The sequence below is a fragment of the Vitis vinifera genome, chromosome 4, assembly GCF_030704535.1.
Source record: "Vitis vinifera cultivar Pinot Noir 40024 chromosome 4, ASM3070453v1".
Classification (NCBI taxonomy): domain Eukaryota; kingdom Viridiplantae; phylum Streptophyta; class Magnoliopsida; order Vitales; family Vitaceae; genus Vitis; species Vitis vinifera.
The window spans coordinates 21,581,162-21,708,419 of NC_081808.1; the positions used below are offsets into that span (position 1 = coordinate 21,581,162).

The window sequence follows — 127,258 nt, forward strand, 5'->3', positions numbered from 1 at the left end:
CAAAGAATCCAACAATAAAAGTGATTGGGGAATCATATGAACAAGTTCGTAAAAAATGGTCATGTGTAACTTCATGTTGACACTTTAGTGTGTTGGATGTAGAAGATTCATCGATTCTCTTCCATCTTGGTTTATATAACGCTCCTGTTCAGATAACCCGTTCTTTACAATTATATCATTTGTATACACCCCTCTTATAGAAGATAACATTTTTTTAGCATTCAAGTCAAAAATCATAATCTCTGCTTGTGCCCAACAAACACAACATAATATGTTTCCATATTCAATATCTAGTGACAAAAATGTTATTGGTAAAATTTTGATAATATATTCGAAGATAATCATCTTAAATGATGATATTAATTAAAGTATCTTAGAGTTAATACCACAAAGAACAAAACAATAAAATTAAAAAGCCCTATTCCAATATCATAAATAGTGTCTCCTTTGCAACTACCTATTTCAATTTTTTAAATCATTAAGAACAAAATAACAAAACATACAATGGATGGGTCCTTATATCATACCAAACATATTTTATACACAAATCTTTATGTTTAACCTAATAAAATTTCATAAAAATTATTTCAATGTTCATAAAATATAAATTATTCTAACTACGAATTGAATCTATTCTTAGTGCTATGTCTATAGCACTATGATTGAATTTTTTTTTTTTTTTTTTTGAAGGGGAAAAATGGGTAATCTATTAAAATTTTAATTAATCCAAAGGAAATATCTACATAACAAGTAAATAATAAAAATATGGTGATGAAAATTGATCTGAAGGAAATATCTACATAAAAATAAATATAATAAGAACAGTGGTGATGAAAATTGAACAAATAATTCTTTGAAGGAAATAAAATAAGGCATAGAAAATTTTGTTTTGTTGAAATTTTAATATAAGAATCATAAGATTCTATAAACAGTACATAAAAAAAATATAATAAACTCAAAGCTGTTATGAAAACTTCCAATAATGCGGATTTAGAACCCAAATAACCTCTTTTAAAGCTTAGTCCATTTACTTCTTTCGGAGCATCACCATTTCTTAGTATGTGGAAAAAAAATTACTAATTTTACATCTATTTTTTCTTTCTTTCTTTTTTCTTTTTTTTTTCCTTTTTTAAGATTTTCATCAAAATTTTCACCAACCAAATCTTGGATGAACGTTTATAAACAGGAATGTAACAATCAATTATTATATATAGATATAAAATTTTCTATTCGGCTAAGCCCATTGCCGGCTAAGACTAATCCATGAGCCTATGACTCGTGACGGCCCAACAACCACACGGCAGAAAATTGATGGGCGTGAGAAAGATTCGTCATTGGTTGTCGGGGCAAACGCTGTCGTTTTATCCTTCCATTATTTATTTATTTTCCAAAGAACAGTAAGTCCGACACCCCCACCAGTCTCCACCCACAAAATGGATACCTCAATCTCTATCCTTTTATGGTTTATACAGTGGGCACTACGTGCTCTCCATTTTCTTCTTTTTTTTTATTTTCTCAAAACCCACTTTTAGGCCTCGTTTGTCATGCCATTTTGTTTTTGGCTTAGTGGGTATGCCCAAACCAAAACCAACTCCATGATTTTTAAAGTACGATAGGAATATTTTAAATTTTGTATTAACTTGGATTAATTTTTCCCATTACAAAAAAATATTTTAATTTTTATAATTCTCACGTGTAAGGAGACAAATAAAATTTGAAGTCATAAAAAAACAAATATGCAAATTGCAATCTATTATAATGAACTATCAATTTTCTTTCAAGTTTAAACTTATACGATTTGGATTAAATATCCATATTATACTTCTTAATATTTTGAATATGAAGTTGGGTAAATATATATATATTTTTTTATGATTGTATTTTGATCTTATACTCGGTCATGCTAATTCTTCTCCAGGCTTTGTTAATTCTTGGATTAAAAAGAAAGATTGTTAAAACAAATAATATCTATGATGTCTGTATCAATTGTTGGAGCAAAGCGGAAAGCCATCAATTGTGAATTTATAACACATTAATGAAGACAAGACTGTCAACCATGGGAAGGAAAAAAAAAATGGTTATTGGAGAATCATCTGGTGCATGAGATTGAAATTGCGTCAATTTCTATGCTAATGCTCCCATGGAGTACCAAATTTTTTAGAAGGAAGGTTTAAGTGAAATATTTTTTTTGTCCTTTTTAGCTGTTGCTAAACCAATGAAGAAAGTAAAAGACAGAGGCACGTTCAAACTTTGAATACATGCAACAATGGTTGGTGGAGGGGTGGTCGAGAGATCAGTTATTGGGACCCAATGTGGACAACTGGTTCGTGACACCCCATGCATAGGATTTAATTTTTGATGGGCCGATTTCAGGCCTCTAAATGATGTCATTCATGGCTGCCATTAAGCTCTGCATCAGAATACCCCATTGCCAGTTGAAGAAGAAGAAGAAAGAAAGAAAGAAAGAAAGAAGAATCCGTTGCTGAGGCGAGCCGGGTCTTTTTTTCTTTTTGTGTGTTGAATCTTCGAAATATCAAACACCCAGAAGGAGATTTGGTTTGTGGTTTGTGGGTTTGAACAGGTGAAATGGAGGGGACGGAGGGAAGGGAAGATCGATCTTTGGCTGAAACCCCGACATGGGCGTTTGCAACTGTTGTTGCTGTCATGGTTGCTTTTGGGTTCTTCTTCCACTTTTCTTTGAAGCATTTTAAAAAGGTAAAGAGAGCTTCACTATCTATCTCTCAGTTTAAATCTTGATATTTGGTTTTTTGTTTTCTTCTGTTTCTCATGAATCTTGATGATTTATCTGTAACAGTGGTTGGAAAAGACCAAGAGGAAATCTCTACTCGCTGCTCTGGAGAAGATGAAGGACGGTTAGGAATTGACTTTGTTATTAAGAATAGGTTTTCTTATTAGGTTCTGTTTGATTTCTGAGAAAATGTAGGAAGATAAAATAACTCACGCTTTGAATCCTACAAAGAAAGAAAATGCTAATCCTAATTCCTAAATAGTTCATTATTTAGAGAGAAAAGATTTATCAATTTATCTTAGCTTTTTCCTGGCTGCCTTAATTGAGTTGGGTTTTCATTTACTTGGAAACTGAAACACCAGAAAACTTGAACTTGTCTTCTTTCATTTTCTTAGTGGCTAAATGAAACCTTGATGTTTTAATTTTGTTGAGACATTTGGATATGTAATATTTCTTCATGTGGTTGTTTTCCTTATGCAGAGCTAATGCTTTTTGGGCTTTTATCTCTGCTGATGGGTCATTGGACTCTTTTTGTGGCCAAGATTTGTGTTAAAACATCAGTTTTGAGCAGCCGATTCTATCCCTGTGTATTAGAAAGTGATATTAAACCCCTTGAGCACATTATCGTTTCAGATTCAAATTATTTTAATGACTCAGCTTTCCCAGATGAGCTGACTACCAGGCACAACTATTGTCCCAAGGTAATTTCCTCCATACTTATTATATACTGGTGGTGCTTTGAAGTTAGTTAAGCTCTTAATATGTTATAGTTATTAGCTGTTTCTCTAATTCAGATATCTTGTATCTACGGTCACTTGGATTGTCATTAATCAACACAACCTCATGATGCTTTCTTAGATCCAAGAGCAGTTAATAGAATGGAAACACGTTGCCCCTAGAGTTGTCCTTCTCAAAATTTTTACTCCCAATAAGACAGGATTCTCAATTCTATTGGTGAGTTGTGCTTGTTGGATGGTATAACTTTGGAAATGGCCTCTACTAATGAGCTCTAAAAGTCCCTGAATCAAATAATTAGTGATTAGCTGTCAAAAAAATGTACTTGTTTAGTTTTTTCTTGATATATATAATTTGGAAAATTGAAAAGGTGGATACAGGTTAAGCAGAATGTCTCTAGTAGATTAACCTATCTACTGCATTTTGGGGGTTAAAGTAGCATGAAAGATTTGGAGTTGTTGGATAAATTTTGGAGATAAGATTTTCAGAATTATGAGCTTAATGTTGATATTTTGGTTTTTATTTTGTGGAAGAAAAATTATAAGCAATCAGGATTTTTCTTTATTCCTGTATGATTACTCTTTGTGTCATTTTTTGGCATAAGGAATAGGAGTATTAGGAAACTACAGGGTTTCTGTAGAGTAAATGATTCAACAAAAGAATACATGGAAGGTAACAGATTTTAATAACATATGAATACATGTTAAAATTCCGTGAGGTCTAATTGAAGAATATACTACATTGGAATCAAACATGCTCCCAACCAAATCACCTGTGTTTTCTGAACAGAAAATCCTGTCACTAGAAATTTCCTATGCCATATTCCGGGCGTAGGACTGTCATTTGCTTCCTCAGAAAAAACCAAGAATGTCATGAAGAAGAAATTTTCTGCTCACCTTTTTGCACTGTCTGACTGTTGTAAATATGCTAAGAAGTTATGATAATATGTAAAACTTATTGGAGATGCTTTGGAAGGTGAATTGAATTTTTATCAACTATTGACTTTGGTTTGGTAGGATATCTTTCAACACCCGTAATTTGTTATCCAGGGTCAAGAATCTTTTGCTTCATATGAAAGCCTTGAGCAGCTTCATCGTCTATTATTTGTTCTAGGTGTTATCCATGTCTCTTACAGCTTCGTTACCATTGCCCTGGCCATGATTAAGGTAAATATTCCTCCTTCTAGGTTATTTTCCTTTTTGCATCTTCGGAGTTTAACCTTTTTCCAGAGAGCATTGAGAGTTTTCTTCTGCTTCATGCAGATTTATAGCTGGAGAAGATGGGAAGATCAAGCAAAGTCAATGGCCATTCAGGGCCTACAAGGTTCTTCATTTTCCAATTGAATGTAATGTGTTTTTGTACATTACTTTTTTCATTTGAAGTTCTTAATATAGGTTCTTATGGAGCTGCCCCGAACAGTATAAGAATGAGGCGACTATCTACTTTCATTTTTCACCATACATCCCATCCATGGAGCCAACATAGAGTTTTTGTTTGGTTGGTAAAGTCACATGCTTGAAATCCCATAGCTTTGTCTGGTTTGTACTATTTCATTGATATAATTGAGAAATAATGTTTTGGTTGTGCATTTAGATTCTTCAAGGACAAAGAAAATTTGACCTAGCAAATCCTTATCCTAATTAATTGGTAAATGAACTGATGTACCACTTCCTTTTTCCTTAATTTTTCTGAATCAATGTGAACCCCATGGATTGAATTTCAATGAACAGAATTTGAAGAGGTTGAAAAATAAAAAATAAAACAGGTCTGGAAACGAAAAAAAGGGGAGTTCGACAAAAAGATTATGCTGGAAAATACATGCAGTTGCTAAGTACAATTTATTTAATATGCTAGTGGCTCAGTCACTACACATGACAGTTTCAGAATAGTTCAACAAACTTTTGGTGTAAAAAACAAGCACTTGATTGGATAGTTGTGACAACCCTTGGAATGAAGGTCTCGATCCCTTTACTTGCATGCATACATGTCTATAATGTTGTTGATGAACTTCAATTTTAATATTGATCAGATTTATTCTTAGCACAATAATTTCTATTACACATATCTAAATGTCATTTGCATTTGATTATTTCAATAAGTATTTTGTTCCATGATAAATGAATCCTCTCTCTACTTTTGTTTTCTTAATAAACAACTTTATATGCTAAATAGGTTCCCATGCTCATTGTTACAATGAATTTCATTTTTCAGTGTCGTACTTTTGTCTAAAATTTCTAACGTTTACTATAGTTTGTCTCAGTTAGTTTCCTGCATATAGCTTGCAAATTTCTCTGTTTTTTGTTTTTGCATTTGGTATTTTCTGGAGAATTGTGATTTTGGTTTAATTTCATGATTTTGTACTCAAATCATTCCAAATTTCAGCTTTGTTTCAGCCGCCAGTTTTGGAGTTCTATAAATCGAGCAGACTACATGGCTTTGCGCTTGGGCTTCATAACTGTAAGTATATTATTTGTTACAATTCAAATGGAAGATTCCCCACCTCTTATATTTTTGTGTTGATAATGTGAACCAGTGATTAGATCTTCATAATTTTATATAGAGGTATTTATGGCAGTCAGATTTACATTTGAACAGTTCTTCCACACAAACTAATTGCTAAGGGTCTTATTGAATCTTAGGATTAGCTGTAGTGGGATTGGAGCAAGGAATCATATAGGTGAACTTGACAAGCTGGAAATTGTATGCTGCAAATTTTGAGCTTGATTTTATGAATGAGTGATAAATTGTGAAACAAATTATTGCATTCATACTATACCACAAATTCATATCCAAGAACTAGATACACATTTCTTTTTTCTTTCATACCCTCACTTGGTTCATGAGTGAATGAGGAAAAAATAAAAAATAAAATCATGAGCCTTAATGATGGGTTGTTTGTCTTTCTCCCTATAAGTGATGAACTAGATTTGAAAGGTCATGCAATTATTAGGCCAGTGTTAATAATTTATGATTCAGAATTGTAATTTCTTTTCCCTCTTAACTATTTCACAACCAAATAGAGAAAAAGAAAAATGGAGCAGTGAAGTTCATGAAATGAAAACTTGCTTTGCTATACATTCTTAAATTTGCTGATATCTTGTCTCATCCTTTTTTTAAAAAAAATTGTAGACACATGGACTTCATTTGTCATATGACTTCCATAACTATATGCTCCGAAGCATGGAGGAAGAATTTCGGGATATCGTTGGCATTAGGTGCCACCTCTTTACTCTACTTTGGGTATTTGAGTTTCCTTATAATAAATTATTATAATGCATATCATTTTTTTCCTCCATTTTATGAACATATTTTCATGACTTACATTGAGGTCATTGTGCATGGTTTGGGCAGTTCCACCTTTAAGTCTGAAACATAAGTTATTTTATCTTCTAGTATGATTTTTAATTTAAGTATTTGATCAGAGAAAAATGGAAGCTTTATTCTTTAGATCCTAGTTTCATGCACTGATATCAAATTGCTCATAAGAGGACAGAAAGGGTATGTGATCAGAGACCTTACAATGGTACTAAAAAGTAGGTCAGTGGCTGAGCTAGAAAATTAGTTTGGATGAGAGGGGAGAGTAGTTGGGAAAAATCTTGGACTTCATTTCAGGGGGAGGGGAAAAGGGCCAAAACTTCATTTGTAGCCTAGTGGTACTTGTAAAATGCATGTAGAATTCCTTGGGAAGTGGATCAACCCCTCTTCGTGCATAATTTTTTCAAAAATTTCATAGGGGCAAGTGTCCCTGGGCACAATGTGGCTCCGCCACTGTAGGTCATAGACTGGATTGGTTAAATGATACTTGGTATATTGTCTGTTCCATATTGGGAATTGGGTAATATGGCTATGAATTTCAATTCTGAGCTAGCAAAGCCTCAGAAACTCTCAGATAGCATCTTTCTTAACCCCATGTTTCTACTAATTATCAAAGCTTTTTAGTTAACATTAGTCCTCAATATTGATGGTTTGCATTCTATGTTTGTTACAACATAACTATTATTTACTTCTTTGCTTCTTTGAGTCCATGTAAATGCATTATGTGGATGTTAAAATTAGACAAAAATAAGAATGTAAAGTTCATCTAGAATCACAAAATGCCTCAAACACTAATCAAATTTATACATAACTCATTAACTCACGAAGACAATTTATTTGCAATTAGGCCTTTTTTTCGCTGATAAGCAATTATTTAGAACTAATATTTGATTTTTTAATTTCTTGCGTCAATTTAGGTGGTGTTTGGATACACTTCTTAATTTATGTTTATAAAAACAGAAGTTAGTAGGAAATCTTGTATAAACAGTAAAGATTTGTTTAAAAAATTTAATATTGAAAATTTTTATTGACTCAAATTTTAAAAAATTTGGTAGTTTTTAAAAACATAAGGAAAGTTCCTACTTTTTGTATTAGAGCTTCTAATTTTATATAGAATTTACTACTACTTTCCGTTTTTAAAAACAAAAAACAGGAAGTGTATCCAAATTCCAAATGCACCTTAATTTTTTTGAAATGGGTGGTTTTTCCTCAGTATGTTGTTCTGTGGCTCGAATCTTAGATCTTCAAAAATGATGTGTCTTCCTTAGAAATGGAGTTATCTTAGATTCTGAAAATGATAAGAGGAAAAACCTTAAAACATTGGCTAATAGGTTTCCTCTAAAGTTCATGATTTGTGAAACACCTGCCTGGAAGGTATCAGGTGGTATTGTCAAATAGAGACCAACACTGAAGAAAAATATCATGTCAAATTTAGTAAAAGAGTATTTGTTGCAGCAGCTGCTAATTTGAATACACATGGACACTTTGGTCATTCTCCTTTTAGATAAATGCATCTGGAAAAACTGCTTTTGCTTTGATGTTTCCTGATACAAATAGACATACTGTCAGTCTGTCACCAATAGAATACTTGTGTGAAGAACTTCAGATAATGCTTATTTTCTTAGACTGCCACTTTAATGTGGCTATGTAAAAACCAGTGAAATTGTCATGCCGTAGCAAAAAGGAAGAAAGAAAAAGCTACATATTGGGATATCACGTTGCAGTAAATCACTCACAATTCCTTTTGGCCTTTTTTGCAGTGTGCCTCTCTGGATTTATGCCATTTCATGCATTTTCCTAAATTTTCATGGTAATTTCCATTAGTCCTGAACTTTCTTCTTGCCAAGCTAATGATTGAAGAACTTAAATATGGTATCAAGCAACCACACTGAATGCTTCCCCAGTTTCAAGATTATTGCTTGAGCTGCAATTGTGTTTGTTTTCTGCTGATGTACACATACCAGTTTAGTTGCATCAGTGTGTCTGAATTGCCATGATGCAGAATCAAAGATTACTTCAATGAAGTGTAATGCAAATTAATTTGCATTTTTTAGGACCACTTTCAGAGTGTTTGAACGATTCATGGAAATTGAACAGCTCAACGTCTTTTACATGGGATAAAAAGGTAGAGATCTGTCACATTTTGGGGCCATTAAAGAAAAGGGGAGCCATCACAAAATATGAAGTCATTTGATCTCTAAAAAAAGGGTTGTGTGATCCAGTTAGAATTTACTGCCCCTTTCGCCATTGCCCCCATTCATAGTGATACCATTATGGGGTGTGTAAGGAAAATTTACATAGACACAAGTTTAGGTGACAGTGGCTTCCGATATTCCTCCCATTCATGTTGACAGGGTGAGAAAAGAAAATTATACATGAAATATAAATGAAGCAATTCAATTTCCAACATCTGAGCATACTCTTAGCTTTTGTTTATTAAATTTCTAATCCTTGTATTTACTTTTCTCTCTCTAGCTGTTGAACTAACCTCTAGAGTATGGACTGTGTTGATCCATAACCAGGAACCAATGTTTACTATTGGCTTTCCTTCCTTCCAGCAATTGTAAGTCCTCGCCATTAAAATATCCTTTGAATTCTTTATTCTTTATCACCCAGAATTACGTTTTACTAATTTTTCTCTCCCTTCTTTGATGCATATAAAAGTTAATCCTGCTGGTTGGCACAAAGCTGCACCGCATAGTGGTAAAGTTGGCAGTTGAAATCATGGATACATCTCCACAGTTGGGAAATCATCAAGTAAAACTGAGGGATGAGCTCTTCTGGTTTGGGAGGCCCAAGCTCCTTCTGTGGTTAATACAATTGATATCATTCCAGGTGAATGAGGAAAAATCTTTAGTATATCATTTCTAAAATTTTATCTTGAAACTGATTTCTATTCATGGGCTGTTGATTTGCAGAATGCATTTGAGATGTCAACATTCATCTGGTCACTGGTAAGAGCTGTTATAAGCTTAACTAATTCTTATATGGTGATGTTCTTTGTCTAGTAATTAAATATACATGAAGGACATGTCCATCATAAATATAAAGACAGTTATATCATAGCAATAAATTCAGAGCATAGGCTAGGGAAGTGGACTCCATTCATGGAGTAGTACCTGTGAGTTTGTTTAGGAATAGGATCCTATCTATAGTACTACTGTTCAATTTTTAACTGGCTAAATTTGGAATAAGTTCTATACAAATATCCCACATTTCCTGAAAACAGGGTTCTTGCTTTTTGTATCAGATAACCAATTATCTAATGCTTGTTAGTTAATTAGATGGAAATTTTCACTTGGTTGAATATAAGAAGCAATATTGCTTCTATTGTTTCCTATAATAGATGTTTATGCCTTTCAAGATCCAAACTGAAACATATATATCATGTTAAGGTTTTAATATCATTGAACATCCGGTTTCTATTCATAAATGGATACTGGCATGGGTTGTAGTTGACATTTTACAGAGTGCTTATGGATCACACACAACATGATGGGCAAGTAAAAGTGTGTTTATGTAATGGGACAGATTGTACTGATTTATGATGCTAAATCTATTTTGATTTCCAGTGGGAAATTAGAGGACCTTCCTGTTTCATGGAGAATCGTAACTTTGCTGTTATCCGCTTGATATTTGGGTAATGTAATCTGTTCAACTTTACGAGTCAGAACCCTTTTGCTTTCTTTTCTCCTACGATTGTGATGCATATGTGTTGAGCATGGCATTGCAAATCCAGTTGATCAGGAGAAACTTGTATATTTATATGTTATTAATTACTGCAGGGTTGTCTCCCAGTTTTGGTGTAGCTTTATCACATTCCCACTCTATGTTATCATTACACAGGTTTGCCTTGAAGCTTTCTCTTCTTCGGGCCTTAATCAATCTCTTCTTCTTCGTCTTCTTCATTCTAATCAATATTACTTTGCCATGTGGTTGCAGATGGGCTCCAGGTTCAAGAAAACTATAATGTCTGAAAATGTAAGAAAATCACTCCATGGATGGCAGAGGAGGGTAAAGGCCAGACACAGCGGTGCCCCTTTTCCACTCCTCACTGCAACATCAACATCATCCCTGTCATCCTTGTGCCCTTTAGAGGATGAGATGGACAGAACTGATCATGGTGCCTCAAGCAGCAAGGAGGGAAGCTACTCAATACTCGAAGACACCTCAACTCCATACCAACCAGTCTCTCTAGCACAAAGTCCAAGTTTTGAAGTCTCACCAAGCAACAAGTCACCGGTCCCATTGCATTGTGATCCAATCCATGACAGTTATCACAGTGACGAGGAGGAGGATCAAAAATGATAATGGCAACCATATAGCAGATGATTCCCCTCTTCTTCCACCTTCTTGAACCTCTTTACTGTTGCTTGTATTTTGTTTTGTTTGGCTTTCTTCTGTTTGTTTCTTTTTCTGTTTTCTGGCTTTTCTTGGGGGGTGGAGACAAAAGTTTTCTATTGAGCAGCTGTTGTTGAACATCCTATGAATTGCTTAAAGAAAATTAATTACTTAATTATAAAAATTATATATATATTTGTAAAAAAATCTTATTATAGAACTTTTTTTTTTTTTATCATAATTGCATTATGGGTGATCACATACTTATGAGTGATCGCATGCTTAGTAAAATGCACCCTAATGTTAATTCATATAGTTTTTATTTTTTTTCAAGTTGTAATTATTATCTTAATTTATTTTTCATAAATTTAACTTTGAATTATTATTATTCTTATTTTTGAAATTTAATTAAATAACCACTATATAAATAATCATGAATTTATGCATATATATATATATATATATATTTCATATGTTTACACATGCACAAGATAATTATATTAAAAGTACAAAGATATTTTCATATTTTTATAAACATCTATAACAACATGCATGTGTAAACAATATCCTAGTGCTATAAAAAAAACAAAGAAAGAAAATGAAGAAAAACAAGTAACCATGTTTACAATAGGTAGATTTGTATAAGCCTTGTACACTTGGTATAAGTATCTTACACATTTAGTACAAACGACTAATACACGTGCAAAAATGTAAAAAAAATAAAATTATAATTGACATTTATGTACGTGTAAACAATATGTCAAATGATTTGATATCGAAAACAAACTATGAGGATCAAGAAAAACATACAAATAGAGATATGTGAGTGATATATGATATTCTTGTTCAAAAATTTTCATGGACTTGAGAGCAATAATGCAGATTATACACCTTTCAAAGCTATTATTAGCCTCATCTCCCCCTAAAATATAATTGAACTAAGGTAAAAAGTTATTATCCCAAACAATATCTAAGTTAACATTTGATATATCTTTCAAATATTGAAGTATCCATTTTGTAGGTTGCTAATAGACCTTTTCAAGGTGATGAGTATATCTCTCATTACAAAATTTGTATTTAAGTATTTGACTTAAGACAAATAATAACATATATAATATTTCTAACTACATTGGCATAAAGAACACATGAAATATGCACCACTTTTGCAATGTACTTTTTCTACAATAAGTACAATTTGTTACTTTTAAATCATAATTAATTTTCATGTCCAATATTTTCTTTACAACTTCGAAGTCTTTTATCCCAAGCTTTCTCTTACTTCAGACATATTATGAAACAAAGCTACGTATCTTAAACAAAACACTTAAGAAAGGAACGAATTTGGTTTTCAAAACTTTTTCGAAAACAAGTCTAATTAAGCAATAAATATAAAGAGAGAATGATAGAGAGATGCAAACACGATTTTGATTTTATGGTGGTTCAACAATTCCTACCTACATCCACTCTTTTTAACCTCCTTTTCGAGTAAAGGTTTTGCTAGTTCACAACTTTCAACACAAGCCTTCAAGTTTCTACACTTCGATTAAATGACTCCAATGAGCTCTTACAATACTCTTCAAGTTCAATCCCAACTCCGAAGCTTGATACACTAAACCTTGCTCAATTAATGAGGGTTTAATCTCACTTAACCTATTTCAATGATTGATCAAATACAAAAGAAGTTAGGATGAACACAAATGGGGTGCGCTAAAGATGATTTGTAAGTGAATAATTAATGCACTAGAGGATTGAGAACTTTGAAAAGAGAGAAATAAGTAGGTAGAAAATTCAATGTAAGTGTTCTTTTCTCGGTAAATGAACACGAGCTCTCAATTTATAGAAAACCAAACTTGAACACCTCAAATAGCAAAATAAGGCCTCAATCGGTCGAGCTCCGGTTTGACCAATTAACTAGTTGTTAGGTATTTAATGCATTATAGATGACCATTGGTTTTTTTTTTTTTAATCTTCGATTGACCTTTAACTAGGCTTCGATTGGACCTTGACCACGAAAGGTGAAGCTTCAAATAGGAATGCAAACTCTTTGGGAAAAAAAGAAAATCTTTTTGACCTTTAACCAAACCTCCACGGGGAAAAGGTAACTGGTTGAATCGGTTCTTAAATAATTGAGTCAATTTAGGTTCCTCTTGACTGATTGAACCTGTTTTGGTTTAAAACCTTCATTTTTTCATCCTAAAAACTTTCTAACATATGCAACATCTTTAAGGGACTTTATAAGTCAATTTGAAATCTTTTTGTTTAAGGTTTGTGAGATTTTACTCAATTTTAGATAATTGATAAAACATTAAAACTTAATTTTATGAAAACCAAGTGTGAATGTATGCATGAAAATGATTTAAATCCTAATTGGACCCAAAAGGATTCATTTTCCTGGGCTTGATAAGTCTTTATGCATCCGTAACTTTAATTTTCTTAAATTATTTTAATCAAAATTGTCTTTTCTTTGGATTTTCTTGTTTATAACTTGAAATTTGACTTGACTTAAAATCATTAATTCACTTAACCATATTTTGTTATCATCAAAACGAATTTTAAAGAATACTTAGGCTAACACATATCATGAGAGGTAATTAACATGTCATTAGAAAATTATATTAAATAAATAAAAGAAATATTAAACAATTGATTGTAATAAACATAATCATCATATTCACTTTTAAAATAACTATAACAATCATAAAGTATACAACAGTATCAAAATTGATTTAAGCAATAAAGAGATATATTCAACAAGCAAACATGATCCTCTATACATGGAATAATGAATCCCTTAACCAAATGCATATAAATCCATTTTTCCAACTCACTACACAAAAACGCAATCTTGAATTATTGTCCTAACATTGTATCAAAGAGAGTGATCATTGCAAGTAATATTATAATTCAACTATATTTGACAAATGGAGAAAGCACTTTCCACTATAAGTGGACCATATCCTTTTGAACGATCCTAGACCCCAATATAGGAGCCTAGCATTGATGAATGGGTTGTGTCTTACGACCAACTTGTTATGGTGATGTAGATGATGGTAAACTCATAAAAGTCTAACTAGTGATCCCGACCTTAGAAGGCCCAAAAGGTGTTTAATAAAAGAGCTTAAACAAAACGGGATTGCTCGCAGAACTATCCATCTTGATTGGGATAAAGTAGTATGACTAGGAAGTTGCTAGTGGTCGAGGCATGCATATACTAGCATAACCTATCTATAGAGAATACACCCAACTACCCAATGAAAAATGGTAGAGATAACCTTGACAACCAATGTTCTTGTGCATAACAACACCATCGCCTAAAAACGCATAACTATCTAACCATTAGCATCGTACTAAAATACTCATATGCCAACATGATAATTGTTAGCTCAATCAGGGTTAGATGATTAAGGTTAGGGTGATCTATATAAGAAACATTGTAACTCCAAAAGTGAAAAGGTTTGTTCAACTACACACATCGATCAACTCTAATCCCTTCACCATATAACCAAACAATTATTTTTAGCTTGCATTCCTTATTTTTCTACTTAACATTCAAAATGTTACAATTGAAGTTTCTTCACTATCCTTATTTGCAAGAGTTAGTCATGAGGAAAACGAATGATTCATGTAATCATCATAAAACCGTGCGATGAATTGTTATACTCATCCAACTATCAATATGATCAAAGAGTTCACAAATCAACAATGATATTGTTTAATCTACATTTAATATCGATATCTTTAATCTTGCTTTAACATGCCAAACGTCCCTTCATTAGCTGGCGATTAACTAAAGAGTAATATTATTTTTTTTTTCTTTTTTTCACAAATTTTTTTATATGCTCAAAATAATGATTAAATGTGTTAAAAAAGTAATTTATAATTTTTAATATATAGTCTTGTATGTGAGGCGAAATAAATAAATAAATAAATAAAGTGGTAAAAAAAGGTTGAAATCTTGATAATTCACGTCCTTTCTTCACAGACACGTCAACAATCTAAATAATCCCGACCGCACTGTATCAAAACTTCGCACTTTATAAAACTTAAACAAAACCTCTCTTGCAAGCATATAGTAGACCTTCTTCAGCCTTCTTTTCGATCTTTCTTCGCTCTGCTTCTCACCCTCCCAGCTCTCTAACAATGGTGCTCGAGGTATGCCTATCCTATTTACTTCCACTTTTGCCATTCTATTTCCTAATATTTATACTCTTTTTCTTCTTTCACAAATTAGGGTTTTCTCACCGATTATTTTAATTTGCATCATTCTGATTCAGGCGACTATGATCTGTATCGACAATTCCGAATGGATGCGAAATGGCGATTATTCTCCCACTAGATTTCAGGCTCAAGCCGACGCCGTTAATCTTATCTGTGGAGCTAAGACTCAGGTCTCGATGCCTTCCGTTTGATTGTGAAAAAAAAAAAAAGGAAGAAGATAAAAGAGAAGAAATAAAGGAAATTTTGGAATATAGTCGCAGGAGATTTTTTTTTTTTTTTTCATTTTCTCATCAATCAATTACAGCTTTTGATTTATGATTATTATTATTATTATTATTTCTGTTGTGGCAAGATTCTAGGTTTTCTTCGATTCTTCCGAACATTTTGTTTTGAGATTGTTGTTGTTGCATTGAGGATTTTCTTTGAATTTTTTTTTTCCGTGAACGGTGCTTGCTTGCGATTTGAGTGATTTGTTTCTGATTGAAACTTTTTAATTTTTTCTTTCTGTACAGTCCAATCCAGAAAATACTGTGGGAGTTCTTACAATGGCAGGCAAAGGGGTCCGAGTTTTGGTCACTCCCACAAGCGATCTCGGCAAGATCTTGGCGTGCATGCACGGTATGTTCATTTACCTTTTTTTCTTTTTAATATGCATGTCTATTGGTCTCCATTGAATCATGTTTTCTTTTTCATACGCATGTCCATTGGTCTCCATTGAATCATGTTGTCCTTTGGGCGGCAGGGGATATGAACAAGCTGCTTATAAAAAGAAAAATAAGGAAAAAAAAGACCATATGGACAAGTTCCTATAATTAACTAATTTTTTGAAGAGAGTTTTTTATCCTTTATTAGTTTAAGGAAATTGAAGATTTTGGTTTTTATGATTTTACAATTGCACAAGTTTAATTTTTGTCCAAAGAACCCGACCATGGAGTGGGTGCAGTAGGGTCTTAGTATCATAGGGTTCTGTTGATCAGTTGTTATAAAAACGAGTAAACAGATTAGGTTTTGGTTTAGCCATAAAATAACTTTCCTAGAGTTTAGGGGTGGCAAAGTTTGATATGATTCATCAACATGGCTCAAACTCAACATGCTTTTCATGAGTTTGAGTTGAGTATAATTAAATTTGGGTCAAATTCATGTTGACTTGCATAACCCATTTAATAAATAGGTAGTTTTTGGGTCAATCTACATAACACAAATTTGATCCATTTAATAATTGTGTTGATCTAATTATAACTTTAAACTATTTAACTAATATTTGACTCTCATCAATTTTTATCTTTTTTTTATCTTTTTATTTTTATTTTTTATTTTTTAAGTAAACATGTCAATTGAGAAACATGTCTAGTTGATGGACTTATATAAAACCTAACTCAACTGGATTATTAAATGAGTTAAATGGGTTACACGATGTGTTACCTATTTGATAATAAAATAATATTTAGGTTTATGTTTTTAATATGGTTATTATTCGTGTTGGGTTTGAGTTGACCTTTGTAGTAGAATGTCTAGGCTTTGAAACGATACAAATACAACCCACTTACATGAATTGCCACCCTTGCTAGAGTCCTATGATGTGATAAGGTGGAAATGGGATTATAATGAGTGCTATCTTGTTTGTAATTTTCTTATACGAAGTTTGTTTCTATTTTTATGCATGCTGTTTTTACTTTGCATTTGTTTCTCAAATGACTGTGGGTTTGAGAATGATGAAGCTTTTCTTTTAAATGTCTCTGTTGAGCCTTTCTTTTAAATGCCTATGTTGAGATTTTCTTTTAAATGTCCATGTGGATCTTTTCTTTAAATTTTGTATATTTTTATCAGATCTTTATCCTCTTCTTGATTTTTTTATGTGTGTGTATATATATGTGATGTTTTTAAGGTATATATTTTTACATAATTCAGGTTTAGAGGTGGGTGGTGAGATGAACTTAGCCGCAGGTATCCAAGTGGCTCAATTGGCTCTTAAGCATCGACAAAACAAAAAGCAGCAACAAAGGATCATTGTCTTTGCTGGAAGGTAGGAATTCTTTTGCTTTTGCATGCCTTTTCATTCACATGTTCTCTAGTTCTTGAAATTCATTATTTCTTGTTAATGCTTTCAGTCCTGTAAAGTATGACAAGAAGGTATTAGAGATGATTGGAAGAAAGCTAAAAAAGAATAGTGTGGCCATTGATATTGTGGATTTTGGTGAGGATGATGATGGGAAGCCAGAGAAACTTGAGGCCCTTCTTGGTTCTGTAAACAACAATGATAGTAGCCACATAGTTCATGTTCCTGCTGGTCCAAATGCTCTTTCTGACGTGCTTATAAGGTAACTGGTCAACTTTCATTTTTTTTTTTTTTCATTCTCGCATGACATTGTAGAAAATTATGACAGTGTAATTTCATCTTATATATTCTTTTGTTTTGTTTCCTCATGGCAGTACACCCATCTTCACAGGGGATGGGGAAGGTGGAAGTGGTTTTGCAGCAGCTGCCGCCGCAGCAGCAGCTGGTGGTGTGGCTGGTTTTGATTTTGGTGTGGATCCAAACTTAGATCCTGAACTGGCTCTTGCTCTTAGAGTTTCAATGGAAGAAGAGAGAGCGAGACAAGAAGCTGCTGCTAAAAAGGCTGCGGAGGAGGCTTCCAGACAGGAAAAGGAAGGGGAACAGCAATCTAGTTCTCAAGATGCAACTATGACTGAGCACGCCAATGTTGCAGCTTCTGATGCTGATAAGAAAAGTGATCTAATGGTTTGTCTTATCTTTGCTCAAACATTTCCCATACCTCTTCTAATTTTTTGTGCTTGACTGCCATTTAACCCATCTAACATGCATATTTGTGTGTGAGGCTGGATTTCTCATTTTCATTTTGTTTGCCCTATTTTTTAATGTTCTTTTACTTTTAATAAACTAAAACATCATAGGATTCAGATAGATCTTAAGTCAATGTGGTTAACTGATATAAGAAGATAAGAACTTTGCATTGGCTTGGAGTAGATCTTATCGTATTTTTTGGTGAATACTGATCTATGTATTTTGAAAACTAGGAACTCTTGTTAACCCCGAGGGGTAGCTCAGTTGGTCCGGCCTTGGGTTTGCTCTCCAATGGTCACCAGTTCGAGTCCCCTCAGGACCACTGGAGATTTACCCGATCGTTAACTTCAGGGTCCCATGGGATTAGTCGAGGTGCGCGTAAGCTGGCCCGGACATCCATGGTTATCAAAAAAAAAAAAAAACTAGGAACTTTTGTTGTTATTATTATTATTATAATCATCAAATATGACCAATTCCTTTCATTGGGTCAGAGAACATTGCATAGGGTTCGGATAGCATATGACTTTTGTATTTCGCAATGGAGAAGAAGCTACTATTGTTGTTGTAAAACTGAATTTTATGTGTGGGAATTGTATATTGAAATTTAAAAAAAAAAACTTTAAAAATCTACTTTCCTACATCTCATTTGAGGAAAAGCATGAGTCTTTGTTCTTCTTTAAATCATAGAGAAATCATGTTTGGAAGATTCAGATTATTCTTCTACTGAAAGTTCTTTTTCTCCTATTAACTGCCAAAGAAAAAAATGGATAAGTTTTTTGAAGTGTAGAGAAAGGCTTTCCAGGTAAAGTTTGAAGGCTCCAATGGGGGAACTTGGATCTCAATAATAGAGAGAAGTCGAGGTTTTGTTGTTTCGATAGGTTTTGGAGAGGAGGAGTTCGATTGGTTGTCGGAGCATTTGAAGAAAGTTGTGGAGTTGGAGGCTTCCAAGGGTTTTATTCGAAAGATTAGGGGCAATAGTAGGACTCATTTGATGGAGATTTGTTTCAATAGTAGAGGGAGATTTAGGAAAATTACAGAAATTGTTACAAAGAGTAAACCTCTAGTTCTAGTTGTTCCTGAGGGTGTTAAAGGCAATGGGTGGGAAGCCCCTAGGAAGGCGATTTCTTCAATGCAAGACTTGTCTGATCAAGTTGTAAGAGCCTCGAAGGAGATGATTAAAGATTCTTAGGTGAGTAAGGGCATTTACAGAAGAGGTTGGTCCGATGGAGATGTGGTTGCAGAGGAAGGACTTAGGAACGAAGCTCTGCTGCCAGTTGAAAAATGGGCCAGAGCTGTAATTTGTGAAAGTAAAGGAAAAGTACTAGATTGGTTTTATGTAGGAAAAGCTATTGCGAGGATGATGGGTACGAAAGGAATGGTGTCTGTAACCCCTATTTCCGCTTACAAGGGGTGTTTTTTCGTGGATTCTGCAAGGAGAGCTGATTGGTTTCAAGATCAGGGGAGTTAAATAGTGAGAGAAGGGTCTGTTGTTTTGAGGAGATGGTCGCCAAGAGAAAATACTGTTGTATTCAGAAAATTTAGAAGGGGTTGGTTAGAACTAAGAGGCCTTTCTTTTCATTTGTGGGACGAGGTTCAACTGAGATACATTCTGCAGAAGAGAGGGAAGGTAACGAAGGTGGCACGGGAATCTCTGAAGCTTGTAGACTTGTTGAAGGTAAAGTTATGGGTGGAGATGCTTCCAAATGTCGTGCTACCTGCGTTGCTAGAGGTGGAAGATGGGGCCTGGTCATTTATGGTTGTAGTTTCAGTCATCGGAGAAGTGGAAGGAGACGACTTTCTCAGGCCTGAGTTAACTTGCAGCAAGGACGAGTTGATGTCAACGGGAGGTTGCGTCTCTTAGAGGCCAAAGAACGTTGCGAGGCTACGTGCTACTACTAGGGACAATGAGTGCTACAGCTGGAGGTCTCGTCATCGTTCCCGTTCTCGTTCTTCAGTTTCAAATTTGGCTTACAAAGCGGAGAAAGAATGGGGAGAGAGTCTCTTGGGCCCAACAGTGGGAAGCGTTATCGGGCCAACAAAGCCAAATGCCTTTTTTAAAGCCCGATCGTTAGGGCCCAGTTTGGGGCGAAGAGTTTTAGGCCTCCTGCTGGCCCAGTCCACGAAACAGAAGCAGGATTCTCTAATGGCGGCCCTATAGCGCCTTTGTCCTCAAAGCTCCAATGCTCAGGTTTCTCCGCAAAGAAGGTAACATCGATTGTTCACTCTCAAGAGTCGTCAAAGTTAAAAGGCCCCTCAGTCTCTCCAAGGCGCAAAGTGAGAAGTTGGCCTCCGAGCCTAAAGGTGTCACCTTTTGCACCGAAACATAACCTAGATGGGGGTGGCTCAGCGGAAGCAAATCTAGCCATTTTTCGAGGCAATTTAGTCTCCAATAAGGGCGTTCTTTCTCCTGTTCCAAAAACTTCCCAAGATTTCACCGGGGAGACAGGGAGACGAAGGGATTTCGTGTTGCAGTTTAGTAAACAAGGTGTGTCCTCCTTTCTCAGCTTTCTCTGAGTAGGGCCATCCTTTGGCTGGGGCTTTTGCTCCAAAATCTCTTCCCGTCTCTTCTGTTTCTGCTATTCATCCTTTTCGATGTCAACCTTTTTTTTTTCGATTCCGTTGGAGTCAACTTTGCTTCTCAGTGTGTTCCCTTTTCAAATTCTCATGGTGTTGAGCTTAGTCGTCGTGTTGGCGTGCCCTTTTCTGAAGGTGTGGTGTTTCCCGTAGAAGCCTCTAACTGAAATTTTAAAGCCTGTCATTTCCTTAGGGAATCACTTAGTAGCCCAGAGGAGCTTTGTGTCTTAGGCAATGATTCGTCCCCAAAGCCAGAACCTCCCACCCTCCTGTTGAAAGCTTTTCAGATTGAGGGCCTCATGCCTAGGAAGATGGTCAAGGTTTAGTCGGTTTTGGAGAGTTTGAGGATTAGAATTGTCAGAGATAATGGAAAAGGTGCGGAATTAGAGAGCAAGAGTACTCTTTCTACGGACAAGGTCTATTTCAGAAGGAAGAGGAAAAATGATTGTGGAACCAAGGGAGAGGCTTAGGTTTGGTTGCAGTTTGTGCTGGGTTTTTTGTTTACATGAAGATCTTAAGTTGGAATACAAGATGATTAGGTTCCAAGAAGAAAAGGATTGTCAGAAGGTTTTTAAGGTCTCAAGATCCAAATGTTGTGATGCTCCAGGAAACAAAGAGAGAAATTTGGGATAAGAGGTTTGTGAGTAGTGTTTGGAAAGGTAGAAGCATGGAGTGGGCTGCTCTTCCTGCTTGTGGGGCTTCAGGGGGGATTGTGATTATGTGGGATTCAAATAAGTTCAAATGCACAGAGAAGGTGTTGGGATATTTCTCTGTAGCTGTGAAGTTGAACTCTAGTGAGGAAGGGTCTTTTTGGTTAACTTCAGTGTATGGCCCGAATAAGCCTTTGTGGAGGAAGGACTTTTGGTTGGAGCTTCAAGACCTGTACAGTTTGACTTTCCCATTGTGGTGTGTAGGAGGGGATTTTAATGTAATCAGGAGGATCTCTGAGTAATTGGGTGATTCTAGGCTAACATTCAACATGAGGTGTTTTGACAAGTTTATAAGGGAGAGTGGTTTCTTGGATCCCCCTCTAAGAAATGCGGATTTTACTTGGTCAAACATGCAGGTTGTTCCTATTTGCAAGAGGTTGGATAAGTTTTTGTTTTCTTCTGAGTGAGATTCCTTTTTCTCTCAAAGTCTTCAAGAGGCGCTTCCTAGATGGACCTCAGATCATAGCCCAATTTGTTTGGAAACTAATCCTTTAAAATGGAGTCCGACTCCTTTCAAGTTTGAGAATATGTGGTTGCTCCATCCTGAGTTTAAGAAGAAGTTTAGTGATTGATGGCAAGAGTGTACGGTTGAAGGTTGGGAAGGTCACAAGTTCATGAGAAAATTAAAGTTTGTTAAATCAAAGTTGAAAGATTGGAATAAAGTGGCATTTGGAGATTTAAGAGAGAGGAAAAAGCTTATTCTTTCGGACTTTAGGTAGGATTGATCTAATTGAACAAGAAAGGAATTTGAATCTTGTTTTGGTATCAGAAAAGACCTTAAGAAGAAGGGAGCTAGAGGATTTGTTATTAAAGGAAGAGGTTTATTGGAGACAAAAATCTAAGGTCAAGTGAATTAAAGAAGGGGATTGCAATTCTAAGTTCTTTCACAGAATGGCCAATGGAAGGTGAAGCAGGAAGTTCATTAAGTCTTTGATCTCTGAGATGGGGGTGACTTTAAGCAACATTGAAGTTATCTTTGAGGAGATTGTAAATTTCTTTGGGAAACTCTATTCCAAACCCGAAGGTGCTTCTTGGAGGGTTGAAGGAGTAGATTGGGTCCCTATTCCTGGAGAGAGTGCGGTTTAGCTGGATAGGCCTTTTTCTGAAGAGGAGGTATGAATGGCAGTCTTCCAATTGAATAAGGAACAGACCCTTGGTCCTGATGGTTTTACTATTGCAGTATATCAAGAGTGTTGGGATGTGATCAAAGAGGATCTTATGAGGGTGTTTCTTGAGTTCCACACCAATGGGATAATAAATCAAAGTACAAATGCGACCTTCATTGCTATGATGCCTAAGAAAAGCCAAACTTTTAAAATTTCAGATTATAGACCTATTAGCTTGGTTACAAGTTTATATAAGATTATTGCTAAGGTCTTATCAGGGCATTTACGCAAAGTCCTCCATGAAACAATCTATGGCTCTCAAGGAGCCTTTGTTGAAGGGAGACACATTTTGGATGCTGTGTTGATAGCCAATGAAGTGGTGGATGAGAAAAGAAGGTCAGGGGAGGAAGGGGTTGTCTTCAAAATCGATTTTGAGAAGACCTATGATCATGTGGATTGGGGCTTTTTAGATCATGTGGTAGAAAGGAAGGGGTTCAACCCGAAATGGAGATCTTGGATAAGGGGATACTTGTCTTCATCAAGTTTTGCAATCCTAGTTAATGGGAATGCAAAGGGTTGGGTTAAGGCCTTTAGAGGTTTGAGACAAGGAGACCCCCTTTTTCCTTTCCTTTTTACTTTAGTAGTAGATGTTCTAAGTAGGTTGATGATCAGAGCAGAGGAAACTGGGCTAACTGAGGGTTTCTTTGTGGGGAGGGATTGGATTAGAGTGTCTTTGCTACAGTTTGCAGATGACACCATCTTTTTCTCTAAAGCCTCTTTGGAACATCTTCAAAACCTCAAGATTATCCTTTTGGTGTTTTGGGCAAGTATCAGGTTTAAAAATCAACTTAGAAAAAAGCACCATTTTAGGTATTAATACTAGGTAGGAGTTGTTGTCCAGTTTGGCCTTGGTTTTTGATTGCAGAGTGTCTAAGTGACCTTTGTCTTATTTAGGCCTTCCATTGGGAGGGAACCCAAAGACAATAGGCTTTTGGGATCCGGTGGTTGAGAGATTTTTGAGGAGGTTGGATGGTTGGAAAAAAGCCTTTTTGTCTCTGGGAGAGAGGATTGCTTTAATTTAGTCAAGTCTGTCTCACATCCCTAGCTACTTCCTCTCCCTCTTCAAAACCCAATATCAATAGCATCAAAGATTGAGAAACTGCAAAGGGATTTTCTTTGGTCTGGAGTGGGGGAAGGGAAGAAAGATCATCTTATTGATGGGATGTTGTTAGTAGACCAAAGGAGTTGAGAGGTTTGGGTTTTGGGAAGACTTCTTTGAGAAATAGTGCTCTCTTAGGGAAATGGCTTTGGAGGTTCCCTAGAGAAAGAAATGGTCTTTGGCATAAGGTTATTGCGAGTATTTATGGGACACATCCTAATGGATAGGACGCCAACATGGTGGTTAAATGGTCACACAGATGTCCTTGGAAGGCTATTGCTCAAGTTTTCTAGGATTTTTCCCTTTTTGTCCGCCTAGTGGTGGGGAATGGGAAGAGAATTCGTTTTTGGGAAGATCTTTGGAGGTGTAACCAAACTTTGTGCTCTCAATTTGCTGGTCTTTATAGAGTTATTTCTGTAAAAAACCTCACTGTCTCAAATGTCCTTGGCAATTCCTTTCCATTGTCTTGGAATTTTAATTTTCGCTGCAATCTTACTGATTTAGAAATTGATCTCCTTCAGAAATTAATGTCTTCCCTTAGTTTAGTACTTTATTCTCATTATTTGGCAGATTCAAGAGCGTGGTCTTTGTCATCATCAGACTTGTTTTTAGTGAAATCTTTTTTCTTGGCCTTGTCAAAAGTCTCAAATCCTATCTTGTTCCTTCCGGCCAAGTTCTTGTGGAGTTCAAAAGCCCCCTCAAAGGTTAAGGCCCTCGCTTGGTTAGTAGCACATGGGAAGGTAAACATCAATGACAAGTTGCAATTGAGAAGACCCTACAAATCCCTCTGTCCTCAATGGTGCATTCTTTGCTAAGGAAATGGAGAATCGATCAACCACCTTTTTCTTCATTGTCCTGTTACCATTGGACTCTGGCACAAGTTGTTCAATCTAGCAGGGTTGGCTTGGGTCCCTCCAAGGAGTATTGAGGACATGCTGGTTATTGCTTTTAAAGGCTTAGGGAACTCATTAAGAGGCAAGACACTTTGACAAATCGCTTGCCTTACTTTGTTATGGATGGTGTGGCAAGAGAGAAACAATAGGATCTTTGAGGATAAGGGGAGAACGGAAGAGATGTTTTAGAGGAGTTCCTCTTAAGTATTTTACAAATCAACTAGACTGCGGTTTGCGATTCAAAAGTTTGAGAGTGTTGGGGTTTTTCTTTGTTTTTAGTTTTCTATAGTTGGGTGTTTTCACTGTTGTTCAGTTTTTTGTTTTTGTGGGAAGGACCTCTCATCCTTCTCTTGTTTTCTTCTCTTTTTCTTGTATCTCTTCTTTCTCTTGTATCTTTTCTTCTATTAATATATTTTTCTTCGTTTCTGATAAAAAAAAAGAAATTATGTTTGGAAGTGTGTTCTCATGGCTGAGATTTCTATCCAAATGTACCGAAAAGTTGTGTTTAAACATTAGTTTTAGGGTTTAGGAAGCTCTCCCAAATGAGGCTGCAGTGAAGGACAAGCCATACTCTACAAAGAATAACATTCAAACAGAAAAGAAAAGGTTCTATTGAAAAGAAAACAAACAAGGAGGGGCTTGAAGTAATGATTGCCAAAAAAAGGGGAAAAAGAAAGAGAAAGAAAAACCTTCAAATTTAGATAAATAAGATGAATGCTCATAGAGGTAAAAAAAAATTATTTTTGATCAGGCTCAGAGAGGTAAAAGATCCCTTAAAGAAAGTCTGTAACATGAGGGCCTCATGCTTAGCTATATAATTTGCTATCTAATTAGCTGAGTAGAAAATCCAAGTGATGAGTTCTAAAACTGTATTATTACCAATGATTGATGCTACCATTATCCATACCTCTAAGGACCTCATTTTTGTTTGATGCTCAAAAGGTGACAGTTGCAGAATGCTCCTCCACAATGAATTTAGACATAACCATAGATCTAATCAAGAGTAATCCCTCTAAAGGGGCTTGTTTCTCCACCTTGATAGCCTATCTAGATAACTAGTTCTAGTTACAACTTCTAAGATAATACCATAATGCTCCCATTCACTAAGTGACTAGACTCCCTAAGGAATAACCATTAAATTTTATCTTGAGTGCACTTGCTAGAGGGGCTCTCAACTTAGCTTCCATCTCTAGCATACTCAAAGAACAAACAGTGCTCCAATCTTGCAAAACCAAGCTGAATGGTATTCCCAACAAAAACATCTATAATTGAAACCAAAAGGGAGGATAAAAGATCTTATCTCCTCCTATAAAGCCTCCTTGGACCTCCATCTATCCTAATAATTTTTGGTATTTTTCTCAAGTCTAATCATTTAGATCAAAGTAAGATTAAATATTGACCAAAGAACTTTGCCTTTGGACCTTTGAATCCCTGAGGCAATAGTCATCATGTAAACCAAGATATAATCCATCTTTGCAAGCCTTAGTAGTTTATTCCAAATCCCTAATGTAAATAGGCAATGAAAAGCCTTGATTTTTTCTAGGGGCTTCAACTTTCTATGTAAATTTGGTTGGAAAAAAGTGATGTGATGGTATGTTGAAGAGAAGACAAGATAGTGGTAAATTGAAATAAACTATAAAGGAGGTCAAAGCACATCATGGAAGGAAGAAGATAATCACACAAGCATTAGATAAAGCAAATAATTCATTAATCTTCTTTTGTGTTTTTTTTTTATAGGTAAATTTTTGTCCCCATTGGGACTTGAACCTGGAATCTCCCACAAACCCTCCCCATCAAAAGGAGGATAGCCCAAACAAGACTGTACAAGGGTGATTCTGCCTCTTAAAGATAAATGACATTTCTTTGAACTATAGTCTACTATATATCTTATTTTCAAATGGGAAATCAATGAGGATAGCCCAAAACTCCATAGCTGGTCATAGGTGGTGGTAACATATGAGATTAGTATCTAATGTTTGTATGAAGAGGCAATGCACTAATTGATGTGTTTGAATTGAGAAACCTAAAATACAAGGAAGAGTTGGGAAGATTATGGGTTTTTTGGATTGCTATTTAAAAAAACAACCATGAGCTTGCTAAAATTAATCCATGTTGCAGAATATCAAGTGTTAGGTTTTTGTAGGAACTGTAGTATTCAAATTAGAGAATGGTACATATTGGTTTACTTATTTTATCACTTGGTTAATTGGACTACTATTTGCTTGGACAAAAAGGATGTTGGGGCTTGGCATAAAAAATCTCCATACTCTTAAGAAGGCTCTTCTTGGTAAATGGAGTTGAAGATTCATGTCAGCAAGGGAGTCCCTTTGGCAACAAGTTGTAGATCAGAAGACGGGATGGTGCTCAAGGGCTACGAGGAATGGCTATACAATGGAGCTGTGGAAGGCCATAAAAAATGGTGGGAAGTCTTTAGAAGAGAAGCCACCTCATTGTGGGTAATGATAGATGAATAAAATACTTGGTGTGGTGAAATCTCATTGGAAGAGGCTTTCTCAATGTGATTTGACATAGCCATTGACAAAGACTCTTAGTAAATGGAGCAGGAGATTCACGTCAGTGAGAGAGTCCCTTTGGAAACAAGTTATAGATGGAAAGTATGGGTCAAAAGAAGGGAGATGGTGCTCAAGGGCAATGATAGATAAATAAAATTTTTGAAAGATCTTTGGTGTGGTGAAATCTCATTAGGAGAGGCTTTCTCATTTTGATTTGACATAGCCATTGACAAAGACTCTTGGACGGCAGATTTGTTGGAGCAAGATGGGAAAGAGAGCTGATGTAGCCCCCATTTCCACTAACAACTCTAGGATTAGGAAGCAGAAGGAGTGGAGGCTTTTTTTTCCTTCTTTTTTTTTTTTCCTTTTTTTGTTTCTTTTTCTATTTATTTATTTTTCCTGAAACTGCATCCTTTCTCAATTAGAAGGGATGAGGAAGGCAGTTTGGGTGGTAAGGAAACTAAGGCTCATAAGTTTTTCATCAAATCTTTCTATACATCCCTAGCCCAAGGAAAAATTGAGTTTTTCCCATCAAGCATCATTTGGAATAAGGTAGGTTTCTTCTCTTGACAAGCCTTTTGAGGAAAGATTTTAACTTTTGATCAGCTTAGGAGGAGGGGTTGGAGCTTTCCAAACAGATGCTACATGTGTGAAAGGGATGAAGAGTCAGTTAATCACTTGCTTTCTTCATTGTCCCATAGTGAAAATCCTGCGGTAATTGGTTTTCTCTTTGTTTGGAGAGGCTTGGGCTCCATTACGAGGCAATCTTCTGAGTTGGCATGAATCTTTTGTTGGAAAGAAGAGAAAGAAAGCTTAGAGGGTCACTCCTTTGTGCCTTTTTTAGACATTATGGAAGGAAAGAAACAGGAAGTCTTTCTAAGGTGTAGAGCAGTAAGAACAAGTGATTAAATCTTCTTTTTTGTATAACTTCATGAATTGGGCTAGATTGCATATAGATGATCATGATTAAATCTTCTTTTTTGTATAACTTCATGAATTGGGCTAGATTGCATATAGATGATCATGCTACATCAAAGGTAGGTTTTGTCAGCTAGCTAAGCTCAAAGTAAGGAGAGGAAGGTGGTTTTTTGTTTTTCCTTTTCTTTTTCCTTGCCTGTGATGGTGCTCTTTGTATACATTGTGTGTACCTTACGATGCCTTTTTCTTGGTGCTTTCTTTATTATAATATTTGCTCTGTTTGCTTATCAAAAAAAATATTTTTCACTTTTACTTAAAATGAAGAGAGGAGATTTTTTGGCTCAATATGAACCTCTCTCCTCAGGATAGGAGTACGAGTCCTTTGCTCATATTTATATCCAACATTTATATCCAAAGATATGGAGACAGAGCAATGGGACCTGTTATTCTCACTGTACTCAACTCACTTTCATTTTTGTCAACAAGCTGGTGTTAATAAGAGCTCAAACCATGGTAAATGTGAAGATGTGTGAATTTTTCTGTTTCTAAATCTAACAGAAATCTATGTCATGATCCACTCCCTTATAAGGGGCTACATCTTATTACTGATTTCAGTCAAAACTCCTTGGCATATCATGATTTTGCCTTGCTGGCTTTTTTCTGTGTTCATGATTTAGGACATTTATTACTACTTGACCTGACTCTGAAATGCTGACAGGATGATGAGAATGCTTTGCTACAGCAGGCCCTTGCAATGTCTATGGATGACCCTGCCACTAGCCTTGCCATGAGAGACACAGATATGTCTGAGGCAGCTGCAGATGATCAGGACTTGGCTCTTGGTGAGTTTGCTCAATCCCTTTTTGTTGTATGTAGAGGTTTTATGGTCTGTCCCGCCTCTATAACTCATCCTTCCATTACTGGTGGCCTATCATGAATGCCAGTGTGTGCACCACTATGATATTCTCTGTGCTAATGATTTTAGGCTGTATATTTCATGAGCTGTGTAAGTATGTGCATGCTCGTGAGCATGTGTATGTGAGTGAAGGCTCCTTCCTTTTTTAATAGGTAACATATTTTCCCCCTTACCTGTAGCCACCCACATCCCACCCCAAGTCCTTGCAACTTGATAGTTGAAGCTCCTAAATTGCAGTTAGAAAATCCATTTCACCTTGAAGTTATATGCTTGTTAGTGATTCCAATGCGTATTTTATGAGCTGTGTGTGCATGGGTGTGAGCTCTGTCCTTGAAGCTAGAACTTCATATCCAGTTTGCATGAAATTAGATGTGTTTTAGTGATTCCAGCCTGTGTATTAATATAAGCTAGTGATGTCCAGGCTGCCTGTAATTCTAGGGTTTGTATCTTGTAAATTTATATTTTATCACATGGTTTTTTTAATGTGTTGCTCATAGCTACATAACTTACAGGTTGTGAGCTGTCAGCTACAAGAGCGAGTTTTTTTATATGAATATTTTTTATTCTATGTTGCCTTGTATTTTGCCTTTTTCTGAAGCCTTTATTTTTGGGGGGGTTATTCCATAAGAGAGGTGATGCATCAGTTGATGACATAGGTTGATGATTTGTCTAGTTTGGATATCAATCGATCAAATAAATAAATAAAAGAAGTGCAGCTAATTCAGAAATCCTAGATAATTTTGTTTTTTTTTTTTTTGGGAGAATGCACTAGTTGAACATGAAGACTCTCTATGCCATCCCAAAGAAGCACCAAGAATCCAAATACTAGCTAAATAAATTGTGCTAAGAAACACCAAGAATCCAAATACTAGCTAAATAATTTGTGCTGGCTAGAATATCTGGGCAGAAATGTCCCTGAATCTCTTATGAAATTTCCAAATGGCTCCTACCAATAATTAATCAAGGACACATTACTAAATTGTTGTATGAGCCTCAGGTTTTTAAAAACCATCTTATGGGGTTAAAACAATCTAGCATTCATCCTAAATACTCACTATTATTTTCCTCTGTGTGTATTTGTTCATCCATTCCCCCTTTTCTTGTCCTTGCAGCTCTTCAATTATCTGTGCAGGACACTGGAAAAGATTCAACCAGTCAGACCGACATGAGTAAATTGTTGACAGATCAGACTTTTGTGTCCTCTATCCTTGCATCTGTATGTGACTGAACCCTCACTTTTCCAAAAAGTAAAAAGGAAAAACAAGCACAGGCACACACACACACACACACACAAGAGAGAGGAGATGGAAAAATGACAGATGAGGATCTGCTGCAGTTAGCATTTCATGAAAAGCATTTTCGATTTTGTGCAGCTTCCAGGAGTTGACCCCAATGATCCTTCAGTCAAAGATTTGCTAGCATCCATGCAAAATGAGTCAGAGGTGGGTTTGTTAACTTACAATTTATGTTGATTACAAGAGGCATTTTCTTGCCTCCACTAATTGCCCAATATGTCAGGCAGAGATGTTGATTGTATAATTGTTTCTTCTCAGTCCCAGCAGAAGAAGAATGAGGACAAGGCACCAGATGAGGAAGACAAGTGAATAATCTGATGCTGTGGAATTTGTTTTCATTTTTCAGGTTTAAACTTTGAACCATCAAGCTTTATCTGGACTACCAGTAATATGGAATTTTTACCTTAATAGCTAACTCTGTGGGGCAACTTTTTCTCTTGCAGACAAGTAGCTTTATGTTGTGGTGAATTGGCCATAAGGGTGCATATGGATGAACTTTATGTGTCTTGGGAGAATCGTCGAAGAACAGAGACAAACTTTATAAGCTAGGGAATTAAATGAGACCTCTGCACTTCCTTAGATATTTATACATTGTTGTTACCCAGAAAATTGAGCTGGCCTTGTTTTACTATGGATATATATGATTGTGAGGTACGTGAACAATTGGCCAGTTAAAATCTCTTGGAAATTTCATATTGGAGTTGCTCGCATCAAATATGGACCAATTAAATGGAGAATGGAAAACCCTTTGTTACAAGGTTTTATCCACCGAATGTGCTGCATGCACTCCCAAGGATGTTGGGACTAGAGCTCCCTATCCATATCCAGGAATTGAAATTCTCCCAATTTTTATTTTGACATTGCATGATGTGCATGATTGAAGGTTAATTGCTGGGGACCCTATTATTTGGCATGTGTTCAAAATGTGTGATGTTACATGCTTAATCAAGGCACGACCAAATAACACACCCTCTTCATTGTGGCATGATCTGCCATGCATCCAATGTGCGAAATGCTAGGCTTAGTATTACATAATCAATTAAAGATGAGATTCATTATGGCATGATCAAATTATAGAGTTAGAGATTTAGAACTTGTTTGATTGTGATTTTAGAAAGGTTAAAAATCCTTTCTGGAATTTTTAGTGGTACATCTTCATAACCACTTTTACTAATATGATAGCGGGTGCACCTGATTTGATATTCGGGGCATGTTCTTAGAATGGGTTTCTCTGTTCTATTTCTTGATAGTGAAGCCGATGTTACGTGTGAGGAGACTTTGATTAATTTAATTTATTTTTAAGATTAAGGTGGTGTTTGTTTTTTTACTTAATTCTAAATAGAATCTTAATACTTAATAGTATTAAATATTAGGTTGTTTGTTTTTGTAGTATTTTATTTCTATTAAGTATTAAAAAGTAAAAAAACCATTATGTTTTTTTTTCTATTTAGAAAAAGTCACATATTTTGGCTTTTTCTATTTAGTAAAAAGTTTATAATAAATCATGAAAAAGTAAAAAAACAAACAACCTAAATTCTAAAACTAAATGGTTTTCAGCAAAAAGCCAAAAAAACAAACACCACCTAAGTCTAGTTATGATACTGGAAAAACATCAGCATTCAAATGATATCATTTACATATTTTTAAGTCGTCTTATTTGTTTGTACCACATTTAATGGTTTAAACCTCACTGCACATTGAACAGTTTGAATTCCTTCTTGTGTGGATAGCATTATGGTATCATAGCATTTTCCTCGAGATTAGTTTGGGGTTATTTTCAATGGCTTTATGGGAGTGGGCACATGTCATCTTAAAAAACTTTGACATTATTATTGAATAATTAACATGAGATTTACTACTTTGAAGTTTGAACCAACTTTGCCACTCTCCTAGAATTCCTTCCTCTCATATTGCCACTCTCTCCAACTTTGTCTTGTTTGTCTGCTTCTACCCTCCCTCAAACTCATTACTCATGTGGGTAAATATGTACGTTTTTTTTTTTTTTTAAAATTATGAGTAGGATATAAAAAATATATATATATAAATAAGGGCATAAAAAATGACTGTCTTATAGAAAATATATTAAGGTATTAATATATAATAAAATTATTTTTTTTCTTCTCAATGGTTGATGTTTTTCTGATTTATTTAAATTAGAAAATTATTTTAGTAATAATAAAATATAAATACTAACAAAATGCATCATCTAAGTCCTTTCATTTGAATAATTATATTTCCCTGTATTTGAATTAAAATAATACTAACAAAATCCACGTCAACTTTTATAAATTATTTTCAAAAAAATATGTTTATAAAAATAAATTTATACATGAATAGATTGTTTCAATTATCTTCATCACCTAAATCTCTAAAAACTTCTCAAAATAATCTTAATAATTGACAACCATCTACATGAAATGAATAAAAGAACATGATATTTTCCCTTCATGGTTTTATATTCGCGTAAAGTAAATAAAAGAAGATCAACAAAACTAACAAAACTGTTTATCTGGGGAAGATGAAGCTGCAAGACTGAGCCAATAAGAGCCTTTCAATGCAATAAAATCATGGTAAGAATGGCCTCAATTGTTTGATTCCACCATCAATAAACCTCATTAAACCATACATACACCACTCATTCCAAGCTTAATGACTTAACATGAATCACATTGGAGGACGGTACCTAATACCAATCACAGATTATTCAGTAACTAGACAGGCATTCAACGCCACTGTGTATAAGTATATGGCCTCCAATCTCCCTGTACTTTGAATCCGTAGACTTTTTTTTATCATATACCAAAATGATCCAAAGGGGGAAAAAGGAAGAATTCCCACTTATCCTTCAGGCTATAACTATGGAAAAGAGAATGATATAAATGCAACGGTAGAATTATCTGGGGAGAAGTTTACAACCCAATCAGGGACTGCCTCAGTGCCTCCAGAAGTAACCCAGATCCATTTACTCAACCCAGGACCCGTGAAGAAAATAAGTTACAGGACTAAATTCAGCTCAACAGGGAGCAGCTTGTCATTACAATCCAATGCAGCTGGATGTCAAGTTGGTGCATGGAAAGCCATACATTTCAAGGAGAAGAGGCTGCGACGAATGAGCACACAGAGCAAAGGCTTCACCGCCGGAATGCATTGCCTTCTCCCACTTCTGACCTGCCCTGCAAATAATGTGTGCGGCGACGAACGCTTTCCTCTATTGTCGAGCTTCCTCCCTTCTCAGCACCATACACACTCTTGTGAGTAGCATCTAAGAAATCCCTTCCCTGGGATATGCCTGCTTGAGTAGCCTCTTGTGCATCATTTTCCTCAGCCTTCCTCAGGCGTTTCCGTCTCTGCTCTTCATGCAGCTCAACATCCATTTGCATCTCTCGCAACCTCGCAGCTCTCTCTTCTTCAGAAAGTTTTGGAGCAGTGTTTCGGCGCCTATAGTGTGATTCATGGCGATTAGCAGGAGAATCAGAATGACTTGCTTGAGAAAATTTTTTGCTCCCTGTCTCCTCCCTAGAAGCAACATTATTTTTCCTTTCTCCTGAAGAATATTTATCATGCTTCGACTTCTCCCTATTCTTGATTCTTTCCAGATTGTCATTTTCTCCAGATTTCAGGTCAGACAGGCCACTGGATGTTTGCTCTTTGTATTTCAGGTCCTTGTGGTGTCTCTTGTCTCTTGGTTTCTCCCTGTCACCTGATTCATCATCCAAATCCTGCTGTGTTTTATCATAATTTGACCTCTCCTTGTGCTTGAGGTCCTGGTGCTGTCTCTTGTCTCTTGGTCTCTCCCTGTCACCTGATTCATTGTCCAAGTCTTGCTGTGTTTTATCATAATTTGACCTCTCCTTGTGCTTCAGGTCCTGGTGCTGTCTCTTGTCTCTTGGTCTCTCCCTGTCACCTGATTCATCGTCCCAATCTTGCTGTGTTTTATCATAATTTGACCTCTCCTTGTGCTTCAGGTCCTGGTGCTGTCTCTTGTCTCTTGGTCTCTCCCTGTCACCTGATTCATCGTCCAAATCTTGCTGTGTTTTATCATAATTTGACCTCTCCTTGTGCTTTAGGTCCTTGTGGTGTCTCTTGTCTCTTGGCCTCTCCCTGTCACCTGATTCATCGTCCCAATCTTGCTGTGTTTTATCATAATTTGACCTCTCCTTGTGCTTCAGGTCCTGGTGCTGTCTCTTGTCTCCTGGTCTCTCCCTGTCACCTGATTCATCATCCGAATCTTGCTGTGTTTTATCATAATTTGACCTCTCCTTGTGCTTCAGGTCCTTGTGGTGTCTCTTGTCTCTTGGTCTCTCCCTGTCACCTGATTCATCATCCAAATCTTGCTGCGTTTTATCATAATTTGACCTCTCCTTGTGCTTCAGGTCCTTGTGGTGTCTCTTGTCTCTTGGTCTCTCCCTGTCACCTGATTCATTGTCCAAATCTTGCTGTGTTTTATCATAATTTGACCTCTCCTTGTGATTCAGTTCCTTGTGGTGTTTCTTCCTTTTTAATCTTCCCCTTTCACCTGATTCATCTTCTGAATCTGTTGGTGCTTTTTCCTCATAATTTGACCTCTTATGGCTACCATCCTTTCTTCTTTCTTCTTCAGGAGTGACATTTTCAGATTGGTGTCTCGATGAAGAATGCGTGTGATGCTTTGAACTCTTGTGATGAAGTTTCTTTTCCTCTTTTCTATCGTGTTTCTTCTCCTTGGGCTTTTTCTCTTCCACCTACCAAAAAATCAACAAGGACAGCAGCATGATCAGCAAAAGCTTTGGTGCAGAATCATTGTAAAGAATTTTGGTGTACAATGTAGTTAAACAAAATGCCATAGATAACATAATTTTGTTGATTTCTTTCAATAGAACTCATATCTTCATCATATATCAATGTTCCATAGAATTTTTTTGGGGGAGATGTCATGTGGCTTCCAACCTAATCACGCAATCTCAGTTTTTAACTTGATTCATAATCTCCTATTTTTCATCCTTGGTGTCATTAGGCACGTTGGCCCCACAAATCTGTCTAAACAGACAAGTTCAAGGTTGTTTAGTCATTTTTAATAGCTTGCTATTTTCACTCTAGGGAAATAAAAATATTCTAAGAATTCTATGGACATTCAGAGGGTGTTTGGTGATTTACTTAATGACTTAAAGTGACTTAATAACTTAATTTCAATTATTAAGTAGATTAAACATGTTTGGTAAAACAGCTTAATATCACAACTTGAAATTAAAAATGACTTTACGTATCAAGTCAAAATAATTAACTAATTATTAATCTTAAATCTTTTTTGTTTCATTTACCCATATGTAAGGAGAGTATATTTAACAACCATGACTCCACATTTCTGAGTCATTTTTTATAATAAATATTTTAAGGTTATTTTATATATCTACAATACTTTAAATATAGATATTTAATAAACAAATTTATTGCTTAAGATCAATAAAAATATATATTAGTTAAAATTAATGATGATAAATATCAATTACAACTAATGAGGGTAAATGTGAATTTGATAACTTAAAATAAATTTTAAGTTAATTTGATCAAACAACTTAAACACTTAAAGTAAAATATAATTAATAGGTTCTAATTTAACAACTTAAGAGCAATTTCACTTAAAGTCAACTTAAGTCATTAAGTAACAAACATTAAGTTTTACCAAACGCCCACTCAAACTTGTACTTATTTACACTAGTATGCACTCTTCAATAAAGTTTTTGTTCATAAAAGATAATTACTTGTGAAAAAACAATTACCATACCATCACAACTCCTGCCACTAATATTTAGCTTATAAATGGGATAAACTTACAGATTTGCGGATCATGGCCATCTGAACTGGATTGTTCTTAATGTGTGCCAGGGCTTCTTGTTCTCGCTGTCGAATCATAAGCAAAGGATCAGAATGAAGTTTCCTCCATGTATCATTGGCAGATTGAGGTTTCTCCTCAAATAAAGCTCCTGGCACGGATGGTTGCTGCTGCTAAGACATACCACAAATTCAAAATTCAAAAAACAGCTCTTGAATAAATCATGTGCCTTTTATTCATCAATCAAAAGGCTAAAGCACTGGCAAATAACCGAACTTCAAATTACCTTGGCAGAAGAAGAGGAGGCTACATCGTTGCTGGGCAGGGCTTCCAGTGCTTTGAATCCATCAGAGCTGCCCTTTCCTACTGCTAATCCAGAATCATAAAGAAATTCCAATCTCTCTTGCTTGCTGAAAAATAAAGTAGTTAAAAAAGAATTAATTTCATAAATTATTCAAAACACTTAAACATCATAAATCCTAATATGCAAAACGAAACAAGAAACTAGATTGATTTCATAAATTTAACCCTAAGTTTAAAATCAACAAATTATATTAAAAAAAAAAAAAAGAATAATGTAATGACAAAATGGAACATTTTCATAGATCCTACTGGAATGCTGCAAACCCTAACCTTAACCATAGCCATAAAATCGACAAATCGTAATCCATTTCATAAAGAATTAATTAGTCAAACCCAAACTTTCATAAATTCGTTAAACCAGAGATATTATAAACCCTAACTATAGGCCTAACCCGAAGCTTAAAACCAACCATTTATAATGAAAAAAATGGGTTAATTCCATAGATCCTTCCAAACCAAAATATTGTGAACCCTAACCCTAACCATAAAATCAGCAAATTATTATCCATTTAATAAATCATTCAAACCAGAATTATTGTAAACCTACCCCCTAACCCTAACTCTAACATCAGAAAATTATAATCCAATAAAAAAATTCTGCAAAGCCGAGATATTGTATCAGAAACCCTAATCCTAATATGAAGAAAGTATGACAAAAAACAGCGAGAGTAACATACGGAACGAGGCCAGCTTGTTCCTGGAGGAGCCGATATTCTGAGCGCTCCCTCTCCTCCAGAATCTGTTTGCGGAGCTCTTCCAATTTCTTCTGCTCAGCGTCATGCTTCTGCTCAGCCTTCCACACGTTCTCTATGTTCCGAAGACTCCCCGTGTGCCATCCCTTCTTGTTCAAAAACTTCAACGCCATAGATCTTCAATTTCAATTCCAATTCCAGATTTTTCAGAGGTTTAGATCTGCAAATTCTGCTGCTTTTATTTTCACTTCTTTCCTTTTTTCTTCCGGAGGTTCGCCCATTTCGTTGTAATCTTATATTTGCAATCATTTATTTATTATTATTATTATTATTATTTAAAAAAAAAAAAAAAAAAAACACTCTAGAGGTAGGGTCAAATAGCACGTGCCTCTTATACTGAATTTATCTGATATTTGATTGTTGCAAAGTGTATCGAGAAAGAGCTTGATCATGGAAGGTTTCTCGATCATCAATAAAAATAAAAATGTTGTATTTAGATATATTTTTTATTTTTAAAAATATAAATTTTTATTTTTTGTTTTAAAAAATATAAATTTATATATAAAAATTAAAAACTTTTATATAAAATGTATTTTTAAACATATCATAATAAAAAATTTTAATACCTTAATTATTATTATTTTTTTTGTCAATTTTCAAAAATCATTAATTTTTAATATAAGTCTATAAAGTTCCTTATAAAAATTACTATTATTTCTATTTTTAAAATTAAAAGGACACTTTTTCTTAATACCCTAGTTTAAAAAATAAAAAATGCTACTACATGTACAACAAAAAATGATAAATAATATTTAGTAGGAATATTGTATTAAAAATATTTCATATTTTTAAATACAATTATTATATTGTCATTAATTGCAAAAATGTCAACAAATGTTATAAATTTGTAAATTTTGATATTCTCGATGGAATCATTCCATGCTATGGATTTTTTTTTTAAAAAAAGCATTATTAAAACACAATTGTTTAAAAAATAAATACAAAAATACCACACTTTTTATCATTTTTTTTTATTTTTACACTAAACTATGTCTTTTTAAAAGACAATTTCCTTTTTTATCTTAATACTTTTTATATTAAACTTCTCTTTCCAAAATACAAATTCATTTTTTTTACAGGTAACTCACATTTTCAATATACGAAATCTACTCGAAATTAAAATGTATCGTAAATACATATATATATATATATATATATATATATATATATATCGCCCATGAAATCGTGACAAATCCACAACGGTTTGGTAACACCATTTACTTGTGTACCAATTCCGTCTTCCACTCTTGCATGAAAATATTAGGTATTGAATGTCATTTTGTTCATTTTCAATTCAAGTTTCTCATATATTCACTAAGAATCAATTGATGATATTTTATATTAGCCTCTTGGGAAGGAGTTTTCTTGCTTTTACATAGGGGGTGCAATTTGGATGGGTTAATCGAGTTGATGGCTAATCCAAGTCCAACATGAATTAAAAAGCAATTAATCTATGTTCAATCCAACCCGATCTCTATCTCAAGGTACTCAATTTAAATTCAACTAACTTCATTTTTCTAAACCTAAGTTGAGTTCAGGTTATTCAAGTTTGATTCGAGTTAAATTTGGGTTAATCAGATTGTATAATTCAAAATTTATTTATGATATTGTAGACCCCTTTTATGGGGGGCCCGGGGGGAGAGTTTTTCTCTCTTTGGGCATTTCTTTTTTAAACAAGGGGGGACCCTTTTCTCTAGGGAATGTTGAGGCCTCGCGTCCCTGGTGATCCACGTAATTGCCAAATGGATGGACGCATGATCTTAACCAATATAGATTCCTGGTTTAGTCGTTCCTGCAAAAGGCGTCCGGACAAGGTGTTCGGACACACCCTCCGATGGTTTTGTCAGCCATGGTTAGAGAGATAAATCAGTTGACCTTTTACTAGGTATAGCAAGCTTACCTTCCTCCTTGTATGAAGGTCTATATATATAGTGTTAGGAACTTTGTTTCCCTCTTTAATGGTAGGGAGATATTTTGGCTTCGTCATGATGCCTCTAGGTGGTGGCAAGGTCATCATCACCCTACGGGCGGCTGACAGAGATCGTGGGAGGCGCCGCAACTGTCAGAGGTCGTGGGAAGTGACTTGCCGTCACTTCATTCCTGTCTTTTCACTCTGCAGGTGGCGGAACGTGGGCCGTGGCAGGTTGTTGGAATGATGTGCAAGACTTGCTTACTTCAGTCAACAATCCGGACAAAACATATCCGGATAGGATATGTCGGTCGTCCGGATGTGATATGACGGTCGTCCGGATGTGATGTTTGCGAGTGTAGTGTGCCTCTCCCTGAGGGAGTCCGGATAGGAGAAGCGCGCCACGTGCACTCTTGGGGGAATCCGGATGGGGGTAATCCGGATAGAAACGTGTGCCACGTGTCATTAGGAAATGTGTGCCATGTGTCATCAGGGGGAGGGGTCCCTACAGGGAAGACCGGGCTGCAAAGAGGAAAAGGAGTAGGGATGACCATAATTTCAGGAGCCATGCCTGCTGATGAGGACACAGGAGAGTGGGTGAGAGGGACAGAAGGCTTTTGAGGTCAGGAGGAGAGGGAGGGAGGAGGAGAAAAAGGCGCTCTGGAGGTGGCAGACGAGCAGGAGGAGGGAAAGCCGAACCACATTCAGCTAGAAAGCTCAGGTATGGCCATCTCCTCAATTCTGATCTTTATTTTTCGCTATTTTTGCTCAGTGCTGTGAATCTATTTTTCTCTGTTATTGGGCTTGTTGATTATTGCTTTGGCACCATTCTTTCCGAACCCCATGCGCGACCACCCTCTGTAACTCTCCACTCTTTCATCCTCACTACCCATCAGAAACACCACCCTCCCATTTCCATCATCTCTTTCACGTGCATGGAGTCTCATGCATGGCTACCCAAGCGCCCCCCCCCCCCCCCCCCCCCCCCCCCCCCCCCCCCTCCCCTCTTTTTCAAATCCATTATTAAAGCCTCAAAGTCCAGCCCTACTTGAACTCCTCCGCCTCCATTACCAACAGCAGGCTGAGCCTCACCTGGGCCTTGAATCCCTCCGTCATCCACCACCGTCGACGAGGAAGAAGAAACCCGGCTAGGCTTCGCCGGGCCTTGTTTGCGGCGTCGCCGGCCCTGCGTCAGGCGTGACGCAGCCCCGGTCATCTGCACCGGCCAGCACCATGTCCGACCAAGCTGAGAGTTCAGCCATTGACACCGCCCGCTCGTCGCGATGAGTGAGAGTCACCATCCTCGCCGTCGTCTTCACCGGCAGCATGCACTTCAAGGCCTTGGAGGGCCTCGCGACCGCCTCCATTCAGTAGCCGCCTTCGTCCCGCCGACAGCGAGGGGTTCCGTCCGAGGGTATTGCCCAGGCGGTGGAGTGGAGGGTGAAAATTTTGGTCCCTTGGGCTTGCCCATATTGGCCTTGAACTTGGGCTTAAGTTGGTGCCTTGGGCTTGCCCATATTGGTGACAGGTTTGGGCTTGAGTTGGAGCCCAGGCCCATAGTTGCTGATGAAAGGCCCCTTTGCTCCCTATTCTAGCCATCTCCATGGCCCAAGTCCATGTTGGGTTAGCCCATTTGGCTACATTATGTCTAAACAAGTTTTTTTAATCTCTAACCTTAGTAAATTATTAACTTATTCATGTTTTTATTTATTTATTATTTATTCTTATTTTTACCTTATTTTATCTTCACCAATTTAGTTAGCTCAACTTAAAGACAATTAAAAGATAAATTATTATTCTTAATTATATTTTTATCTTGAAATTTACACTATTCAATTTCACTAGTTTAAACATTATGATTGTCAACTATTATTATTATTTCGTACGTATCTATTTATCATCTTTCAAAATCTCACTCATCAAAGTTAAATTCTAATCCTTCAAAAACCCCATATCTTAATCTAATATTTCAATAATCCGTTTAAATCTCGTTTTCATCAATTAAGAATTATTATCATATATTTATCTAGTTATTTGAAGTCTTACCCTTTCAAAAATCTCATGTCTTAATTCAATTTTTCAACAGTCCGTTCAAACCTTATTCGTCTAAATGTTATTTTCGTTAATTAGTATTATTATCCTATATAAGTTTATTTATTTAAAATCCAATCCTTCAAAGATCCAATGCCCTAATTTCATTTTCCAAGCCCTGAAAATTCCACTATTCGTCTAAATGTCATTTTCGTTAATTAGGAATTATTGTCTCATATTTATTTATTCAAAGTCTAATCCTTCAGAAATCCAATGTCATAATTTAATTTTTCAATCCTAAAAATTCCACTATTTGTCTAAATGTTGTTTTCGTCAATTAGAAACTCGATACTTGTTTACCTCTTTTAAAAATCTCAATCATTGAACTTAATTCTCGACCCTAAAAATCCCACTATCCTTTTTTATTCGTTTAAACGTTGTTTTCGTTAATTATTATTATTACCCTATATTAGTTTATTTATTTAAAATCTAATTCTTCAAAAACCTCATGTCTTAATTTAATTTTTCAATCCTAAAAATTCTACAATTCGTTTAAATGTTATCCTCATAAATTAGAATCATTATCCCATATCTATTTAAAACCCAATCTTTCAAAAACCCCATATCCTAATTTAACTTTCAATCCCAGAAATTCCATTATCCGCCTAAATGTTATTTTCAGTAGTTAGAATTCTTATCCCCTATCTATTTATTTACTTAAGGTCCAACTCTTCAAAAATTCAACGTCCTAATTTAATTTTTAATCCTAAAAATTCCACTACTCATTTTCTATCCGTTTAAAATATTGTTTCCGTTAAGTAGTATCATTATTCCATATTATCTATTTAATCTAATCGTTAAAGTTCAATTCATCAGAACCCGACTTCCAAATCTAATTTCCAACCTCAAAAGCTCCACCGCCCACATATCGCCGTTTAATGATTATTCTCGTTATCAATGTTATCCCATCTACTCACTTATTCAGTTATTCATATATCAAAGATCTCATCTCTAAATAAATTCTCAAGTTCTCAATCTCTAAATTCACATCTTCAAATCTCTAAAATTCCATCTTTCGCAATTATTTACCTAAACTTTATTACTTCACCTTCGTTATTATTCCATCCCTTTACTTATTCACTCATCCACTTATCCCCCCATTTAAAATCCCGAACTCTCAAACCATTTTCAAAGTTTCCAACCTCGTTCAAATTTAATTTCTAAAAATTCTCATTCCCGCATTTAATTCCTGAAAGTCCGATCTTCAAATAAACTCTAAAATCCCAATTTTCTTTAAATAACCTTCGAGACTCCAATTTTTCAAATGAATTTCAAAAATCCGATTTTCTCTCAAATAGCTTTAATTCCATTTTGGTCTTCAAACAATCTTCTGCTCCTCTTGATTTTAATAAGCAGGAAAGAGTTTTCCGTAATTCCGAATAATGGAATTTATGGGATTAATTCATGCAATATAAATCGGGCTCTGGTGAGGGCCCAACATATGTGATTTCCTTATGATTGATTGATTGTTTGTCTGATTTAATTGCTATGCATGATTGATTTTATTCTGCTCTATGACATGCTCGAAATTATTCCTTAATTGTGCACTAACCTCACTTTTTGATAGCGCTTTATGGATCACTGCCCAGGTACGCATCCACATCTACTCGGGTCATTTTCTGTATGCATGTTTAGATTCTCACATGTGCATGATCACTCTGAGTATTCATTGATTCCCTCATCAATTGCCATGATTGCTTCATGTTATTAGTAGAGACCCAACTTTAGGGACTTAGAAGGGTGATATGGTCTTTACCGTACCTTTCTGATAAGTAACCTGACCCCTGAACCCGATCCGGTTTTTCGTAGACCACCTTTTCCAAATAAGGAGTCACACTTAGGGTTTTTATTTCTTATTTTGTTTACCCTTTTAAAAATAAAACAAAAATAAGTGGCGACTTGATCGCTCGGATTTTGTCGTTTATTGGATCAAAACAAAATTTATAACCTAATTCACTATTTTATAGCAATTTGTACCCGATCAAAAAGTGGTTTTAGTACAAACTACTGTAGTATAGTGGTTTTTAGGTATCGTCCACAAGGATGGATTATTCTTGGTAATTAAGGCTTGAATGAGATGATAAGAAATGATTGTGATCAAATGAAATTGATTTGAAAATGCATGATAAAATTCCAAAATAACAATGTATTCAAATTGAGAGGAAAATGAAGTGTAAAAGAGAAGAAAATTAATAAGAGGTGAGATTCTCGGAGTTAGGATTTTCTAGAAAGCAATTTCCATGGTGAATAAATGTTGAGATCTAATTTTCATCAAGTTAGATTGAAAACCTAAATTTTCTTCAAAACCGATTTTTGATTTAGCTTTAGATCTAGATCTAATTTCTCTTCAAATTAGGTAATATAATCCAAGAGATCAATTTGAATCATATATTCAATTCATCTTAAATTATCTTCCAATGATTCACACAATGCAACTATTCAATCTCATCAAATCTAGCATTAAGAATTTGATGAATCTATCTAGCTTGCATTGTAGTAATCATCCAAGACAATTTGAAGAGAAAAATCCCCAAATTTCAATTAATCAATCAATTGGATCAAATTACCTTAGCAATTCAAGCTCAATTCTCTAATTCACCATAGATCTTGCCTCTAGATCCTCCCTCCTCCAAGAAAACGAGATTTAGCCACTCATGCTTGGAGATTTGATCTCACAAGACATGTTTGGCTACCGAGAAAATAAAAGAAACTGAAGGAAAGTGGAGAATTATATAGAGAGAAGAAGTATGAAAAGTTCTACAATTAGAAAATGTAAAAAGGTCTAAAAAGTCCCTCAATAAGTAAAATCCCGTTTCTATTTATAGGCCAAGGTAAAAAGGACACTTGACAACATTTTAGAGGTCTTCCGGATGCTTCTTCATCAAGGAATCTGGAGAGAATGCATTTTCGCACGAGCCCTTAGCAATCTCGCATGATGGTGCGAAGTGGAAAACCTTTCAGCTGCATTTTCGTCTTGCTGGAGCATTTCGCATGACTGCGAAATCACTTTTCACATTGCCCTTATGTGCTGCAGCCAACATCCTTCCTGTTTCATTTCGCATGACTGTGCGAAAATTTCGCATGGTCATGCGAAATCGAAAATCATGCTATTCCGGCTCCTCTTTGCAATCTCTCTCATTTCTTCATGTTTAATCCATCTCCACCACCTTCAATTAAGCTCCAAAGCTTGGTCCAAGTGCATTTCATTGCTTCTTTCATTATGCATTTGGATTCTCATCAACTTCATATATTTTCTTCAACTTGATTAATCTCTTTTGCCACCAATATATCAAAATTATACCTTGAAATGACTCCTAAACTTCATAAAACTTGTTAGTAACTCTTGCAAAGGCAACAACATGCTAATTGAGTGTTTTAGACATAATTACTACTCAAAAGATGTGAAAATCATGAGAATTATTATCTAAAATATGTTCTTTTTGAGTAGTAATCACGACTCCAAGTCATTTTCTTAATCAATAAAAACCATTTTTCAAACCAAAATCGAGCTCGCCTTCGAGTGGGAAACACACGAGCCGAAATGTGGGGTCCACAGATATGTTTAAAAAAAATTATATATATTTATATGAAATTTAAATGATAAATAGGAAAAAAAATTCAAGATAACAAAAAAAAACAAAGTTTCATTTATATATTTTTCTAAAAAATGAAAAATATATGTTGTAATATAATTTGATATTTTAAAAAATATATATAAAAAGAAAATGAATATTATTATGTAAGATAATATGCATTATAAATATTATAAAAACATTAAATCAAGTTCAGATTGTCTAAACCTTAATCAAAACTCAATTCAAATTGAGTTCAAATTGAAAAAATCTAACACAAACTCAATCTAAGTATTAAAAATGATTGTCTAAAGCCGTTTAAATTTTGAGATGGGTTTGGATTAATTTGAGCCAACCCACGCAAGATACACCCCTACTTTTACATTCCAAGCACAGTATATTGAATATAACCAATATTTTGTAAGAGCATGTATGTCATTTTATTTATTTTTTCTTCCAAAATCATCCAAAGAATTTGTTATGCTAAGGTACTAAATTGGTATCAATCAAATTTCTAATTTTCATGATTAAAAGTGTACCAAAAAATCTAAATTGTTTTATGAAGGTACAAACAATAGGGTTACGTACAAAGAATATGACTATATATATTATAGCCTCTCTCATATACACATGCATGCAAGTATAGAGAGGTATAAAATGGACTTTAGAAGATTAAAAAACTAAAGGTTTTTTTAACCTAATTAAAAGTTGAATTTGGGATCTAGTGCTTAAATGCTCTAATTAAGTGCTTAAATGCTTAGAATACTCAAATATTGATTGAGAACGCTCAAGTATTAAACAAGAGGTGCTCAAGCGCACTTATCCCACACTCAAGCTTTCGAAGGCCAATATGCCATAATTCGCAATATTTTGATAAACTCATTTTAGAAAATTGAAGATTTAGTAATAGTCCAAATCTATTAGGTTGTAACCTTATAAATTTGCCATAAAATTTCAATTTCTTCTTGATGCATATATAGTCTAAAAAGTCAATACATTTTATGATACTTGAAACTCTTAAAGATGTTGGATTTCGTTTTTCTTTTTAGGTTTACAAAAGAAAATCACATCCCCTCAAGCTGTTGAGAAATTAACTAAATAAGCATAGTAATATTGCATCATGGATGTGAGGTTAGAGATAGGTATTGGGATGTAATCTAATAGAGTAGTAATTATCGAGTAAATTTATATACATAATTCTTAATAATTAATGGGTTATAAATTTACGATCTCTAATCTCATAATCTTACTGTAGACCCTCATTTTGGTCTAGTTTTTTTTTGTTATTTTTGGAGCACTATTTTCATATTGGTGGCATCTTGGAGGAGTGGGGAGGCCGACTTCTTCAAGTGCTGAGAGCCGTATGCATGGACGCATGGCCAATGACACCCCCACCTTGCCTTGGTGGTGGTTAGGGATGGAGACATATATGAGCAAGGAGCAAAGGAATAGTGGGTGAGCAGAAAAGTGGGTGAAAACTGGACTAAAAAGGAAACGAATGACGTTTTTTTTAGAAGGGGAGTTGTAGAAAACTGAGAGGAGAGGGAATGGAAAAAAGAGGTGATATTCGGAGAGAAAAACAGAGGAATTGGGATAGAGATTTTTAGTTCCAGAAGGAGGGGGGTTTCAGCAAGGAAGAGACTAGATAAAAAAAAAAAAAAAAAAAAAAAAAAAAAAAAAAAACAGAAGCTTGGAGAGCAAGATTTCTAGAGAGAAAAAAAATAGGGGATTTAGAGGAGCAAGAGGAAAAATGAGGAATTCGTGAGTTGGCTAGCTCATTTTTGCTAGCAATGAGCTCTCCTAGATCTGCAGGAGTGTGAAAGTTGATTTTCATGGAGGGAACTAGAGGTGGTGGTCCCTCGGTAGTGTCACCTGTAATCCAATGGAAAACTGATGTGTCCAGGCTTTTTCAGTATTATCTGGGTAAAACTGCTCCTCACCCGGTAGCTGGAAACTTCGAATGAGACTTTACTACGCACAAAGGTTTAGATGAATTCAAGCATTTCATTCGCAGTCTCCCTAAGTTTAAGTTCTGGTATGTGTTTCTTATTTTGTTAGTTTGGTGTCTTGCATTATTTTGCTTTAAGGTTTCATTTATTAGTTGTTTTCATTTCAGCATGCAATATCCTATCCTATGTACTTCATTTCATTATGGGTGGTGTTAATTCAATTGGTGGTTTGTATCAAGAGAGCACTTTGATTCCATTCATGTTTGGATTGTTGATGTTGTAAGTAATCTGTAATTTGTGCTCAGTGATGGCAAGATATGGCCCATATCCACCAGCCGATTGCATGTCCATGACTTAGTGGATCACTCATGCATCACCTTGGATATGGATATGTATCTTGTGGCCCATATCCACCAGCCGACCCTTGCCACCTTCAACCATTATACATGATGGTTAGCTACATGGGCTTCAGCACTACCAGTGTCCAACCTCTTGCTTTCTACCACCTCCACCTAGCACCTCGAACCCTACTCATGCATGACCACCTTTGCTATGCAATCCCAAACATGCCCATATTCCTTTTTGATCCTTTATGCTCACACATTTTTACAAATTATTTTTTTGAATGATTTTCATAATTCCAGACTTTCGAATAATCTTATTTTCACTTCAATTCTCGAAATAATTTTCTAAGGTTCCAATTTTTAAAGTTTCCGAAATTTCATTCTTGTAATAATTTTCCAAAGTTCCAATTTTTAAATTTAATTTTTCGAAATTCCTTTTTTCAAATAGTTTTCGAAAACTACCATTCTCAAAATTTTCCAAAATTCCAAAAGTTCAAATTTAATTTTAAAAATACCATTTTTCAAAATTTCCAAAATTCCAAATTTAATTTTAAAATGTCATCTTCAAATAAATTTTCCAAAAATTCTAATTTCCAAATTTAACTTTTAAAATGCAGTCTTCAAATAAATTTTCCAAAAATTCAAAATTTCAAATTTAATTTTTAAAATGCCATCTTCAAATAAATTTTCCAAAATTTCAAATTCCAAATTCCAAATTTAATTTTTAAAATGCCATATTCAAAATTTAATTTCTAAAACTCGAATTCCTAAATATAATTTTCAAAATTCCAATTTCTTTCAAATTTAATTTCCAAAATTCCAATTCTTAAAACTAATTTTTAAAACTCCAATTTTCAAATAATTTTCGAAATTCCAATTTCTTTCAAATTTAATTTCCAAAATTCCAAGTCTTAGATTTAATTGTCGAAACTCCAATTTTTAAATAATTTTCGAGATTTCAATTTTCAAATAAATTTCAAAACTCTAATTTTCTTTCAAATATATTAATTCCACTCAAGTTTTTCAAATATTTTTTAATTCTACAACTTTTTCATCCTTAATTAGAGTTTTAGGTCGCCAAAAATCCTAATTTTAATAAGTGTTATTATCATTTTGGTATGCACTTATACAAATTTTCTTCAATTTTTAAATATTTTTTTGTTTCTTTTGTTTTTTTTTTAAATAAGCAAAAATGAATTTTTCATAATTCCAAAATAATGGAATTTGTTAGACTAATTCATGCAAGCTAAATTGGGCTTTGGTGGAGGCCCTACATATGAGTTTTCTCTTCTGATTGTCAACTGTTATGCTTAATGAATATTGTTTGATATTTTTCTTGCTCTATGCATGTGATATATTTTGTATTCATTATTATCCACTATTTATGTTTCATGATAGTGCTTTATTACCTATTGCCAAGGTACGCTATCTCTCTCACTCTCACTCTCACTCTTACTTTGTTTATTTATTCATTATCATAACTTGCTTTTGATTTATGATCATTTTGGTATCCATCAATCTCCTAGTTAATTGTCATGTTTGCTTTACCTTATTTAGTAGAGACTCGTTTCTAAGGGGCTTAAAGGGGTGCTATGGCCTTTACTGTACCTTCCCAATAAGTAACCTGACCCCCGAACCCAGGTTTGGTTTTTCACAGACCGTCTTTTCTAAATAAGGAGTCACACTTAGGGTTTTATTTTTTATTTTTTATTTTTTTTTCATTTAAAAATAAAACAAAAATAAGTGGTGACTCCAAGTCATTTTCTAAAAAAATAAATCATTTTTCAAATAAAAAACGAGTTTTGCCATCGAATGGGAACGCATCGTGCGAAATGCGGGGTCCACAAAATGGCGACTCCACTAGGGATTGCTAGAGGGTTTAACTTGAACGTAAGTTGAGGAAAATGTGGCATTTGATTGGTCAGTCAATGGGTACCCACCTCTTTTTATGTTTTTGTTTGCTTGACTGTTGATTGCATATTGAGAGCTCTTGGTATCATTATCCTTGATGCATGCCTGGTTATTGAATTTGTTTGAGGCATTGACATGTTGATTATATTGATTGATCATTTCGCCTATCCTCACATATTAACTCTCATTGTTGTATGATTACTCTGCTCACCTTGACTTGTATATTCTTAGTGTTACTTATATTTTTCATTTTTATATCTTGACTTTTTTTGTTATATACTATCTTGATCACCTCTGAGCATGCCATTTATTCTTGTTAGATATTCATCATGATTATCATATTTCTTACTTAGCTTATGTGTAGATTTGGATGATATACATGTGTTTTGCATGATTGTCTGTTGCATGACTTCTCTCATCTACAACATCAGTATCAACCGATTTATGTTCAACAACCTTACATTGCTCAGACTAGCATACAACCACAACCACCACATCCGAGAGCCACTACTCCTCTGCTGTTTAGACCATATGCATAGAGGCCTGTGAGACAGTTCATTCCATTGGGCATGACTTTGACTAGAGCTTTTGAGAAGGTCAGAGACGTTGGTGTGATTGTTCCTTTGGCACCACGACCCTTGCCGTATCCTATTCCTCCTCATTTCCGCTTACATGAGCATTGCTTATATCATTAGATTCAAGGGCATGATACTAAGCATTGTGCGGCGCTCCATCATGCGATACAAGACTTGATTGATTTAGGGTTGGTCAACTTGTCTGGGCCATGTATGACCACCAATCCCCTACTTGCGCATTCTACACATGCAGTTCCCTATCTTCCTAGTCTTCAATAGATTGTTTTGAATGTTGATGATATTGATGGTCATATGGTATTTTGGGATGTTCTGGGTAAGGACTTGGTTCAATTGACATAGGTACATCACTTTGCAGCAGTTTAGCTCAGAACACTTTTCATTTTGATTATGGTCGTCATCAGAGTCATTTTTGTTTTGTCGAGTCCAGTTTTTATTTCATTAGAGTTATTTTTGTTTTGTTGAGTCCAATTTGGTTCAGAGTCATTGTTTATAGTTCATGTTGAGAGTCCAGTTCGTTTGTAGTCCTTTATCGCTTCACACATAATGTACTCATTGGTTCATTTAGTGATGTGATCTTTTTATTCTAAGTATGTGTTATTCTTTTTCAGGAGTATGCTTTACATATCTCGCCTTGATGTGTGTTATGTTTTTTATATGAGACATCTTTTCACTTATACATCATGATCACTTTGGCCTGACCTATCATGGAGGATATTGAGCCTATTGACCTAGGATCAGAAGATCAACCTAAAGAATTCGAGACTGTGACCCATTTCACCTTCTGATCAGAGCAATACCATATCCATATCCATATCCATATCCTGACTTTGTAGACTTGATGACCTACCCATTTTGAACCTGACATGACACCACCCCTTGGTACCATTATACGACTTCACTACTTTTGTTCATCTTAGCAAACTATAGTGTCATTGCCTATTCTTTCTATCATTTTCTTTGATCTGACTAGATAGAGTCCGAGATGGTTAGACCTGAGGTGAACTTTGAATGATGATAGATGGATCATGATGAGAGAGTGGTTTGATTGCTTGATGATATTACTGAGATAGAGGGGTTATCATGGAGTATCTAGATCTGAGTCATTGCACATGACTTCAAATAGTCGAGATGACTAGAAATGGTGATTTTATGAGACAATGGTGAGTGGCTTATAATGATAGAGTGAGGTGATTGTCAGAGGGCTTTGATGATTATCACAAAGCATCAGTGGGAGCTTTCACACGATTTCAGAGGAGTTGACATGGTTGTGTTTGATAAATGTCAGTCTTTAGTATTAACCATGTGAGATCTTGAAAGCACGATGTTCGAGGTTGTGGTCAAAGGATGGGTGGTCATCATTTCATGAGCCCATTTACCCTATCACCCTTACATATATAGTTACCCGTTGCTAGCCTATTGAGCCTCACATGAGCACCATAGCCTTTTCTTTCATTACCTTATTTACCTATTACATCAGTTTGAGGACCCTACAGTGCTTGCATGCTTTGATTAAATACGTCATGAGTTCTAGACCTGATATACATATTCAGGCCTCATCTCTCACTCTTCATTGTGATATTTTCCACTTTGACATCATCTCATCATTTTTTTCAGCATCCCATATCAGCATTTGTGATATTTGTTCTCTGTCTTTTATCTCATCATTGCTTACTCAACATTATCTTTATTTCACTTTGAGTGGTGGTTTTTCACACGTCACTGCATGGAGGATTGTCACATTCTTTTCCCTCGTTCACCCTATGGGCAGTGGTTCAAAGATCTCAGTTTGAGAGGTTGTCTTGTTAGTAAGGATTCATGTTACATCCGTATGTGGAGAGGGTTTGATCATTTGAGTATGTATTTTCATGGGAGGTAATTCATTATTGATTAGAGTATGCACAAAAAAAAAAAGATAAAATATAATGCATTCTTCATTGTATCATTCTCCATTGAGCACATGTATAAATGTGCTGGTTTGCTTCATTAGGTTTATGTGTTAGAGAGAGTTCGTATAATAGGTCACAGTGACCCTCATTTCTTTATGAGATTCATCTTGATGTATATTTTAGGTGAGAGTATGAGTCACCTATTCGATTTTTGTGAGAGAGGCAAACGACTTTTCTTTAGGATTTTTTTATCATTGCCCTATTCATCATTACATCCAATTTTTTGTGACTTATCTCCATGCTTTGATGCAGGTTGACCATCACTCACTTTCCTATCTTCTTCTATCTTTACTTTATTCCTCCATTTCACTCTACCCATTTTGATTTCTTTATTTTCTCATCCTGCTTGATGTTTGACTTAGGTTGAGCATCCACACATTATACTTGCTTATTTGATATGGTCATTCCTTTATCATCATTTTTCATGTGGGAATCCTTAGGTCCACGACTCATGATGTTTTCTATGCATTGCATCTCATGCATGAAGGGTACGAGGATTATATCATTAGGATCTTTGAGCCTAGTTTCCTTTCGTTTTTTTCACCTTATTACCTTAGCTTACGTTACGTCCCATGTCTTAAGACCACCCTAAGGCTATGACTTCACACATTGTGTTTGATGGCTCACACATGGGCAATACTTGAGATTGGTTGGAGATTATTTCTTGGAGCATGATGGATGGGGAGTTGAGGTGATAGATTACATTGGGGCCTACCTCGCTCATTGATTACATTTTCTTTTGGGATGATGTCTTACCTTGAGGCATAGTCAATTCACTTCTTCACTTGTATTATGATGGATTAAGAGCTGTGTGATGACCCTACACTAGGGCATAGCCATTTCAAAGAGCACTTTTATTGGAAATACAAGCACTCTACTCGATATTTTACATTGGGACACACCCCACTCATCGATGGTTGATTTTTGAGATGACGGTTTATTTTGAGACAAAATTGCTTTGGAGATTGTGCATGGTAGACATAGCCACTCTATTGCTTCTTGTGGAGCATAAGATGATTAGGGTCTGTTGAGGTTATACTGGTATATTCATTTTTAGCATTGAGGGATGAGATTGACCTTATTATGATAACACATGTTGAGACATAGCCCTCTCATTGGCGATGGACTTTGATTTATCTTGGAGCGTAGACACTTCAAATGGTTTATACTGGGGCATACCCACTTCATTCACATTCATAGAGCACGAGGATTTTGATTCATATGGATTATGTTGAGATGTTTCCATTTTTGGCATCAGGAGTAGAGATTGATTGATTTGGTGATGTACACTAGGCATGATCTTCCTCAGCAGTTGTTGACTCAGATACATTACTTTATACTGAGACGTAGCCGGGATGAAAATTATTTTTCATTGGAGCATAGTCACCCTATTGGACCCTTTACACTAGGGCATATCCGTCTTTTGGAGGGAAATCAGATTGATTCTTTACGTTAGAGCATCTAACGAGTGATATGGAGATCATTAGATTATTTCATGTTGTCCTCATTACATACTTGAGCATAGCCACCTTGTTGGATGTTTTGACATCGAGACTTGACTTTCTGTTATGATAACTGTTTTTGATGGATTATGGAGCTATTGACACCTTGGGTTTAGTTTCTCGGCATACTTAGATGATCTTGGATACCTACCTACCTTTCATTTTGTACTCAAATATTTCACCCTTGATACTTTCATGCTTTATATCTTACCAGAACTTGACCATTACCTTCTTTTATCCCACACATCTCACCATGACACATGACCTCACACCGCTCTCTCGATTATGAGAAAATGTAGATCAATCCTCAATTTTTTTTGTTGTGCTTTCATATATCTTGTGGAATTTAGGTTCAACATCTTCCATGATGGTAGAGTTTGACAGTTTGTTAATTTATTGGTGACGATGTTTCCATTTTAACAGTTGACATGTTGAGTTTTAACTTGCTTACATTTTGCATTCTGTGTATTAGTCATCTTTATTTTTGTCTACCAGTCTGTTTTTGTTTGTCAGTATGGTATCCCGATACATGGTCATGTTTGGCATTCCCATTTGAGGTTGGACATATTCATTACATGATGGATGAGCATATTTCAGAGTATAGTAGTTTTAAGGCATTTTGTATATCTTTTTTCTCACTGTTGCATACTGGGGCATACCCTCTTTCCATGGGATCATCAGACATTTCATAGACTTCATTATTTTTTGACCTAGTTGTCGATTCTTATGAGTTGTCATACTGAGGAATATCCTCTCCTGTCGAGTTTGCTTGCATCGTTATTCTAGTTATCCTTTGGCTTTGGGCCACTTGATCAGATCACCATCATGTCAGTTCAGTTTGAGTTTTCAAGGCCACACCTATATCGGTTGGTCATCTTCATGTCATTTTCCATGTGAGTTTGAGTTTTTGGGACCACACCTATATCGATCGTTCATCATTTTGTTAGTTTGAGTTTGGGTTTTTGGGGTTGAATCTATATCGATTGACCATTTTCCTGTCAGTTTGTGTTCAGTTTGAGTTGGGACCACACCTATATCGATTGGTCATTGTCATGTTAGTTTAGTTTGAGTTTTTAGGGTCGTACCTATATTGATCGGTCATTCTTCATGTTAGCTCCATGTCAGTTTGAGTTTCAGGATCGCACCTATATCAATTGGTCATCTTCCTATCAGTTTGAGTTTGAGTTTTTGAGTTGGGACCGTACCTATATCAATCGGTCATCTTCATGTCAGTTCCGTGACGGTTTGAGTTTCAGGACCGCACCTATATCGATTGGTCATTTTTCTTATCAATTCAATTAGTGTTTCAGGGTCGCACTTATATCAATCGGTTATCTTCCTATCAGTTTGTGTTTAGTTTGAGTTAGGACCGCACCTATATTGATCGGTCATTCATCTTGTCAGTTTGAGTTTGAGTTTTCGAGTTGGGATTGTACCTATATCGATTGGTCATCTTCATGTCAGTTTCGTGTCAGTTTAAGTTTCAAGACCGCACCTATATCAATCGGTCATTTTTTTTGTCAGTTCAGTTAGAGTTTCAGGGTCACACCTATATCAATCGGTTATCTTCCTATCAGTTTGTGTTCAGTTTGAGTTGGGACCATACCTATATCGATCGGTCATCATCTTGTCAATTTGAGTTTGCATTTTTAGGACCGCACCTATATTAATCGGTCATTTTTGTTGTCAGTTCAGTTAGAGTTTTAGGGCCGCACTTATATCAATCGGTCATCTTTCAATCAGTTTGTGTTTAGTTTGAGTTGAGACTACACCTATATTGATCAGTCATTCATCTTGTCAGTTTGAGTTTGAGTTTTCGAGTTGGGATCGCACCTATATCGATCAGTCATTGTCTTGTTAGTTTGAGTTTGTGTTTTTTGGGTCGTACTTATATCAATTAGTCATCTTCCTATCAATTTGTGTTCAGTTTGAGTTGGGACCGCACCTATATCGATCGATCATCGTCTTGTCAGTTTAAGTTTGCATTTTTTAGGCCGCACCAATATCAATCGACCATCTTCCTATCATTTTGTGTTCAATTTGAGTTGGGACCACACCTATATTGATCAGTCATTCATCTCCTTAGTTCAGTTAGAGTTCGGGGTCGCACCTATATCGATCGGTCATCTTCTTGTCAGTTTGTGTTCAGTTCGAGTTGAGACCGCACCTATATCGATCTGTTATCTTCATGTTAGTTCAGTTTGGGTTTTGAGGCTGCACCTATATCAATCGGTCATCTTCCTATCAGTTCAGTTCAGTTTGAGTTTTCGGGAGCGCACCTATATTTATCGATCATTCATCCTATCTTGACAATTCTGCTTGAGTTTTGAGGCCGCACCTATATCAATCGGTCATCTTCTTATCAGTTCAGTTCAGTTTGAGTTTTCAGAACCGCACCTATATCGATCGGTTATTCATCATGTCTTGTCAATTGTGCTTGAGTTTTTGGGACTGCACCTATATCGATTGGTCATTTGTCTTATCAGTTTGAGTTCAGTTTGAGTTTCTAGGACCGCACCTATATCGATCGGTCATTCATCTTGTCAGTTGAGTTGAGTCTTGTTCGGCTTCGAGTCACGCCTACCTAGTTGAGTCTATTCAGCCTTGAGCCACACCTTATCATTTCTTTGAGTTCTTTTTCCATGTGTCGATCACTTCTTGTCTCAGTCATCTTTATATTGTTCATTGTATCATGGTCCAGTGTTATTCATTGCATATACACTCATCGCATCATCCACATTTTTGGCTAGAGTCTCACCTTTCTAGTATGTGCCCTTAATTTTGAGCTTATCGCGTTATGTGTTTAGACCAAAATTTGAAATCTTTTCTATTCTTCGGTACAGTTCACTTCATTCCATTCATCTCTCACATATCTGTGATCCATTCATTACACTTGTCATCTCTATCGACGAATGACATATTTGTAGATCCTCATTTTGGTATAGTTTTTTTGTTATTTTTAGAGCACTATTTTCATATCACCCCGGGAAAGCTGGTGACATCTTGGAGGAGTGGTGGAAGGGGAGGCGGCTTCTTTAAGTGCTGAGAGCTGCATGCATGGATGCATGGCCAAGGACACTCCCACCTTGCCATGGTGATGGTTAGGGATGGAGACATCTTTGAGCAAGGAGTGGGGTGAGCAAAAAAAGTGGGTGAAAACAGGACTGAAAAGGGAACGAATGACGTTTTTTTTAGAAGGAGAGTTGCAGAAAACGGAGAAGAGAAGGAACGAAAAAAAGAGGTGATTTCCAAAGAGAAAAACAGAAGAAGTGGGATGGAGATTTTTAGTTCCGGATGGGGGAAGGTTTTTCAATAGGAGAGAGACCAGATAAAATAAAATAAAATAAAAAACAAAAGCTTGGAGAGCAAGATTTCTAGAGAGAAAAAAAAAAAAGGATTCAGATGAGCAAGATGAATGAGGAGGAATTCGTGAGTTAGCTGGCTCATTTTTGCTAGTGAGGAGCTCTCCTAAATATGCAGGAGTGTGAAGGTTGATTTTCATGGAGGGAACCAGAGGTGGTGGTCCATCGGCAGTGTTACTTGTAATCCAATGGAAAATTGATGCATCCAGGCTTTTTCAATATTATCTAGGCAAAACTACTCCTCACCCAGTAGCTGGAAACTTCGAATGAGGCTTTATTGCCCACAAAAGGTTTAGATGAATTCAAGCCTTTCATTCGTCGTCTCCTTGAGTTTAAGTTTTGGTATGTGTTTCTTATTTTGTTAGTTTGGTGTCTTGCATTATTTTGCTTTAAGGTTTCATTTATCAGTTGTTTTCATTTCAACATGCAATATCCTATCCTATGTACTTCATTTCATTATGGGTAGTGTTAATTCGATTGGTGGTTTGTATCAAGAGAACACTTTGATTCCATTCATGTGTTGGATTGTTGATGCTGTAAGTGATCTGTAATTTGTGCTCGATGATAGCAAGATATGACTCATATCCACTAGCCGATTGCATGTCCAAGACTTAGTGGATCACTCATGCATCATCTTGGATATGGATATGTATCTTGTGACCCATATCCACCAGCCGACCCTTCCCAGCTTCAATCATTATACATGATGGTCAACTACATGGGCCTTAGCACTACCAGTGTCCAGCCTCTTGCTTTCTACCACCTCCACCTAGCACCCGGGCCCACTCACGCATGGCCACCTTTGCCATGCAATCCCAAACATGCCCATATTCCTTTTTGATCCATAATGCTCACATGTTTTCACAAATTATTTTTTTGAATAATTTTCAAAATTCCGGACTTTCAAATTATCTCATTTTCACATCAATTCTCGAAAAAATTTTCCAAGGTTCCAATTTTTAAATTTTCCTAAATTCATTTTTTCGAATAATTTTCCAAAACTACCATTTTCAAAATTTTCCAAAATTCCAAAAGTTTGAATTTAATCTTTAAAATACAAATTTTCAAAATTCCAAATTTAATTTTAAAATGTCATCTTCAAATAAATTTTCCAAAAATTCTAATTTCCAAATTTAACTTTTAAAATGCCATCTTCAAATAAATTTTCCAAAAATTCTAATTTCCAAATTTAATTTTTAAAATTCCATCTTTAAATAAATTTTCCAAAATTCCAAAATTCCAAATTTAATTTTTAAAATTCCATCTTCAAATAAATTTTCCTAAAATTCTAATTTCCAATTTTAATTTTTAAAATTCCATTTTTAAATAAATTTTCCAAAAATTCCAAAATTTCAAATTTAATTTTTAAAATTCCATCTTCAAATAAATTTTCAAAAATTCCAAATTTAATTTTTAAAATGTCATATTCAAATAAAATTTCCAAAAATTCCAATTTCCAAATTTAATTTTTAAAATGCCATCTTCAAACAAATTTTCCAAAATTCCAAATTCCAAATTTAATTTTAAAAGTGTCATCTTCAAAATTTAATTTCTAAAACTCTAATTCCTAAATTTAATTTTCAAAACTCCAATTCTCAAATAATTTTCAAAATTTTAATTTCTTTCAAATTTATTTCCAAAATTCCAATTCTTAAATAAAATTCCAATTCTTAAAACCGTTTTTTAAAACTCCAATTTTCAAATAATTTACAAAATTTCAATTTCTTTCAAATTTAATTTCCAAAATTCCAATTCTTAGATTTAATTGTCGAAACTCCAATTTTTAAATAATTTTCGAGATTTCAATTTTCAAATAAATTTCAAAACTCTAATCTTCTTTCAAATATATTAATTCCACTCAAGTTTTTCAAATATTTTTAATTTTACAACTTTTTCATCATTTGTTAGAGTTTTAGGTAGCCAAAAATCCTGATTTTAATAAGTGTTATTTTCATTTTGGTATGCACTTATACAAATTTTCTTCAATTTTTAAATAATTTTCTGTTTCTCTTGTTTTTTTAAATATGCAAGAATGAATTTTTCATAATTCTAAAATAATGGAATTTGTGAAACTAATTCATGCAAGATAAATTGGGCTTTGGTAGAGGCCCTACATATGAGTTTTCTCTTCTGATTGTCAACTATTATGCTTAATGAATATTGCTATATATTTTTCTTGCTTTATGCATGTGATATATTTTATATTCATTATTATCCACTAACTCTGTTTCATGATACCGTTTTATTACCTATTGTCAAGGTATGCTCTCGCTCTCACTTTCACTCTCACTTTGTTTATTTATTCGTTATCATAACTTGCTTTTGATATATTATCATTTTGGTATTTATTGATCTCCTAGTTAATTGTTATATTTGTCTCACCTTATTTAGTAGAGACTCGTTTCTAAGGGGTTTAGAGGTGTGTTATAGTCTTTATCGTACCTTTCCAATAAGTAACCTAACCTTTGAACCCATATTTGGTTTTTCACATTTCGTCTTTTCTAAATAAGGAGTTACACTTGGAGTTTGCTTTCTTATTTTATCTTTCCTTTAAAAATAAAATAAAAATAAGTGGCAACTGCAAGTCATTTTCTAAAAAAATAAATCATTTTCACATAAAAAGTGAGTTTCACCGTTGAGTGGGAATGCATCGTGCGAAATACAGGTCCACACTCATTTCCAATTTCCAAAGTCTCCACGAGGCTTTGTAGATGATGATTCTGGTTCATTGCTCACTTTCAAGTTACCAGACTTCATGGATGAACGTCACCACCAATACCACTTCATCCATGGAAAAGGGCTCCTAGATCCCTTCCCCTTTTTGACCATTCCATTTTGTTTGGGTCTGTAATTAACTTAGCTGTTTGTCCTTTTATTCAACACATGCTACCGTTCCATGCTCAAACAAATTGGATAAGGATAATGATAGACATTAAACTAAGAATACGGGGAGGATAGTTTTGATACTCCTGTCGGTGGATATCGATGGCATGGGCTCCACATATTTGTATCATACGGCATAAATGTTCACCCTGCCATACCACCAACCTCAGGATATTCATGGCATGCCCTCGTGCTGCAACCATTACAGTGATGGACTACATTTAATAATGCTTTCTGCTCAACCAACTTATTTGACGGACGGTAGTTTTAGCCATCTTCCAAAAAAAATTCTAATTTTATATATACTTATTTTAAAAAAATAAACGTGTTTTAAAATCGCAATATTTAAAAGAGAATGATATTTACTCAAGAGGGAATGAATTATAATAAATGGTATGAGAATCAATTTCCGATCCTAATCCTGATCCTTCCTTGTGTCACAATGCCAATATGTGACCCTTGTCGTCCACAAGGTATGTGTCCCTTTACTCGTTACCAAATGTTGAAATTAATTATCATATATGGAATAGACAGCTCATCTCACAGTTCATGTTGGTTATACAAAATTAGCTTCATGGGATTGTTCTCCAAAGGTGTTTATCCACTAGAAATAATAATTACTCACTTTATGGACTATGGTGCATAAAATATTATGACTTAAGAGTAAATTAATGACTTTGAAGACTTGCAGTTGCTTGTGGTCCCTTTTGTTTCATAGATTCCAATGTTAAAATCAAGTTTGTTTTTTCCCTCTTTCTTTTCGTTCTCGTTGTACTTTAATGGGGAGTGTTGACAAGTCTGCAGAAGGCAACAATATTTATGGTAAGCAAGCTAGGTGGCCCGGCTGGCAAAGGGCAAAGGAGAAACCAATGCCCATTTGTCACTATTGAAGAAATGTCAACAGTCTCACCCGATCACATCGACAGCTTTCATCAGTCACTGGGTGTATAAATGGGATGCAAACTCCATGGGTATTGGTTGAAGGGATAAGGGTTTTGAGATATGGGTTCAGCTCCAGCTTCTGCTTTTCTCTGCATATTTGTTGTTCTCTGCTCATATGTGACAGTTAATGGCGGTTATATCAAGTACAATACTGGAGCTGGGATTGTTGAAGGCAAATTGAATGTCCATTTGGTTCCACATTCACATGACGATGTGGGGTGGCTGAAGACAATTGATCAGTACTATGTGGGATCAAATAACAGTATTCAGGTTATTGATTGTTCTTTTGGGTGTGATTTTTGTAGGGTTTTTAGATTGTAGCTATGGTGAATTGTGTATTTTCTTGGTGATCTTGTGCAGGGCGCTTGTGTTGAGAATGTGTTGGACTCGGTTGTGGAGTCATTGCTTCGGAACCAAAATAGAAAATTTGTGTTTGCAGAGATGGTAAACCCGCAAATTGCCTCTTTTTTTTTCTGGTATTCATGTTTGGATTGACTGTACATGCCATTGACTTTAATTTGGGTTTGATGAAGTCACAAATTTGCTTTAATGGGTGATTAGCTTGGTTGATTTATAAGCAAAGCAATTTACTAAAATCAAGTTCTGAGAAAACACCAATGGGAAGTCAATGGAGAAATCAAGGCAAATTGTATACTGTTCCAATCATATCTGCATTGGCAATCTGTTTCTCTAACTCAATATCGTTTCCTAACATTGTTTAATGTGAATATGGATAGGCTTTTTTCAGTAGATGGTGGTATGAACAAAGTGAGGAAATACAAGAAACAGTAGGAAAACTTGTAGATGGTGGCCGGTTGGAATTCATGTATGCAGTTAGTAAAGCTGCTTGTTATGTGTTTTCATGATTGGTAGCCTTTATGTTCTCATGGGCACATGATAATAGATAGATGCATCTTTGTCCTCAGAAATGGTGGTTGGTGTATGCATGATGAGGCTACAGTCCATTACATTGACATGATTGACCAGACAACCCTAGGTCATCGCTTGATAAAGAAGGCGTTCAACAAGGCTCCTCGAGCTGGATGGCAGATTGATCCATTTGGACACTCTGCAGTTCAAGCTTACCTTCTCGGGGCTGAGGTACAAAATTTATAATACTCAATACAGTGAACACTTTTTGTTTTTTAGAAACATGATTCTGCTCTTTAGTATGTTATACCAATTTAATCAATTTTTCTGGTTCCATTGTACTCTGTTGCAAGCTATACACTTGATCATTACTTATGATGAATGTTTTCATTTCTTTCTGTTTTCCAAGGATTGACACTTGATTTATTTTATTGAATTGATTGTGTAGCTCGGCTTTGATTCTGTGCATTTTGCTAGAATTGATTACCAAGACAGAGCAAAGCGCAAGGAGGATAAATCTCTTGAAGTAATATGGCGTGGGTCAAAAACCTTTGGTTCCACATCTCAGGTTTGAACTGCAACTTCTGCTATGCTCCTGGATTTTTTCTTCTTAAATGGTTGGTGAATTCAGTGTTTACATGTGGGGCCTCTGCAGATCTTCACAAATGCGTTTCCTGTTCATTATAGTCCTCCAAATGGTTTCGGTTTTGAAATCGATGATTTCTCCATACCTGTCCAGGTTTGTTCAATGAGAATGAGATATTGCAATGTTATGATGTTTCTTATTGACTAAATCCCTTCATCTGGTACATGTTGAAACTGCAGGATAATCCACATCTATTTGACTACAATGTTGAACAGCGAATTAATGATTTTGTTGCTGCAGCTTTAGTCCAAGTAAACTCTTAGCTTCCATAATTTTTTATGTATTTTTTACAGCTCCTAATGAGAGTAATGTTAGCCATACATATAGCTGACACGAAGTTCATAAGCAAAAATTTGTAACTTCCATCACCCTCATGTACAGGCAAATGTGACACGGACAGACCATATTATGTGGACAATGGGGGATGATTTCCAGTACCAATATGCTGAGACCTGGTTCAAGCAGATGGACAAACTAATTCATTATGTTAACAAGGTAAGAAGTTTTAGGATGAAAATTAAATTCATCTACCTTCTGGCCTTTACTAACTTGCAGCATTCAAGCTACTTAAGATTAATGGCCTTGAAACTTCTGGCAGGGGCACTTTGTTCTGGTTGAGAACAGGGGTAGAACAAGTTTTTTTTTTCTTCTTTGGGGGGTGGGTGGGGGAGCGTATGGGAGAACGAGGAGGCTCATGGTTGTCTTGGCAGGGTGACTTAACATGAGCTTCACAATATATTATACCACCTGTATTTTGTGATTCAATCAGTATGTATAGCCCAGAAATGGTGTTTGCCTTGTTTAAGAAAGAAATTATGCATCTCATGGAGCTCATGTTGAGGCAACTCTAGGAAGCCAACTTTACAAGATAGTTTTGAACAATAACCCTAGGAAAAGTGGCAATATAGCTTTCAGAACCTGTGGAGTTCACCCAAAAACAATTGAAGGGACAGTTTTCCTAGGTTTTAAAAGCTGTATGGCTACTTTCCCTATGATGATTGTACATAACCATTATCTTGAATGATTGAATTCCTAGAGTTTCAGTATCAAATATTATCATGATGATGCAGAACTTGAAGTGAGTGCTTAATCCCTGGGAAAAGTGGCCATACATTTCCAGTTTAAAAGCCATGTGGCCACTTGATTTTTGGTATCACGCATTATCTTGTCGATGCAGAAACCATTAAACTCACTTTGCTCCTTCAGTCTATTCCTGAAGTATGCCCAGACAGTTACTATCAAGATTTTTTAAGTTAGCCTTTAGATCATGACTTCTTTTTTGGTCATTTGATGCATTTTGTTTATATATAATATGTACATTTTGAATGAGTTTCATTTTCACAGGATGGTCGGGTGAATGCATTGTATTCTACTCCATCCATGTATGTTGATGCAAAACATGCAACAAATGAAGAATGGCCACTCAAAACTCATGACTATTTCCCGTGAGCATTACTTAATTCTTTATTTATTTTCTTGTGGATATGGAAACATAGTGGGAATAGTTTTATTGACTTAATATGTTGTAAACTTTGGTTGTCTAACTGTTGCCTACAGATATGCAGACAGGATAAATGCTTATTGGACTGGATATTTTACTAGCCGCCCAGCTTTGAAGCGATATGTTCGAATGCTAAGTGGATATTATTTGGTATGATATGAGTCACATTGTCTTCAGAGTTATATTAAGCTAGAATGTTGAAGGGAGAAGCTCTTTCTGATCTATTCTGTATACTTGCTATACTCGCCACAAAGAATGTTTAAAATGTTCCATAAGAAAGTCCATTAATGAAGACATATGGTCACAAAATTGAGTTTGACATCCATATTGAGCACAAAGTACCAGATTTAGTCACTGGTTATGTTCCATGTGGACAGGGGATGGATCTTCCTACTACTTGGTCATGGATGACACTCGTTAATCTGTTTGTGATCTTTGTGTATGCCTTGAGTTTTAGTAATATATAGAATTGAAACAGTTTTCTTTTTGTGTAAAATAGGCAGCACGCCAGCTTGAATTCCTGGCTGGAAGGAGCTCGACTGGTCTCAACACTTTTAGTTTGGGGGATGCTTTAGGAATTGCACAGCACCATGATGCTGTAACTGGTACTGCTAAACAACACACAACAAATGACTATGCAAAGCGCCTGGCAATTGGGGCTTCTGAGGTTGGCTGCTCTGCCTGCAAACTTAACCTTGTGGTTTCTGTTTCTTTTCCTCTTGCATTATGTTACTTATTCTAGACCAAACTTTTAATTAATATTCTTTGAATCACAATAACTTTTCATAGACAGAAGCCACTGTGAATTCAGCTCTTTCATGCATAGCTAGTAAAAACTCAGGTCAATGTGCAGCATCCACATCGTCATTTAGCCAGGTAATTATTTCACATATTTTCCTTTGTTCACATGGCTACATGGGTGTTGAATTTGTGACTGCTAAAGTACTTGTGCCATGAAACAAGAAGATGCATTTTTTGAATTGCATAAACTGCAATCATAAGCTTATGTCATGCTACAGTTTTGTATATAACCATGTGCACGTGACTTACAAAAGGAAAATGTAAGTAAGATATATTTGGAACACCACAATCTGAAAATAATGCACCTCCAAGCATTATTGGTGGATTCAGGTAGGGCTCAGAGGGGGCAGATGGCCCCCCAAAAAAATAAAAAAATTAGCCTGCAAAATGAGGTATTGATCCTATGACCTCAGTTTTGAAAAAGAAACAAACAAACTGGTGAGCCAAACATTGCTTTTTGGCTCATATTTGCGCCTTCCCCCGAAACTAAACTCTGTCCTTTGCCCCGGATCCCATTTCTAGTTCCGCCCCTGACAAGCATTCATGGTGCAATAGGTGTTTTTATTTCAAGTATGTGTCAGTTATTTGCATTGTTGGGCAATTATGCCCACTTAACCACTCAAGCTGATCCCCATTAATTTAATGATGTTATCCCCCCTTTTTTTTTGCTGGTTAAAATCTTCAACAGTGCCAATTACTCAACATAAGTTTCTGTCCACCAACTGAGGAAGATATTCCTGAAGGGAAGAGTTTGGTAATTTTCCTATTTTTCTGGATCCATGGTTAATAGTTAAAATTTCTCTTAAATATTTCTCCATTATTTTTAAATGTTTAATTTCAGGTTGTAGTGGCATATAATCCACTTGGATGGAAGCGTACTGAATTTGTGAGGATACCGGTGCGTGAATGCTTGTCTTCGCTTTGCCCATCTTAGAGCAAGAGAGTTACATTTTTTCTTTTTCTTTTTCTTTTTAATCTTCTTTTCCTCTGTATGTGTGAATTAAATATGATATTTTCTCTTCAATACCTGAAAGTGATATTTCCCATAGGTCAATGATTCTGACTTTGTTGTCCAAGATTCTACTGGCAACACCATTGAGGCACAATATCTTAAGGTGGACAATGTTACAATCAACTTAAGGAACTTTTATACCAAGGCCTACTTAGGCAGGTCACCAAAAAATGTCCCTAAGTTTTGGCTTTTGTTTCAAGTATCTGTGCCACCTCTGGGATGGAACACATACTTCATTTCTAAAGCATCTGGAAAAGGTAGATATCCAATATATTCTCCTTCTAGATCATTAGTATTCTTAAATATCATACTATTCTGAAATGTCATTTGATGTATATTTTTATTTCATAAGCAGCTGTTCTCATATTGCCAAGTACACTACTTATCATTGTTTTAAATCTCATCAAACTCACATGTGAAAAGAAAAATAGTACAAATTATGGGAGATCATGGCAGAACAAGCCGTAACTGATTTTGTTAACTAATTATATTCTGTATGCATCTACTTTTGCTCCACAGAAAGTAGCAGAAGTGGATATATCTCTGTGATGGACAGTCCTCAGAATGAGTCCATTGAAGTTGGACCTGGAAGTTTGAAGATGTCTTTTTCTTCTACCACTGGACAGCTTGAACGGATGTTTGATTCTAAGACAGGGGTAAGCTGCCTCACATTTCCTTTAAGTGTTGAACCAGTGTTTTTTGACAAAATGAACTGGGGGTAAGCAGCACCAGTCCAGTTTGAATGTCCTATGGTTAAGAGCATGTGCAATGTCTGTGCCTTAGCTTGAATAGTCTCATGGTTGAACCCCACAGGGAGGTCTGGTTCTCAGTTGTTCAATTTAACTGTGAACAGGAATACTACGATCATCCTGTTAAGACCAAATCTTTCTGTTTTTCCACACTTAGTCAATCACAAGCAAACTATTAGTTTGATAAAAAAAATCCCTTTTAAAGGATTTCAATTTTTACTAGGTTTGTTTCTTGAACTCTTCTTCTTTTTGTTGGATGCTATCTTTCAGTCACCCAGAGATATTGTTGGAAAATTAAAATTGTTCAAGTTACAAAATTGAAGTCCCATGGTGAGATGGTGATGTTGATATATAATAATCTAAATAATTAAAAATCATTGGTGATGAAATATAACAAACAAATGTCTTTGTATAAAATAGTGTGGAATTGTAACAATTTAATTATACTGGTATTTACTGCTTTTGGAACATAAGAGCCGAAACATCAAGCCCCTCTGATACTTCTTGTGAGTTCTCTGTTCTTTGGTTTGGTTTACTTATATGTGTGATCTGTTGAATATAATGTATGTATAGTATACTATCTTTCCTTGTTAATATAGGTCACATGTATGGTAGTTAGGACTCTTAGCCTTATATATATATATATCTCAATTGTAAGTAGAGATTACAATGAATGTGAATAAGGTTTTTCTCCTTTCTCTCTCTCTCTCTCAACATGGTATCAGAGCCAAGGAAGAAAACCTAATTCTTTCCTGTTTTCCGTGTCATCAACTCCGGGAAACCTTCCGGTGACCGTGTTTCTTTCCAGTCACCTTCCCCATCTCCCAATACTTTCCGGTCAGTCGGATCGTCGTTAGAAACCACTCACCGCTGGCAAATTTTCCGGCGAAATTTTCCGGCGAACTTTCCGGCGAAATTTCCCGACGACCTATTTTTCCGACACCGACCATACCAGAAGGAGCGCCTGGAGGAGATCTCCAACTTTTGTGAAGGCACCAGCACCAAAAGAGCAGCCACGCGCCGGCCACGCGCAATTTTCCGGCCGGCGGTTGAATCTCACGCGCCGGCGCGTGGGGGCGTGTGAGAGATTTTCCGGCTACGCGCCTCCTCCTCCAGCTTCGCCTGACGCCGATCAGCCTTCCCACCTCCCTGGTTATCCCATCCGAGCCCTGCACGTACCTCTTTTGGGGATTTTTGTCTCCGTCGGCCCTCCAAACAGTCTTTCAGGCGAAGCTCCGACCACTTTTTCTCCACTCCAATCCCTGCACGTGCCTTGGGAAGTGTTCTTCTCCCTTTCTGGTGGTACCACACCGCGATCTAAGGCCGTCTCCCTTTTTCGGTGGTGCCACGTTGCAATCTGAAGCCGTATTAGGGCTCTCTTCGATCCAAACATACTTCATTCTCCAGATAAGTGGATATGGCTACTAAAGCTTCCATTTTTTCCTCTGTCATATCTGGATCTCCTATGATTACTTCGGAGAAATTAGTTGGGAGTGAAAATTATCTTTCCTGGTCTGCTTCTGTTGAACTTTGGTTTATGGGTCAAGGATATGAGGATCACTTGATTACACAGGAGGCAGATATCCCTGAGGTCGACCGCGTACAGTGGAGGAAGATAGATGCACAGTTGTGTAGTGTATTATGGCAATCGGTTGATCCCCGAATTCTTCTTCATCTTCAGGCCTATAAAACTTGTTGTAAATTTTGGACTCAGGCCAAAGGATTATACACGAATGATATCCAGCGTCTTTATAAGGTGGCTTCTGCTATTGTCCATCTCAACCAACAGGACTTGGATCTATCTACTTATATTGGCCAGATTGCCTCTCTTAAGGAGCAGTTCTTGACTGTGATGCCTCTTACTCCTGATGTTGGGGCTCAACAAACACAGCTTGACAAGTTCTTCATGGTCCTTACTCTTATCGGCCTCCGTCCGGATCTTGAGCCTATTCGTGATCAGATTCTTGGTAGTTCATCAGTTCCGTCCTTGGATGATGTGTTTGCTCGCCTCCTCCGTATCTCGTCCACTCAGACTTTGCCATCTGATAGCGCTTCAGATTCTTCTGTGTTAGTTTCTCAAACTACCTCTCGAGGAGGACGCAGTGGTACCCGAGGTAGAGGCCAACGTCCTCATTGCACCTATTGCAATAAACTTGGCCACACTCGCGATCGTTGCTATCAGTTACATGGAAGACCTCCTCGCACTGCCCATATGGCCCAGTCCTCTGATTCTCCGCTGCCTCAGCCTCCGAGCTCCTCCGCATATCAGACATCTCAAGCTTCTATTGCCTCTGTTGCCCAGCCTGGTAATGTCTCTGCCTGCCTTACCCACACATCTTCTCTTGGACCCTGGATTCTAGATTCTGGAGCATCTGATCACCTATCTGGTAATAAGGATCTTTTCTCCTCTATTACTACTACCTCTGATTTACCTACTGTTACCTTAGCTAATGGTTCTCAAACTGTGGCTAAAGGTATTGGTTTGGCCCTTCCTTTGCCTTCTCTACCTCTCACTTCTGTCCTTTATACTCCTGAATGTCCTTTTAATCTTATTTCCATCAGCAAAATCACTCGTACTCTTAATTGCTCTATTACCTTTTCTGATAAATTTGTGACCTTGCAGGACCAGAGTACGGGGAAGACGATTGGCATAGGACGTGAGTCTCAAGGCCTCTATCACCTCACCTCAGATTCATCTCCTGCAGTTTGCATTTCCACTGATGCTCCTCTCCTCATTCACAATCGTCTGGGCCACCCTAGTCTCTCCAAGTTCCAGAAGATGGTTCCTCGTTTTTCCACTTTGTCATCGCTTCCGTGTGAGTCATGTCAGCTTGGGAAACATACTCGTGTCTCGTTCCCAAAGCGTTTGAATAATCGGGCAAAGTCTTCTTTTGAGCTTGTCCACACTGATGTTTGGGGTCCTTGTCGGACTGCGTCTACTTTAGGATTTCAGTATTTTGTCACTTTCATTGATGACTATTCTCGATGTACTTGGTTATTCTTAATGAAAAATTGAGCTGAGTTATTCTCTATTTTCCAGAAATTTTATACTGAAATCCAAACCCAGTTCAATATTTCTATTCGTGTGTTACGCAGTGACAATGCCAGGGAATATTTTTCAGCCCAATTTACTTCGTTTATGTCTCATCATGGGATTCTTCATCAGTCTTCTTGTGCTCATACTCCTCAACAAAATGGGGTAGCTGAACGCAAGAATCGACATCTTGTTGAGACAGCTCGTACTCTCCTCCTCCATAATCATGTTCCTTTTCGTTTTTGGGGGGACGCTGTTCTTACCGCTTGTTATTTGATTAATCGTATGCCCTCCTCTGTCTTACACGATCAGCTTCCTCACTCCCTTCTTTTCCCTGACCAACCACTTTATTTCCTTCCTCCTCGTGTCTTTGGTTGTACTTGCTTTGTTCATATTCTCACTCCTGGACAGGACAAGCTTTCCGCCAATGCCATGAAGTGCCTCTTCTTGGGATATTCCAGACTTCAGAAGGGTTATCGTTGTTATTCCCTTGAGACTCATCGGTACTTTATCTCCGCTGATGTCACCTTCTTTGAGGACTCACCATTCTTTTCCACCACTTCTGAGTCTCTTCCTGTTTCTGAAGTCTTGCCCATTCCCATTGTCTCCCCACCTGATGCTATGCCCCCTCGACCACTTCAGGTTTATCATCGTCGCCCTCGTGTCGTTGCTCCTCTCCCTTTTCCTGAGGCACCTGCTGACTCACTTCCTATCCCTTCGGCTTCACCTGCCCCGGCTCTGCCTTCTCCTAATGACTTATCCATTGCTGTTCGGAAAGGTACTCGCTCTACTCGTAATCCTCATCCTATTTACAATTTTTTGAGTTATCATCGATTATCTTCACCCTATTCTGCTTTTGTTTGTGCTATATCCTCTGTTTCTCTTCCAAAGAGCACCCATGAAGCTCTTTCCCATCCAGGCTGGCGACAGGCAATGGTGGATGAAATGGCTGCTCTGCACTCTAATGGCACTTGGGATCTTGTTGTTTTACCCTCTAGTAAATCTACAGTTGGTTGTCGTTGGGTCTATGCAGTTAAGGTTGGTCTTGATGGTCAGGTTGATCGCCTTAAGGCCCGCTTAGTTGCTAAAGGCTATACTCAAGTTTATGGTTCTGATTATGGTGACACATTCTCCCCTGTTGCCAAGATTGCTTCTGTCCGCTTGCTTCTGTCCATGGCTGCTATGTGTTCTTGGCCTCTTTATCAGTTGGATATTAAAAATGCCTTCCTTCATGGTGATCTTGCTGAGGAAGTTTATATGGAGCAACCTCCTGGTTTTGTTGCTCAGGGGGAGTCTGGTTTAGTGTGCAGGTTACGCCGCTCTCTATATGGCTTGAAACAATCTCCTCGAGCATGGTTTAGCCGTTTTAGTTCTGTTGTTCAAGAGTTTGGCATGCTTCGCAGTACAGCAGACCATTCAGTTTTTTATCATCATAACTCCTTGGGGCAGTGTATTTATCTGGTTGTTTATGTGGACGACATCGTCATTACAGGCAGTGATCAGGATGGTATTCAGAAACTAAAGCAACATCTTTTTACCCACTTTCAGACCAAAGACTTGGGGAAACTCAAGTATTTCTTGGGAATTGAGATAGCTCAATCCAGTTCTGGTGTGGTCCTTTCCCAAAGGAAGTATGCTTTAGACATCCTGGAAGAAACCGGTATGTTAGACTGTAAACCGGTAGACACACCTATGGATCCGAATGTCAAACTTGTACCAGGACAGGGGGAGCCTTTAGGAGACCCCGGGAGATATCGACGGCTCGTAGGTAAATTGAACTATCTCACCATTACTCGTCCAGACATTTCTTTTCCTGTGAGTGTTGTTAGTCAATTCCTACAGTCACCATGTGATAGCCATTGGGATGCCGTAATCCGTATTCTTCGATATATCAAAAGTACACCAGGCCAAGGTGTATTGTACGAGAACAGAGGTCATACTCAAGTTGTTGGTTACACAGATGCAGATTGGGCTGGCTCACCCACAGATAGACGTTCCACTTCAGGGTACTGTGTTTTTATTGGAGGTAATCTAATATCTTGGAAGATTAAGAAACAAGATGTAGTGGCCAGATCTAGCGCTGAAGTCGAGTATCGAGCTATGGCTTTGGCAACATGTGAACTCATATGGTTGAGACATCTTCTTCAGGAGTTGAGATTTGGAAAGGATGAACAGATGAAACTCATCTGTGATAACCAGGCCGCATTACATATTGCATCCAATCCAGTCTTTCATGAAAGGACCAAGCATATTGAAGTTGACTGTCATTTCATTAGAGAGAAGATCGCATCAGGATGTGTTGCTACAAGTTTTGTCAATTCAAATGATCAACTAGCAGACATCTTCACTAAATCTCTCAGAGGTCCTAGGATTAAATATATTTGTAACAAGCTTGGTGCATATGACGTATATGCTCCAGCTTGAGGGGGAGTGTTGAATATAATGTATGTATAGTATACTATCTTTCCTTGTTAATATAGGTCACATGTATGGTAGTTAGGACTCCTAGCCTTGTATATATATATCTCTCAATTGTAAGTAGAGATTACAATGAATGTGAATAAGGTTTTTCTCCTTTCTCTCTCTCTCTCTCAACATGATCTATACAGTCTTGTATTTCATGGTTATTGGGCACTTGTATTATAGTCTTACAACCAATGTTTATAGAGAGTGGCAGTTTTTTTTTTTCCTCAATGTCCTTGACATGCTGACAAATCATTAATCCTCTAAGCATAAACTAAAACATAGGAAAAAAAATTAAAAAGCTACTGACATAATTTGGCATTCAGTTTATAGAAATATTATGAAGGCTGTTTCAGTTAAACTGGAGAGCATCTCTAATGATTTTGCATTTTATCAGGTTGATTTACCAATACAGCAAAGCTATCTCTGGTATGGTTCAAGTGATGGTGGATTGGATTCCCAGGTACTCAAATGCTGTTCTTGGATTAGGACTGACTGTATAATTGAATCCAAGTTGGTGCAATGGCTTTTGGCTTGTGCTTTATATTCTCTCTTTTGCAGCCTTCTGGTGCATACATTTTCAGGCCTAATGGTGCTCCTCCAACAGTTGTTTCAAGATCAGTAAGCCATCTATTTTGTCTTTTCTTTCATTTTTATTTATTTTTTTATTTTTGCTATAGTTGTTTACTTTTCAATTAACAACCTTCCATTGAAACTTTGCCCAAAGTTGCAGACAATTTGGCAATGGTATGGTGAACCCTTTTCATAGTTGAAGTACTGGAGCCATAATAAGGTATTTTCATCTTCTTTGTCAGTAACTAAAATGATTTGTTAAACTTGCAGGTGCCCTTGAAGGTCATGCGTGGGCCACTAGTTGATGAAGTCCATCAAGAGTTCAGTCCATGGATCTACCAGGTTGTCATCTTAGCTATGGATTTAGGTCATTGACGCAAAACTGTTTGCATTATAAGATCCTGAAATTGCTAATTATTTCTTTTAACTAGGTTTTTCTTTGTCTTAGTTTCACAATTATATTCATCTACCTTGAAAATATGTTATTTGAATTAGTGGTGATCTTGTCAAGACCTTGCTACAAACACAAACATGTTGTACACATGGTGGGTGTGAACGTGTAGACAGTAAATAACCAAATCACTGAACCTTGAAATGTATATCACATATGAACAGTGGACACAACAAGAATATCATGTTTCAATCTGGGAACTTGGGCATTGAACATGCCAATACCTGAATCTTGACGAGGTAGCATGGACATTATGTTACATATGCATTCAGTTGTGTGCATATGGAAGGACCAGAGAGGATGACAAAAAAGGGCCTTAGTTTGATAGTAGGGATTGCGACAAAAATAAAAACCTTTAGAGTGATTAGACACTGCAGTCAGGGATCTTCTTCACTTATTCATAATTCCATGTGTTATGTAAGGGCTGCATAAGACAATCTTTGACCATGATCGAGTATTGGTAATTTTTCTTTTTAATTCTTCTTGATTACATTGTCTTCCTTTCTTTTTGACTAGCCTATTTCTGTTGCTTTTCAGGTGACCAGACTTTACAAAGACAAAGATCATGCTGAAGTTGAATTCACTGTGAGCCACCTTACTTGATTACCTTGTACACTTTATGTAAGCTGAATAAAAAATTTAATATCTATGTACTTGAACTGAGTAGTTCTGACAAATTTCTGATTTGAAGATTGGTCCGATCCCTGTGGATGATAGTGTTGGAAAAGAGGTCATTACACGAATGACAGCAAATATGGTCACAAACAAGGTGTTTTATACAGATTCTAGCGGAAGGGATTTTCTAAAGCGGGTAACATTCACAAACAGTTCTTCTCTTTGAATGTCGAAAGTTTTCCAATTTCTCTTGGTAGCCTGGTATTATAGTGGATCCATCATCTAACAACATAAGCTTTTAGGACAAATTAGTAGTTTAATATAATACTAGAATGTTGATTAACTAGAGGTCTCAAGTTTGCATCTTTTCTTTTGTTTATTCCTCTATATGTTTATCTGTAATCCATAAGTGAAATTTGTCTCTCCACTTAGGGGTATTGAGTCTTTGGTTGATTGCTCTGCATTTCACTGTGGGCTGAAACCAAACCAACTACTTGGGATTGGCTAGAACTACTTTTCATTATATGCTCTTTTTGTCTTGTCTTTTTCCCCAGTAATAAGCATAGTTGCAACTGGTAGAAATAGCATTCTAACTTTTTATAGTTTTGTTTTTGTTTTTGTTTTTTTTTTTCCAATTGGTGGGTTTTGATCTAAATCATGGTTAGATGATTTATTTGTTTCCAAAGTCATTTAAATGATTGGGGCCAGAAAAGGCTCTATAGATGGCAGTTTGCTGTCCCATTTTACTTCTTGACTTCAATAGAACAAGATTGTAAATTGCATAGAAGTTAGGTTTGAGTTTGTTTTTGTCCACTTTTTAAAGATTCAATTGAATTAGGTCCGACTAACATAGTCTTTACATGCAAGAAATCTATGATCTAGCAGAGAAACATATCCAGTGGAGTGTGCTTAGGATTGTGATTATCGTATTGGTAGAGTGGGAATAGTAGCCATTCAGAACTTGCATATTTGGTGATACCATGTCAACATCATTTTATAGAACTTTATCTGTGATTCCTTTTATCGTCTTGCCATCACTTTGTTCTATCCTATTCTTTTGCGAGTTTCCTACATCCTCAAAATAACAAACATTACTTCTTTGGTGGAGTCTCACATCCTCAATTGAGCACTTCAGTATAAAATTGAATTCTATAATCATGGTTCTTTGCAGGTTCGGGATTATAGAGAAGACTGGTCTCTTTCAGTGAATCAGCCAGAAGCAGGGAACTACTATCCAGTAATTTTCTGAACACCGATTTAACTGAAATGGGCAGTGTGATATATCTACACCATGCTGCTATCCATTGCAGTTTTGTTAAGTTCATATGTAAATTAAACCATAACTCTTTTCAATGTGAGGCATACTAGAGGGCTGCTGATTTTGATCTTTTCTTCCCCAGATTAATCTTGGAATCTTTACCACGGATAAGAAATCAGAATTTTCTGTCTTGGTTGATCGTGCCACTGGAGGATCTAGCATCAAAGATGGACAAGTAGAGCTAATGCTTCATAGGTTCAATTCTCACATTATTTTATTGTCTAACATTTAGATGTTTTTCGTACTTCTGTTATTACAGACATGGACACATGTTAAACTGAAATTTCTTCTTTTTGTATGAAGGCGTATGATCTTTGATGACAGTAGAGGAGTGGGTGAAGCTCTTGATGAGACCACATGTGTTGAAAATACATGTGAAGGACTTACAGTATGTTATTGTCTTGCTCTAAGCATCTTATTATGTTGCAACCTGATAACAGAAGTTTGTTACCCCTCTCCATGCACTGTCTGCTTTTTTCTTTCATTTTCATGGTTCTTCTAGACAAAATAAATGGCAGTTGATAATCTGATATGAGAAATTAGTCATTGTATGTTCCATAAGCTGATCTCTAGAATGACTGGGATAAATTCATGGTAGATATCTTAGATTATGGAGGAATCATTTGCATTTACTTTTGGTTGTATGATTATGAGGGGTTGGGTTAGACAGGATTAGTGTTAATTAGTTTTTGCTGCCATTTATTGATAATGGCATTCCATTCCAGGTCCTGTCTAAGTTTCTTTTGCCTTGCTATACAATGCTAGACTTGTGAATCTAATAATCATCTCAGTGGGGCTATGCATTACATGGAAGTAATAACCCATTGTGTTAAAGCAATTTTAATTTAATATGTTTTATCATATTCTTTAAAACATAAAAAAATAAAAGATATCTACATTCTATGAATAAGAAAATACATATAACACATGTTAATCTTATGGAGCTTTAATATTCTGATAGTTCAATCAATTCAAACACACTGCCCTTCTAGTAATACTAAAGTTCATTTTGGTCTTTGAAGGAAAAGATGACTTTTTGGTGTGAAACTTTTCATTGATTTATGTGTAAAAAATTGAATGTTTAAGCTCCATTTTGGCACAACCTTGTAATGTTTTATTCCTATCCTCGTGTTTAAAGATTAATGGAGCAGACAGGATGCCATGTATGATTAGGATGATATTCTCCCTGTGGAACTGCTTACGGAACTGCTTGAGACATAGGATTCCTGAATAGGCATTGCAATTTTATTTTATTTTTCTATCTGTACAAGATTTTTGAAAAGTCTGCATGTTCATTCTCAAAGAATTCAGTTGGGCCTTGAACATATATGCTCATCTTTTTATCATTTTGAAATCAGATGTTCTCATCAAAAGTGGTTTTACTTACTTGAATAACTACTTTCTTTCAGGTTTATCATTAATTGTTGATCAATAAGTTTTTTCTAGGTAAAAATAATTGTATTTTTTTTCTAATGCTGTGTTTAACCTCATTCAGGTTCGGGGAAATTATTATATGAGCATCGACCTGCTAGGGGATGGTGCACAGTGGCGTAGAACAACTGGCCAGGAAATTTACTCACCGCTTCTCTTAGCTTTTACACATGAGGTATGGTGTAATTCTGCTCACAGATTTTATCAGTCCTCATGGTCCTTGATTTAATTAAAAATTGATTTTACAGAAGTTGGAGACCTGGACAGCTTCTCACTTGACAAAGGGAACAGTAATGGAACCCAATTACAGTTTACCTCTTAATGTTGCTGTGATTACTCTTCAGGTGATTGTCTTAAATCATGGTTGAATGGACTCTCCCTCTCTTTCTCTCTCTCTGACTTTCTGTTTTGTAGGAGTTGGATGATGGCAGCGTTCTCCTCCGTCTGGCACATTTATATGAGGTGTGCTTCATGCTCTTACTTACCTGCTAATGAAACAAATAAGTCATTCCATCCTAACTACCTTTAGCTGCTGCATGAAGCCTTCTTCTCTCTCTCTCTCTCTCTGTCCCTCTTCTCTATTGCTTATTCTGTTGGAGGCATCCTCAACCCACATTACATTTGGTTCTCTTTTCAACATGTTGATGACATAAGTCAAAGATGAGGATTATACTGGAGATGATAACAATAGTTCCTGCTGGATTCTTCTCCAATTAGCTCTGGAATAAAAAACAAAGACACAAAGTGGATAAAAGTCCACTTTGAAAAACTGATAAATCATTGACCTGTTGTTACAACTCAAAAACCAGAACTAAAAATTGATGATGGAATTTTGTCCCACATAGTTAAATATATAGGATAACTCTACTTCACTTATCCACTTATTTCATACTATGACATGTTGTTAGGCTGGAGAAGATGCTAAATATTCAACATTGGCAAAGGTTGAACTCCAGAAGATGTTTAGAGGAAAAAAGGTACGTGCAGCTTCTTACATTCGTTTCATTTTTTCCCTCCTCATCTTGGTTGTCCAATATACACATTTGTGCAATGAATTGACCATAATAAATCCATTTAAAATTTGTGCTTATGTTGAGGATGTGTCCTTTTAAGACTTTATGCCTCCAAAACTCCAAAGCAGAGATCTTTTAAGGATCCCAATAGGAAGATATATATCATATCTTTTATGGAGTTTTAAGAGGAAAAGAAGTAGAATTCTTTTTTCAAGAATCCAGAGGAATTGCAACAATTCATTGGTGTGAGACAGTAGTAATGGCTCTAAAGCATGTGTACTTCTCCATGTTATCCAAAGAATTGTTCTTGTGTTCCTCTGTGGAATGAAAATATACGGATATCCAGGCAGCATACAAGAGTCGTAAAACAACGATAATGATGGTGATATTGCTTTCTATGTTCTTGCAGATAAAGGAGATAAGGGAAACGAACTTGTCAACTAACCAAGAGAAGTCTGAGATGAAGACTCTGAAGTGGAAAGTTGAAGGTGACAATGGAGATGAAATTGCCCCTCTTAGAGGTGGCCCTGTTGATAATTCAACTCTTGTTGTAGAGCTTGGTCCAATGGAGATCCGCACCTTCTTGTTAGAATTTTAAGGAGTTTTCCTTTTTGATGTAATCTTCATTTGAGTTGGGACTGAACTGTTAAATAACCCATGGAGGTCCTTCATACCTTAATTGTATGTAAGTGACTGTAGTCCATAGAACCACTGCCTTCCATGCTAGGATTATTTCACCTATTTTTCTCTATCTTCCCACCATGCATCCTGCACTGTAACTGTGATCTTCCTTCATCAGTTAGTGGAAGAAGTTTAGATGCCATACTTATGGCCAGTTTCTCTTAACTATGTAACATATTTTAAAATTGTGAGTTATTGAGTTATTAAGTTTAAAGTAGACAATATCTACATTAGAGTGAGTAGTTAAACCCAATGATGAAAATATCGGTAATCACGGATATATCGATATTTCGATTTTATGGATACCTCGGATACATCAGAGATATATTGATGGATATTTTGACATAAAATATTGATGAATCTAAAATTGATCAAAACTTAATAGAAGTGTAAGGAAAAATTTTTTGAAATAAAATTAGAAGTATAATAAACATTTTTAAGTTGTCTTGTTCAAGAAATTTATATATGTATGATATAATTTATCATATTTAATAATAATATTATACGCGTCAATGAAAATGTGAAATTTATGAGTCTATATTTATTATTAAATTACATCAAATATTATTCGATAATAATATTGTGATATTTGATTATAATATGTCTAATTTAAAAACATATTTAATACTAAAATTATGATCTATTTAATTCAATTATATTAAATGATATAAAATAAAATGATGATATATGTATAATTTTTTAATATTTAATTAATATATTAATGATATTAAAAACACTATAAAGAAAATTATTATGATAATTTTTATATTTTTTGTAATCAATTAAATAAATTTATTTCATTTAATTATAAAATAATTAGAATTAATTTGCTCTTTAAAATATTTATTTTATATGATGAGTTTTAGTCTATATATTTGGTGCAATATATTCAACAAGGTGTAAGCTTGCCCGACTCAACTTCATGGTGAACCTTTTGTTTGGGGTTAAATCCGTAATCAGTGTTTCGATATTTCTATCTAGGTGTCTTGTGAAAAAATAAATAAAGAATAGATTATATATATATATATATATATTATTTTAAACTCATTTAACTTATTTATATAAAGATTAAATAATTTAAAATTGTATAAACTTATAATTAATTTTAATCATATTCTATTTTCTTTGATATTTTCCATTACACAATTAAACATAAGAAAAGTCATTTTTTTTAGTCTTTTTTGTCCTTAATACTTTTCAAGAACTAAATATTACTAACCAAACTAGGCATAAAATTGAAAGAACAAAAAATAAGAAATTTTTAATGTGGTTCATAAATCAATGGGTAAGTTCTCGCTCTCCTTAATTTTGGCCGCACATGGAAAAAAGAAAAAAAAAACTTTAAATCATAAAATGGTTAATTATACGATGAGGATAAACTCATCGTTCATCAAAAATAAAAAATAAAAACTAGGGAACACTACCCCTCCAACCTTGCAAATTGATTGCCCAACTCGATTCCCATGAATTTAACGAAGAGTTCAACCCTCGACATCCTCTACAAATTGCAATAAAATTGATTCGGACTTCATAATCTAATATACATAACCTATATATGTATAAGATGCCCTAATCATATAGATAAAAAAGGGTATGAGACCATTAAACTCATAGTAGACAATATTAACAATGAAGCTTTGGAGGAATCAAAACCACATCTCTCTATATTGCAATTTTGTGATTGACTTTTGTCTTTCTTAGTGACTTACCCAAATAGGGTGATTCTCTTGTTGCATGCACAACAAAATGAAATTTAAAGTCTAAAAAGGGGGACCAACTTCTCCAAATTTTTAGTCACATATGGCACTAGGACATGTGAATATATCCCAATTGCTTTAAGAGTGCATTTGGGAGTGATTCTAGAAAAAGTTTTTACCATTTCTAATACCCGAATGATGAAAATTTTCAAGTATTAAAAATATTAAAAATGGTTCTTAGAATCAATACTAAACATGCTTTTCTTTTACTTGAATTGATTACCAATGTTTATTTGATATAAAATATTTTAAGATACTTATATTGAAAAGAAAATGTATTCAAATGTGATTAAATCTTCTTTGCCTAAAATCTTAGGATTTGTTTAGGAATTATTTTTTAGAATAAAAAAAATAGAAAACACATTTGATAACCAACAACAGTTTTCTATTTTTAATTTTTAAGAACATAAAATTGAGTATTTTTAGATAACATATTTCAATTATTTTATATTATTTTTATTTGTTTTTTAAAGGCTATTTTAAGAAATAATTATACAAATATATAAAATGATTAAAAATAAAATACTAGTTATAAAAATTATTTTTAAAACATATTTAAAAATATTAAAAATATTTTAGATTTCTAAAAAGATTTTTGTTTTACAAAAATTAGAGAACAATTTTTAAAAATGATTTTTAGAATTGTTTTCAAAAACAGTAATCTTTACTAATATCTCTGTCTCTTTTCTAAAATTTCAAAACAAATAGTTGGATATGGCGGGAATTCTCCAACGCTTCTACAACCGTGAATTTTCCAACGAGCGAGGGCATTTACGTCATGAAAATTAAATCATTTTGTACCGAACGCTGCGCGGGAGGTTCACCAGACGTTAACGGTAGGATCAACACTTTGCTTCTTTTTTATTTTTATTTTTATTTTTCCGTTTTCTTTTCAAAAGCCCTAAGAAATCAGTTTCTTCTCATACCCTGATTCTGCATCCTCCTCTTCTTTCGCTTCCATGAGAGGTCATTCCCCTTCCAAAAACCCACTTCTCATCTCCCTTCTGCCCTTCCGTTGGCGAAACGAGACAGGTTCGGGATCGGTTCTTTTCTCTTCCAGATGAGCTTGAGATTTTGCCGAAGAATTATGGTTGGACGAACGGTGCAGGCGAATAATTTGGATGGAATTTTGCAACATTTTAGTGCAGAAGATGGATGGCAAAGCGCTTGTGGCGTGGACAGGTGGAAGTGAGGAATGAGTTTTTGAACAAGAAGATAGAGGTAAATGACCCCACTGCAAGTGTATAGCCTATCACTCACTATGAAATTCCTTTTCCTCTGTTTCAACACGAATGGAATTTTATTAAAGAAGTTTCCATATGGAATACTTAGAAACCTAAACCTGGTAGCTAAAATCAACCAAAACTTACAATCAGTTGATTTTGCTTTGATACTAAGTTAATGTAAGATAACAAAATCTATTCTTTTGAGAGAGAGGGAATATAAGAAACAAGGAAATTTAGGTAGAAGAGAAAACGAAAATATGTGAGAAAAGAATAGAAATTAGGTTAAGAATATAGAAAAGTAGGATGAGAAAGAAAAATAATTAATTTTTAGAATAATTCTGATTCCTGAGAATAATCTTTATTCCTTTGATGTATTTAACCCTGTTTATAAGCAATTCTATAAGTCTAAATAAAGTAAAATACTAAAGCTAATAGTAAGAAAACCAAGGTTCAAAGTATCAGACCGAGCCTAGTACAGCTTAGCCGTGGCTGCAATGAGTCAATACCTGAGTTGCCTTTTTGCATGATTTAGTAGTGATTCTTGTAACTTAGCTTGCTTGATTAGACTGATTTTCCTTAGTAATTCCAAGTTAAACACCACAACTTAAATTCAATGCAACTAAAAAAAGAGAAGGGGGGGGGGGGGGGGGGGGGGGGTTGGTTTGGGAAGGCATCCTTGAATTTCTCAGAGACTTCATGCAACAATGAAAAAAAAAATTTGTTGTACCTATTATTAGGAACAAGAAACTTCAAGCTTTTAACTCATCATTTTTTCCTCAAGAAGACCAGCATAAGGCTTGACCATGAAAGTGTTGTTTGACTCTGCCATTTCTAGGTTCAATCTTAAGACTAAGCCCCATTCTTGCTTTTAAAGTAGTTGTCAATAAAAATTCTTTATCTATTAAAGAGAAGTGTCTAGTTCCATTTAAGTTAGGATGTTATTCAAAAGAAATTTATTGTGATGTCTTACCCATGAATGTGGCCCATATCTTGTTAGATGGTATTTTAATTCAAGATGGTAATCTTGTAGACTACTTTGGTAAAAAAATTCAATGACTCAAAACAATGGTATTTTACATATGATAAGGAGTTTTATGCCATGGTGCAATCTCTTCATCATTGGCAATACCATTTGTTACCAAAACAGTTTATCCTTTGCTGTGACCATTAAACCCTTAAGTACCTTAATTTCCTATGTAAATTGAATGAAAGATATGTTCTGTGGGTTAAATTCCTTTAAGACTACACTTTCATTCTCAAACATCATTTTAGGACAAAAAATGAGGTTGTCGATGCCCTTAGCTATTAGAAGTCAATTCACCAATTCTCTTTCACAAATGTCCCATAGCAAAACGACATTGTCAAACAAAAAAAAAATTGACACCTATTAGAAGTCACTCAGGCCTTATTGTTGCAGAAAAATATTCCTAAGTCGCATTAGAGAGAAAGAGTTTTGATTGCTTCCCACTTAATAAATTGACTTCCCTCTAGGGTCTTGGGTCACAGAAGTCTAATGGTTATTTTCTCTTAGTTTTTTCCTAAATTTCATGGATTTTTCAAACAACCTCCTAAAGTGTTTAGTTGTGTGCCCTTTGTTCATATCCATGCTCGATACCACAACAAACTTGATCCACATGCTTTTAAATGTGTTTTTGTTGGGTATTTAGCAACAAAAAAAGGATAAAAATGCTATCACCAGGCTATATGAAAATTTTTCACCTCTATGGATGTTACATTTATGGAACAAGAGTCCTTTTTCCCTAGTCCTTATCATCAAGGGGGACTTTGATGGAAGATAAGGAAGATCTATCATTCCTTAACCCATCTATTATTTCTCCTTCCAGCACTATTGACATCATCAACTCCCAACCAACCAACTTTTACCCATCGATTCCTTCCACGTCAAAGTCCAATGGTGATACTCAAGAGAAAGTCAGTCCTTTAATCACCTTATTACTACAAGTTTACTAAAGGCGGAAGCTACCCATACCTGAACCTATGCAAGTCTAAGAATCCGATCCTATAACAGGTATTGAAACTTCAACCTTACCTTTATTGTCATCATCTATTCCATCTGTGGTTGTTTATGATTTACACTTACCTATTTCCCTTAGGAAAGGAACTAGAAAGTGTACCTAACATCCCATCTCTAATTTTATTTCATTCAATAATGGTCGTCGTCACACTAAGTCTTCCTCACACAACTAAATCCCATTGAAATCCCACAAACAGTCTAAAAGGCTCATAGGGATGAGAATTGGAGAAACGCCACGAGTGAGTAGATGAAAGTTTTGGAGAAAAAAAAAACATTGGGAGATTGTGGAACTTCCTTAAGGAAAGAAACTAATGGGGTGTAAATGGGTGTTTACTATAAAATATAGAGCTTATAGGACTTTAGAAAGGTATAAGGCTAGATTGGTTGTCAAGGGCTGTACCCAAACCTATGGAGTGGATTACCGGTAGACTTTTGCACTAGTGGCAAAGATAAATACTGTTAGAATTTTATTGTTATTAGAAACTAACCATGATTGGACGTTACAACAATTTGATATTAGAAATGATTTTTACATGGTGATTTATAGGAGGAGGTGTATATGGATACTCTACCAGGGTTTAATAAAAGGTTTACAACTAACCGTGTGTGCGAGCTCAAGAAGGGATTGTATGGACTTAAACAATCTCCTAGAGCTTGGTTTAGAAGGTTCACCAAGGCCATGATAGAGATGGAGTTTCAGCAGAATTAGGGAGATTGCACTCTCTTTATCAAATTCTACCCTTTTTATGATTGTCAAGGGTGATGATTTGGAGGAAGTAAAACAACTTAAACAATGGTTTAACAGGGATTTTGAGATAAAAGAGTTAGGAAAATTACAGTATTTTCTAGGAATTGAAGTTGCTTACTCAAGAAATGGTAATTTTGTGTCACAACAAAAGTAAACTCTTGATCTTCTTAAAGAAACAAGGATGCTAGAATGCAAGCTAAGTGAAACTCCAATTGAACAAAATCATAGGCTAGGTGATTCACTTGAATCTGTAGTAGCGGATCAAGGCTAGTATCAACATTTAGTTAGGAAGTTAATCTACTTGTTACATACCTTATCAAGCACTTGTGAGTGTAGTGAGCCAATTCATGCACTCTCTTAGGGAAACACGTTTAAAAACATTATAGAGAGTTCTCTGCTATCTGAAGGCTACCCCAAGAAATGGAATTTTGTTTAAGAAGAACGAAGAACCAAACTTGGAAGCCTTATATAGATGTGGATTGGGCAAGATCAATGACAAATCGAAGTTCAACATTAGGCTATTATAACTTTTTGGGTGGAAATCTAGTTACTTAAAAAAATAAGTAGTTGTTGGCATGTTGCTAGATAGAGTGCAGAGGTAGAATTTAGAGCAATAACACAGGGAATTTGTGAAGTGCTTTGGTTAACAGTTATTCTTGATGATCTTGGAATAAGATCAGAATGATCAATGAAGTTATATTGTGATAATAAGATAGCCATCGACATTGCTCATAATTTGATTCAATATGACCATACTAAACATATGGAGATTGATAGACATTTCATAAAAGAGAAACTGGATCGTGGGTTGATTTGCATTCCATATGCTTCAATGAATGGGCAACTTGATGATATCCTAACCAAGAAACTAACTAATCACTCATTTCAAGCAATCACTAACAAGGTAGGAATAGATAATATCTATACCCCAGATTGAGAGGGAATGTTGGGAAGTCAAAACAATCCAAAATTAGGAATGATTTGTACATTTTGTATTTAATTTAGGCTAATTGTGATTGTTTTTTTCTTTACTGTAAATCTAACCAATCTGATCCTGAATTTTGTGATTGCACAGCTAGGTAATTATTTTCTTTTTAGTGTAAAGGAGACCTATATATATATCTATTCTGTTGGAAAGTCAAAACAATCCAAAATTACAAATGATTTGTATATTTTTTATTTAATTTAGGCTAATTGTGATTTTTTTTTCTTCACTGTAAATCTAACCAATCTGATCCTGAATTTTGTGATTGTACAGCTAGGTAATTATTTTCTTTTTAGTGTAAAGGAGTCCTATATATATGTATTTATATATATATGTACTGATTCATTCATAAATAAGATGAATTATTCTTCATTGTCATTAGTGAGATTCAAAGGATTCTTCTGAATTTTCAAGGACTCAAGCTTAGATGACCAATAAGTTCTTTGTTTTGATAAGTAAAAGTGTTATATTAAGAAGAGGCACTAAATTAGTGGTGACCAATAAGTTTTTTGTAGATAAAATAGTTTCTTTGTCCTGATCATTTGACCTCATTCAGGTTCAAGGAAACTATTATATGAGCATCAACCCACTAGGGGCTGGTGCATGCTGGTGCCAAAAAACCGCCCAGGAAAATTTACTCACCACTTCTCTTAGCTTTCACACATGAGGTATGGCTTGATTCTGCTCATGTTTTATTAATCATCATAGCCCCTTAATTTGTTAAACAATTGCTCTTACAGAATTCAGAGTCCTGGACAACATCTCATTTGATGAAATCAAGTTCCATGGAACCAAATTACAGTTTACCCCTTAATGTTGCTGTGATTACTCGTCAGGTGATTGTCTGAAATGACAGTAGAATCTACTCTCTCTCTCTATAGCTTTTGTTTTGCAGGAGTTGGATGATGGAAGTGTGCTCCTCTGTTTGGCACATCTATCTTGTTCTGACACATTTCAAGTCAAACTCAATAAATCCTTACATCCTAACTACTGTTTGCCTGATACACAAGGTTTTTTTGCTTATTCTGTAATACCTGTCTTCAACCAACTTTGTTGTCATATTCCAACACATCCATATGTGGTTCTCTTTCAAAATGTTGAGTACAAAATTGCAGTTGAGGATCATAAAAAGATGGAAATTTGAAGTTAACAGTTCCTTTTAAGTTCTTCACCACTGGCTTTTGAAATTATAAATGTCCAGTTTAAAAAGCTAATGGATTTTGTACCTGACTATAATGACAGATCTTTTTTGTTCTTACAACTTAAAAGAATACAAGTACTTGTTTGGAGCATTGATCTGTTGAATCTTATAAGCTGCAATCAATGAAGTAATTTTGTTCCAAATAGTTAAGTAAATGGAATAGATTTACTTCTCTAATCAATATTTCATGTTGTGAAACATGGATAGGCTGGTGAAGATGTTGAATATTCTACAATGTCAAAAGTTGAACCAAGGAAGATGTTTTCTACTAGGAAAAAGGTATATGAGCTTCTTATTATGCTTTTTTTTTTTACCAGTTCTTTTTTCCTTCCTAGATATTCTATAAACTATCGGTATGTTTAGTTCTATAAAAGTGCTAAGGAAAAAAAATGTTGGGCTATGTTTGGTTCTTGGAAAATATTTAGGAAAGAAAAAAATATAATATGGAAAATGATTTTCTCTTATTTGGTTTTACTATGGAAATATGAAAAAAAATTAAAATTAATTAGAAACTTATGTATTTTAAAATTATTAATCTTTATATATAAAAGTTAAAATAATTGAAATGAGTTTGAAAAGTCTTAAAAAAAAGGATATGAATTTGAAATGTCATATAAAAATAATTTGTTGACTTCAAATCTAATTTTTATTTTCCTTCACTTCTTTTTTAGTTTTTTTTTTTCTCTATTTTCATTCCCACAAATTTTCCAGGAACCAAACAGAGTCTATATATGCGTCGGTTGTGCTTAGTGAATCCCCTTCTCAGACATGATTTTGGTCTGGAATTTATGTATATATGGTGGATGTAATCTTTCATAACTTGATGCCTTGATCCCTAAGATAGAATTTTTATAGGAAAAAAAGTAGACAGTTTTTCAAGAATATGAAGGAATTGCAATTATTCGTTGGTATTAGAATCATATTTGACTCCACTTATTATTGGCTCTGGATATGTTCTTCTTCATGCTATCCAAGAACTGTCCATGTTCCTTTTTGTAATGGATGAATTGGGATTTCCTGAAAGCATAACCTGGCTGCAAGAGTCATACCATAATTATGAATTTAGTTTTGCTTGATTGGGATTCAAACTTGCAGATAAAGGAGATGAGTTTGTCAACAAACCAAGAGAAGTCTGAGATGACAAAGAAGACCTGGAAAGTTGAAGATGACAGTGGAGAGGAACCAACTCCACTCAAAGGAGGTCCTGTGGATAATTCAACTCTTGTTGTTGAGGTCCAATGGAGATCTGTACTTTCTTGTTGAAATTTGAAGGAGTTTTCGTTTGAGATATCATCTTCAATTTTTGGTTTAACTGAACTCTACAACAATACTTGACGGCAATATACTTTTGCTTATATAATCCATGAAGTTCTGATTTTTCTGTTCAATTCTATTTACTGGTGGGAACTTACATTGGTGAAGAAAAAAGGCCTCGGTTGAATTGAACAAGAATATATATTTGCCTCAAAAATTTCGAAAACAGGGTTGGGATATGATACCATGCCTGAAGGATGTTAGTGTTGGAATCCAGTAAATCCTGAAGTTGGAAGCTACTTATGGTTTAGAACAAGGGCAGTGTTGTTTTGAAGCTGTAAGGTGTACCAAGAAGCCAATGTAAAAACACAGGCAAAAAAAGGCACAAATTGTAGCGCCATGTCTTGCCTTAGACTCTGGCCTGGAGGTCTTGTGTGGACTTCATGAAATATGGAACTCTTTCTCAGGTTTTCAGAATGTGGAATAAAAATAGCAGCCAAATTGCAATGAGATACAACCATTAAAAACCCCCTATATTTGGTGGTAGCCACTTCCAACACCGTAAATTCTCCCGACAAGCGAGGGCATTCTTGTCATGCAAATTAAAACCATATTGTACCGAACGCTGCGCGGGAAGGTCCCAAGACAGTTACGTTAAAAGTCTCTCTCCCTCTGCCATGTTCGCTCTACATAACTTCCATTCATTTCCCAATCATTGTCTCTCGGTTCAACAATGGCTTCCCAAAACCCTAACCCTAACAAACCAAACTCTCTGTATCCTGAGATCATCCAAGCGGACCCTCCTCCCTTCATCTCAAACCCGAATTCTTCATCTTCCTCTCTCTATCCTTCCATCGACATGAGAGACTTGGTCGAAAATCTCTTCCCAGAAAACCCTCACCCTACTGCTCCTCCTGAATCCCTTGAAGAGGTTCTCGTCATGTTACCCGGCGTCATCCTCCACCTCATCGACAAGCAGTACAGCGTCGAGCTCGCATCCGGCGATCTATCTATCATTCGTCTCTGGCAGGGGAATAACATTGTCGCCGTTCTCGCCCGCGTCGGCCAGGAGATCCAGTGGCCGTTGGCCAAAGATGAGGCGTCGGTGAAGGTTGACGGCTCGCATTACTTCTTCTCTCTTCGCGCAATGAAGGAGAATGGATCGGGGTCGGATTCGAGCGATGATGAGGGGAACGAAGGGGAGAATCGGTTGAATTATGGTTTGACGATTGTGCCCAAGGGACAGGAGCCATTGGTGGAGATGTTGGATGGAATTTTGGAGCATTACAGCAGTTTTACCAAGGTGGTGGACGTATCAAAGGAGGGGATGGAGGTGTTGGAAGTTAAGTTGTCGCCGTTGGAGAAGGACAAGGAGTTGTCGGAAGAAAGGAGCTCTGCGTACTGGACGACATTGGCACCTAATGTGGAGGATTATAGTGGGACTGCAGCCAGGTTGATTGCTGCCGGATCTGGGCAGCTGGTCAAGGGGATTTTGTGGTGTGGGGATGTGACCGTGGATAGGTTGAAATGGGGGAATGAGTTTTTGAAGAAAAGGATGTCGCCTGCTTCCAACACGGAGATTAGTCCCCAAACTATGAAGAATATGAAAAGGTTTGGATTGCTATTTTTCTATATACACTTGTTTTTACATTGCTCATCTGTTTTAATATTGTTTTTGTTTTGTTTTGCTTTGTTTTTTTTTTAGTTGTACCTGCAGTTTGGACTCCCTGTCTCTCACTTAGTTGTTTGTTTGCACTTCTATATTTATTTTGTCATTCATGACAAAACTTAAGGTTGTTTTATGTTTGTCTATCCAATACAAATTGAATATGAAGGTAAAATCCAGTCATGGAAGATGACCAAAAATAGCATCCACCTCACATATGGTGGTAATTTTTTGGAAGAGTATCATTTAGGGAAATATTTAAAAGGGTGGCATTATTATCTGAGCTGTCTAATAAACTGCTGGGTTCACTATGGACATTGTTGAGAATGGCCCGAGGTGCACATGAGCGAGTGAGACCCAAACTATTTTATAAAAACTATAAATTTGGACATGCAATGTTTATTATATGCCTATGTATCATCAAATATGTTATATTAAAATAAGGATTCAGGATTTAGGAAAAAGGAAAAGAAAAAGAGGAAAAAAAAGAAAAGAAAAGAGACAAAATACACCTCTTCAACAAACTGAGCCCTAGTAGACGAGGTATAACAGCAGGGGGAGTTGTTGCACCTTGGTTCTAGGTGCACCTTTAACAACTATTATGTGGGAGTAATAAAACATTGCCTGTGAAAACACTGCCATTTCCAGAATTGATCTTTTGGACCCTCACTATCCAGTAGTGGTCTGTTTTCTTCAATTTTGACCTGTCTTGAGTGATGGACCTTCACCTTGGGTGCTATGTTATTGTTAAAAAATAGGTCCATTTAAGTTCCAACCAGTATGCTTTGATTATTTTACAAGTTCATCTAGCACGAACATTAGGCGGGGACTTAGATGCTGATTAGCTCTCAGGGTCTTTTTGGTCTTCCTAGGAGTAGTTGCTTAATACTAAACAGCCACATATGATTTTATGCTTTTACTGTTCCTGTAGGGTAGAGAGAGTCACATTGGTGACTGAGAAAGTAGCTACTGGGGTCCTCTCTGGAGTTGTGAAGGTTTCTGGATTCTTCACAGGTTCTGTGGCAAACTCAAGAGTTGGCAAGAAATTTTTTGGCTTCATGCCTGGAGAAATGGTCCTTGCTTCTCTGGATGGATTTAGTATGTTGATCATCTCAAACTCTTTATGCTATTATGCTCATTAATAAGAGATATTGCTGGAGAAAATGGTTAATAACCTTTGTTTACACCTTTATTTATTTTATGCGCTAGAACAATGTGTGTTCTATATATGTAAGTATAAATTTGGGATTGTCATGCAATGAAATTACATTAAACACAGCTCTTTTCTGGAAGTTGAAAATTATTAGCTTTAGTTTTTGAGGACAAATCACTACGACACTGCTTGTGAATAGATAAGATAAACAAATTTGAAATTTCACCATGTTGTTCCAGCCTTCAAGGATTAAGCTGGTTATTTGAGTTAAGATACATTGAATGGGGTGAAAGTTGATATTTCACACTGTGTAGATCGTATGATATTGGATATGGGAAAGGGACAATTTATATGTTTTTTCATCTTACAAGGGATCAAACTTGTTGATAATTTGAATTCCATGCACCCGGCTCCTGTCAAATTATAGACATTTAGCATTCTTTCTATCTGGAATAGTTCCTTTTGCATGAACATTATCTTCATATATGTTTTAATTTCCAAGCTTGATATTCCCAGAGAGCAAGCTTAGCTCTCTTCACAGTCTTACAATAGATTTATATGAAGTAAACATGCTGCCCAAGAGGTAGCTGGTCCAACAGGAAGGGAGTTTATTCAAGTTCTCTGCTTACTTTAGCAACCTATGTGATATAGGCAGATCGGTTTGCAAAGCCCTGATCTATGCTTTTCCATGATGGAATATGTCTATAGTGCTTATATAGGAAATCAAGCACTTGAATTATCTGCATCTTAAGCAATATCTAGATCAAGTTAATGGAAAATCATAAGCCCATCTATCCTATAGAATATGGTTTCACTTCTTTCCAATGATAATTTAATGGATATTTATGTCAGTCCCAAACCCCTCCACCACTGGACTCCCCCAACCTTCCAACACCAGCACACACTCACACGAAGCCCCAAAATAGGAGTGAATTGTGTGGAAATAAGTTCATTTACTGCATCTAAACTTTTAAGACAAGTACAATTGTTCCTAGGTCAACATTACCCTAGATTAAATTTTTATTGGTGCTTTCCACATGTGTATGGCTCTGCTTCCTAATGCAGTTTATTTTGTTTTATTTTATTTTTGTGTATTTTTTTCTTTTTTTTTTACCTCTCGTGAAATAGGTAAGGTCTGTGATGCGGTTGAAGTAGCCGGAAGGAATGTTATGTCAACATCATCCACTGTGACCACTGGACTTGTGTCACATAGGTAGACTTCACATGATATTTTTTATTTTAAAGCATTCAGGAAAAAGAAGTAAAATACAATAGAAATCAGCCAAGTCTTTAGGACCCTCTCTATTCAATGGGACTATTTCTTCCCCCATTATATACTTCTAATTTTTTGCCAGCAGTAATAACTGGAGTTTTGTCTATCCTTGATATATATTATTGATTTCAAAACTAAGGCCCTGTTTGGAAATTTCCAGATAGAGTAAAACAACAGTATTTTTTTTTTTTGGTTACTTTTTCTTTGACGTAACAGAGTAAAAGAACAGTAAGACATTATCCTTCTGTAAGGATGAACTCATAAATTTGGAGGGCTGCATTTACGATGATGCAGGTATGGGGAGCAAGCAGGTCAGGCAACAAATACAGGGCTTGATGCTGCAGGTCATGCTGTAGGGGCTGCATGGGCTGTTTTTAAGATCCGGAAAGCTTTCAACCCAAAAAGTGTTATTAAACCTACCAGCCTGGCTGCTGCTAAAGCTGCTGCAGCTGAGAAGGTGGCTAAGAGATCCAAGTAACCGTTGATAGGATGTGATTATTGAAATTTTGATTGCTGCTGTGCATATTGTTAATCTGTAGGTGAAAGTTTCAGTGTGTGTACCTTCTTTGTAGTTATATTATTTGTTTGTTTTATGTTGTAAGGATTACATGAATGTGAGTTTGTCACAAGAATCAACTGGAAAACGATTTTATTGGATTGGGCCTCTCCAAAGTTAGGTTTAAAGGATGAGTTACTAGTTATCTAGGGTCGATTTGGACATACTCAAAACTTCCTGCTGAAATTGAATGGTCCCAGTAAAAGGTCATTAATCCAGACAGTGCCGAGGAAGAGGAAGGGAGCCATCACCAAACCAAATGTTGCATGTAGGTTTGATACAAACTCAAAGAGCCAGACCGATCTGAAGTAATCTGTGGCATTTTCCTTGGAGTTCTGGGATGGAGAAATTAAGAAGTGCCCCCAGGTTGGTTTGATTTTGGATTTCCTTATCTGATGAAAAATTATAGTTGGAACCAACATGAAAATGGGTGTTCCCACTGCCCAGCACTCCCATGGTGTAAGTGGGATTACTAGTTCTCAACTATGAGGGTGTGTTAGGTGAATATATGAGGAGAGACGGTTCCTAGTATTTCACTAGTCAAAAGTAAATATCGTTTTCGTTGGCTTGGGCAGGGCATGTAGAGAGACAAGGCAGAATATATGTGTTTGGTAGCGTGATTCAGAAGATCGTGCTGCTTTATTCTGGTGCTTGTATCAGCATCAACAAGGATCCTTGCCAATGGGGCCATGATATCTTGGGGGACTTTTTTCAAGATCAGGTATGGGATCAACACTTGTTGAGGAGATAGGGTTGATGGCAATACCCTTTGCTTCAAGCATTACACTGAGGGGCCCCGCCTGTCATAATCAAACAATTTGGTGGAACCCAACAACTCTTTGATGATTGACAAGAGTAGACCACATTAGAATACGTGGTTGACTCACAAGATTGGTTACGAGTATGAGTGAAGATGAGTATATACCACACTTATGACCGTACATAAAAGGGGTTGGCTGGCATCAACGTGGGGATGAAGAGATGAGTATGTGTGAGTTTGTGTTCCTTTTAATTTGCTCCACTAGCTCCCTCAATGGCCATGGACTTTTTCAACCTCAGTCCACATAAACGAATCAGATCTTCCTTTAGTGGACAAACACACCCTCAATTATCAAATGGTTCATCCACCCACACACCTTGCCATCCCATGCCGGTCTTTTCTTTTTCTATTATTTCTTTTTCCTACAGAAATGGGCTTTGCGAAAGAGAAAGCTAAACCTGAAAATGAAACCTAGATTTTTCTTTTACCTCCCAAGATAATCTCAAAGGAAGAGGACAGCAGACCTATGAAGGAAATCTGCTCTGGCTTTACAAGTTTAAGGATAAAGGATTCCCAGCGCTACATCAATAAGACAAGAAAACCAGGACCAATAAATTAACTCAAGATATTTATTCCCACTAATCCCCTTTGTTACTTTAAACTTTAAAAGGTGAAACACGCGCCGGTGCCTTAGCTTCAGTGGGTGTTAATAAGCAAAGCAATCCATATAACCCTCCCCTACGGACGGGGATGATGGATTACTGAGTTGGAATCACTAATTTTATGTTCTAGAGGCTATGATGCATGCCTAGTCAAGCCACATAATGCACACCCATGCTTTGTGTGATTAAATTTAGCCGCCCCTTGCTATCGGACCCGCACTACCCCCCTCTGGAGATAAGATCAACACCTAGTCTTATTCTTATTATTACTTTTAACCCATTTTTTAATTTGCGATTTGCCTTTTGTGGGACTAATTTGACTCTACATGAAGCTCATAGGCTATGCCTTGTAAGTTGTAAGTCACTAAATTGTAACCCCATCCCTTATGCCGCAACCCGGATCTCCAGGATTCCCATATGGCCAAATTGCCCATCTCATCATTTGATAAGCCGTAATAACTAATTATTATTATTTTTTCTCTTTCTTTCTTTTTTATGGTTTTTTTTTTCGGAAAATTAATTGCTTGGGCGATTACCCAGTATTGACGACTTGTAATTTGATGGGGATTATTGTAGTTGGATCACATCATTAAAACTCTTATTTCTTGAACATTCCCCAACTCACTCCACTCAGAGAGAACACCTACCGCTTAGGCAATAGACAGAAGGTGACCACCCCAGAAAAGGAAAGAATTTGACACCTTGAACCTTTATGTTTCCAACCATGGGCCAATAGCATAGTTCCCATAGTCGACATGGGGCACACCCAGGATTGTAGTGATCTGAATCTATTTCCTGCTTAAATTCCCATAATTAACGGTCAAATTTAGCAAAGACATTTGCAAAAAGGAGGGAGGTGTGGATGAGGAATAAGACCACACCCTCACTTTGGAACATTGCAAACAAATGTGCCTTCATAAAGTGGGAAATGACACCAGCAGTAAAATAAACCACAAACCCAAGAATTCTCTATTTCTCTCTCTCTCTCTCTCTTTCTCTCTCTCTCTCAAACATTGTTGCTAATCATATACTGGAAGCTCGTTTCATTTTCATAGTCCCGAAAGAAGAAGGTGTGGCAGAGAAAGCAAATAGAACCCACCCTGTAAGTTTTGAATCTCCACCGTCTCCAACCGAGCCAATGGGGTCACACCTGAGAAGGGTCTTCAACAGAATCTCTGGTTTTGTCAGTCCTTGGAGAAGAAACCAAGCTCCTCATGGTCGAAGAATTTTCCATAGGGAAGTCCAACAAGAAGAATTCCAGTATCCAAGTAACAGTTGTCTCTCATCCTACTACAGTGTCTTCGTTGCTCGCCTTGCTATCATGGTTGGTGGAAATTTTCTTTGCACTTTAGTATAATGAATTTGTGGTATTGTTATGACAATTAACTCGGATATGAACTATACAATTAGACATGCCTGTGAATATTGATGTGCATAACTTAGTATGATTAATCTTGATGATGCACATTAAATTATCTTGAATGCAATCATCTTATGCCTGCTAAGGCTCAAGAGGAATATTTCAGACATGAGGGGTAGAGCATCTTGGTAAGGAATAGCCACTGTGTCAACTTAATGGCAGAACTATATGGTCACCCACAATCCATGAAACGTTCCCATCTCTGCTTAAGCAATACTAGTTCATTGCCTTCTCCCAGTTGCTTGAGATTCTACTGATGCTGTTCTTATCTTTGGCCTCATATCCCCTTTCCCAGCCGTAATTGTGCACTTGATTTTTTGCCTCTTCCAGCAATAAAGGAATAATTTGTGTATTTTCCTTTTTCATGAACTGTAAGATATTCCGTCTTTTGTAAACTACAAGAACTTATTCTGTATTGGAAAATATAATTTCTGTGTATACGTAGAAACACCAATTTGGAGGATCAACAAATTACCTTGTGTTCATGGTTTTCTGCAGGTCATGCTAGCTATTTTAATTGGACTGCTAACAATCTTGACATGGCACTTCACAAGGATCTATACAACGAAATCCATAAACAGCTTAGCATACGGCCTTCGCTATGAACTTCTACAGCGTCCCATATTAAGAATGTGGAACATCTTGAATTCTACTGTTGAAATAACAACAGCCCAGGTTAAGCTGTCAGAGTATGTAATCAAACGGTATAGCAAACCCACTACTCAAGCACAACAAGTTGAGGTTGATTACTTAGCCATTCTTCTGTTAAAATTGTTATTCCTCAATATTTTCTGGTCTGTTGGGCAATAGTGTTCATTAACATTTTGATTCTGACTCTGAGCAGCTGTATGAAGTGATGAGGGATGTAACATGGGCACTATTTGCAAGCCGTAAAGCTCTCAATGCGATAACCATAAACTACAGGAACGGTTTTGTCCAGGCTTTTCATAGAGATCACAGGAGTAACAATACATTCTACATCTTCTCTGATCTTGTCAATTATTCAATCAGTGGGTCTTACAATTCCAATACACTGTCATCTCATCAAGGGTGGAATGATCAATCCATACACAGTAACATTTCAGCAATTTGGTATCATGTGCCACTAGATCCTGTATCTGGTGAGAGAATAGGAAAGCCAAAAGCAATCCCTCCAGATGATCAAATCAACATTGCAGGCCTATCACAAGTTCCCGATGGTGTAGCTTCCTGGCATGTAGCAGTTAGCAAGTATACAGATTCACCGTTACTTTCAGCAGCATTGCCAGTTTGGGATCCATCCAATCAAAGTATAGTGGCTGTTGTAGGTGTCACAACAGCACTCTATAGTGTCGGCCAGCTGATGAAAGAACTTGTGGAAGTTCACAGTGGGCACATTTATTTGACCTCTCAAGAGGGATATTTACTAGCTACTTCAACAAATGCTCCTTTGTTAACAAATTCATCAACTGGGCCGAAGCTTATGCTGGCTATCGATTCTGAGGATCGAGTCATACGCTTGGGAGCTGAGTGGCTCCAAAGAACCTATGGCTACAAATTTCCTCCAAGTCATGTGGTTCACGTGGAGAATGCCAAGCTTGGTCATGAGCATTATTATATTGACTCGTTTTTTCTAAATTTAAAGAGACTTCCCATGGTAAGTTTTTTAACTATGTTTACTCCTACCTTGCATCAAAACTTAGGTTCTACGGTTTCAAGAACTTGTAGGAAGGTGTTGGAGACCAGGTAGAAGAGTTTACAAATGGAGTGCTTTGTGTTTCGTTATGCTAAAGAATGCCAATGCTTTCATTTGTTGGTTGATTGGCTCATGTTATATATTATTATAAGCTATCAAGAAATTAAAAAAGGTAACACTTTGTGCAGGTGGGGGTTATCATCATTCCAAGAAAATACATAATGGGGAAGGTCGAGGAGAGAGCCCTCAAAACATTGATCATACTAATATCTGCATCTCTGTGTATTTTAGTCATTGGATGTGTTTGCATTTTGATATTGACAAATGGAGTGTCAAAAGAAATGAAACTAAGAGCAGAGCTGATAAGCCATCTTGATGCAAGAAGGCGGGCTGAGGCATCAAGCAACTATAAAAGCCAGTTTTTAGCAAACATGAGGTTAGTATTAATCTGACTTTTAGATTATACTGACAAATAGTTTATGACATGGAGTGAATTTATTTATTGGAGGAACGAGAATGATAGACCAGAGGATATCTTCCAATGGGGTTAGCAGCATCAAATATGACTCAATTTAAGCATAACACATGGGAACATGAACTTATATTTAATTAGTTAAATGACCTTTAAATAATAGACCACACTTTTTATCAGTTGAAAAACAATTCCCTTATAGTGATGAAAGCTTCATTCTCATTTGAGTACTTTTCCAATGATATAAATTTTCTTTCCTTTTCTTCTTTTTTTTTTTTTTTTTTTTTCTTTCTTTTCCATAGAAGATTTCCATTCAAATTATGACATGACACCCAGTTTCAGGTCTAATTCCTTGTTTCCATTAATTTCCACCTTGCCTTTGGTCTGCAGATTCTTATTGAAACTGATATTATACATGCTTGATTGGTCTGCTGATGTGCATCTTGATATCTAACCTTCACTGTTTCTTTAGATGTTTATTTCTTTCTTAGGAAACTGTAGGCTATATGCTTGAGGACTCATCTGAGTTTTATGTCAGTTACTATGGGAGATTAATTATTGTTTGTGTTGTGTTACAGTCATGAACTGAGAACACCTATGGCTGCAGTGATTGGGTTGCTGGACATTCTTATATGCGATGATTGTCTCACAAATGAACAATATGCAACAGTTACCCAGATTCGTAAATGCTCAACTGCTCTACTCCGACTTCTAAACAACATTTTGGACATCAGCAAGGTGCGCTATGAAGACATGCTTAATGTTTTGTTTATGGGCAGGATAAGTATATTATAACAATTGATGTGTAGGAAGATAATAAAAGTTTGTATATGATCTATTGAGTGAGAGAATCAGTCAATCACTAGCAAACACTGATCAGATGTTTAATAGCCAACTGACTTATCAAAAGTTTGAGGGTTAGCTGGCCTTGCTGACATCCATGTGCTTGGTACAAGCTTATGTTAGTTAACAATGTTGTTTCAAAAATTATATAATTAGGAGCAGAAATATGTTCTGAAGTACTATTGTTTTAATCCAAAAACTGAAATTCTCCCTTGAAACTCATTTTTGCACCATCTTTAAAAACTTCATATAGGTGGAATCTGGGAAACTGGTTCTGGAAGATGCTGAATTTGACTTGGGACGAGAACTTGAAGGACTCGTCGATATGTTCTCTGTGCAGTGCATTAACCACAATGTGGAGACTGTTCTAGATCTCTCAGGTATGACAATAATATTCATTGTTTGAAGCCCTCCACCACAACTCTAATAATAAATCTGAAAGAACTGAGGTAACCAGTTGAATAAAATGATCATTTGTCTTCTAATATCTGTTTTTTATTTGTGTTATTGGTTTCTATACTTATTTTGTAGATGATATGCCAAAGTTAGTTCGAGGAGACTCTGCTAGAGTTGTTCAAATATTTGCAAATCTAATCAGCAATTCTATCAAGTTTACAACATGTAAGTTCAGCTTTCCTATTGCTAAAGGCAAGTTCTAGTTGTGCAATATTGCAGCTTGAGTAATTGAATGGGGGAAGGAAAAACTCATTATTCATGGTTTTTTATGGAAAATTTCTTAAAATCCCAGTTAAAAAGAGTTAGGTGGTGTTTGTTTTTTTGACTTTTTGCTGAAAGCAATTTAGTTTTAGAATTTAGGTTGTTGTTTTTCTACTTTTTCATGACTTATTATAAACTTTTTACTAAATAGAAAAAGCCAAAATATGTAGCTTTTTCTAAATAGAAAAAATAACATATTGGTTTTTTTTACTTTTTAATACTTAATAGAAATAAAATACTACAAAAACAAACAACCTAACGTTTAACACTATTAAGCATTAAGGTTCTATTTAGAATTAAGTAAAAAAACAAACACCACCTTAATGTCTCTCATATTTCACAAGCCTACAAGCATATCCCAACATGTCAACCATTTTCTGGCTCTCCTGGCTATGGATAAGCACAAGGTTGAAGATAATATAGTTTTCTTCTTCTCTGGGGGTTTCTTCTATTCGTCAGTTTATAGAAGGTTTATAAGAGGAGAGTTATCTTGATTTCTCATTTCAGTTGCCATTTGCTCTTATGGTCATGGTTGTGAACTTGTAAAATGCATCGTGTATTGTTTTTCAATTTTTCCATATTATGTATCATATTGTATAGTGTATCGTAAGTTTTTTTTTATACAGTGAAGCATAAATAGAAAAAATATGCATATATGTGCATATATATATATTGGAAGCATAAAATAGAGAGTAATATATAACCAATTTCATGAAAGGCTATAAGATTTAAAGAATTAAACAATACTATATGGTATGAAAACATTGAATATTAGAGTTCTAAAAAGATCAATCTAAAAAAAAAAAAAAAAAGAGTTTAATGTATAGGCTTATCACAATATCCACAAGAATAGACTTTTTAAATTTTTAGTTCCAAATTATTATTAGACATATGTGCTTATATATGTTGACATATATGTTTTTATGTGTTGTCTCCAAAGTTTCAACTGTTCATCTTCGCCATCATTTCTTCCCCATTAAAAAAAAAAATTAAAAATTTGTAGTATATTAAGTAAAAGATTTTATTCACCAATCCCCATTCAAAACATTCAAATGAAAATTATCCAATATTCATTGTAAGAACAAATTTACTTAACTTCCATTATGGCCTTTGATAACAACCATGTAGCTTTTCATGTAGGATTATTTGACCTCTTTTTCCCTTTGTGATCAATTTCTAACCCATTTTGTACACTTTAAACAATTAATATAATAATTCTTTTAACAAAAAAGTTTCAATTCTATTGTTCTTTAAAATTATGAAAAATACTTGAAGGAACTAGAATTAGATCTCTTTTCCATTTCCGTTCAAGAGTTCTTATGTGTTTTCACACTCCTTTGGGAGAAAAGATAAAAGTAAAACTAATTATAAATAAAATAAAAATTCAATTTTAAAACTCATGCAATTAACCTCATATATGTATCATAAGATACACTTAAGATAAAATATGGATTGCGATATACATCCATTTCCTTAAAAAATATACTAAATTTATTGTTTCATATATCTTAAGTTGTTAGCATTTATGTTTATGGATGTATCAACCCTCTCTGTTTCCACTAGTCAATATAAATACTTATCAAAGAAATCTGCACACACTTTTCTGCTAATGCTTCTTCTTTTTTTTTTTTCTTTTTTCTTTTTTTAATAATTATTTCAAGTCCTGGTCATATTTTCTCATTTATGGATGAATAAGTTAGCTTACGAGCTTGATATGATTTTGCACTTATGACCCCTCTTAAAAGATTGTGCCACCATTTCACAACATCTAATATGGCAAACCTTAATCTGTTTTGTGAGTGCATATATGGCAATATAAATAAAAGGGAAAACAAAAAAATAGAGTTCTTGTGGATAAGTAATTTCATCCAAAATCGTAGGATCCCTGTAAATCTGTATCAATCCACATCATCAATTTTGTAGGAAAGCAAACTCACATGAACTAAAGTTTCAAATTGCTTACAGCGGGTCACATTATTCTGCGAGGATGGTGTGAGAATTCAAATGCCTATGGTAACTCTGGGAAGTTTCCCCTCAATCAGAAGGCATCACGATCTGCACTTAAAGCAAAGTTCAAGCAACATCGGAACCATGCCAAGAGGGCTTGCAAGAAAAACAACAAGATGACTCTTTGGTTTGAAGTGGATGACACTGGCTGTGGTATGGGCTTTACAGTTATCTGCTACTACTGCAAGATTAAACCTTCTGCTTCTTAGTGACTCACTCTTTCTAACATTTCTTTGCAGGAATTGATCCAAGCAAATGGGAGTCAGTATTTGAAAGCTTTGAGCAGGCTGACCCCTCAACAACTCGAACGTAAGTAGTATTCAAGTTTCACTGTCCTCACTGGTTGATGCACTTGTAAATTGGAAGGATTTAATTAATGAAAGCACATTCTAGTATTCATGTTGGTTTATTGTTTTAATGCCATAAGAAACATACTATACGCAAATGCTTTTGCAAATGATCCACGGAACAACTGAAAATTGAATATTCCACTTTATGATTTTCTTTTTTCTTTTTTTCTATTTTTCAGTCATGGTGGCACCGGTCTTGGCCTATGCATTGTACGAACTTTGGTGAGTTAAGTTTACAACTTATATGTATCTGTCATGCATGACAAGGAAAATCATTCTGCATCAATAATATAAATTCTCAATTTAGGTCTCAGAAGAAACCACACTCCTTTCCATGGCATATGGATAACTTCAATTATTGAAGGGGTCCAACACCACTATTTCATAGTCCTAGTAGTTCTCCTATCCATTCACTCATCCTGATTATATCACCCTCATTTGCAAATTACTCAACCTTTAGACAGCCATTTGTATTTTTGCATCTTCTGTAGAGCCTAATTGCCCATAGCACACTGATCTTAGATGTCTGTCATGCATGTGTCAATTCATCTTTCAACATCTGAACTGCAACTAATGCATCACTACAATTCAGTGAAAGACAAATTAGTTCTTTTTTTTCAATGTTTTATGCTCCCCTCTACTTCTATGTGAATATCCTTATTCTATTTTCTGATGTGAGAGGTACTCACAGGTTAACAAGATGGGTGGAGAAATCAAGGTTGTGAAGAAGAATAGTCCAGGGACTATAATGCAACTCTACTTGCTTCTCAATACACCTATAGAGGGAGCAGGACAGCATTGTCAACTAGAATTTGGGGAGCATAGCCTAGTAGTGAGTAAAGTTGCTTTCATTTCCCATTTATGGCTTTGTTACCTCTTAACACACTATTTGGTTTCTAATGATAGGAAAAAAATTATGACTTATATTTTCATCATCTAGTCCATTTGAGTTTATATTTTTGGAACTAAAGCATCAACACCCAGAAGACTCGCACACCTTTCTTTTTTTCTCCTTCCCTTCAGCAACACAACTAAGACTAGGTGTTTCAACTGAATTTTTCTAGTATCTATTGTATAATGCATTCTGCATTTGTCTTTAGGTTGTATGTTATATTAAAAAAGGTTAGTCACTTACAATGTGCAACAATACTGTAGTAGTATAAGCTTGCTCCCAACAAATTGTTGATTTGTTTCACAATGCCAAAAAAAAGAAGAGAAAAGCATGTGCACAGACACACAAGTCATCTGCAGTAAGCAGAAAATTCTGTCTCTCTGTCAGCTTGGGAACTTCACTCAACAACCCACCCCCACAAAAAATGGACAACAAGAATTAGTTAAACAAGGAAAAGCCACATGGTCAACACTGTAGATTCATGTTCAGTTCAGGTGAAAACATATTGATTCAATCCAACTGATGTGCACAAAATTGTTCAAAATCTGAATGCAGGTACTGCTTGCACTAAGTGGTAGTATGGGTAGGTTGATTATGTCCCAGTGGTTACGGAAGAATGGTGTGTTCACTTGGGAAGCATCAGAATGGAATGAACTGACTCAAATTCTGGGGCAACTTTTTCGAGCCAGAAGTTCAGTTCCTAATGGTGGCCTTGTTATGCAATGTTTACCAAGTGAACCTTTGAAAACTGAAGCACCAAACATACAAGACACAAGGGCCTCAGTTTTTGTCATAATTGTTGACATAGGGCTACTGGACTGGAGCACAGATATATGGAGGGAACAGCTTAACTTCCTTGACAAATACCATGGAAAAGCAAGGTTTGCATGGATACTAAACCATGATACTTCCAATTTCATAAAGATGGAGCTCCGCAGGAAAGGGCATTTATTAATGGTTAATAAACCATTATACAAGTCAAAAGTGGTGCATATTTTGGAAGCTGTCATAAAGGGGAGGGATCTTGAAATGCAAGGGAGAATTTTGAATGGTTTGAAAAGTACAAGAATAGAAGGTAATTTGCATGAATCTCTTGAAATTGATTCTACCCATTTTGAGGAGGTTCCCAGCTCTGATGATTCTGATAGGTCTGAAATGGGTAGTCATAAGTCTATCAATGCATATCATATTGCAGAAAAACAAAAAGACAGGATCAGAAAACCTTGTCCATCGCAATACCAGACAGCTAACAGTTGTTTAGTTGAATTTACTCAAGTATATTCAACAGAAAATAATTTGAGGACAGAGGATCCACATCAAATAAGGCCAAATTCACATGATGCTGGAAATGAAGGACACAAGTTGATGTGCAACAAGAGCACATCCCCTTTAACAGAAGCTGAATGTGAAAATTGTAGAGGCCAAGAACAACATTTGATCAGCACTTGTCCGAAAGAGCATGGTAATTCTTATTCAGGAAAGACTGTGAATGGACAGAAATCTCTAGAAGGCTTACGAATACTGCTTGCTGAAGATACACCAGTTCTCCAGAGAGTTGCAACCATAATGCTTGAAAAAATGGGAGCAACAGTCATAGCTGTAGGAGATGGACTGCAGGCAGTAGATGCTTTGAAATGTATGCCTGGTGCAGAGGAGAGTAGAGGGAAATGTCTTTTGCAAGATGGCAGAACAAGGTGTCAAACACAAATCCATGATTCCCTGCCATATGACTTGATCCTAATGGATTGTCAAGTAAGGAACTGTTAAATTCATATTTTGCCAATGCTTCATAAGATCATAGTTTTGCTATTTTAAATGTTTTTGCTTTCTTTTGGGAGAGATTCCAGAAGAAATGCTAACAAAATGTTGCTTTGGTATGTATATACTAACATGGAACATACTATAATCCTAGGAACTGGATAATTTTATTCTGTGAACATCTGCATTTTGAACTATGATGTGCATCTTCTGAACTTTATTGTCTTTGTGACAAACAGATGCCCAAGATGGATGGTTATGAAGCAACAAAAACAATAAGAAAGTCAGAAGAGGGAACAAGTTTGCACATTCCCATTGTTGCACTGACAGCCCATGCAATGTCATCAGATGAAGCCAAATGTTTGGAGGTTGGTATGGATGCTTATCTTACAAAGCCAATTGACTACAGGCTGATGGTGTCTACCATTCTTTCACTTACAAAAAGAATGGCCTAACTTTGTTTTGTCACAGTCAGCACAACTGCATAATCACACTAGCAATAGCTAACAAGCTGCAGGCTTAGGCAGCACGCCAATGTATTAAAAAACAAAAGGGCATAATAGTAAACAGAAAATAATCCAATTTTCCTTTTTTGTCTTGATGGGATAAGGATGGTGTAACTGGCATATGGCAATGCAAGATTTGAAATCTTTGTACGGTTGTACTTCCTTAGTTGGTTCTTCATGTCCTACAGATGAGTGCAGCTTCCAGTTTGTATATGACTGTACACTAGCGTATCAACCAGAGCATTCTGGGTAGACTGCAGGAACAAGACTGCTTTAATTTTTTGAGGGTAGGATGCTTTCTGAAATGTGGGAATTGGTGGGAGTTAATGCAGACAGAGCTTGACCAAGTGCAGCTCAGAGATGGGTGATTAGTTTCCAAGGCCATAAACTGATCTAAATCTGGCCAGGAACTGACCAGCTAAATGAAGTTTATTTAACCCTGTAGGTTTATGTAGCTTTATTGTTGATCCAAATGGAGGAGATTGTGACACCATAACACCATGAATCGAATTTGTTTTTAAGGCTGTAACTAATAGGTAATGTTGATGAGTAAATTCCCTTTCTTTTTCCATCTTGTTACTCTGATCCTCTAGACTCCCTCCCTCTCTTTTTATTCCCTAAGTTTTATTGTCGTTTACTGGCTTTGGGGATACTTTTAACCCCAATCTCATTCCAGTTCATGCAGGAATTGAGGCCTAATGGTGAATAGAAGGAATTCTGGGAACAACTTGCTGTTGAAAAGGAAAATTCACTGTTAATACTAGTTGAGGATTTTGATTAGAATATGGATGTTGTATGAACCTGGTTCCAGTTCCAGGAGCTCTATTTCATTTCTTCTCATCTTCTGTTTTTGGTGCAAACTCAAACTCTCTTGAATTCTGTAGCAAAAATGAAAGACTTCTTCTCCTGTTCTTCATTCCACTCATTTCACACTCAAAACAAAACCTTATTTGCTGGATTGTTTTAGCTGTAATTTGATATCATGGGGCTCTCTATGGTTTATTTGTTTACACCCAATTTTGTAAAAAGAAGTCATATTTTTTAATTAATTAATTTAGCGTCTATTTGTATTTTTTTTTCTTAGGAGTTCGTATTTTTATATAAAAGTTATAGTTACTTTTTGTTTACAAAACTAAAAGAAAAATAAGAAATACATCCAAACTATAGCTTAAGGTCATATTTGTTTTGCTTAAGTGCAACTTTATTTCCTTATCTCGTAGTAGCGCAAAGCCTCATATTTATATATGCTGCAAGCGGGCATGAGGGGCTTCGCAATGCACACGTGGCACACTAACAGGTTGGGCTATCAAGCATCGATGCCATGTGTGGGGTCTACCCATGACAATGAGTCCATAGGGTGATTGCTGCATCTCATAATGCTAACAAGTTCTTAACACTGTATATAGTGAATTCCTCGTGATCATGTAGACATGTTTTAAAATTGTAAAAATCTATTAGATTTAAAAAGAACCATAGCTAAGAGTATGTTATTACAAAAGATAGTAGTCAATTCGTAATCTCAATGTGGGATATTGGACAAGTGTTTTGAGTAACCCTTTCTAAACATGATTGTGATATTTCATATAAAATAGGAAACACTATATATGTGTATTCATTTTGTACCACATACTTAATAATGACTTGTTAAGTTCAAAACAAATAATATCTACGTAGGAATTAGTAGATCCTTGCATGTTTGGGTGATTATTTACTAAAAAAGTAAAAAAAAAAAAAAAAAAATAGAAAAAGCCAAAAAATGGTCATTCATTAGGATCCACTTTTTATTTTTTGTTTTTAAAGACAAAAAATAGTCTTAAATTGTATATAAAATGTATTCTTATATCAAAAGGTATAAATTTATTTTGCTTTATTAAAATCACTTTTAAAAAATTTAAAACTTGAAGTAGTATTTTTTTTTTTTTGATATTTCACTGTTTTTAAAGAGATTTTTTTTACATTTATGTAAAAACATAAAACAAAAATGTATCCAAATGTCACATCAATTTGTTATTTTCAAAACTTTCTTAAGAAATGTGAAAACTATTTTCTTAATTGAAATAAAAAAATTGAATAAATTCATATTAAAGAGGTTATGAGACCCATCATATAAAAACAATACACATATTACAAATAAAAGAAATATCTATATATATATATATAGTTTTAAATATGGGCATTATCTTATAAATATTTTCTTAAAAATGATGAGATAATACCCATAATTAGAAAGAAAGAAAAAAAAACTTTCAGGTAAACACCTTTATTTTGATATTTTTACCTTTAAAATTTTTATTCAAAAATTATTTGATATGAGATATTAGAAGGGATGCAACTCGAGTGGACTGACTGTTATCTAACTCGAATGCAATTAAATATTTTGAAAGATTTTGACAATGATTTTCAATACTTAGGTTAAGGTTTCCTCGATCCAAACTCAAATTGAGTTAAGCTTAGGTAAATATCCAAGCAATCTAAACCTAACTCGATTTAATTTTTTTATAAGATTTATAATATATGCTATTCCATGTAATAACATTCATTTTATTTAAATTTTTAAGCAAAAATATCATTTTATATTATATTATATATTTTTTTCAATTTTTTTTCATTTATTATTTATATATATATAAAAGGTTTTTAAAAACATTATAAATAAATTTTGAATATAAGTCGATTAACCCGAATACAACTTAATTAATTCAAACTCAACCTAAACTTTGATAAATGAGGTTAGGTTGAACTCAGGGTGAGTTGATCTTCGATTAATTATCTTTTAAGTTGGATTTGGTTAGTTATCACCCACGATCCGCCCAAATTGAAAAAATGATTGGAAGGGAAGTATTTTCTCAAAGGAGTTAATATTTGATGTCTTTAAAAGATGAATGTTATTTTTCCGGTTTTTTATTTTCAAATACCCTTTTACCCTTTTAATCAAATATAACAACAATTGGTTGGTTATTAAATGACCAAACTATCCAAGTATCACTGCCGTGGCGGTCCCCAATTGGTCGTTAAGCCACCAAATGGGTCCGTATTTCGAATCGACTTTGCAGCGAGACGGTGAATCTGTGAGTGACTTGTTGCCTACGTCTTGACATTGAAAAGGAGGAGGAGGGAATTGCAGAGATTCCAGAAAAAATCGAGTAAGGAAGAAAAAAACAAGAAGCTGAAGAAGAAAGATGGCCAGATACGATAGGGCGATTACAGTCTTCTCACCAGATGGTCATCTCTTTCAGGTCGAGTACGCTCTCGAAGCCGTCCGTAAAGGCAACGCCGCCGTCGGCGTCCGCGGCACCGACACCATCGTTCTCGGCGTCGAGAAAAAGTCCACCGCCAAACTCCAAGATTCCAGGTCTCCTTTTTTCATTTTTCATTTTTATTTTCTTTTTTTCTTGTGTAAATACCAAAATGAAGGTAGGGTTAGGGTTTGATGGTTTTGGAGACATCCATGTCTCTTCACTAGAAAAATTAGAAAAATGAGGTCTTCTTTTGAATTCTCAAGTGCCCACATCTGGAACAAGTATTGCTGGCCGATTCATATGCTACAAAAGCGAAATGTAAACATACTTGTCTAATCAAACTTACATTTCATTGAGGTTTTAAAATTCCATAAATTTCTGATACAGTTCTACTAGTGAAATTGTGACATGCTTGTATCTTTTATACGGAAAATTAAAAAAAAAAATAAATACAAGTTGAGGAAACCGGTGGTGGAGTTACTGTGGATTGGTGATGCTGTACGTTTCTACTGCAGATGTCTAGAAGAGGTCCAGCCTTGTTGCTTTCCTGTCACCAGTAGTCATATAAGATTCACTTATTTAGGGTGCAATTTTTTGCCATAGTTATGTCTAGGGTGGCGTTTTAAATTTTATTTTTCTTAGGAGTTAGGATTGATTTTGTGCTGACTATTTTTCTGTTCTGTTCTGCAGAACAGTTAGGAAGATTGTTAACCTGGATGATCACATTGCACTGGCCTGTGCTGGGCTCAAGGCAGATGCTCGAGTCCTAATTAACAGAGCACGGATTGAATGCCAAAGCCACAGACTTACTGTTGAGGACCCTGTAACTGTTGAGTATATTACACGCTATATCGCGGGTCTTCAGCAAAAGTACACACAGAGCGGTGGTGTGAGACCATTTGGCCTTTCAACTTTGATTGTGGGCTTTGATCCATACACTGGTGTGCCATCTCTATATCAGACGGATCCATCAGGGACATTTTCTGCTTGGAAAGCTAATGCAACTGGGAGAAACTCTAATTCGATGAGGGAGTTCCTGGAGAAGAACTATAAAGAAACTTCCGGGCAAGAAACTGTGAAGCTTGCAATTCGTGCATTGCTTGAAGTGAGTGGCTTTTTGCCTGCTTTGTTTGTTATTTCATATGTACATAGTTTGTTGCACATAATCTCCCTTGTTTTTATTCTCTGAGGCTAGTGGTATAGGTTTTTCATAGTTTTACCATAGTTGCTTGCATCCAGCACAAATTACGTATATATCAAATAAATAAATAAATAAAGGTCCAAAATGATAAAGGTCCAGTGACCCTGCCTCTCCTTGTACTCAATGAATCAACGGTCACTACTTAATTGCTACTAACCAAATGTTCTGCTCTCTCTTATCAAATACTGCTAACAGTATAGAAATACTCAAATGTAAATTGTCACCTGCTTTCTATAACATTGAGTGAGTCAGTGTCAATTCTATACTGTACCTGTCAGTAATCAATCTATTGGTTCAAATTTCTTGGTTTATCAGCTTGCTCTTCAATGGTCCTGCTGTATGACAAAATCTAGCTATGACAGAGTTTGTTTATTTAGATATTTGAATATCTATACAAGAATACTCCAGTGTACTGGGATTATGCCCCCTTTTTTTCTAGGTGCTTTTTTTTATCTATTATCTGTTTTCCTATCAAAAAAAGAAAACAGACAACTGGAGATTCAAATTCCAAACCTTCCTCTACTCCACCCACTTCACCACTTGAGCCAAGGCCTAGGAGCAATGTTGTTGGTCCTGTGAAATATGCTAAGTCATGAGTTAGGAAAAGTCATAGATGTTCTAAGTTTTTGGTCTATCAGAATGATGGATTACTATGTGTATAGGCTCTTGGTTCAACAGTCTAAATTCTTGAGTGGTGATCCATACTAAGCAGTTGGAAGATTTCTTCTTTATTTTTTTTAGCATTCTATGATTAGCATTCTATGAATAAAGTATACAAGTCTTATATTGTGAAGTTGATGCATAGATATCTCAGGCCTCCTTAGGTGTGATCAGGTGTTGGTAATGCAGAAACACATTTGTTTCTGCCTTCCCAAAATATTTATGTCATATGAGTTATCAATCATTCTTATGTTAAAAATATATTGTCAACCATGTAATAAGATTGTTGAGTATGAGGCACTTAGATTGGTGTTTTTTTTTTATCTTTGTCTGTCCAATTTCAGTACCAATTAAAGGAAAAATGTGGAAAAAAAAAAATCGATCCTCCACTTCCCCGTCTCCCTTTCCTTCACACATGCACTCCACCCAAACACTCCCATATAAACACAGGTCCATAAAGGTGGAGGATCTAGTTACTTTTTTATTTTCATTATTATTGTGTTCACAATGCTAGAAGTAGTTACTAGAAAGTACTACAAATTATATGAACATGTTAATATTTGGCATGATTATCATCAGGTTATGGGTCCACACCACTAAAACATGCTGCATGTTAGTCATTAGAGGTGCCTGGACACTGCTTCAGCACTAATGTCCTTGTTGATATTGTAATTATCTGGTTGGGACTTTTCACTTAGGGCCTAATGAGGGCAATAGCTTGTCTGGTAGGTGGGGTAGCGAGTTGAGTGATTTGGTATGATGGTTTGTACATTTGTATATCTTGATTTCAGAAGCATAACTTTTGGCATGTGTTATCTTATTACATGTAGGTGGTTGAGAGTGGAGGAAAGAACATAGAAATTGCTGTGATGACGAGGGAGCATGGTCTGCGGCAACTTGATGAGGCTGAAATTGATGCCATTGTTGCTGAGATTGAAGCAGAGAAGGCTGCTGCCGAGGCTGCAAAGAAGGGCCCTCCAAAGGATACATGAGCTTTGCCTTTCCCCTCTCTTCTCCATTGATGCTTATCCTACCTTGCAACTTCCTTAAAAGAGTGAAAAACAAGGTAGAACTTTTCAAAATTTAAAACTATGTCCTGGATTTTGGTGTGGGCAAGAGCGACTGTCATTGTCAGCATTTTCAATGTTGTTAAGAAGTATTGCAACCATGAACTTTAAAAATCAATTTAACAGCTTCTCTCCAAATGGGTTGTGAAACTGATTTGGGACAAAGAATTTAGTGAATTGCGGTGCCTGCTTCTAGTTGATTTTTAATCTTTCAGGTCAGCGGTTTTGTTTAGTTTCTAGAAAAGTTGAGGTAAAAATATAAGGGGAAGAAAATAAATAGAAAAAAGTAAAAAATAAATTTGAAGTTAATAAATTATTTTTATATTTTATTTATCTTAACTTTTTTGTATTAAAATTAAATAATTATGAATTTATAAATTTTTTTTATTAGTTTTATTTGTATTTGATTTTTTTTCACAATAAAAATAAAAATAATTTATTTTTATTTTTATTTTTCTTTTCTTAGCACTTCTAAGAAAGACTCGTTTCAAAACAAAACCCTACAAGGAGCTAGAATTTCATCTCCATTTCATTGTAAGCTGGTCGGATTGCAGAATTCATTACTCTGATGTTGCAGGACGTTATGTTCTCCATGGTTTTCAGAGTTGAGGATAAATTTATTTCTTTTTATACTTCCTAAGTAAAAAGAATTGAAATATGAATAAGTTTTCACTAAATTTTCAAATTTAAAAGAAAAAAGAAAAATGAAAAAAGAAAGAAAGATGTTTGAGGAAAAAGATTAAAATGGGCATATATTGAGGAGAAAAAGAGAAAGGAAAAAACAACTTAACTACTTTTAATGTTTTCACTGGTTTTGAAAAATAAATATTTGTAAAACATGATAGAATGGCCCATACAGGTCTCGAACCTGTGACCTTCGCGTTATTAGCACGACGCTCTAACCAACTGAGCTAATAGGCCAGTTGGGATGTTTTTATCTAAATACTATTTTATCTAATTTATGATACGATAATACCTGAAATCAGCCCTACCTAGGCAAGCAAGTTCGCCACAATCAAAACTAATCTGGGAGGAAGATCGGGGGACGGCGGTTTTGTTTCGGCCATGAAAGACGATTACGAGGTCGGTTCCTGCTTTGTTTCTTTATCTATACATTCTTCGTATTATTACTTCCGCATAACATGTTATTCTCCAGTTTACTCTTACCGCTAACCCTTGGAAATCCCTCCTTATCATTCATCGTCAAGCAATCATTATGTATTTGGGAAGATTTCCTGATGTCAAATTCAGTATGCATTGTTTTAGATTCATTTTATTGGTTGATGAATAGCTAAAAATTTTGATTTTTTCTGAAATAAATATTTTGGAATTTTTTATTTTAATTATTTATAGTCATGGAATTGTTGTCAACTAGGTTGGGGATAGCTTCCTGTAATGAGTGTTTTTGAGTTTCATCTGGGCCTTATGCCCTTGTGTTCTCTTCCTTTGATTGATAAATTGGGGGGTTCTGGGTAGTTGTACGGACATAAACGGTTGTTTATTATAGTTCAGCGGAAAGGAACAGTGGGATTTTATTAACTTCTTTTGATTTTGGGTAAGAGCCATAGAGGGATCTGCTGATAATGGAGTAGTCTTTAGACATGGGAAAATCGTGATTGGATATAAAGATGCAGGGTTGAAATCTTGTGAATGAGTTGCTCTTCTTACGGGAGTTTGGTTGATTAGTACAGATGAATCGATGGAGGAGGAGAAGAGTGGTTTAGAATCTTTAGATGGTATTTTTAGGGTTTTCAAAGATGATCCATTATGGGGTTTTGCTTTGACTAGATGGTGTCAAGGTTGAAAGTATCGACCGAGTTGTATCCGCTTCGGACCTTTTTGCACCGAGTCTGATGCCCGATACCATATTCAGCATAGACTTAACCAAGAACTGGTTAAACTTGGTTGATTCAGTCAAGATTCCAAATTGACTCGGACGAGATTCTGAGTTGAATTGTCTAGGATCGAAATATTCTCAAATTAAACCCCAAAATATTTTTTTTCCCCTTTCAATTCACAACTAAGAGCAACCAAAACTGAGAAATCTAGGGTTTGCTTGGTAATTGTTTTCAAACATAGTTTTGAAAAATAATTTTTAAGAACAATTTTTGAAACTATTCTTAATGTTTTGTAAAACAAAAGTCTGTTTGGAAATAAAATATTTTTAATATGTTTTTAATATTTTTAAATATGTTTTGAAAATAATTTTTATGTCTAGTGTTTTATTTTTAATTATTCTACATATTTATATAATTATTTTTAAAACAATCAAAATAAATAAATAAATAAATAAAAACAACTAAAAAAAACTAAAAGATATTATCTAAAAACACCTTGTTTTCTATTCTTTAAAACAAAAAACAGAAAACAGTTTTTGGTTGTTAAATAGAAAATTGTTTTTAAAAACAGTTACCAAACAAGCCCCTAATCTCTAAAAAATAAGAAAATAAGAGATTCTCTTCGAAAGACCCATGGCGGTGAAGAAGAAGAAAAAAGAAAGAACATCTTCGTGTTGGTACTGTCATTGTGGTGACTGAACAATGAGAAACATCATGTTCTTCCATCGACGACGATCTTCGCATGTCAATGTTGCCTCTCCTTGCTTGATCTCCAGAGTGTTTGCCTCTACAAACTGGGTAACCTCTCTCGTGGTGTGGGTAAGTGGCATGGATAAGTGGTGTTTGGGGTTGGGAATTTGAAGAAAAGTGCGAAATGTATTGTTTTACATAAAAAATAATTTATTATTTCAAATATTCATGTATTTGCATCAATTTGCCTTATATGCCAACAGTATTTGGAATTGGGAGTTTGAAAATTATTATTTTATATGTTAAGTATGGTATGAATGACTTTAATTTAGATAATGCATTATTTTATATGACAATGGTATTATATAAGGTGTATTATTTTATATGCTAATTTATGAAATCATTCCATTTATTATTATGTTAATATATTTTTAAGTTTATTAGTTTCTTAATTTATTTAATTACATTATTCTTAAAAAATAATTTTTATAATACTTTTATAATTTTTTGAACTTCTTAACTATCTTATTTTGCGTATTGCCCGATACTAAACCAAGACGTCGAGATCTATGTGCCTCGAACCCTCCAAGTCAATGACCGATACTGCTATTTTGAACCATGGATTGTGTTCTTAGGGTTTATGAAGGCGATCCATTATGTTGCTTTGCTTTGGCTAGAGAGCTTCTTTGTTCCACTAATCGAAAGGATGTATTGGACAATTCTGTAGGTCTTCCTTGGAGAGTTTGAAAAAGCTTGATACAGAATTGTCTAGCTGTTTAGTGATTTTGAATTTTGTAGATTCAAAAATGCATGTTGAAAACCAAACAGTCTTGATTTTTTTCAAGCTATTTATAGGTAGCCTATGGTGTTGTTTGATACTGATGACTCATGATATTTCCAATGAATCTTTGAGTTGATGAATGTGGATATAATGTATGCATATTGCATATATGTATTTGGTTAATTTTATTTTTTCCTGAAATAAAATTCAGCATTTAGAAAATTTATTTTTAAAGGAAAATTATATTGCTGGCTTCTAAGTCTTTTTTTTTTTTTTTTTGGCTAATTGAGTACTTGTGATTCTATAGTTTAGGAAAAATGCTTAGGTCCACCCTTTTAGTTGTTAATGATGTTGGACATATCTGCATCAGTTAGTTTGTCATTTTCACATTAATCACTTAATTCTTTTGGTGTTGAATTTCTTTCTTGTGATGCTAACTATAAAACATTAAATGCAATTGTAGGTTGAAGAAAAAAAACAAGCTGCTGCTGATGTTCTGTTTCAATATTCAAAATTTGTGATGGCATGTATTGGAAATCAAGTTCGGCCTTGTGACTTAAGGTTGCATTTAATGAAGGTAATTTGGAGTGTCTTTTGCAATTTTCTGGATAGCAGTAGTAGCAATTAATTTTCGTTTTTGGCTTAGTTTGATTGTTGCAAGAATAGTTTCCTTTATGACATCGAATAAAAGGATAGTTCCATCTATGAATGTGCTAGGTGATAACCATTAGGACCTTTGATGGGTTATTTATTTTGTGTTTTTATCTGAAAATAAATATGTTTGATGATTTAGATGTAGAAAACTTGATGTTTCTCATGTAGATAATCTACATGATTCATCTAATAGGTGACTTAGGCAAGTGGATGATGCATCTAATTAATGAGGCCATTACAAACCAACATAATTTTTAAAAACTTACAATAATGATATGATACTATGATATATATATATATATATATATATATATATATATATATATATATCTTAAAGAGTATCTAAATTCATATCTTATCTTAAAGTGTATTTTACAATACATATCATATATTTTTTTACTTTATACTTGACTATTTCATTTTCCTTTTTCTATCAATACATATATGATACACAATACACGATACAATATGTGATATAATGGTGCAATATACATACATCTTCAACTATTTTTCATAATTTAAAAAAAAAATCTAATTCATTTTTTTATTAAAAGAATTTATCATAAAATATACAAAACTGTCAGAAATTGATCATAAAAGAGAGAAAGATGTAAAATAATCCTACATGAAGAGCTACATTCTTGTTATTAAGGACCACATTAGAAGTTAAGTAAATTTATTTTTACAATAAATTTTGGAAAATTTTCATTTAAACGGTTTGAATGTTAACATCATCAATGATAGTGATTAGTGAATAAAAACTTTTTAATATATATCTTATTTATTTATTTTTCATTGGGGGAAGAATGATAATGAACATGAAAAGTTAGAACTTTGAAGATGACACATAAAGACATCTATGTATATATATCAACAACATATATATGTACATATGCCTAGTTAGAATTTGGAACTAAAAATCATATAAAAATTTAAGAAGTTTATTTTTGTGCATTTTGTAATGAACCTATACATTAAAGTCATATTTGTTAAATTGGACTTTTCAAAATTCTAGTATTTCATGTTTTCATATGATACAATATGGTTTAACTCTTTAAATCCTACTATCTTTTATAAAATTGGTTATATATTTTTCTGTACTTCATACTTCAATACATGCATATTTTTTTGTTTATTGTTTAGTATATAAAAATACTTATGATACATGATACGAAAAAATTAAAGCAAAAGAAAAATGATATATGATCTGTTTTACGAATTAACAACTATGAGTATTAATGCCTTGCTTCAGTTTAAGAGTACTACCTGATTATTTGTTTGGGTGATGGTTGTGATTTTTATCAATTACTCTTTACCCCTTAGGAAATTTCTGGCATGCCAACTTCTCTGAAGAGGGAGTCATCCCAAACAGCAGCTTCTCCTGATGCTATGGGCGAATCATCAAGTTCAGGGACAGCTAGACTTGATAAAGCAGATAGTTTCCGGGGAACCATGGATTATAGCCTAAAACAAACTTAGTTGCAGGTTCGGTTGTTTGTAGGCTGCCATGGCCATCTTGTCCTTCTTGCCTTTTTTCGTGGTGTTTATTTGTTTATTTACCCTTTTCATTTGTACGTGAATTGTGTTCCTCTTCTGATATTGGATAAATGCAATGTGATCTAGAAGACTATATTCTTATCCTTGATTATATATATATTGAATGCTTAAGCCATGAGTTATCATTTCAATTCTAGTGCCTAGTTCTCATCTCATAATTGAGGCCTTCTTTATGCTAGTTCTCTTTAAGTATATAAATTTTATTTTTGTTTCTAAAAGCAGGACCATTTTCATCACTGAACATTTGTATGGCAATTTAGGCTTAGCTTGGTTAGGCTGCCTAGAGGTGTATTGGGTTGGTCCATGACAAAGCTTTCAGGTCCTGCATACATGCAGACTTTACTGTTTTACCTTTGAACATTAGGGTGAGTTGCTGATAGATCCATATTAGGGACATCAATAAGGTGGGTCCTGAATTGGATCACCCCATCCTGACCTGCCATTATCTAAATATATTTTCATCCTCATCCCAGACCTGAGCCGGGTGGGATGGGGCAGGGGGAACTAGATTACATTCCCTTCTTTCCAGTTTGGTTTAAAATTTTCTTCAATATTATTTTGTAAATAAATAAATCTTTCCATAAATTATTTTGTTTTTATAGGATATTAACTTATTTTATTATTTTACATGTGTTTTGAAAAAGAGGAAAATTTTAATTTCGTGTCATATAATTGGAATGAGGAGGGATGGATTGACATAATAACTAAACCCTCCTGGGTTTTAAAATAAAATCTCAAATTTGCTCCTATACTAATTACACCTCCTCCTAATGCATCCCATTAGGGGTGGGATAGGGTAGTCCTCAAACTGTCTGCCCCATTGCCAGTCCTAATCTATATCCATTCGTAACCCGGGTAGCTGGACTTAGCATTGGCCTACACTGATGGTGGTACTTCTGTAGATCAAGATACTGAATATTTAGAGATGCTGACCAAGTGGGGGGGGGGGGGGCCTGGAAAGGGGAACCAGTTGGGTCCATTGTGCAAAGCCTTGTGCATGATTGGTAGGTCTGCATATTATTGATTAAGTAGGTGTGGATTATTTTCAAATGAACTAGGACCACAAAATCTCTTACTAGGGCATTAGTGTGAGAAGTAACAATGATAATCCCATAGCCTTGCCGCTTTATTATTAAAATTTTCTTTTCCCAATCAAAAATAAAAAGCAAAAAATGTGTTCGGAGAGAGAGAGAGAGAGTAGGCATGATGGGAGAAATGAATGGTTAGGCTACCCGAACGGCGCCCCTTGAATTAGTAATTGCTTATCTACACTAGTGGAGACATCCTAGATTAATTTCAAGCGAAAAGCACATGCACCTAACATCATCTGTGGAAAAAGGCATGACATTTGAACAGTCCTTTTAGTCAAACTTGCATTTATAGGCTTGAAAAGATGAATGTTAATTGTCACTGATCTTAGCTCAGCATTTTTCTTTACTGATGAATGAGTAGTTCTGGTACATGCTTTATTTTGGGAAGAAAAATGGAAAAAGATTAGGTATAGTTACAATGTTGGTGTGCAATCAGTGAAGTTGATTGGGTGAAAAAAAATTATGTAGCATGACTAATTTTAAAAGAAGATTACCTATCAAAAATGAAAAAAAAATTGACTAATTTTAAAAGAAGATGTTGGTGGAAGGAAGTAGCCATATTAAATTAGTTAAAATTGAAGGTCCCAAGGCAACCTTTTACAGTCGTGCCCAAATGGATATATATCAGAAGCTTCGAATCTTTCTACCTAACATCTTTGAAAAAGGCCAAGGGTCGGTGAGACATAAAAGTGAAATCCATTTTTATTTGTGGAGGGGCCATTTGCTTTTTGGGCTTTAGCTCCTCCGCAGCTACCGCCCTTTGGTACTAGCTTTATCTCAGCTGATTGGCTACACTGTCCTCGAACTACCACCCACATTGGCCTTTGAATCGTGGTCCTATGGGGCCTCATTTTTTGCTTTCTAGGCAAGAGAGAATTATTTGTCCTTTTTCCTCCTGTTTTTCCCTTGTCCAAGCTCTACTCCTTTTTCTCTATGTTCTTTTCCAAAGTATTTTAGCATCTCTTACTAAGATTGAGTAATAGGGTTCTTTGTTTTCCCTTTTGTCAGTTATCAAGTGGAAGATGAACTAATTTAGTCCCGTGCATGATCCATGAATTACCTTTAGGTTAAGTTCCTATTCCAAATTAAAAGTTTGTTGGGAAACATTAAAAACTGAAGTCCATGCCCTTTTTCATATATTTGTTCCAAATTTTCAGGAAGGAAGCCTAGATGTTCTTTATTCTCATCCTCTTTGGGCATCCCTCTCAGAGTGTGATTCAATAACCATTTACCGGGCTGGTGATGTGTTTTCATGCATTTCACTACATCTAGTATCTTATATGACCATAAATTCAACATTTCAACAACATTCAATAGTGTTTGTTATGTAATTGTTATTATCATGACTAGAATGTACTACTGCAGGTGTTACCAAATTAACATAATGAATGTTAGGTATGATAATGTTGGTTATATGATTTGACGAGGGTGTCCAAAATGTTCCCTGATGTCGTGTTTCACCACAATTTGATCCGTAATCCCATGCACAATGTTGATTCTAGCTTCAATTGATGTCCATGAAATTTATCTTACCTACATATTTATGATATGACTCAAAGTCGTTATATTTCTTTTCTATAGTTTGAATGGAAGACGACAAATTATCATCATTGGCGCAGTGGTTAGCACTCTTAGTCACTGTCAGGGTGGTAGCACACATTGTATTAGCTTACCTGGTGCCTCTTTGTTAAATCATCCCTATTATCATAACCGAAATGGGTAAAGCATGGGCTTTCCATCGCAATCACACATGAAGTCTTAGAGACATGAGCACATCATCATCAATTAACATATTCAATCCTCCTGTGTTATGACAGTCAGGTTGTGAAGAAGGAAAATTCAGTCAGATATAGTTAGTTGTTCCTGCTTGCATATGTTGGTTGCAGTATGCTGGGAGAAATGGCCCCTTAGGTCATGTAGACTAATTAAGGAAATATCATGGTGACACAATATTTGATTTGTTGTTGATAAATTGTCATTTTTTTTTGTTCATTTGAATATTGTGCAGCATCAATCTAAACTTTGAAGGCATCCCATATGGTAGATAGCTTCATTTTTTTCCCCTCTTAATATGTATGATATGATAAAACCCATCAGATATATTGTCAGGTGAGTCCGTGAACCTTGATTTGGGGCTCTGAAACAATGGTTATTGAACGAAAAACATGGAACCAACATATTTTAATCAAGCATTTAGGGCAATTAATGACAGAGGGTTAGATTTGATTGGTTTAACAATAGGGTGAGCTCTCATTATCCTCTAAGACATGTATTATAACTTAACATGGCATGGCTAATCTGAGTGGTTGCACAGGTAAAATATAATGAAAGCCCATTGTCCATGGTGAAGAAAACCAGTATAAAAACAGAGTGAATCCCAAACCAGCAAAATTATGTTAGAGAATCCCTTTTTGTTGATTTGTGTGTTAGGTTGCCACAATTATTGTTTGGTTGGTAGAAGTGTGGGAGATGGTGGCAATAAATGTTGATGGTTATTGATAGCGTCCTCCCCCTCCCCCTCCCCCTATACACCGACTAGATAGGACACCTAACTCCTTGGCCTTCCTCTTTCCTTGCTTCTCCTCCTCTCACAACCTTATCAACTACTTCAATTAAATGAGATACCAAAATTTTCAACCAAAATCCAGTAAGAATGAATTTTTTTGAAAATGAAATGAACATTCTCATCCATTTACATTTAAGGACACACACTAAGTATGTTTCCAACCAGCAATAACTTGTTTAATGATACTTTATAAAATTAAGAATATTTATATAGTACTTTTTATTAATAAAATAATTAAAAAATCAGGTATTCATTTTCTCCTGAGGTTCCGTATTCTTATACCAAGGAAAAAATTGTCATTACTTTCATGACATTTATATATGCTAATCTTCGGTTGGCCAAACATTGGGGGAAGGGATGAAAAATTGTCAGTCAATGAAGATACAACTAAATTGTATATTTTGTAGTAGGTACAAGAAGGTAAGTCAAATTTTTATATCCGAGCTTTGTTCTTCCTCGTATTTAGATACTATTTATTTTATTTAATGGTTTAAATTTTATTACATACATCCAACAGATTGTAGTGGAGATGGGAGTTGGAAAAGTACCGATGTTAAAGGATATTTCTATGACCCAGAATATAAAAGCCAATGAAGCAATTAAGGCAATAGGATATTTTGATTCAATATATGAACAGACATTCCTCAATCTTTTGCAGAACAATTTCCATAGGTAATAAATTATCAACGCTTGCATCATGAACTCAATAATTACATATATCAAGGGGATAGAGAATTGAACAGTTGGAAGAGAATTCATCCCTGAAAGCAGTCTACTTTTCTCCCCTCCTTTGTGTCTATTTTACAGTTACAAATTTCAATCTCTTTTCATCTCCAAATTTCTGTAATCCAAAACACCATTATTCATACCCAAGAAATCATCACTGCTGCCATTACCGCTCCCGCTGCTGCAACTGCACTCCTTGCTCTTCTCTAATCCCAGGCTGCAGTAGAAACAAAGCATCCTCCTTTCTCTGCTGTCCAGTACTGGCGGAGAGGGGTGATGATGGGGTGGGCTTATTCTGAGCTCAAGATTCAAGTCTGGACAGTTTTCTTCATCTGGGTTTCGGCTTTTGCATCCAAACCCACTACTCATCACCTCTTCCTTCTTCAGGACTCCACCAAAAGAGACGGTGGCTACGTCCACAGCTGCCTCATTGATGGGTCGATGCGTCAAGGGGTCAATCCCTCTGCTCAGTAGCTTCCTCCTTATATGGGTGTTCCAGTAGTTTTTGATCTCGTTGTCAGTTCTCCCCGGTAATCTTCCGGCTATAAGAGACCACCTTAACAGCAGAAGAACAAGGAAAAACCTCCATGAGCGGTAGCTGAGTGATGAAGAGTGAATCAAGAGTTATAGAAACGTACTTGTTACCAAGGAGGCTGTGTAGCTTGATAATGAGCTCATCCTCTTCATCAGTGAAGTTGCCGCGCTTAAGATCAGGGCGCAGATAATTAATCCACCGGAGACGGCAGCTTTTGCCGCAACGGAGAAGTCCAGCAGCTTTGGGAAGGGAGCGCCAGCAGCCCTCACCGTGAGCTTGGATGTGGGCGATAAGCCTGTCATCCTCTTCTTTAGTCCAGGCACCTTTGTTAGTGTGAGCTTTCTCACAACAGGGAGACCTACCCATCAATGGCAGCAAGCAGCAGCAGCAGTAGCAGTAGTATTAGTTGTGATGGTGATGATGATCCTAATAGGGAGGTGGGTTGGGGAGACCGGGGGCTCCGGCTGCCATTGTTAGAGGATTGAATGGTGGGGGACCTTTTATAGGATTTTGACTGCGGATAATGGGTAACAATAATTGCTCCAAACGTGAGTTGGTAGAATTAAAGTTCTCGAGGGTGTCCCACCCACCCTCCTCCACCTTCACTGTGTGTGGATGTCATTTCATCATTCGGATCTTTTTCTACTGTTTATCGAGTTTGACGGATCTTGAGCCTTGACTCACCTCACTCAAAATATTTAACACCATGGTTAAGAATTTTGTTCATGCAACTCAGATACATACTTCTATCCCCTTTTTATCAGATTGTGATCAAGCTTGGAAGACAGGAGGATTGGGGAGGGACCTTGTGGAAATCGGCAGATGATGAGGAGGTGAGGGGATTGAGGGCGGTAGGGGAGATTCTTCTTCTGCCCAGGCCCAGACCCCAGACCACAGTGGTGATGCATGTCAGTCCAATAATTACTTGGTATTCTGACCATCATCATCAAGACCCTTGCAACACACTTCATCCACTCATCATCAACCACTTCAATCCATCAGCTGAGCCAAATCCTGATTCCTGAACAGCCCATTATGTGAATTATTTCTACATCTTTACTAGCAGCAATGGACCAAATTTCTGGTACAGTCAAAGTCATGACTGATATCCAGTGGCAACCAAAGTATCACCAACTCATATTGGCTCACATCATGGAGTCTATAGTTAAATACTTGAAATAGCAGAATTTTAAATTTTTAATATCATCATTGGTCAATGTGCATTTACTTTTTATTATTATTTAAATAATGTCAAATATGATGATTTTTTTTTTTCTTTTTTTTCTTAAACTTATATTATTAAAATTTTTAAAACTAGTAATAGTAAATTTATTTAGAAAAAAAAAAACACCAATATGCAAATCATTAAGGAACACAAGGTGCTACTTTAAGAACATAAAAGAAGAGTATATGTGGTAACCAATATAAGACACTTGGAAGTAAATCTATGTAGATAAAATTATATATATATTTCATATTTAGTAGATTGTATCTATGGTCAATTGACCTATAATTTGTACATGTGTAAAGATTTATTGTGAATGGTTTACTTGAGATTTCTTATTATTCTTGGATTAATAAATTTGATCTTAAATTATTTTGAATACTAAAGAGATAGGATAAATTTTAAATTGAAAAGTAAAAAAAAATTGGATAGACAAAAGCTTGGGCTATCTATTCATCTTGTTCGTCCAAATTTTGGTTAAATGTAAGTTTTGATGATAACAAAATGAAGACTTGCATTTGACATTTAATTTTCAAGTATGATAAAAAAGAAGATCACATTAGATCAATAAAGAAAAAGTTACACAACTTAACGTTATAGAACTAAAAAGAAAATGAAAAGAAGGTTTTTCAAGATTATACATAAGTTCTCTTCAATATTTTTATTTATTTATTGAATAATAGACAAGTAATTGACTAAAGTGATTGATGGCTAATAGATAAGGAGTGGTTGAAGTTTGACCTTACCCAGTCAAGGATCGATTGATCAAAACTTCAATCGTTTGAGATTCATATCTTCCAATAACTATTTAAAAGTGTCCATCAACTAAATTTTTGTTGATCAGTTTAGCTGTAACTTGAGCTTTCAATTTGAAACTTCTATTTAAAACTCTTGAATTTCATTAATGATATGTTATCACTTGAAAATCATCATATTGTCTAACCTTTGATCTTTGGTATACTTTGAGTATAATCATTTTGAAACTTGCAAACCTTATTCATCGCACCTTAAGACTAGTTACCTTTCTATTATAATCAATTTGCAAAGCTAGTTATCATATTTTTCTTGTTTCAAAATTTAGTATAATCTATGAGAGAGCATTTTTAAGTGTTTGAAAAGCACTTGTAGAGTTGTTTTAAGTGCTCCAAGAACAATTGTGGAGTTGTAAAGATCCATTGGCACCTAAAAACTCAGTGTATGTTGAACGTCCTTAGTTTGAATGATTCTTGGTATAATGGAACACTTCTAGGTTTTGGTTTAAACCATGGTTTGAAACATTGATAAATAGAGATGTATCGATATTTGGATTTTACAAAAATATTGAAAAATATTGGTAAAATATTTAATTTTGTGATTTCATGTGTAATTTGCATAATGGGGTAAAAAGGGTTAATTAGGATAAAATTTTGGGAAATTATGTGTCTACTACCCATGTAAAATTTGTTTCATTTTTTTTTTATATTATTTTACTATATACAAAATTTGCATGGTGCAAGTGATGTGGGCACTGCAAAAATGACATCTAAGTGGGGAGAGGGGTTGGAGTTTGCTCAAATTACACAAATATCATTATTATGTTGGAATTTTTATGTGTAGACTTACATAATCAATTTGATAATATCATAAATCAGTGTTAATTTATTTTTTGTATTGTGGTCCATAATGGGATTGGACACATATTGTTGCTTGATTTTTTATGGGCTCACCCTAATTCACTTGACTGGCCAATTAAATTAAGTCGTCCAACTAAAGTGTGTAATGTGTAATATATATATATATATAGAGAGAGAGAGATGTGTGTGCATTTGGTGAGCTATCCTCTTTTCTTCTCTTTGGAGAGCACTTCCGGCAAACACACACACTTCACTTTGGACTGAATTTTGGGAGGCAAGGGAAGAGCTCATTGATCCCTCATTCTCGGATCATCACGCACCCGGAAAGCAGCTTAATGGATATCAGAGGGAGAAGAAATAGCTTCCCATGGCATGAACCAAGGTAATCGGATGAATTTTTGCTATTAAATGCATGCTTAAATGTTAATATGTTATCCTATAATATCTCAATTCTCTTCATATTAATGGTGCAACCTTAAACAAAAGGAATGGTAATTTGATAAATATAATATAAAAATATAGATAAAATACAATCCCAACAAAAAGGTGTCTAAATGGGAAGAAGAGTTAAAGTTGACTGCCATGGAATAATTGGTCAAAAGTGTAAATATAATATAAAAATAAGAATAAAATATTACCGTAATAAAATATGTCTAAGTTGGAAAAAGGATTAGAGTTGGTTGAAATTACAATAATATCATTCTTAATGGGTCAATGGGGTGTTGTGGAATGATAATTTGATAAATATTCAAAAAAAAGTTGGATAAAAAAGGTTTTAAAAGTTACAAAAAAACTTGCATAACAGTGCTTTGAGATAGTGTTGTGACAATTTGGTAAATATAAAAAGCAAATACAAAAAAAAAAGGTAAAAAAAGTTTCGATAAAGCTATATAATGGCTTTTATAGTGTATATATATATATAGATAAATGTAAAAGAAAAAATGTCATTAAAAAATTATTATAATGATTTTTAAAAATTTTAACATAAATGAAAATTTTATCATAAGATAAGTAAAATTATTAATTTAATGTTTTATTTAACATTTTGCATATATTAAAATTTAAAGTGCTTTATATATAATTAAAGTGAAACAAGCCCAGCGGTTCAGCGTGTTCTTTTTTCATATGGGATAAAAATTTTAGGACCATGATCCGACCGTCCACTTGGCGCCGAAATCTGCGAAAATCGCCTGAAAATCTCCAAAAATTTCACCACAGGCGCCGTGAAATCTCCTTAAAATCCAGATGACGCCGAAATCTCCGAATATCACGTGAAAATCTCCAAGGGACCGGCCTGGCGCCGATAACGGGTGAAATTTCCGTAGAATTCAGATGGCGCCGAAATCTCCGAAAATCACGTGAAAATCTCTCGAAACTCGGACCGAATATCTTGCCCAACCGATATCCGAGAAATATCGGACGGTTTACCGCCGAAACGATTTTGAATTTTAGTTTTCTCCCGCCTCGTCCAAAATTTCCTATTCAAATCCTTTATTATTTTATTTATATTTAATATTTCCTTATTAAAATCAAAATCTTATTATATTAAATTCACCTTATTTGTAAAATTATTTAGATTATACTTTCATTTAAACCTTTTTATATTCCATTTGTACACATAAAATATTTTTTTTATAATATTATATTTATATTATAAAATACTCATTTCAAATTCTATTATTTTTGACACCTTAAATTTAAAATAAATATGTATTTGTAAGTCACTTTTTTAAAAAAAAAAGCTATTTTAAATTTTTTCAAGTGAAATATTAAATTATTTACTAAGTGTTAATATATTATGAGCAAACAATCAAATATGAAAATATCAGTCTTGATTCATATATATTGATAATTCGATTTTACAGACATATCGAAATATATTATGAATATTTTGATACAAAATCTTGATTAAGAAAATTAATCAAAACTCATAATTTCAAAAATATCATATTAAAAGAAGTAATAATGTCATATTAAAGTTGTTTTTATCACAAAATTAAAAACACAAAAATATGAAGAAATATAATAAAAATTTTGAGAAAAAAATTCATATATATATATATATATATAAAAGAAGTAATAATATACATAATGAAGTTATTTCATTGAAAAAATTGGTATAAAATTAATATAATTTGTGATATTTGATAATAATGTACATAATTTAAGAATTTAAAATATATTTAATATTAATATTATGATATATTTAATATTCAAAATATTAAATAAATTTATATATATATATATATATATATATATATATATATATATATATATGTATATATAAATTATTTTGATGGTTTTTATAATTTGAATAATTTTTAAAGGAAATAATTAAAATTAATTTATGTATTAACATTTTATTTTAGCATTTTCATAAGTCTAGTTGAAATATTTTAGTGGTATGTATAGGTATATTTATTGAATAGTTAACTAGCCATGTTGAATATTTTCGGAATATATCATGAAAATTTTCATTCTTGTAGAGACACAACTAGTGGCGAAGCTAAGGACTTTTGTTAGGAGCGGCATGCAAAAAAAAAAAATATTATAGTCATTATTTATAAACTGTAAGGTGATTAATGGTATTTTATATTATTATTAAAAACACTAAATAATTTTAAATATTAATTATAAGTATTAAGAACAATTAAAAAAAAGGTTTTGGATTTTATATAAATAAATTATCAAGAATATTTAAAGGAAATTTTCAAAAGAATTGAAAAATAAAAAGAAAAATCATTAGAAAATTTCAATAATTTTAATAATTTTATTTTAGAGAATTTAATAATTTCTATTATAAATTTTAATATTTTTTTCAAGTGGAAGATGTGTGCGCCTTTAGATCTTATTGTCTTATTATTTGATCTCAATTATTTATACCTTAGTCTCATTCTTTGTACTTATATTTAAAAGCTTAGATTTTTCCATGTATTTTCAAAAGTCGAGATTAAGATTTTAATGCATACTAAATTAATGCCTTATTTTTTTTTCTTTTTTTAAATAAGTAAATATAAGATAGTTGAAAATAAAGTCTTTTATTAAAAACTTATATTTTATATAAAAATGATTAAATTTTGATTAATTCATATTATTTTCTTACTTCCAGATAAAAATATAAGTATTTGGTAAGAAATTAACAAGTATTATTTTTTATGATTTACTTAAACCAATCATAAAAAATAAGTATAATGAAAAGGATTGAATGCACTGGAAAAAATAAATATGAATAATATTAAAGAAGATTTTATTTTATTTTTTAATTTTAGTATATTATTAGTAATTAATGTTCAATATAATTTTTTTGGCAATAATATTTAGTTACTATTATTTTTATTTTCAAAAAAAATTAAATTAAATTTATATTTTAGAGAGAGCAAAGTTTCTATTTTGGTTTTTGTTTTGCTAAAAAAAATTTATCATTAGGGGATTTTTTTTTTTTTTTTTAAGGAAAATTGAGGGAGGGCACATGCCTAGCCTTAGCTGGATCTCGTTAGTGGATACAACGGCTAGTAGAATGATAAAATACAACGGTCAAATAATTCGAATCTCTGATATATTTCAATTTCTCCCTCTTTCTCTCTTCTTAGTATATATTGATGATGTTCTTATATTTTCAAATTCTATTGAACATCACTTCAAATATTTAGAAACTTTTCAAAATATTGTTAGGGAAAACAGTTTAGTTGTCTTCGCCCTTAAGATTAAGTTATTTCAAACTAAGATTAAATTTCTAGGATTTGAAATCTAACAAGGTACAATCAAACCAATTCAAAGGTCAATAAAGTTTTTTAGCAAATTTGCTGATGAAATTAAGGACAAAACTAACTTCAAAGGTTCTTAGGGAGTCTAAACTATATGTCAAACTTTTATCTAAACCTTATAACCACTATCAATAGGTATATTTATTGAATAGTTAACTAGCCATGTTGAATATTTTCATAATATATCATGAAATTTTCATCACAGCGACACAACTAGTGGTGGAGCTAAAGATTTTTGTTAGAAGCCGCATGCAAGAAAAATATTATATTAGTCATTATTTATAAATTGTAAGGTAATTAATGGTATTTTATATTATTATTAAAAAAAAACTGAATAATTTTAAATATTAATTATAATTATTAAGAACAATTTTAAAAAAGGTTTTGGATTTTATATAAATAAATTATCAAGAATATTTAAAGGAAATTTTCAAAAGAATTGAAAAATAAAAAGAAAAATCATTAGAAAATTTCAATAATTTTCATAATTTTATTTTAGAGAATTTAATAATTTCTATTATAAATTTTAATATTTTTTTCAGGTAGAAGATGTGTGCGCCTTTAGATCTCATTGTCTTTGATCTTAGTTATTTATACCTTAGTCTCATTATTTGTACTTATATTTAAAAGTTTAGATTTTTCTATATATTTTCAAAAGTCGAGATTAAGAATTTCATGGATACTAAACTAATAACTTAATTTTTTTCTTTTTTAAATAAGTAAATATAAGATAGTTGAAAATAAAGTCTTTTATTAAAAACTTTTATTTGATATAAAAAGGATTAAATTTTGATTAACTCA

At 35.1% G+C, this 127,258-nt stretch overlaps 9 protein-coding genes, 1 long non-coding RNA gene and 1 other non-coding gene across 16 annotated transcripts; 8 read left to right on the forward strand and 3 right to left on the reverse strand.

Moving 5' to 3' along the window:
* Positions 1 to 2,077: 2,077 nt before the first annotated feature.
* Positions 2,078 to 11,280, forward strand: LOC100233068 (MLO-like protein 4). 2 transcript variants are annotated; one of them, XM_010650710.3, is made up of 16 exons: positions 2,078 to 2,487; positions 2,582 to 2,715; positions 2,816 to 2,873; positions 3,230 to 3,450; positions 4,534 to 4,650; positions 4,747 to 4,807; positions 4,879 to 4,985; positions 5,867 to 5,941; positions 6,614 to 6,699; positions 8,560 to 8,609; positions 9,322 to 9,362; positions 9,464 to 9,634; positions 9,718 to 9,753; positions 10,372 to 10,439; positions 10,585 to 10,645; positions 10,742 to 11,280. In XM_010650710.3, exons 2-16 carry the CDS (start codon positions 2,587 to 2,589, stop codon positions 11,105 to 11,107), a joined length of 1,647 nt encoding a protein of 548 aa, XP_010649012.1. In that variant the 5' UTR covers positions 2,078 to 2,487; positions 2,582 to 2,586; the 3' UTR covers positions 11,108 to 11,280. The 2 variants fall into 2 exon arrangements, with proteins under 2 accessions (XP_010649012.1, XP_002265520.2); XM_002265484.5 differs by having other exon boundaries at positions 2,078 to 2,715.
* Positions 11,281 to 15,123: 3,843 nt separating this feature from the next.
* Positions 15,124 to 31,002, forward strand: LOC100257366 (26S proteasome non-ATPase regulatory subunit 4 homolog). Its single transcript, XM_002264522.4, has 11 exons — positions 15,124 to 15,292; positions 15,415 to 15,528; positions 15,871 to 15,976; positions 17,267 to 17,381; positions 17,467 to 17,676; positions 17,789 to 18,098; positions 28,753 to 28,876; positions 30,063 to 30,166; positions 30,324 to 30,392; positions 30,504 to 30,591; positions 30,689 to 31,002. The coding sequence occupies exons 1-10, from the start codon at positions 15,281 to 15,283 to the stop codon at positions 30,552 to 30,554; spliced, it is 1,215 nt and encodes a 404-aa protein (XP_002264558.1). The 5' UTR covers positions 15,124 to 15,280; the 3' UTR covers positions 30,555 to 30,591; positions 30,689 to 31,002.
* A 2,100-nt stretch (positions 31,003 to 33,102) lies between these two features.
* LOC100243706 (uncharacterized) lies at positions 33,103 to 37,554 on the reverse strand. 3 transcript variants are annotated; one of them, XM_002265451.5, is made up of 4 exons: positions 37,095 to 37,554; positions 36,341 to 36,464; positions 36,057 to 36,224; positions 33,103 to 34,966 (listed from the first exon to the last, which is right to left on the reverse strand). In XM_002265451.5, exons 1-4 carry the CDS (start codon positions 37,280 to 37,282, stop codon positions 33,377 to 33,379), a joined length of 2,070 nt encoding a protein of 689 aa, XP_002265487.3. In that variant the 5' UTR covers positions 37,283 to 37,554; the 3' UTR covers positions 33,103 to 33,376. The 3 variants fall into 3 exon arrangements, with proteins under 3 accessions (XP_002265487.3, XP_010649010.2, XP_010649011.2); XM_010650708.3 differs by having other exon boundaries at positions 36,057 to 36,227; XM_010650709.3 differs by having other exon boundaries at positions 36,057 to 36,221; positions 37,095 to 37,399.
* A 22,468-nt stretch (positions 37,555 to 60,022) lies between these two features.
* LOC100259071 (alpha-mannosidase) lies at positions 60,023 to 77,499 on the forward strand. The gene is made up of 29 exons (XM_002265324.5): positions 60,023 to 60,446; positions 60,537 to 60,620; positions 60,914 to 61,002; positions 61,103 to 61,277; positions 61,495 to 61,614; positions 61,702 to 61,785; positions 61,872 to 61,943; positions 62,074 to 62,187; positions 63,037 to 63,137; positions 63,250 to 63,343; positions 63,693 to 63,860; positions 63,983 to 64,069; positions 64,683 to 64,748; positions 64,836 to 64,892; positions 65,044 to 65,263; positions 65,526 to 65,662; positions 71,650 to 71,715; positions 71,814 to 71,873; positions 72,096 to 72,167; positions 72,814 to 72,861; positions 72,968 to 73,087; positions 74,063 to 74,128; positions 74,292 to 74,404; positions 74,513 to 74,597; positions 75,705 to 75,815; positions 75,889 to 75,984; positions 76,055 to 76,102; positions 76,549 to 76,617; positions 77,063 to 77,499. Exons 1-29 carry the CDS (start codon positions 60,237 to 60,239, stop codon positions 77,249 to 77,251), a joined length of 3,021 nt encoding a protein of 1,006 aa, XP_002265360.1. The 5' UTR covers positions 60,023 to 60,236; the 3' UTR covers positions 77,252 to 77,499.
* A 2,425-nt stretch (positions 77,500 to 79,924) lies between these two features.
* Positions 79,925 to 84,974, forward strand: LOC132252651 (uncharacterized). Its single transcript, XR_009465557.1, has 3 exons — positions 79,925 to 80,312; positions 84,642 to 84,753; positions 84,826 to 84,974. It is a non-coding gene; the product is annotated as an uncharacterized LOC132252651 (long non-coding RNA).
* A 55-nt stretch (positions 84,975 to 85,029) lies between these two features.
* LOC100241964 (protein EARLY-RESPONSIVE TO DEHYDRATION 7, chloroplastic) lies at positions 85,030 to 91,311 on the forward strand. Its single transcript, XM_019219568.2, has 5 exons — positions 85,030 to 85,565; positions 86,382 to 88,151; positions 89,138 to 89,304; positions 90,488 to 90,572; positions 90,927 to 91,311. The coding sequence occupies exons 2-5, from the start codon at positions 87,274 to 87,276 to the stop codon at positions 91,108 to 91,110; spliced, it is 1,314 nt and encodes a 437-aa protein (XP_019075113.1). The 5' UTR covers positions 85,030 to 85,565; positions 86,382 to 87,273; the 3' UTR covers positions 91,111 to 91,311.
* A 2,163-nt stretch (positions 91,312 to 93,474) lies between these two features.
* LOC100247100 (histidine kinase 1) lies at positions 93,475 to 104,166 on the forward strand. 3 transcript variants are annotated; one of them, XM_002265212.4, is made up of 14 exons: positions 93,475 to 93,934; positions 94,529 to 94,771; positions 94,875 to 95,666; positions 95,894 to 96,141; positions 96,756 to 96,915; positions 97,274 to 97,400; positions 97,552 to 97,641; positions 99,703 to 99,897; positions 99,984 to 100,053; positions 100,274 to 100,316; positions 100,786 to 100,926; positions 101,542 to 102,738; positions 102,984 to 103,112; positions 103,927 to 104,166. In XM_002265212.4, the coding sequence occupies exons 1-14, from the start codon at positions 93,749 to 93,751 to the stop codon at positions 103,957 to 103,959; spliced, it is 3,654 nt and encodes a 1,217-aa protein (XP_002265248.2). In that variant the 5' UTR covers positions 93,475 to 93,748; the 3' UTR covers positions 103,960 to 104,166. The 3 variants fall into 3 exon arrangements, 2 of the variants coding, with proteins under 2 accessions (XP_002265248.2, XP_019075174.1); XR_002029983.2 differs by having other exon boundaries at positions 93,476 to 93,934; positions 102,984 to 103,786; XM_019219629.2 differs by lacking the exon at positions 103,927 to 104,166 and having other exon boundaries at positions 93,476 to 93,934; positions 102,984 to 103,821.
* A 2,053-nt stretch (positions 104,167 to 106,219) lies between these two features.
* On the forward strand, positions 106,220 to 109,594 carry LOC100262480 (proteasome subunit alpha type-7). The gene is made up of 3 exons (XM_002264016.4): positions 106,220 to 106,602; positions 107,180 to 107,594; positions 109,181 to 109,594. The coding sequence occupies exons 1-3, from the start codon at positions 106,430 to 106,432 to the stop codon at positions 109,340 to 109,342; spliced, it is 750 nt and encodes a 249-aa protein (XP_002264052.1). The 5' UTR covers positions 106,220 to 106,429; the 3' UTR covers positions 109,343 to 109,594.
* Positions 109,595 to 110,264: 670 nt separating this feature from the next.
* On the reverse strand, positions 110,265 to 110,338 carry TRNAI-AAU (transfer RNA isoleucine (anticodon AAU)). The gene has a single exon. It is a non-coding gene; the product is annotated as a tRNA-Ile (tRNA).
* On the forward strand, positions 110,271 to 115,068 carry LOC100267639 (uncharacterized). The gene is made up of 3 exons (XM_002263904.5): positions 110,271 to 110,500; positions 113,190 to 113,303; positions 114,704 to 115,068. Exons 1-3 carry the CDS (start codon positions 110,483 to 110,485, stop codon positions 114,857 to 114,859), a joined length of 288 nt encoding a protein of 95 aa, XP_002263940.1. The 5' UTR covers positions 110,271 to 110,482; the 3' UTR covers positions 114,860 to 115,068.
* A 4,283-nt stretch (positions 115,069 to 119,351) lies between these two features.
* Positions 119,352 to 120,265, reverse strand: MYB4B (R2R3 MYB 4b transcription factor). The gene is given in 2 exon segments (NM_001281009.1): positions 119,352 to 119,876; positions 119,959 to 120,265. Coding segments are annotated over 2 exon segments (729 nt in total). The 5' UTR covers positions 120,222 to 120,265; the 3' UTR covers positions 119,352 to 119,410.
* Positions 120,266 to 127,258: the final 6,993 nt, after the last annotated feature.

What these genes read in the sequence shown, in the direction of transcription:
- LOC100233068 (XM_002265484.5), top strand. Translation starts at nt 2,587, where the DNA reads ATGGAGGGGACGGAGGGAAGGGAAGATCGATCTTTGGCTGAAACCCCG. An exon ending in CTTTGAAGCATTTTAAAAAG is followed by an intron (nt 2,716 to 2,815) that starts GTAAAGAGAGCT and finishes TATCTGTAACAG; the next exon opens with TGGTTGGAAAAGACCAAGAG. An exon ending in CGGGATATCGTTGGCATTAG is followed by an intron (nt 6,700 to 8,559) that starts GTGCCACCTCTT and finishes CCTTTTTTGCAG; the next exon opens with TGTGCCTCTCTGGATTTATG.
- LOC100257366 (XM_002264522.4), top strand. An exon ending in GATCTTGGCGTGCATGCACG is followed by an intron (nt 15,977 to 17,266) that starts GTATGTTCATTT and finishes TACATAATTCAG; the next exon opens with GTTTAGAGGTGGGTGGTGAG. An exon ending in CTTTCTGACGTGCTTATAAG is followed by an intron (nt 17,677 to 17,788) that starts GTAACTGGTCAA and finishes TCCTCATGGCAG; the next exon opens with TACACCCATCTTCACAGGGG.
- LOC100243706 (XM_010650708.3), bottom strand. Translation starts at nt 37,282, where the DNA reads ATGGCGTTGAAGTTTTTGAACAAGAAGGGATGGCACACGGGGAGTCTT. An exon ending in GAACAAGCTGGCCTCGTTCC is followed by an intron (nt 36,465 to 37,094) that starts GTATGTTACTCT and finishes TTTATTTTTCAG; the next exon opens with CAAGCAAGAGAGATTGGAAT. An exon ending in TGGCCATGATCCGCAAATCT is followed by an intron (nt 34,967 to 36,056) that starts GTAAGTTTATCC and finishes ATTTTTTGGTAG; the next exon opens with GTGGAAGAGAAAAAGCCCAA.
- LOC100259071 (XM_002265324.5), top strand. Translation starts at nt 60,237, where the DNA reads ATGGGTTCAGCTCCAGCTTCTGCTTTTCTCTGCATATTTGTTGTTCTC. An exon ending in TAATTCATTATGTTAACAAG is followed by an intron (nt 62,188 to 63,036) that starts GTAAGAAGTTTT and finishes TCATTTTCACAG; the next exon opens with GATGGTCGGGTGAATGCATT. An exon ending in TTGCTGTGATTACTCTTCAG is followed by an intron (nt 75,985 to 76,054) that starts GTGATTGTCTTA and finishes TCTGTTTTGTAG; the next exon opens with GAGTTGGATGATGGCAGCGT.
- LOC100241964 (XM_019219568.2), top strand. Translation starts at nt 87,274, where the DNA reads ATGGCTTCCCAAAACCCTAACCCTAACAAACCAAACTCTCTGTATCCT. An exon ending in TGCTTCTCTGGATGGATTTA is followed by an intron (nt 89,305 to 90,487) that starts GTATGTTGATCA and finishes CTCGTGAAATAG; the next exon opens with GTAAGGTCTGTGATGCGGTT. An exon ending in ACTGGACTTGTGTCACATAG is followed by an intron (nt 90,573 to 90,926) that starts GTAGACTTCACA and finishes ACGATGATGCAG; the next exon opens with GTATGGGGAGCAAGCAGGTC.
- LOC100247100 (XM_019219629.2), top strand. Translation starts at nt 93,749, where the DNA reads ATGGGGTCACACCTGAGAAGGGTCTTCAACAGAATCTCTGGTTTTGTC. An exon ending in GACTGTTCTAGATCTCTCAG is followed by an intron (nt 97,401 to 97,551) that starts GTATGACAATAA and finishes CTTATTTTGTAG; the next exon opens with ATGATATGCCAAAGTTAGTT. An exon ending in GACCCCTCAACAACTCGAAC is followed by an intron (nt 100,054 to 100,273) that starts GTAAGTAGTATT and finishes TCTATTTTTCAG; the next exon opens with TCATGGTGGCACCGGTCTTG.
- LOC100262480 (XM_002264016.4), top strand. Translation starts at nt 106,430, where the DNA reads ATGGCCAGATACGATAGGGCGATTACAGTCTTCTCACCAGATGGTCAT. An exon ending in GCCAAACTCCAAGATTCCAG is followed by an intron (nt 106,603 to 107,179) that starts GTCTCCTTTTTT and finishes TCTGTTCTGCAG; the next exon opens with AACAGTTAGGAAGATTGTTA. An exon ending in CAATTCGTGCATTGCTTGAA is followed by an intron (nt 107,595 to 109,180) that starts GTGAGTGGCTTT and finishes TATTACATGTAG; the next exon opens with GTGGTTGAGAGTGGAGGAAA.
- LOC100267639 (XM_002263904.5), top strand. An exon ending in TAAGGTTGCATTTAATGAAG is followed by an intron (nt 113,304 to 114,703) that starts GTAATTTGGAGT and finishes TTTACCCCTTAG; the next exon opens with GAAATTTCTGGCATGCCAAC.